Genomic DNA, 144,179 nt, shown 5'->3' with positions numbered 1-144,179 from the left:
AAAATGTCAATTTTGCCACACAATGTGGCAAAATCTCTAGAGTTTTTCAGTTGCACTAAAATTACAGTTGTGGTGTAGCGGGGTTTGTGTCTGCATGCATACCCATCACATGTAGTCTTCAGTCCCTTCAGCCCTGCAGCTAATCTCTGCACAGATGAAACAAGGGACTGATTTACAGCAAAGAGACTGGACTTCTGGCAGATTCGCAAGAAGGTGTTTGACTGGAGTCTGCAGCAAAGCAACTGAATAATGGGTATACTAGCTCTTTCTGAGGGATCTGAGGTGGTTTTGGGGAATTGTCACAGGCAGGTTCTCCTGTCTTTAAACCACCTGAGAGACACTATTTGTATACCAAGATACGTTGATGAATCCCTGGAAGGGGAAAAGAGACCAGGAACGTTAGGAGACACTATGTAGTTCCAGCTGTAAATCAAAGAACTGGAAAAACTATGCACGTAATTTTAAATTGGCATTGGAATCTGTTCCCACATATTAACAGAACAACATCTTGAGTGAGCCTCAGCTAATCCATCTGAAAATATCATTGCAGGGATGTTAGAGGTGGACATTCTCATTGCTCCCTGAACAACACTTAGAAACCCTGTTCAAGGGATTAGATTTTCCATGTGAAGGTTAAGCCTGTCCCTAACATCCAAATAAATTAGTTGTGTGGGTTTTTCTATTCAGCAGTCTGTCTGTGAACATCTGTGCCACCAGTTCCAGGACAGAAGCTGTACTCAGTTAAGGTATGGGCCAGGAAATGCAGTCTGCATTAGCAGCTTTGCACAATGTTATACCTCCTTGCCTCTTAAGCCTCTGGAGACATTATCATTCCACCTTACATATAATACTCTCTACTATATGGTCAGATGGGGGGGTTTTTTGCTTGTTGTTTTGTTTTTTTCTTGCCTCCAGAAAAATTTCCAGTGGAGGGGCATAATTTAAATACCTGAAAATTCAGTATGTTTAAATCTTTGCAGATTTCAGTGCCCGAAATACTTTTATGCAATCGTTTTTGATAGAATTTCACCTTGTACAAAGAAATCTAAGAGGTTCTCTCAGCTACATTTGAAGAGTAGTCTATGCATAATTTTAATATGGAAATTAATAAGATGGAGTCTTAGACAAAATTTGCACCATTTTTTGAAACTCCTAATATTTACATGTTCTGAAGATTAAAGTTACTATAGTATAGACTATTTTAATGACCATTCAATCAAGAGAGGTCACTGACTTTTAAGTCAACCTTGGGAATGAAGAACAGAGTATCATAGCTCTTGTTTTAAATCTGCCTGGAAAATTAATGATGCATTAAAACTTAATGGCAGTAGAGTCCATCACCCCTCATAAATGGTCCATCTCAGTGTGTCAGTGTGTACATTAAAATGATGTGTCTTAGAGTAAATGAGAGAGTGATCAAAAATTAACCCAATCCGCAACGTGATTACTGTGAGGCAGCGATTGGACTAACCACTTTAGCTTTTGACAGTGATTGAAATGCTATTACACTTCCCCACCACAGACCTCTATTCAGGAATGGGTTCCATATGGAGGACCAAAGTCACCCCACAAAACTCCACTGGCATCAACAAAGTGAATCAGACCCCATTAGGATTTTGTAAAACCTCATTATAAGGTCAATTAAAAGCGAAAGTGTCATGAAGTGGCAAAGTACATTTTATCTTCTGTAATGTTTATTCTGTAGATGACAAATATTTATAATACTTCCACTTTTGAAGTAAGCAGCAGCAAATAAAAGGGTTGATTACCATAAAGTGTTTCTCTTTGAAATGCAAAGTCTATATGTATGTGCATACACAGACTGAATAAATCATCTGTTAACTTGAGGCAAGACATCATCTTTTGCTGTAGTTAGTATAAAGGCGTTCTCATCTCTGACTCTCCCTTATGTCCACTATTAGGAGTTCACCTGTTTTAGTTTCAACTGTAAAATAGACTAACTTCAAAAGACTCTCAAAACCTATAGATAAACCAAGATTTCCTCTCACATGGTTAGGAAACCAGAATTGCTGAGAGAATTTTTACTGCAGACTGTCCAAGATACTTGTGTGGAGGAAGCTGTTGAATATAGCACTAGATTTGTTCCCAGGAACCACCAGAAATGTACCCAGAAGGATTAAAGCCTGCACATCCTCAGAAGACTGAAGGACAACAGCCTACACTGGCCCTGAGGGAAAAATGTTACATTCAGCGTTTTACAAATAGAATCTCTCACATTCTTAAATGGCCTTCCTGGAAGCAGGGTGTTCATTTGGGGTATTATGGATCCTTGGGTCCTAGAATTTTCTATGGAGGTCTTCATTCTAGGATGGTAAGATCTAAACTTTTAAAAGAAAACTCATTAAACCAAAATAATTTAATAATGGACAGCAACACACCAGATGCAGAGGAGTAAGCTAGGACCATAGTCCCAGATTTCATAGACCATGAATCAGATTGTGGTATCATCTTACCCTCAGGGATCAATAGTGGAAACAACATTTAATGTTTCAGAGCTTGGGATAGTGGGATGAAGTGCACTTTCAGCAAACTTGTTTTCATAAAATCCCTAAATATGGAAACTTTTGTGGGTTTTTTGTTTGCTGGTTTTATTTTTGTTTTGTTTTAATTTGGCATCAAGTCTCTAACAGTTGTGTAGTTGGTCAGTCTCAAATGCAGTATCCTTATGATTCCTACTGAAAGTATGTGTAGATCTTCAAAAAATTACCAGTCATATAAAACAAGTATATAGCTTTGACGTGAGGTCATTATATCTTCAAGTCCAACTGTAAACCTAACACTGCCAAATCCACCACTAAACGATATCCCTAAGCACCACCTCTACACATTTTTTAAATACCTACAGGGATGGTGACTCAACCACTTCCCTGGGAAGCCTGTTCCAATGCTTTTTAACCCTTTCAGTGAAGAACTTTTTCCCAATATCCGGTCTAAACCTCCCCTGGAGCTACTTGATGGGGTTTCCTTTCATCCTGTCACCTGTTACTTGGAAGAAGAGAAAAACATGCATCTCGCTACAACCTCCTTTCAGGTAGTTGTAGAGAGAGCAGTAAGATCTTCAGACTAGTCAACTCCAGTTCTCTCAGTTGCTTCTCATGAGGCTTGTGTTCTAGACCCTTCACCAGCTTCATTGCTCTTCTTTGGACACACATACTACATGGAGAAGCGTTTGCATCTTGGTGTATCCAGGCATCTGAGAAAGCCACATTGGAAAACAAACTCTTTGTATCATACAGTTGTCACTTAACATAGGCAAAGAATACAAAGAAAATTTGTTTATGGAAAAATATTTTCCATAAAATTGAAAACTAAATTTCATGAGTAGAGAATTTTCCTGAACATAGAAATGCAAAAATATGAAATTGACTGACTCATTAACAAAATAAAAGGTAACTGAAACAAAGCAAAGCATTCACAGAAATATTCTCGGGGAAAAAAGATTCTATTGCTAGGAAAAATCTTTCTGTACTAGGTTGTTAGTGTGTTTCAGCAGAAGTCTTTAAAAAAAAACTTGCACTATCAAACCTGGCAACTTGTTCAGAGCAGCACATCTTAAAAATAACCCCAAAATGCAAAACCAAGATAAACAAAGAATAAACCCCAAAAAACAAGAAAAAAAAACCTCCGAAGCACAAACCCACATACATTAAGACACATACATAATTACCTCCCCCAAATAAAAAATGGGGGGAGAGAGAAAGCAAACCCTAAACTAATATTACTCTGCATTTGCCTGTATCCAAGGTTTAATTGATTTAAAGGAAAAATAAGGTAGCTGCCCAATACAGTTTCAAATCAATGCAAGATAAGGTGATAAAATCTTGAATTTAGTAGACTGAACACAAAACCACACATTAATAAAAGTAATTCAGAACTTAGATCCACATCATATGTGGTGCCATGCAAATAAAAACCAGCAACAGAAACTGACTGTAACAAGATAGAAGTTACTGAAAATGTCTTTCAGACCTTTTTAAAGCACTTCTTTGAGCAGAGAAGGAAAAATACTTCAAAATAAGGCATTGGTTTATATGTTTTATCTTTCATAGGAGTAGAAAATCTTTCCCAGAAGTCTTACAATAACACCTCTTGATGTCTTCAGATGTATTTCAGACTATTAGTCCTAATCTAAGGCTCTAAAATCCATTGCTGATAAGGGGAATATGAAAGCAATAACTGGCATCAACTGAGATCATGTTACTTGCTCAGTATTATTGCGTATGGGCTGGTGAATGTTAGGCACTACTGCCTGGAACAAGAAGAAAGTATCACTGGTGTAACTTAATTCATTAGAGGAGCTTTATGGTTGATTTTCTACCCCTTGCGTCTGCTTAAATGCATCCCTTACTGACTGCTAGGCAATACTGGCAGTGAATTGACTGAAGAGAAACATGGGAATTTTATTTCCAAGGAGTTTACATCTCTCCATGCATCAAGATGGAGTGAGCATCAGAACTGTGACTCGCTACACTCCACATCTGTCACTCCATTCAATATAACCTAGGCATAAATTCCATTAAAGCTAAATGGAAATCAATCAATTGCACTTTTCATATGGTAACTGCAAATCAATGGTTTTAAAGGATGAAAATACAAAATTTAGTACTAGTTTCTTATTATCAAAGATGTCATTCAAAAGCAACCTAGGTCTTGAATATTGAGTTAATAGTTCAAAAAAGACCCTCAGTACATTCTGTTGACAATTGTGGGTAGAAAAGCCTCATTTATTTTTTCAGCCAGAAATTTCAGAGATTTGAATTATAGAGACCTTTAAGTTATAACCCTTTTTTTCCCGCATAATATGTTCCACTACAAATCATGGAGGAGTCTTTCTGATGAAGTAAACTGAAAAGAAGCCATTCATTAGTCTGCATATGACTTATACAGAAATTCTTACTGATAGCAGTTTGACGTCTGAACATGGGTCATTCACAGGTTAGTTGTAGATGTGATGCATGGGTATACCTGCCTCTTCGACCAGCAGTACTCTAGTTCTGAGAATTGGGGCACCATCTTCCTTTGTGTGCCTCTTCAGCTTTAGTAACTGATCATGTTCAGCTATAATTTTAATTTAATTGTGTTAGCTTTTAAGAACAATGTGGCGTTACCTGCTAAGTGTCACTGGTTTTTTTTCTTTACCTATGCAAGTAAATGTGCTTGTAACCACTAAATGAATTGCTAAAAGTAAAAATTAATCAAATTATTGCTCTCTTTGCAAAATGAAGTTTACTTCTAATGTGAAGGAATCTCTGGTGAAGAAAAAAAAAATGTCTCTAGAACTTACCATAGAAAATTTGTTTCAGTTAATATTGAATTATCGACCTTCTTGTACAAGTACTGCTGGTTCAGGCAATTTCTGTACTAGCAAGAGTTTAGCATTTTGGAAAAAAAAAAATGGATTGGAAATAGATTGAATGCAGAATTTGCACATTTTTGATTTCTGGGTATAAGCATATTCTTCATGTGCAAAAGCACATAAAAAATCACATAAATTATTGCTTAGCAACAGTTGTAGCTATGCCTGCAATGTCCCAGTAACTTAAAACCAATGTAAATGTGTGCTGCTGCTCAAATGGGTGATTTCTTCTTGAGACTTGTACTCTGCCTCATTAGCTTTCAGATAGACCATTTCCTCATACAGCTTCCCTTGTGAATGGCAGTGCTGGTACGATGGGTGGGGAGGGACCAACCTTGTGATAAGGGCTGAGAGACGGACCTGAGAGACCTTTCCCATTGAAAATAACCCACACATAGTTCACTTTAAATAAATCATGAAATCAAGTCATGAATCCTATGTTAATATTATGTATTCAAATGTATATTAGGAGTAATTTACTGTCACCAGTTTTCTTGAAGAAAAGTTACTTCAATCAGGAAAAAACTTGCTAGTTTCTAAATTCAGTTGTCTATGTATTCTATGTATTCAGTTGTCTATATATTTTAAAATGTATCCAGAAAAGGCTAGATCTCAACTTTTGCCAGGGCCTTTAGATATCAAATCAGATTCCTTGTAAAGAAGGTTACCTTTATTAGTATTCATTTTCTTACCTGTGAGTATCATTGCAGCTAATTTTTCCAGCAAGTTTTGTCTTATGCTTTCCTTAAAATGCTGCTTTACATCATTGCCAAACTCTCATACAATTTAAATCTAAATGGATGTGTTTGTAATGTAGCTTTCAAAATAACATGATTGCCTGCAGAATAAAATATTAAAAGGACACATTATGCATTTCTACCTGCAAATCTCCAGTGGATCCTGGTTATATGCTATTTTCTACCTGAAAAACACTATTTCAAAATTCTAAAAGAAATGCCAGCCTAACTTTCATTACTTTGGAAGCTTTAATAAGTCTTTACTTGCAAGTCTCAATCGAACTGCCAAGTATGCATATATTTTTCTAAATTAACAAGAATATGCCCAGGGTTATAGGAAGTGTGTATACTGATGTACCCTAACACTAGGTCAGTGTCAGATGCTCTATGTAATTTTACAAAATCTTCCTGTCAGCTTTAGTGGTATGTTTAACTTTGACATTTTAACAGGCTTATTATTCTTTTCCTTTAAATTTGATTGGGTTTTGAATAATTACTGTGTCATATTCAACCTTTAATATGGTCCTCACTGTACAAAACCATTCACAAAATCTTTTGAGAAAATAAAATTTTTGTGAAAATAAAATTCTCCAGGAATTACCATGTGCTGACAAATAATATAATGCCAAAGTAATACTTCAAAACAGTGTATGAGTATTTTTTTCTAAAAGATCTGTTAATTGGTCCTTGCAGGTTATCACAAGCCTTTTTAGAGCATTATAATTTTTAATTGAGTAGAATGTTCAAACTGAGATGGAAAGCAAAGAAAAAAGACAAAGTTAGGGTAAGCAGACGAATGGTCGGAACAAAAAATTAACGCTAACTGAATAAAAATTATACTAGAAATTTTAAATACAAGAAAGTTTATAACTTTTAAAGAGTGAATTTTGGAATTTGTTTCTTAATAAGATATATCCTGGCTTGCTAAATTTGTGTGTGGAATTGTATGATGTCATTATCTGCGTGGTAAGCAACTTTTATAATAGACCAGTGATATTGATTCAAATAAAAAGTAATAACAAGTAGTATGTTATTACTCACAAGTTGCCAAAGTATGGTATTTAAGATAGGTTAGGATTGAGATATTAGCACATATAGTATATTCTTGACCATCACTTTCATGGAGTTAATACTTTTGTTCAAGATGTATGTGTTAGTAAGTTGTGCTAATTAAAAATTAGCGTTGTTACTACAAAGAGACAACTTGAAGGCTGTTTTTAAAAAAAAACCAAACAACAGGATTGTTACAGGGGACACCAAGAGTACAAGCACAACATGACAGGAGAGGCCTTCAAAGTGCAGGTACAGGAAGATACTAAAGCCTCAAAGAGTATGAAACACAAATGATAATTTTGTGTTCCTTACAGTAATGTAAATGTGACAGCTGGGCAGAACCAGCTTTAGAGCATTACCTGACAGTGCATAGAGGCATGTTTACAGGCTCTTGTAGCTGCCAAGATTAATAGCACAGGCAGAAAGAACTTTAGATTGTACACAGGACTACAGTGAAACTAGTTGCAGGTATCTGACTTCAAAACTAGGTACGCAGAACTGATCACTCTGGTACCTTGTATTGCTACATGAGTATTACTTTATAATGATTAAATTGAAATATACCTTCACTCAATGCGTTTGATCTTATGTTCTAGTATTATTTTTAGTCTGTTATTCTGCTTTTGAAGGTTGGCTGTATCTGAACACCACGTCTGTGATTGCATCAAAATCTTGAATTCATTTAATCAAGAGAGCTTTTTGATTCTTACAAAAATCTGAAATAAAAATTATCTCCATATTCAGTGTTCATTCTCAATGCTTCCTTCACTAAAACTAGTTTGGATCTTGCCAACATACATTTCATGTTCTAGTTGGTGTTGGAGAGCCAAAACTTGCTATGAATATTATCACAGAAAGAAAACCACAAAATCCCAACAAAATTCTCTTCAAACTATAAACTATCTATCTTGCAAAGGATATCATGACAGGAGAAGCTATAGAATTACCACAGCTTCAGAAAATTACTGTCACAGATTTTAATGCTGGAAAGGGCCATCAGAATCATATGATGGATCATCGTGGATTCTTGCAGCAAATCTATTACATCTCAAACATGTAATGTTAAATCAGTGAAAAAACTATGAGACCACTATAACCTTAAGTCAGTTGTTCAGATATCCTTAGAAGTTATTGCTGTTCATTCACCCTTAGAAGTTTTCATCCAATTTCTCTAGGGAAGTTGACTAGGCATAATTCACAGATTGGTTAACAGTTATCTGAATAATATTTCACCAATGATATTTCCCAAATCGTAAGTATATTAAGAAAGATTGAGTGAACTTGTAATATTATTTAAACAAGATAGACCAACATTGTTTCTAAGATGACTGCTTTCATCATCTGTGCGTAGGCATTTAAATACATGGGTAAATAGTATTAATGTTAGGCTCTGTGCTAAACATTAAGATTGTATGGTAATATCTTTCACACTCTTCACAGAATGCTCAGTGGTGAGAAGTAAATTAATCTCTCCAACTCAATTTCCATTTGTTCAAAACGTACAGAATTGTATTACTACAGACAAGATTATCCTGATCTTCTTGTAAACTTTTATGTCCTTCTTCTTGTAAACTTCTATTTATGTCCTTATACCCACAGAAATAAGTTTTATTTTAAAAGTAAGAATTACTCAGAATATAAACACATTGTGCTAATTGCAACAAAGTACTCATTTGCATAAATAAAAATAATTCCTATATCCTATCTTATTATCCAATGTTGCATCTGTAATCTCTAATGCTGTCCAGGGCTAAAATTAATTATATGCAGACTAGAGAGGTTTGAGTTATAATTGAATTTTAATTTGCAAGAAAAAAGTGTGTATTAGAAGTAAAGGAGAAAAAGGCAAGATTAATTCTTTCTTTAAAAGCATAAAAGTTTAAATGATGTGCAATAACTATAAACAAATTGTTACTGCTGGTGTATAGAATTGCAACAAAATTTTAACTGTCAACACTTACTCAAAACTGAGAATTCAGATTACAAGCATTTCATAATCTCAAAATAGCTCTCTTACTGCCCTATCAATTGACATTATTTGCACCATATGAAATTTAAGGGAATTTTATATAAAGAACCATGGCGGGTGTAACCTGACATTCAAAGCTTTTATTTTCTATTTATTTTGTTTATAATGACAAGAATCTGGAGTGTTACCTTAACTGCTTCCACAAAAATACATCTGTATACTGTATACATACAGTATACAGTTCCTGAGTGTTGTATTTCACACTGGTTTCCTAAAAATGGGTTTAGAAGACTTTTGCTTCTCTTAAATAGTAGATTTTGTATATCTGAACTGCAACTCAATGCCAAGTCTTTAAGCTGACATGCTAGGAGTGGTCATCATAATTTCAGTATTTTGGAGTAGGGGTATTTCATCTCTTGTGCTTGAAACACAAGGGTTTCAAACACAAACAGCATAGTAAGAATCAGTAACATTTAAGTAAAGTTTAAGTTACTATCTATATTCTAGGTATTTAACTGAAACACTGAAACCTGGTCAAATGGCAGCTCACCTTGAAATTTTTAGTTCATGTATGTGTCTAGCCCTCCAAGTGAGTTTACACAGAAGACTTCTCTCCAGACTTTGAACAGAAAACAAAACCACAACAGAAGACGTAAAAACTAGAACTCCATCCAGAATGTGACAAGTTGAAAACTGTATCAAAGGAAATCCTCAGGAATAAATTTCCAACTATGATGCTGAGAGTAAATGGATTACAGGTTAACACACCCACAGCAAACATTCAGATTTCTATTTAGATTGAAAAGAAGTGTGGTTATCTTTTTAGCAACTATACAAACACACTAGTGAAGTCTGACTATTCTCTCTGTTTGAAATAGACTCCCTTGGACAATAATATTAAGTATTGACACATTTAAGGATGCATTAAAATGCGTAAGAATACGTTTTGTATTTCTAGAAAAGGAGAAAACAACATGACTATGCCAACTAGTTGATCTACTGATCAACATCAAGGAAGGAGATATGTTCAAATTTTATTGTTTCCTTTGGGGAAGAGAAGACAACAGACTTCCACAAAACTTTTGTGTTTCTGATTTTTGATGTTTTTATTTCTAAGGTGGAGTCATCTTTCTACATGGGAATTAGTTAACTAACCATCTGAATTATCATTAACCATAAGGTTTATGGAAGCGAACAGAAACTGGGTCTCTGGAGATGTCACATAGAATTCCAAATCAAACCACTGCAGTAATTTTTGCCGAAAGGTGGACATCTTTTAATTACAAAGTCCTCCAGAAATTAAGTTTTGGAATAGAAAGGCTATCATCTTCATACCCTTTAGGGTCCAATCAAAATTGCAGCTCTACGAATTGCATAATCATAGTTTTGGGCTGTAAGTTTCAAAATTATGCTGCTTGGAGCTCTAATATACTGCAAAGCTGCCTTACAGTTAAGATAAAATTACTGTAAAAATATGTCTTCTAAGCACAAAACTAAATTTGGTTGCTGTCTGGGTTTCTTAGCCTGAAGCAAAATTTGCCTCATACCAAAACACATGCTAGGTGTCAAAGAAAAATGGAGCAGCTCAGTTATTGGATTAAATACTAATAAAAAAATTCATGTCCTACCGTGAAGGGATGAAAGTACCAAAAATAGTCTGTAGATGTATGCCCACTTAAAGAATTTAGAAGCCCTTTTCTTCCCACGATATGGATCTTATGGTTTTGAAAGCAACCAGGATCTCAGCTGCATGAAGATGAGCTGCTATATAATCCATGCTAAGAACATGCCCTGAAATTACAGATGTGTAGCTATAATTGTGCTAAGCTGTTTCTATTTCAGACCTTAGCCTCCAGATAAAAAATGTAAAGAGGAGTCAGAGGTGCCTCCCCAATATCTGTAAAGATAAATAAAGTCTTTATGCCTCTTTCAAGAGCCCAAGTTCATACTACTTCTTCCTCTTCCAGGAAGACATTTCACAGATCTGACAGCATAGCTGCAAAGATGTAAGACTAACTGAAGCTTTCTTTCTACCCCTCACAACGATTAACCTTTTCCCTTAGATCTCTGAAGGTGAGACGAAAGATCCCTAAAGATCAGAATTCCAGCAAGCGTGACCCACTCTATTAAGGGCTTTAAACATTGAGACTAAAACGTTGAACTCCATCAAAACGCCAACAAGCAGTTTGTGCACAGTAAAGCAGCAGGAAGGGTCAAGAAACCTCCACCCAAACTTCACAGTAATTGCCCTACTGTATTCTCCAGAAGCTGAAGGTAATCGCTAAACTTTTTTAGTAGCATAGAGTACATCTGAAGTAGTCTGAGCATGATATAACGAAGACATGTAATAATAATAAAGGAGAGGGAGTGCTACAGTCCAGTGACATTCTAAGGTTAGTATAGAAACCAGCCTGAGCAGGACTTCATTTTGCTTGTTCAGTGGTCCAGCAATGAGCTGCACACCTTCTGCCAGAAAACGAGAGATATCTGTAGAATGGCCTCTCTAAATTCCCACATTAATTTCCCTGTGGTTGGTCATAAGCATTGTGGTTTAGGCCCTACACAGCTCTAGTGGGGTTGAAAACATTGTTTAGAGTAAGTTATAGCAGAAGCATATCATTACTATCCTGCCTTATGATTTATGAGGTTGTGATTTTAATTGGCACATAATCTGAAATATTGATAATATTTAAAGGATTTTTTTTTTTTTTTAAACTTTTGACATGATTCCTGGTACTACCAGTGGAGACCTACTTTGTGCAGTATGTTTTACATAAACAAAAGGGAATGAAAATAATTACGCTGAGAAGCAACACACTTCTGAAGCCTCAAAAGCAAGAGACATGGGTTGTTGTAGTCTAATCACTGGGACATTCTATGTAGTATTACTAAACTGAAAGAGGCTTTACTACACATACTATTTATTAACTTGAAGGCAACTCGACTTTTCAGCATCTAATGCTGTCAAAATGCACAGAACATCTAAGAAGACTCTACAAAATTATCCCCACCTACATAAGCAATACTTTTCCAGACAACCTGAAAAATATTGCTTCAGAGTTTTATCCAAATTTAGAATTACAGGTTCTTAAATGCAAACATTTGGAGCTGTGGATTGAATCTCAGGCACAGCTACAGGTTGGGTGGAGAAGTGATTCAGAGCAGCCCTGTGGAGAAGGACTTGTGGGTACTGGTTGATGAGAAACTTAACATGAGCCAGCAGTGTGCGCTTGCAGCCCGAAACCAACTGTATCCTGGGCTGCATCAAAAGGAGAGTGACCAGCAGGTCAAAGGAGGTGATCTTGCCCCTCTACTCTGCTCTCGTGAGTAGCTGAGTTCTGGTGTCCTCAACATAAGGAAAGTAGAGTTTTGGAGCAAATCCCAAGGAGGGCCACAGGGATAATAAGGGGGCTGGAGCACCTCCGGTATGAAGACAGGCTGAAAAGGTTGGGGCTGTCCAGCCTGGAGAAGAGAAGGCTGCGTGGAGACCTCCTAGCAGTCTTCCAATATCTGAAGGGGGCCTACAAAGATGCCGGAGAGGGGCTCTTCATCAGGGACTGTAGTGATAGGACAAGGGGCAGTGGGTTTAGACTGAAAAAGGGGATGTTCAGGTTAGATACGAGAAAGAAGTTCTTTACTGTGAGGGTGGTGAGGCACTGGAACAGGTTGCTCAAAGTGGTGAATGCTTCGTCCCTGGCAGTGTTCAAGGCCATGTTGGACAGAGCCTTGGGTGACATGGTCTAGTGTTAGGCGTCCCTGCCCATGGCAGGGGAGTTGGAACTGGATGATCTTAAGGTCCTTTCCAACCCTAACTATTCTATGATTCTATGAACCAGTAAGCTAGAGAAAAAGCCAGTGCTTTTGTTTCTGGTTAATCTGTATTTCTTCACACTAAAATCCAAAGAAAAATGTCATACTTACTTTTAAAATACTTTGTCAGTGTTTTTCCCACCAGAAAAGTTAAATGGCATCCCATTAAAATCTCTGATAGGAAAATATCAGTATTGCATTTATTCTACGTGAACTATCAAAAGTTTTGTGGAATTCCACAAAAAAAAACAAAACCAAAAACACCCCCCCCCAAACATTATTATCAGGTTTTCAAATTTTTGTTTTAATAAACCTTCATGGTGCTTTTGAAACATTTTAAAAACACTCCACATAAGCTTCTTTTGTTGCTCTCTGAAGTGTAGTGCTACCTTTCGAACATAAGCAGTCAATGCAGTGGTTTGCCAAAGACGACATTGGCATAGTTATTTCTAAGTCACTCATTAATCAAGGCGGACTTGACTTGCTCATTTTTTAGTTTTAAAAAAACCCTGTTTTTTTAAGTTATTGCATTAATGCATTACAATCACACATTTATTAAGCTTTTTGTCATGAGTCATATGTGCATAATGAATTGAATGTTTCTTCCAAGACAGAAAGATAAATGCTCCAAAGCAGACAGAATTTGAACAAAGCATCAATCTGCTGCTGCAGTAAACCAAGCCTGACAAGAACTTGTCATTAATTTCAAAAGGAACTTAAACATGTGGACTGGCAGGGTGAAACTTCTGTATATTTTATCTGTTGGTGACTTTGGGCTGAAACCTCGTGTATTTTCCTCTGGGCTTTTGTTTTCCTTTTAATCAGGAACTGCTACACTGTTGTCAAGCATGCTAACAATACTTTAAAACAACTAGTGTGATTGTCAATAAAGTTTCTGTATCAATTTTTCTTTAATTAAGTAGAACACCTATAACTGATGACCTTAATACTAGTATTTTGAAGAAACAGTAGTTATAGAAAAATGAAAGAAATAATTGAAAGGATATTGGTATTATGGCTGTTGAAAACTTCACTGTTCCAAAGCCAAAACTTCACTGTTCCAAAGCCAGCAGTCCCAAAGCAGCTACATACAAAATAGTTCAAAATGCTAAAAACTGACTGAATGAAGTTTCCTGGGCAGTTTAAATATCACTGAGAAGAAAGTAATAAGACTGGAAGCCTTATTAGAGAAAGCAGAAAAATAAGGCTCTTTATAAACCATGACGCTAAACTTTTTTATTATGACCACAAAGCACCACCTGTGACCTTTAAGAGATTTATTTTGTTCCTTCACCACTTCTCTCATACAAAGGATTAAAACATTCATTCCATTGTTATTAAAAAATCTGTCATCTACACTACTTTTTATTTTCTTCTCAACACATGTATTATGTTTCAAATAAATATTTTTCCCAACTCCTGGAGTTCTTAAATAACATCTTCAAACACTCAGGAGAAGTGTTGACAAAACTGTGAATAGTGTTCAGCTGAATTGTATGTGTCACAAAGAAACACCTCACCAACAAGCAAGCATTTCCCCTGAGACAATGTTTTAAAGTAATGCAAACATCAGTTCTACAGCTTCCATGGACGGCTGTCTTACCCAGGTATGGCAAGTATCATCACACCACAGCACCCTTAAAGGTGAAATATTCACAGTTTAGCAGTTTATCTGCATATTTTAGCAAAAGAGCTAAGTATTTGGTTGGAGCTGCTGGGATTCGTTTAGCAAACATAGTTGCATTTTACAGGTGTTTTTAACCAGTTTAAATCACCTAATGTTTTATATCACCTGAAGTATCTAGTAGTCATATTTTAACAGATTATATTAGATCTGTAATGCATAATTTCATAGTGTCTTTCTTGCCATATTTCTGCTGGATTGTTCCCCCATGATGTGATCCTAAAGTATATACTTACTCGTTTACACATACCTCTGTCTTGGATGATTTCTGAAGGGTTCTGCAGTATGGGCACATACTGACATGCAGCTGAATGTTGCATTTCTAGTAAATCTGCAAAGTATCTTTTGCTTGTGCATCTTCTGCAGGCAAAATGAGGAATGAAACACCTTTGCCTTTCTCAGACCTGCTCAGGCATTAGGAAGAGATAATTGTGAAATTTTTGCTTATATACATTTGGATGTACTGATCTAAGAGATATGTCCTATTTACATTTATGACCTCCCTTTATACCTTTGCAGATTTTACCTGTTGGACCTACTTTCTTCCATTATGTTTGAGCAATGCATACACCTAGACGCTGTTGCTATTGAAAAGAATGGAAAGGTTCTTCTGTGCTGCATCAAGTGCAGAACTTGTAAAAAGAAAAAGCAAAATGGTTTTCAACTCTTTTAATTAAAATGTTAGAGAGACACTGGTGTCTTATGTCTCAGCCCATGTAAGGGCAATTAACAGCAATATTTTGACCTAGCTTCTATCAGAAACAGAATAAGCAAAACTAGCCATTGCACACAGGACAAACATTTTGAATTTGCTTTAAAACCAATGTTCCAGTGCTGGCCTGGCAGACATGAACAAATTCAATCTCAAAAATAAAATGATATGAAAAGCAAAAACAAGAGCCCCAAATGAATCAGGACAACAACAGCAACAAGATAAACTAGCTTTGTTGCTTTTAACACAGAAAAGGACTTTTCAGCCAGGGAAAGGCATTGGAAATGAGGAATTTGCATGAAGTTCACTATTTGAAAAACAAAACCTTCAAGTTTCAAACTGCTAACATAGTTTGTGAAAACAGACTGTCTTCAAAGTCGTAAGAGTGATTACTTACCCAACAGTCTCTGCCAGGGGAACTGTATGGCACACCAGTCAAAAAAACAACACAGTAAACAGCTTCTGGGAATATGTTCTTCCACTCGTTTAAAACAACCTCAATCTGAAGTACTTAGGCATCTCCAAAAATACATACTACTGTGAAAAAATCGGCAGCAAAAGGAAAGCAATCTAAGACCAATACATCATGCAGAAAAAACACTGCTCACACCTTTCCATAGCATTAAAGATAAGTACATTTTTTGAAATATTAAAAGATTTTGAAATACAAGCCATGTGATGTGCAAGAACAAGTGGCAGATCAGCATCACTTTCATTAGATGACTGAGCCATTCCCAAGTTACTCAAATCGACGAAGCAGAGTTGATGCAGGTCCCGATCACACGTAAAGCAGGCGCAGCCTAAGCAGAAGGTAGTTAATCCTTGCTTGCCTTAAAGCAAGGATTGAAGCGTAAGCATGCTAAAACTGTTTTGTAACATTTTTTATAAGAAAATTTTATCATTCTTTTTTTTCTGATGCAGCTAAGCATAAATTTAAAAATTTACATAAATATATGTAAGCACAAAGAGGTCATCACAGACCTGTGGTACTGTTCAAAGGGTAGGGGAAAACACTTGGAAACAGTAAAATAAGCAAGATAAGAGTAGGGAATTGAGAAGCATGCTGGAACCAGATAATCCTAGAGAATAAGCAAGAAAGGAGCTCAGTGAACCCAGAAAAGGCTCGTCTGCACAACAGTTTAAACTATGTCAAGGGCAGATCAGATCATCCCCTTTTCTTTTGGGAGATGAGCATAAAACGTCAACAGTGGGAAAGGAAAGCTAGGAAGGGAAGAAGAATTCAATTCCTGCTGTTGGGCCACCTTAAACTCATCAAACTGATGTTCTGCTGATCTGTCATTTGTCCAGCCCATGGGCCTATGTTGCATGTGTTTTACCATTTTGTGTAGCAGAGTGTAGTATATACACAAAACATAGCTGAAATAGTTGCAAAAGACTTTCTCGTAATCTCTCCCATATGGGCGTCATTATAACTTAAATTGTGCCACAGTACCCACCAGAAGACATGCATTCTCACAATATCCTCCTTATTCCATATGTCAGAAGAGAAATAACTGAAAAGCCACTTTCTTTTGTTGTGCAGTGTACTGCACAGTGGGGTCCCCTTCAACTGACTTTTCCTTTTGAAAAATCAAGCACAGAATATGACAAGATGCTCCAACAACTTATAAAAACTACAGTAAGACATTTAATAACACTGTCAGGAAGGATGTCTGATATCTATGTTTAAAGAAAACACGTCACATAACAATAAGGTTGCATTAAATGACTCCCACGTCTCTCAGCCAGAAAACAGAGAAAGTGAACTGGCCTTAGGCAATCAGCATTCCCAAAATTTACCTTTTCATTCACTACGGGGAAATCAGTCCCTTATTTTTAGGAATATAAAAATAATACATTTGGATTAAATAAAACAGACCTGATGGCATAAGCCAAAAAAGTTTATTTGCCCAGTGTAATCAGGATAATGATAAGCGAACTATTTGCACTAATAATCTCAGGCTGCTACGAGTAAGATTAATTTGTTTGCAAAGGCATGCCTAGATAACCCCAAGATACCATGCTATATTTATGCTACACTTCTGAGATTTATGAATTGAGGGAGCAAAGAGAACATTAAAAATACTTTAACGTTCATTGCAACAGAAAAGAGAACAAAAAGTAAACCTCGAGATTTAATAGTAAATTTATTCCCTAGAGTCCAGTGCTAACTCTGGGAATTTTACTATGAATCACAAATCTGTGAATTGCAGAAGCATGTCCTGAAAGTTACTCTAATTTTCAATTTAGCAGCCTACACCTGGAATGTTGTTATTAGTGTTCCCAAAAAAGCTTACATAGCAGAAACATGCTAAAGCATGCAATTATCAGCAGATGCAATAATAGTAAATTTATTGCTCAGAGGCACCTTTGTAGATTATGTACATTTTTTGTTCACTGAGTTCTGAATGCTTTGGTAGTTATTTATTTGCTTTGTTTAGCATAGATGGCCTCTGCAACTATTAACTGACCATTTGCCACCACTTTTTTTTTTTTTTGTTTTCAAGATTTGAAGTGTTTGTTCTTGCCTAATCAGCTAATAATTCTTCAAACTGACTTCTGCTTTAAATAACTTCAAAGAGAAAGAATTCAGGGCAGAATGGGTTTGCCAATTTATTTTTTAACAATATATAAGAAACAAGCTATTAGAGGAAAGATGTTCCTAATTTTCTTTCCTACAGGTTTCTAACTGCATTCATTGTCCTTCTTGCCTCTCGTCTTTTCTCTTGCTGAGATGCTATTTCCACACTAAAGAATATATAATTTTTGTGAATGACACCAGTATGTGTTTAGATCAATGCGCTCCGTGGAGAATTAAACTATTCAGTGAATCCTGAAAAGCAGGACAATCTTTAATTCCAGTCCCATTGAAATAAATTAAGATACTTTTGAGAATTATTAATACAAACTTCTCACAGGAATTAGTGGGTTTTGCAGCATAGTGTAAGATGACACATGAATATGGCTATAAAATGTTACATGTTGAACAGCAAAATTTGAGAATACTTTTTAAAAGCGTGACTTTTGCCCCCCCCAAAAGAGGTCCTTCAGACAGGTGTCTCTCACTAGATTTTTTCCTACCTCTCAATGTCAACAAGATTATAAAAGCAGATCAACCAAAAAACTCCAGAATATTCATCACCTGCTTTCTGATGTACATCAGAGGGGGAGGTGATGTTTAATGTAGCACAATAGTGAAGAGTTGCATGACTCATGCAATTCAAAATCTGAATTTCATGATTTATGTACTCATTCGTTCAGCCTGCACAAGTTGCACTGCACAAACAGCCAAAAACAAAATTATTTTTTCTTGTATTTCTAGTTGACATGTCTTCGTTTAAACACTACTCTTTTTTTACAGTACTGTTGTCTAGATCTTCTGTAAGTCTTTTCTGTCTTTCTATTATTTTGTCGAAAGGTGAACTGAGATTTTTAGAAAGCTATCCTGGCTCATTTTTAAAACAACTGACAGATCTTCACCTACAGAAGATCTTTTTCTGCACATACCTGATCATATATTTTTTTACTATAACAGACAAAGGTATGCAAGGAGACTATTCACTTGACATTGAAACATATCTTTTCTGGGTTTGTGGTGACACATTTGAGTTTTGGGTATTCATAATGTACTGAACTCCAGCTACAAGTGACTGCCTTCCACTTACTATGAAAGTTAGGAAAGCCTAACCTAAGACGTAAATCTTTTTCTTGGATCTTTTGTATTTACTTGATTTTTTTTTTTCCTACTGAGATATGCCTTATTTCATCACTGTGACACTGATAACTTTTTGAAAATGCAGTAATGTATTTTATATATATACATGAATAAATGCAATTATTATATAAATATGTATATGTGTGCATACACATATGTATGCAAGTATACCTTATTCTGATACATATAATATTACATATATTACCTAATTATACTTCTGTGTATGCATATACAGGTGTTGTTCTGAGAGAGTGGTTATTTGGGGAGTGATTTGGGTTATTGAGAGTGGGTTACGTGGCACTTCTTGGTAGCCAATTCTCCCAAATTCTTCTAAGTCTGAGTATTCACGTAGGTAAAAAGCAACCAAAACCTAAAATTTCCCTGACTTAGTGAATATGCTAGAGCTCACTCAGTTTGGGGTCTGCATTCCAGTAGGTCTTGAAAATTCTACTGTTTCTAAATTCAGAAGGTTAATTATATGAGAGTTTCATTCAGTCCCTTTCCACCATTTAAGGTCCATTTCCTACAAATGAATAATATATATCATCAGGATTGTCATTCTATCTAATACCATATTTCAGCAACATACTGAAGAAGATCAACTTCAGAGAGCATGGAAGTAGTAAGCAGGTGATCATAGTTTTGGGTGACTTACTCTTCTTCCTGCAAATCCCTCCTTTATCATTAATGAGTTCCTTTGAAACTTACATTTATTATCTAACTGGTAATATGTAGTGAGAAAACAATATTACTAACTCTTCTAACAGAACAAAAACACATTGTTCAAAATGGTTTATTAGGTTATCTATGCTTCCTGGGGGCTTTAGTTCATTTCTGTAGGTGGAAATTATCCAGAAGAAATCATAGCTAATATTTATTGAACTAATCAGATATGGTCTAGTTTACTTCCAGGTGTATTCTATTTACTAGAAAAAAGAAAAGTGTAATATTTCATGTTTTCTCTAAGATGGGTTTGTCATAATTTGATTAATTTCCTCCTCATCTTTTTGGTTTCTAATGTTTCTAATCAGCCTAATAAAATTATTGTCACTGTCTTCATAACAGACAGAAAAGTATAATTATTCTTTACTGTCAGTACTTGCAGAATTCTAAAATATGAAGTTTTTAAAAACAAGGGAAAAATACAAACTACAAATACGACAGCTTCTTTCCAGAGCTAAATAGGTAGGACTTACATTAATAATTCATAAAATTTCATCTTCTTCCTATCTATCTTCTATGCTACCTAAATGCATAAGTTTTAAGTCAGATTTATCATTGTAAATAACCAGAATGGAGGAGAAGACATTTTTGCAAAGCTGTGATTCATGAGGAAGACTTTGATTTTGCTCTATTTTTCTTGTCTGAAATCTTTTTAAATTGCTTTGTCTGGAGAAGGTATTTGATTTTGTTTGCCACTTAGCATTACTCTGGTTAGCCCATAGTGCTTCTACTGTGTGGGAAATGTGGAATGCCAGTATTTCATCCCTCCACAATCAAAAGCTGTATTTCCTCGGCAAACAGAGGCTCTTCTGATGTGCCTTTGGCTCTTATAACATTTCATGTGTAGTCTATTCTGAGAAACATTATCTTCCCTTATTTTATAATCTCAAACTACTCTAGTGGTTAATCTGGTTAATTTATGTTTGGAAGAACATGCTTAGGAAGAACTTCTGATTTTACTGAGTATGCATATAACTTCTCTAAGGAGCAAGTATAACTAATTAAGAATCTTTTTGCTGCCAATATTGCACAATGATACTAAATCATGAAATTATATAATAACTGGGAATATACTGATTCTGGTAATGTAATGATTTACTTCCCCCGAACCAAATAGAGTACTAGTGAATAAAGGACAGAAACCTGGAATATTTTGCTATTTATAGATTAATTTTGGAGATTACAAAATAAGATTGAAACAGGTTGTACAAATGGCATGAAAATAATTTAGAGTTTTATGCAACTGTAGTTATATTTGGCTTAATTGTCACAGAAAACAAAAATCGGAAGAATTTCAATTAACTATACAATGTCACCAAATTAAAACAATAGCAGTGTTCCTAATGAAAGAGTTCAGAGATTGATGAGAAGTGGGAAACTTTTTCATAGAATGAGAAGAAACTTTGTGGACAAAAAGCAAGTAACATAGGAATAAAACACTGCAAATATTGTTAAATTATTTTTTGGGGGGTAGAAAATTGCTATTACTAAATCTGTTACTTCCAGAAATAGGATCTGCAAGCAACAGTTGTTCAGATTAGTCATTAGACAGCTTCACATAATCACATATATTCATATAAATGTAAATTCACATAATTCAAAACATTTCTTAAGTCTTGCCTCTGATGAAGTATAATTTGGTTACAAACCTTTACATTACTTGTTTATTCAATTTAATTACGAGAGCATATTTGATGATGTCCTTCCTCCAGATACAGGATGCACTGATATTTTACAGTTCTGAACATAGTATTAAGAAAACTGTCAAACTTGCCAAGCTATTAGACTATAAAATTTTTATTCTCCCATTACACCAATGGAAGATGAGCCTAGACCAGACTGCCCAATGCTAAGTACTATAGAAAGGGGTAAATCCAGGTGAATACAGTTGGTCCAATACATAATTACAGCATTATAGAGTTTCTTCTGTTCTGCTTTGTGGCAAAGGGACACCAGAAAGGTGATACTACTCTCTTCTGTTAACCATGGTATCATGTAAATTTAAATCTCAGTCCAGCATTGGAAAGCAAAAGGCAGATCAACAGTTTCTCAAACCCTTATCCTCACCAGATACATCCTCTGTTGTGACTATAATGAAAGCTGGTGAAGAATTAGCGATCAATGAAAGAATTAACAAAGATGTTAGTAATCTCCCTCTTTTTATCTTGGAGATGGAACAGAAAGTTTGAGCAAGCATTCTCTGACAATTTGTCTGCCAACTCACTTCAGATGCATCTGTCTGGATTTTTAGCTGTGAAAGCTTGCACCCTGAATAATACCAAAAATAATTGTGTGAAGGATACCAAAGGTTTATTTATGTTGAGTAACATCATATTCACTTTATCTGAATGGAGCTGTTCATGGATGTAAATGTTTTATACAAATATTTTAAGCAAAGTCCCCAATAATAATAAACAGCATTGGAGAATGATAGTACGATCAGAAGACACTTAGCAATGGAAGCTAAATCCAACCTCCTATGGTGAATATTTCCTCCATTGCATTCTCCACCAATACCTTTTTTTACAAGTCTCTTTTGAAAAATCCAGATAACTCAACGGCAAAACCGTAAGTCTGAAACAACCAGTGTTACTTACGTCTGAACCACTGAGGTGCCATTCTGTGCGCAACACTAAGTGTACTTTTCTGAGAAACGTGAACCATTCTGCAGCACCAAAGCAAGCATGTGTATAAAAATGGGTACTGCTGAATATAAAATTATTCCAGGGAAATAAGATAGTTCTGTCAAAGCAGAATTAATCTTAAAAAAAAAAAAAGAAAAAAGTAGCAATTCATAGCAAGTTTTCTTGAGGCCTGACACTTAAACACTTCAAAAGTCAAAACACATCTCGTCTAAGTTAGAGAAAGGGAAACCTAGATATGAAATGATGGTCTAGTTATGAAATCAGACTTGGGTAACCTAATTAGTACTTCCACTTTCAGAAAAGAGCAGAATGCAATACTGTGGTTATCGATGGTTCTTGGATTCTGTATGAAGTAGGTTCTATTATTGTTTGCTTGCTGTTTAAACTATACAGGTATAACAGGGTTCACGTTACACATACTTCTCAGCAAGAAAAACACAGGGCATTTAAAAAGAACAGGCCAATCTTAGAACACCATTCTGAGAATGAGCTGATACAGCACTTTTCTATCAAATCCGTTTCTTATATATCTTGTATAAGGGTATTTCTACACTCCAGTTGCTAGTTAGACTAGCAGACTAGTCTGTTTATCCTAGGTTTCAAATAATCTCTTTAAGTCATGTCTTAGTGGTCGTGCTGGTTGCGTACCAATCAATGAAAGAATGGAAAAAAAGTGCCAATTATTAGCAAACTAATTGAATTTCTGTGCATAAAATTAGAAAGTTAGTTCAGCACACCTCAATACACAATAAAACAAGGAAGTATCAGGATGTACTCCTTTGAAAGGCTCAGACAGGTGGTAATTTAAGCACATCAGTGAAAACCAGTGGGAAACAGCTGTGTCATTTTCAGGCCTTTTAGATGTCAACCCACCTCATTACTTCAGTCAGAACGTTTCTCTTCTAATAGTCATTGTGCTTCAGAAATGTGATGTGTTGCATATGAACATATATCACCAAGGAAATTAGAGATCACTGTGAAGGGAGTATTTAAGAGAGTGACAGATCAGGCCAATTTTAAGCTCTAAAAACACATTTTACTGGATTCATTCATTCACAACACACTTCATGCTAACAGTTAATTGTTACACATTATTAACATTATCGCTCAAGTGCAAAACCATTTGTTTTCAACACTTATTCTAAACTAGCTGTGAGGATACAATATTACAGAGCCAGTGTTGTATAGTTAGTAATGATTTTACAAGAACTTGTAAAAAATAGTAAAGACGAAGACAAAACCAAAACCCAATAAGCCATGTAAAAGAATACAATTGCTCACAACCAGCAGACCACTGCCCAGCCAATCCCTGATCAACACAACTCCCACCAACCTCCATCCCTCCAGTCTTCATGCTAAGCATGATGTCTTAAGGTGTGTAATATGCCTTTGGTCAGTTGAGATCAGCTGTCCCAGCCTTGTCCACTCCCAGCTCCTTGTGCGCCCCCAGCCTAGTTGCTGGCAGGCTGGTGTGAGAAGCAGAAAACGCTATCTAAGCACTGCTCAAAAGCAACTAAAACATCAACACTATTTTCAGCACAAATGCAAAACATCGCCCCATACAAGCTACCATGAATAAATTTAATTCTATCACAGCTAAAACCAGGTACTTATCAGTCATGGGGTCAAGATGGTCATGCTGAAGATCTGTCTGACAAGAGAAGTGGGAACCACAGTAGGCTTATCTTCTTCCTTCTCCAGTCTCTCTTGCTTGTACTTGATATTCTTATGACATTTCCTCCTCTCCTGAAAAGGAGGATCTCATGTTCTCCCAGTATTGCTGACATTTACTTTTTTTTTAATTTTAATTCCTGGTCATCTTTTTAGGTATTCAGCAGGAGTCAGTCTATTTATAATCCTATGTGCTCATCTTTTTCTTAGTAAAATGCATATACAGAGTGTCTGGCTACACCATCACAGGATTACCAATGCTACCAGTGTTGAACACTGTAGCTGCTGATTATACTATTAATTATAACCTGATTAATAAACTTTAAGGTGCTGCTTCACTTTGGCAGCAAACAGAAGTCATGTGGTGGTTTTGTGATAGATGAGTGCCACAGCCTGTTTGTAAACAGTCCTGCTACAAGGTGATCTGTGCTACTGATGGAGGCATATTTTTTGTTCCTTTTGAATATCATCTTGAGTGTTTTGAATTCTCCTCACAACTTCATCTCAATATGATAATATACATCAACAAAAATTCTAATAAATCTTGCTGTGTGTTAGTCTTACTAACACATTCTTACTAGCAGCATTCGCTCAAGAGAAAAAGGTGGCAGAATTTCTACAGTTCCATACTGCAGATCTTTCTGGAGAGTAAAGGTTCACTTTTTCATTGTTTTTCTTGTTTATCTTTGAAGAAAGTAACTTTAAAACAAATATATTTTAGATTTTTGCTTATTTTCTGACTATCTGCTTTTTTCTTTGTGATACAGAACTGTTCTCAGTGCTACGTACTGAGAGATATTTTATCTGTCACCCCACTTAGGTGGCAGCTGGAGTTAAAGCATGGCACATATCCAGCAGTTTTCTCATGTCATGTCCAGTAGTTTCCACATTCCGTTCCCTTCACTCAGCTTCAGGCCAGGACATAGTCATCTGCGTGCAGCCCTAACAGTATCACCATGGGCAACAACTTAACTCTGCTCATTCAGTGTTTCATTTTATATATTTTAGTGAGACCCAGTGTTTGCTGTATCTCTGCAGAGAAATACATTCTGAATTTTAACAGTTCATAAGTAAGGCTCGGAATAGAAGGCTGAGGGAAATCTTATTATTACATTGTATTATATTATGTATTACAATTATATGTATTATTATATGATTATCATGTGCTGTGGGCACATACTGATATAAAATTCACTTAAGGAATTTTTTTGCTGTAAGAGTAATCAAACACTAGCACAGGCTGCCCAAAGAGGGTGTGGAATCTCTGCCTCTGGAGGTATTCAAAAGCCTGGACCTGGTCCTGGGCAACCTGCTCTAGTTGATCCTGCTTGAGTAGGGGTGTTGAGCTAGATGATCTTGAGAAGTGCCTTCCAAAATCAACCATTCTATGATTGTATTGTGCTAGGAACATTAATTAATGCATAATACATAAAATTGTAAATTAAAATTATTCCCTACTGCTCAGCACCATCGTAACTGATTCCAAATGTTAGCATTCTAATAACCAAAACCACAATGACTGTTTCGTGCAGAAGGATGCAGAGTGCAAATTACAGGCTGAAATCTGATTGTCCCCCACATGTAACACAGCAGTAGCTAGAACTGGTTACTCACACATTGAACAGTAATAGCACTCCAAACACATTTTATCCACTCTTCTTAAAAAGCTCTGTTAGAGATGCTGCAGGCTTTTGCTCTAGAAGGCAATATTTCCACTTCAACCAGCAGAGATCTGGGAAATGAAATAGAGCATCAACGTAGTTCATTCCTGAAATAGTCACAATAGTATTGTATTTCTAACTCAACAGAAACTACACTTTATATTCTGTAGACTGTTTCTATTTTTAAAAAAGTTTTTTCAATTTAGGAGAAGCATTTGTGGCAGAGGAGTTCTCAGGAACTACATTTTTGAAATAGTGATGAGAAATCTTCGACATTTTGACTCAAACAGTTCTAAAACCTTCCTTTTCCTAAAGGTAACCAGGTGTGAGTAAAGGATGTTTCAATGAAAATGTCAGAGGCTGTGTTCTCCTGGAGGTCTGTCTGAATGCTGACAAAGTCCTTTTCCAATCTTCTTTAAAATGGATTTGGGAAACGTTTATTAGTTCTTCCTGAAGTGCTTGTAACTACTTTTTCTTTGCTCTTCAGTGTATACCTGCAGGCTGCTTTGCACAGACTATCTATTGTCATTCAGTGCAGTGTACTTTGACAGTAGATTCTAAGTCTCCAATATAAAAAGTTTAGATGTACTTTGTGATCCTAATCCATGCAAAGTTGCTACAGCTGATTTTGAATTCCTTCAGATCAAATTTTACAAAAGCAGTAACTGATGTTGAGTGTTAATGTGGCTTTCCTTACTTTGCATACAGTTTTATTTCCACAGTACTACATAGTGCTTACAGACTATGTTCTGATAGTCTAAATTACATGGAATAGCTATTTAGGCAAAACTCACTTTAATTAAACTCTACTGACTTTTGAGTTTGATCAAGAAAGTATTTTTGAAGTAACTCTTCAGCATCCCCACTTAGCAATTCAGTTCATGTCTTGTAAGTCTGGGAGCACAAGAATTTGATTCTTTCCAGAAAAAATCTAAACCAGAAAATGCTATCCAGGAGTATATCTAAGGCACTTCAGGCACTAACAGGCATTCAATCCACAATATCAGGTTAGAGCAACTCTAAACCAAAATCCTCAAAATTCTGAATACTTCTTATTAATCTGTACTACTTTACTGTACAGGTCGGTTCCTGTCTTACTGTATTATTCAGTAAGATAGACAAAACATGCATCTAAACTGAGTATTTCCATGTTGCATCACACCGGTTTGAAAAAAAACTCCATCCAAAGGTTTATGTGGGATAAGCCTCATCTGGCATTCAGAGATTTTATCAACATAATTCCAGTATCCATGTTAACGTAACAGTTCAGATATAGTTTCAGAAGTAATGTCTGTGTCTGTATTTACATCACTGATGATTTTGGTGTGTTCCATTTTTTTCCATGCCTATACAAATGCATTCAGAAAATCTTCTTTTCAGGAAGACAGCTCATATGATGATGTTAATCAATTTCATTCTTAATACTCATTTTTGAATTTTCTTTCAGCTTCTGAGCTTCATTGTGAACCTAAGAAAGAACTCTGCAAACAGTTACACTAGAAAGAGTTTTCTCAGAAAAAAAGCATTGCAAAAAATTTTCAAGTTCAAGTCCTGGGCTCTGTTAATTTTCTCTCAGCAAATAAAATTATTTCCCATAGGAGAATTTAAATCAATATACTATAATACCTATTTAGAGCTACCATTGGAATGTTTACCACATACTATCTTTGTGAAATGGCACAGGTAATTGCAGAACAGATAAAGTAACTATCTTTGCTTCTGTTATCTGCAGGCCAGTATCCTAAGAGTATAATCTAGTTCAGCTTTCAGCTTTAAGCAAAAGCTAGCTTGCTTTGGGAATTTAGTTTGTGATTCCTTTTAATGTTATTCCTAATATAAAAATGGATATTACTAATGGATATTGAGCATTAATTTATTTGTTTAGGAAGCTAATAAACTTTGAGATATTTATTCCCCTTGTAATTGTATTGAGGAACTACAACTTTCATTCCCACACATAAGATCAACATGAACTGAATGAAAACATTAGAAGAAATAGGAGTCTTCTGAAGTCAAAACTGCTTGAAAAAAAGATTATTTTATTATTTTAGATCAGTTTAAATAAGACAACAGATTGTTTAAAATACTAGTGCAAGGGGTGCAAAAAAACCGCATACTTGAAACCCCAGCTTCAATTCTTCCTGACCACTTTAAGAAGAAACAAACATTGCTGAATGTTTATAGTACTTTGTAATATATTCATTTTCTATTCCACAGTAACTTTGAGTTAGCTTCTGAAATGAGACTTGAAAGCACAGTGCTTATATGTTTTAGAAGTTATGCTTTTCCAGAATTACTAAACTGGGAACAAAAGCAAAAAGTATTTCAGCAGAGATCAGCTTTTACATATTTTGTAAACATATTTCTATTTTGAGTTAACTGATCATGATCATGAATGATATGAAATACTCCATTTTTTTCCCTAGTTTTTTTATTATTTTTCTCATGTCTATTACTAGCCTTTTGTCTGTTCTCATCTAATTACTTAGGCAGCTTGGCAACAGAGCAACTAAAGGAAAAGCAGGTTATCAATAGATTATTCTGATTGTAAGCCTGCTGAGTATATATGATAAAAGAGAATAAAAACAAGTGAGACTTCAGACAACCAAGTTTGTTGCCTTCTATCAAAGCATTCCCAGAAAAACACTTTAAATACAGTTTACATACATGACAAGAAAGACCAGATGTTCCCTCATTTACCATTTTGTTTGTAACTTATTTTTGCAAATCTCAGCCTAAGTACTTTTGTGAAGAAATGCTATTTGTTTTCATAATACAGTTCTTTTCTTTTACTAGGGCAATTTCAGTCAGCCATAAGATTCACCTAAAATCATGCATAAAAACTTTAATAGACTTCAGTGATTGGGAATTTATCTGTTCACTGTAGTGGCCTAAAAATCATTAAGCCACTACCTATTCCCCAGGAAAGGGTCTTTCAATATAACAGTTTAAATTTTGGGCCATTTTTAAAAACACACATCTGTTATTTTAAATACCTTTTGGGACTACAGAAATGCACTAGTTCAAATATATGTAATTGATGAATTTAAACTGAGAGATACCAGTTTAAAAAGTCTGAATAATAGTTGACCAATCACTCTGCTGTCTTCTAAATTGAATTTGCAGTGAATTTTGATCGAGGTAATTTATTAGCTATAGTTTCCAGTTTCCCAGTACATTTATCTGGAATTTTAATAAGCCAGCTGATGCTATCACAAATTGAATACACAGGGAACTGGAAAAAGAGGAAAAATAAATCAGTTCTATTCCTTTAAGAGGTATCATAATATTTTTTCTAAAGGTCACGTAATACTTTTTGATTATGGCTAGACTGTGTCAGTCATATAGATATAAAAGGTCTTTTCTTGGTAGGAGTCACACAGTGAAGTCTGTTAAAAGTGACCATTTCTCAGCTCAGAATGGCCAAATGAAGTTTCTTGGTGCAAGAGGCAAGCAAAAAAAGAGAACAAAAAAATTTAAATATCTGGAACTCTGTGTTCTTTCCCCTTATATTCCCATAATATTTCAATTATGTTTAGTTGTCTTTAATACAGTTTATCTAATTTGAAGCAGGATAAAGAGAACAAGAAACAGACAGCTAGCGCATTACTACATATTTTTTACAGACAACTAAGAGACCTTTAGTATTCAGTTTTGTATGACTTTTTTTTTTGACCACTGTGCAAAGCACTCACCTATCCACAAACATTGCTATAAAGTCCATACCAAAGGTACTGGGGTAAGGTAAGGCTGTAGCACAGAGAACTCAACTGACTATATGATGTCAACGAGGCTTTCATTCCACTTGTACACTTGCACATTTCTCTAATTCTTTATGTAAAAATAAAATCTCCACTACTTTAAAGGGGAGCTGAATTTACATATAAATGTCATTTAACGTTAATATGCTGAGCATTGTGCAGTCTAGGGACACTAGAACTGGAGGCTTTAAAAGCCATGTAAATCTCTCTATAGCTTTCCCCATTCCACCATTTCCATATTTAGAGCAATTCAAATCTTTGCTCGGTTTCTTTCTTCCTAGCCTACAAATAAATTTCTTCAAAACATGTAATACCATCTCCAAATCTTAGGTTTTTTACCAGAAAATTCTACTTAAATCTGCACTTTTTCTGTGAGTTCTAATGACTTTTAAAGCGTACTTAAATTTTGGAAAATTAATTCTAACAGGGAATATATGTTATTCCAGTTCTTCGTAGGCTATGATAATGTTAGATTTAAGCTGTTTCAGTAAATAGTAAATTTTCATTTAAAGAATATAAACAATTTCTGTTTCCTTTCCAAGTAATAAATAGTAGAAGAGTTGATGTTTTCAGTAGTTCTTTATCATGAGCCCTTAGCTACATTTCCTTAATTCCTGGTCTTACATTCTGCCCTATCTTATTAGCCCTCTTCCAGACTTTTTTTTTTTTTTAAGAAAGATTGAATAAATTGGGGTTGCTAAACACAGATGGATGATAAAGGAGGGAACACTAATCTTCAAACACATAAAGTTTTATATTTATTCTAAATATAGAAATAATAATGGGCTGGGATCTTTGGAGCTCTCTCTACTGATACTTAAAGTTGGACCAATGGTCGCTATGTAAAATGCAGTTATTCCTGGAGAAAAAAACAGATTGCTTTTTGCAGTCCTTTCTAGCCTGGCATCTGCTTCCCAAATTTCATTTAACTCATTACTCTCACACAGCAGTTTAACTAAAAAATGACATTCTGAATGCCTTTCACATGATAGTTCATCCAGTGGCAGATCCACAGCAGGCAGAAAATTGCATTTGTTTCAAGATTATTACAGTGCTGATGCTTCTGTCGCAAAGGACTTTTCTGTATCCACTTGGGAATATTTCTGAATGAAAGTCCAGTGATACATTATCTAGAGCTAAGGATCTTGTAAAAAATATGTGTTTTCACTCTGTCTCTATTCAGAAACATATATTTTACATAATAGTGTATCACTTAATATTAAGCTAGATGAACAACTTGAATTGCAGATTTTTTCTACTTTGTAGCTCAGAGTCAAAAGTGCTAAGTCAAACATCCAGGATAAAGCAGTGTGATAATCTGCAGTCTCTAGCAGTGCTGGCAGCATCCAAGTTGTAAATACAGGATGTAAGACGAAGAGCAGCTTGCTCTCTGAACTCATTTAAACTGGTGAAATCTGTGCATTGCTGTGCGTTGCTGTATCTATCCAGAGCTCTGGAAGATTGTTTTTAAAATTAACAGGAGGAAGCTTTTTTCTTTTTTTTTCCTTCTGCAGATAATTTTGCTTGCTTATTACACCCTTTCTTCAGCTAAAATACAACGTAAAGAGTCTAATTACTATTTTGACAGCTTTTGCCAGATGTTGCAGTCATAATGAAGCATTATCAAAGTATATACTGTAAGTTTTCTTATTTCATTCTATGCAAACATTATCCATAAAAATGTTTAATAATTTGTTTTCTTTCAGTCTCTTAGAATTCAGGTGTTGGGACAGCCAGGAGTGTTAGCAAGAGGGCTCCGTGATCTTCATTACTTTCACCCAACAGCAACATGCTGCTCATCAGGGGACAAGGAACTAATGGCTGACTGTCACTGTGAAATCCAAGTTTTGTACATAATCATGCTTTAAAACTAAATTACTGATTGTCAAATGCTTAAAGCATAATGAGTTCCCTTTGATTTTCAAAGTCAAATTTACTTCTTCCCCTAATCTTCATGCTACTTTAGCCTAAATTAACTGGTTTAATTGGCTAAGCAATATTCAGAACTAAGCTGCTTTTTTAATTCCATTGTAGACCGGTTTTCTAGATCTGAATGGAAACTTGGTTTTAATATATACATGATATACATGGGACTACATTTGAGCCATCTGTCCCAGTGTTTTAGAGTTTGACATCTGTGTTACGAAAATAGATTCTACCTTAAGTGTAAATAGCTTGAAATGGAAGGAAAGCTGAGAGAATGTTCTCAACACAATTTGGAGACTTTTATATAGTGGGACATAGAAGAAAGCTGCCAGGTGTTCAGCTATGCTTGGGACAGGCCATAAAATTCACAGGTGCTAGGAACAGGATGAAAAGCCAAGAAAAAGAAATGAATTCTGAGCCATTTTATTCCCAGAGGCACATGCAATTAAAAGGTGGAACTCCCGTCAATCCAAGCAAAGCAGAGCTGTAACTCACTTGGCTTGTTTAGTAATACTTACTGTGGAAACAAAAAGCTTGGGGAAAAATACTCAAGAGTAGAATACTTAGGAATACTTTGCTTTGGGAGTCCAGTTATAACTGCCAAAATTTGAGGTTATTTTCCATCAGTCTCTTTTTTGAAGGGTTCTACAAGAGAGCTTCATCCTAAGGCTTTGTTTTCTAAGAATCAGTATTTAACATATGAAGTAATTCTATCTCAAGAAGTATGTTTTAAACAACCTTCTCACAGAGGGTGAAGGTGACTGACACAGCAGTCACCATGAATCTGCCTTTCAAATTATACAGCCAGAAGACTTTTCATTTTGAAATACCAAAGATATCAAGGAAAGCTGGGGCATTTTCTAAAATAATTACTCTATTGGGAAACATAGGTTCTTATTCAGGATCACATAAATCTGCTTCCAGATAGAAACGATCACCTCCCTAGTATATGTCGGCTTGTACTGGGTCTGGCTGGGATGGAGCTAATTTTCTTCCAGTGTTCACTAGTGATTGTAAGCCAGTTTTATAGCTAAATCTTTTAAGAATGTGATGGCTTTCTTTAAAGAATTCTCACAACAAATAACCTGGAATGGCCTGACATAAAAGCTGTGAAAGACGTTCCCCTAAATTTCCCTTAATACAAGCAACGTCGTCAAATGAAATTGACTTGCTCCTTCTTCACATCCATGACTAAATGATACAGATTAGACAAAGAAATGCTTATTTGCATGCTGGTGTTACCCGTTTGCTGCATCAGCTATACAGAATGCATTGCATGAATTTTCACAAGTTTGTTGCACTCAAAAATCTCGTTGTAGGCAAGAGCATATGTGCAAAAGCAAGAATTGTTACTCCTATTAACAACAGTCTAATCAAAGAATTATTAATTCAACTTAAATTATTTTCATAGTTTAGTTCTCATAACAGTAAAAAAAAAAAAATATACAAACCCCATACTATCTGCCCCTTTTTCTGATGCTTTACTTGCTTTTCCCCTGTTCTACTGGTTCTTGGGGTCATTTACTTCAAATGGAGTCATCAGCCTTCCAGTCTTTCACTACTGAGCACAGAAATTGCTCACTGCCTTTGAAAAAGTAATTGGGTCTCATTAAATACACATAATTTATCTGTTCATCTTAAAGTTCTGCATGCCACCCAGAAGCACAGATTCTAATAAGTTATCTAAATAGCCGATCAGTCAGCTGTACATACAGTTCCAGTTTCAAGTATCATTTACCTTAAAGCAGGACAAAAAATCACAAAGGAAAAAAGACAGCAAGGATATAAATATTTAGTTTATGAACAGTCAAAGTGATACCTGAGAAATAACCTGAGAAATAACCTGACAGATTGTCAGGATATTGTTTTCAATAACAAGGAATAAAGACAACAGTAAATTTATCTTATCTGTTAAGATATGGTCCATTGTTAACCCATCAATGGATTTAATCAGACAATGAAATGCTCTGTAAAGTCTCCTGTATTTTGCTCTGCCTTGTATAAGCACATTTCAGTAATTGTTTCCACTGCCCTTTGTACCTACTAAATGAATGATGAATAGTTATTAAAAGTATGGCTCAGTAAAATCATTCATATGACATATTTCACAAAATACATGTTTAATTAAAAATCAGCAATGCAATTATGAACTTCATAAAGGAAATAACAAAAGCAATATTAAACAGTTAATTAAGTGGGGTTTTTTCTCTTAGAAATGAAGCTAAGATATTCCAAATGCATACATAAAATCCTTCATTGAATGTATTTCACTTCTGTTGGTATTTGCAAAAATATTAGTCAAAATGTGTGAGAAAACCAGCTTTCACTGAACGTCACACTTGGGAATTAAGAATATTCAACTCAAATGAACAGAGCCAGTCTTTTACTCCCTTAACTTCTCACTATTTCACAGAAAAACCCCGCCATTTCCAGGAAAGCGATCTCCACTTACATTATATTCTAGGTTTCTTATCCTATCATAATCCTGCAACCTAAATACTAAAATGAAACAACCCCTATTTTTCTTCTCGAGTTAAACATTTGTCATAAAGACATACCTGTTCAAGTATTTGTTCAAAGCTGATAAACTGCATATGCTTTTGAAGAGCCATTTTCTGCCCTAGTTAACAGCAGTGACATGCTGTCAATTCAACAGTGTTGATATTCCTTACACAAAAATATTCACTAATCAGCAGAACAAAGAACAGATTTCTATAGTTAAACATGCAAACAAGAGTCTACAGATCTGTATGTGCCAAAGCTGCTTTCAGAGTTGAATATTGCAGCACTATGCGTATGTGAAGTCACATTTCCATCCCGCTCCAAGCAAATGCACCCAGCTCAGCCCCACAGCAGGCAGCAGCACACAGTACATTGCATTGGCAGTCACTACCACTGGGCTGCAGGCTGCTGCAATTCAAGACACAAGGATGCTTAGGAGGAAGTTACTAAAGCTGCTGAAAAAATGTTGTTAGCTAAGGATAAACTGGGTCAGGTAGTAATAGTGTTTCCTCATGCAATAGCTGCTCTTTGTATTCCACTAACAGGGCTATGGATTAAAGCCAATACAAGCAACTGGCAGTGCTTTTAAAAGAGATGCAACACTCAAGTGCTAGTTTGGTCGTGTGTTTACAATACAGTTAATACTGCATAATTAGCACCAAATGACTGTTGTCTTTGTGGGACTTAGTTATGGTCATCAAGGTGATCAGAGAAGTTGGAAAAGAATGGGGTTGTCTTTCTAATCCATCCCTACTTGCTAATGCATGATTTTCTATGCTGCTTGTCTTTCTCAGGAGGGGATTTTGCCTGCTGTGGAACTGCTTATCTTGGGTTTGGTTGTGTTACTCATCATTCTCATACTTCAGAGCACAATACTCTGCCACCCCTGGTACTTACCTTGTTCTCTATCTTGCAACTTCTTGTCATTCAAATGTCACAGCACCCTTTTTTTTTTGTTTGCCCCTTTGGAGTCACATTGCTCACATACTTCCATAGAACATTTATTCATTGTGTCTGGGTATGGCGTTACAGTATTACAAAACACATGCTGTTGAACTATTTTAATAAGCTTATATTTGTGTTAGAGGCAAACTAACACTGCTTAATCCTTATTAGTATACTTCAAGCTCACAGGTGTCACAGAATTCTGCTTTAACTACAGAAGGTGTTGGAGAAACAAAAGACTTGGAACTGAGATGTTTCCATAGGGCAAGTCATGCACCTATTTTGCTGGGCTTGGTTCTGTAAAAAGATACAAGCTGAAGAGATTTTTCGGATTATTTTTGGGGCGTTAGAAGAAATTGAGTAGAACTTCTCACCCATTGAGCATAGGAAGTGATGAAGGTGTCTCCTGTTCCTTTTTAAAAATATTTTGTAGAGAACCTTACATGAGTAATCAGAGTATGGCTTACTTTTGTTGAAGTCTCCTACATTGACATTTCCTACACATTAGGGTAAAGAAAAACCTTTTTCACTAAAGACACAGGAGTGCTTCTTCTTTCTCCATCTTCATTTGCAGGATGAATATAAAAACCGAGCATCATGTATCCATGTAGTGATCAGTAAACCTGAAACTTGAACCTGGAGCTGTGAGGGAGGGCATCTTATTTGTCATATTAATGGTAGATTACATTACCTGCCATCACTATCAGGATAATATTAGGCTTGCCTCCCCTAGTGCCATGGAATCACCGGGCAAAATACCCCTGGCACTTCAGTTTATCTGTCAGTAATGAAAGAAGCATACTTATCTTATTAAGAGTATCAGGCTTGCAAAGCAGATTCACTTTCTGTTTCACCTGTGTTTTCTTATAGCAAAAAAGGGAGGAGGAGAAAATGAGGGAAAAGCTGCTTCAGAATGACACATTTTGGATATGTTGCTACAGTACTTTTTAAGTTTTAAAACAGAATAATACTTCATAGGATTTTAATTAACAACAGACAAAAGGAAAAAAAGATGATGAGTTTTGCATTTCTTTATCAAAAGACTTTTCATTGGTGGAAAGTCACTGGGGTCCAGCAAAGTAATGGAATAGCTCTGCTAACAGCTTTCTTTTCTCTGGGACTTCTAGTGTTGAAAAGCAATAGTTATGTGGTTCATCAAATGCTTATAGAATCAGTTTCTTTGCTGAGGTTATGAGATATTAGATATTGGATGGAGCCTGAAAATTGGAAACAAGAAATTTTATACATTGTTAAAATTGGATTAAATAAACCTATGTGGTTTGAAAACACAGGTATACCAAAATTAACATTTTCAGAGTGTCAGTTCAAATATTTTTGGTGTTTAAAAATCTTGTGTAACAAGATGTTCAGATCACTTTTTATCCCTCTTTGTTTAATTCAGGAATGAGATAGCTGTCATTAGACAGTTTAAGAAAAAATATCTTTTGATCAAGGAATCCTAAATCAACAGTCCTTACAGTATCAGTAGATATCCAAACAGTCCTTGCAAAGCTTTAAATGTATTTTCCCTACTCTGGACATGAGACATGAGAGCTACCCAAATTTCAATTCATTTTTTAGAGGTTATTTTGTCAAGAGTCTGAGACAACTTGCAGCAAATATTTCTTTCTCAATATTTTGGCATAAATATTTTGGATTGAAACTCTACCCTACATCTTTGTCAAGAATGTCTATTGAAAGAAAAAGACTGTCTGAAGAAGCTGCTTATAAGAGTACTGCAAACTGGGTTGAGTTATAGAACAGTGTTCCAAATTTTTTCCATTATATCATCACTGGTATCCTCAAAAATGAGCCCTTCAAGAAAAAATAGTCTGCATGACATTGGGTCATGATGAACTACAGTAACAACTGTGTTTCTTTATTGCGTTTATTGTTCATTATTATTTTCATTAAAATGAAATTCAAATTAAAATTCATACTCTGATACCACTTTAAATCCAGCAAATAGGATTTACTGTTTCAAACTATTAAAAATTATTTACTTCCAAAATCTATTTCACAAAACCAAAAAGAAACAAGCCCAAGTGAATTAGTATAACAGAGAGTATTCACATTTGTCATGGAAAATAAAAGCTTTTTCTAATCCCTTTATCATGCTTGATCTGCCAGTCTTATGTTACATTCTTACTACTCAGTCTACACTTTCACTGATTTAAATACTTACAGTCACTTAAGGAGCTACTTGGAAAACCAAAACCTCTCCCGTAGCATTTTGTTCATGTGTTGCTTACTCACCTGTGAAGAGAACTTCAGATACACTTCTTACAAGGTTAATAATGAATTATTAACCATTATACAAATACAGTGAAATTACATGAGTCAGTGTTTCTTGAACAGGCTCTTAAGGCCATTTTAGTTTTAATTTGCACCTTGAAGAGTTATTATGATGTTTATTATGCCTTTGATGTATGCAAACTAGAAAACAATTACAAAACAGTGACTAGAGCTAGGGATTTCCTTTCACTATGTGTAATTATTACAGAAGATTCTACTAATGCAACTAAGAACAACACTACAGTTTGGTCTTTAATGTTTACTGAATGCCATATATGTGTAAATTGCGTAAATCAGCTAAGCAATGACTGGTACATCTTTGGAGGGCGATAATGAAAACCCACTTTAGTTCAATTTTTCTCTTACAATTTGATGGACTTGAGAAGATTTCTTCCTTTCTGTTTGCATGCCTTAGCCCAGAAGAGAGGATGTGTGATATAGTTCATCCTTTTATACAGAAACCACTAGCTGCTCAAGTACTCAGGACCTCATATCTCTGATTGATAGCTAGAATCTGCAAAGTTTGCTCATATTATATTGGACTGTAATGTCCTGTAGACCTATATAAGTTTATACCAGCAAGCTCAATTATCTAGCTGTCATTTTCTGTCTGAAGATGTGCCAGCTCTAGATTCGACTGCACTGTTATTCCTATCTACATTCCTATCTAACCTCTGATCTAGGTCTTTCTTGGTTTGGCTTATTTGACTCTTAACATATGTTAGAATCAAGACCTGGAGATCAGAGAGAGCAAAAACCTCTGGTAGGTGAATGGCAATAAGCACCTGCCCGTAGCAGGGGGTGGTACTAGATGGTCTTTAAGGTCCCTTGCAACCGTAACCATTCTATGATTCTATTCTATGATGCTATGTTGAAGCAGATTATGGCAGATACACTGACCAATAAAATGGTTTAATAATCTATTAGTTTACCCTAAACTCCGTATTACTGCAGCTGATTATTTGTTTGTTACTGATTTTCGGGTGAGTTTTCCATTTCCATAACTAAGAGATAAGAATTTAATATGCAAGTGTCCCTTGCAGGGGGCTGTACTGCTAGCCTAATCACTGATCGAAGAACGTCTAAAATGAGCTCTGAGATACCTATTCTGTACAGCAATAACAGTGCTCTGAATGTGCCCTAAGTCAAACAAACTACTCTGATGACATCAGATAGGGGAATATAGTTTGGGATATATGCTTGGGGAAAAAATAATTTCAATAGCATTCAGCTTTTGTTCCTTACGTAGAGTTCCTAGCATCTCATTTATTCCAATATAATAAAGATAAAAGGAAGTTGCTCAGTGTTGGTCCTGGAAACTCTGTTGTGTATGCATCTTAATTTATGGCAGTGACTCAAAAAAAAGAAAAAAAAAAAAAAGGAAAAGGAAAAGAAAAATGTATAATTTAAACAGGTGTTTTAAAGTAGTCTGTGAAACATCAGCTCTTTGAGATACATTTCCATACTTGAGAGGACTGCACTCTGCCTGATAACTTATCTAGGCAATTGTTATCATGTACTTTCATAATTTAATTTTATGTCAAGTAGTTTATTGCAATGGGAAGTTTCTGTTTTGCTTCTAAATCTTAGTTTTGAACATCCAAAAACTAAAAAACGGGGGTGGGAAGGAAAGACTTTTTGTCATTCTTGTGGTTGCAGAGTTTATCTGTTGCCTTCTGCTAAATAATGATCACAAAAAACTGAAATCCCAAGCACACTATTTTGAAGCTTTTTTTCTCTCTGCTTTTAAAAAGCAAGAGCAGTATGGGGTTGATGCTGCTCAGTGCTTTTCTAATGAAGCATCAGAAGCTGACCTCTCTCTTCCAAGTAGATAGAGCAGGTGATTGCCTAGGGCAGCAAATTGTTTACTGAGGTTTTTTTATATGAATGGCTGAGGGATTGTGCACATTTCCTAGTCAGCCTGTGAAAATGCCCACTTCTGACCATAGTGAAGTATGATTCCTTTCTAATTTAATGACTTGTTGCAGCAGAATTATCACTTGAAAATTTGTAGTACATTTCATTCTAAGCTTGAGTAATGATTAGTCTTAAGAACTGTTGCTCAGCACAATATTGGATATGTATGTGAGAGGTTCAAAAGACAATGGTCTGATAAAACTGTGCCACAGAAAATGAAATAAACTGCTGTTCCAAACAGGCTGACCAACTGTTAAAGCAACACAGTTGTGTGACAGAAGTCAGACCCATCTAGTAGATGCTATATAGAAAAAAGATTTATTTTTTTCATATAATAGTAGCTATATGCCAATACATCCATAAACTAGCTCCTTTTCAAAAATATCCTTTTTATTGGAGTGTGCTTTTTAGATTACCCGATTTAAAAAGTATATAAATATGGAAGGAATAATAATTTCTGCTTACAATATTAATTTACTCTATGTAGTGAATATCTACATACGTATGTGGATATGTAAATAAAAATACATAGATCTACAAATCACATGTTGTCCATTTAGGTACAGTGAGGACACATTTTTCTCTATTTCCTTAATGTTACCTCAGAATTATTCACCTGCAAAATTACTGCTAAAGAGATGTTGATGCACCATGAAATTTATTTTCTATTCTGTAAAGGGCTGTTTATAATTTTTTTTCTTTATAATGTGTTAATCATATCCCAATTCCATTACATCACAAAGAATCTCAGGGCCCAAAGAATCTTAGCTGTTATGTGGCAACAGCCAGAAATAATCAATAGAATATTCAAGTGTTCCTTTTCCTGTTTGCCAAACAGTATTTTTATGGAAATTACAGCAAAGCTGATAGTTTCAGAAAACATAAGCTAGGCTGAGTAGATCTATGCTCTAATCATAGTAATTTGTCACTTCAAAAAAGGCTTCTGAGTGGTGTAAGAGGTTGTGAGTCGAGCGGTTAATTGATACATATCAGGCCACAGCGTGGCTCCCTGCCCCCAGTTCAGCTGAGCACATGTTCTCAATAGGCTCACCCATATATATGTATACATAACCAGATACACAGATCCATTCAGGCAGAAAATTGTGCCTTTACCAGCATCCACCTAAACATACAACACTCAGACAAACATGAACAGCACAGATGGCCCAATTCAGTTCTTTTTGTTGAGCTCATCAGAATTTTTAATCTGCTAGTGAAAATATTACATACGTGTGTATGACTGTGTTTGTATGAATTAAGTTTAGTTAGCTGAATTCCTTCAACTGAGTTCTTTCGACTGGGGGGCATTGCTTAGCATGAGTAGTTGCTTAGCATGGGTAGTAAAGTTGCTGGAGCCTTAGGCAGCAACAGCCTGTGCTTAGTTATGTAAACAAAAGCTTCGAGGCCAATGCAAATTGGAAGATAAAGGAGATGTGTTCTTAGCATGAGCAACAACCAGAGAGATAAGCAATTTACAGCCTGCCCCAAGACCATGAAGAACCCCAGTGACAGACCAGGAGACCCCAAACCAAAATTCACCATTGGACCATGAGGCACATACAAGGCATGTGAAGAGTTTGTGGTGGTTGGGTGCGTAGAATGCAAGGGTATAAAACCACAGGAATTTCTTTCTTCTAGCTCCCTCCCAGCTGGCACCCAGCTTGAGCTGCTCGTATTCCTGTACCACTTCATTATTAAATTATTTTCCTGAGAATCAAACATCTGATACTCTGCTGTGGGAAACCCAGGGAAAAGAATTTTCTTTAAGTGTGTACACTCACTAGAGGTCCCTCCCAACAGCTGGTCCAAGATCCCCTCCTCTCACTGGATCTGCAGCCCCTAATGTGCATGGTCCCACTCCACCTGCTGGCTCTCAAGACTTCTGCTTGTTAGTTCAGCTCGAGGTTTGTCCAGCATTCAACCAGTGAGAATAGAGGATGGACTGCAGTTACCAAGGTACAAGGCTTAGCAGGAGAAGCGTACTGACCTGCAACCTACTCACACTCAGCTGGTCTCTTTAACCCCGTATGCCTTTGTTTTCCCACCTTTGTTCCTGCCAATCCACCTTGGTCCCTCCCTTTCCCCACCTTTGATCCTACTCCTGAATGTCTTTTGTTAAGTCCCACACATGTCCACAACCCCATAGTGAGTTTTATGCGCTCCCAAAATGTTCTTCCCTGCCACTCCATAAGTCTCAGGACCTGTAGGTCACACCTCAATTCAGATTTTAGATCCTCAAGTGGAGAGCTCATCTCCTGTCTATCTCATCTGGGAGGAATCCTTCTTCTTGGATGGGCTAATCCAGCTCTGCGTGGAAGTGGATTAGGCAGTGAACACTGGTTTTCACTGGTTAGGTTTCCAGCATTCCCCTACTAGTCCCTGTGCCTCCGATCCTTGTGGCTTTTGTGTGTACAGATATATTAGTCTTCAATTGCATACCTTAACTAGTGGCCCTTCACCTGAGCAATACTGATCTGTGTCTTTTATCTTGAGAACCTTTTGAAGTAGTTTATGCCATCTTCAGTTAGCAAATAACAGTTGTTACCCTCAAATAGCATGTAAAATCGATTGACTTGTCTGTGTCATGGTTCAAGCCCAGCCGGTAACTCAGAACCATGCAGCCGCTCGCTCACTGCCCCTCTCTCGCCCCTGCTCCCAGAGGGACTGGGGGAAGAATTGAAAGAATGTAAATCCCATGGGTTGAGATAAGAACAGCCCAGTAACTAAGGTATAATACAAAACTACTACTGCTGACACCAATAATAATAATGATAAGGGAAATAACAAGGGGAGAGAATACAATTGCTCACCACCCGTCGACTGATACCCAGCCCAACCCGAGCAGTGATCTGGGCCTTCTGGGTAACTCCTCCCAGTTTATATGCTGGGCATGATGTGCAGTGGGCTAGTTTGGGTCAGGTGTCCTGTCTCTGCTTCCTCCCAGCTTCTTGTGCCCCTCCTCGCTGGCAGAGCATGAAACTAAAAGTCCTTGATCGGAGTAAACATTACTTAGCAACAACTAAAAACGTCAGTGTTATCAGCACTGTTCTCAGACTAAAGTCAAAAACACAGCACTGCACCAGCTACTAAGAAAGAAAAAAATGACTGCTACAGCTGAACCCAGGACGGTCTTGTAGCTGCAGACAGAATTACAGTGCAGGTCAGAAGAGGATTTGAAGAGAATTTCAGAAGTCACAAACGGGAGAATAAAATGATGTTTTGTCCCTAAGCTAACATTGAAGATGAAACAATGGGAATGAAGTTCTATTGGCATTATACATAATGAGACTAATCCCTGTCATCTATAAAATAGAGGATATTTTAAATTAATAGAAATTAAGGATTAATGATGGTGTGCCTAAAACATGAAAAAAATACAGTATTTTCTTTCAAGACCTACAATAATGAAAAAATACAACAGCCCCCTTCACAAAAATAACTCAAAAAAAATTAATGTATGGCATAGAATGATTTTCTTTATTTAATAGTCAGGTTTCTAACACACTAATTTAATTTTTGTGAATAATAGAAATAGTTAACTTAGACAAGAGCATTTATAAAATTCCAAAGAACTATTTTTGTCTCAAGTTAGAACTCTATTAGCTTTCCATGATAAATTAGCACAGGAGATTATTTTTTAAATGGATCTCCAATTAGACTTCATTAATGACAATGTTATCTCTTGCAGATTCCTTTCCTTCATTAAGGAGATGTTTCCTACTTTTCATATGAAATATTCAAATCAATTATTTTAGAAGGAATACAACCTTAATATAGCCTGAAGATGGGTGGTATTTTCAAAGACAGAATAAGAATTGGGATTGCACTTTCATTAACAAATGACCTGACTGATTGTTTTGTCTTTAGTAATAACCTCTTATCTCATTTAGTATCAAGTAAATAGTGCTTAATTCACTCAGATAAATTTCTAGGTGTGCCTCAGTTCTGAAGGGTCTGATAAAGACAGAGGCTATGATAGAGCCTTTATGGTAAAGGTTTGACAGAGTTTCTGTCTTTGAAATCTCTAGTAACTCATTGAAAGACCTTTACATTTTTGTTTAATTTTAACAAAGGATTTGGACAAAGTCAAAATTTAGCAGTAATTCTGGGGATGCACGGAAGGTCAGGCATATGTGCCCAGACAGCCACTGATTCTTTGAGTCTTGTTTCTTTTATAAATCATAAAATCATAGGATGGTTTGGGTTAGAAGGGATGTTAAAGATCATCTAGTTCCCACCCTCCTCCTACAGGCCTTCCACTAGACCAGATTGCTCAAAGCCCCGTCCAACCTGGCCTTGAACACTTTCAGGGATGGTGAAAACAAGCTAAATATCAAATTAACTTAATTTGTAACGAATTTTGTAACAAACTGTGACAATGTTACTAGCTTATCCAGGGTAACAAGATTCCACCTTTGTTGCCAGATAGATGGATTTTTTCCTGCTCTGTGAAGCACAGCAAAAACCTGTGTAGGTCTACAATATCTCCTCCATTTTGCTCATTAAGTGATGGCACTGCAGATCAATGAGCAATTGTATGTTCTTGAAGAGCTGCAACAAAATTCTTTTATTTGTTTGGGTTTTTTTTCATAGAAGAGGGCAGCGGGAGTAGGGAGGAAGGGAGAAAAAGAGGTGTTAGTGTTCTTTGTTTCCTGGTAATAATTCCCATGGATATTTGAGTAAAATAGAATATATGCTTCTGTTAAAAAGGCATCTTTCTTCAACTTCTTTCTCAGTCTGCAAAATGTAACAAGATTTTGTATAATCCATCAAATGCTATTTGATATTTGTATATCCAAAATGCTATTACGGTGCAAAGGAGTAAGGTAGAGAGACAAAAGGATTCAGTGCTAAAGTACACAATGCGCATGAATGCAAAACTTCTGAATATTCTATATATTGCTAACCCTCTGAATATTCTTATTTGTACAGAATTATGTTACCCATCTTCTGACATAAAAACAGTGCCATTCAACTGTCAGTTTTGGCAGAGATTATTTTTTAAAGATGTTATAAATACAAGATTGAAAATCTCTTTTGACTTTAACTTCAGCCATTCTTATGTTTTTCATGTTATTGTTTTTGTGTTGTCCTATTGAATTTGTTTTCTATTTATTTTGATCAATAATATTTTGATAGTATTTTACTTTGATAAAGTAAAATATGTTTTCCATTTGTGTTTCTACGGACTCTTTTTTATGTTGTTTTATCCAGTACTGAACCTGAATATGCTGGTGCTTAGTACCAGTACTTTAGGGGAAAAAAAAAAATTTATTGTTACAACAGTGTAACTAAAATCCAGGGATAACTAGAATGGCACATATTTAGGCAGGAGTAGCTGATTCATCTTTCAAAAACATACTTCTTTCTTTCAAGAAATTGAAAGAAAGAATCTGAATTGGAGAATCTGAATTATTTTGTTCTTTGTAGCCCCAATTCATATAGACTCTTGGGAAATGATGATGGAATATGGGAGCAAAGGTCAATGGAAGGAAGACTGAAAATACATGGGATAAGGTTAGCCTTTGAACAGACCAGCACCTAGAGAACAGTTGTCCTTCGGTGCTCCACAGGCCTCAGAAGTTTTCAGAATATCCAGTTTATCCTATTTCACCCATCCCCAGTTCATAATTCTTTCATGTGGATTGGATTTATAAAAGAATTGGTTTGACTTATTTGTTGGTAATGCTGGTGCCTCTCAGTTTGGGAAGAGTAACCAATTTTTCAGTGAAATGTTTAGATACAGTCCTTATTTACAACAAAGGGTTAGTATTTGTAGAATCTTCACAGATTATAATACTGTGAGCCATTCCAACTTTTTGAGCTAGAATTACACTATAAATGGCATTTACATGTAGTAATTTCTATAGTTTGTTGTGTGAGACAACATTGATAAAAATCTAGAAATTTTTTACTATGGAGCTAGGCACATTCCTCATTTGCTGCAATTTTATTAATATTAGAATTGTCATCTAGTAAGAACAACCATGCATTGTTTTTGTAATGAATACTTAGTAAGCTTCTCTTTGTTTAGTTACCCAGGGATTTGTACACATGGTATTTAATTTTCAATTACAGGATTTATTCAGGTGACTTTTAAAAAAATCCGTTTGCTATGGTTTGTTTACAAGGTGGAAGGAATAACAAACTGAGGGGAGGACATGGAAGCAAAATGTTCTCTAGAAAGTAAACAACAACCTACTGGCATCAGAGAGAATTAGACACTAGCTTTCTTCAACAGATTTTAAAGATGAGCCAAGAAACAACATTTCATATTTTTGGCTGAACAAGGGGAACAATCTGTACACTTCAGCACAAAATTAAGTCTTAAACTACAGGATGAATAATTTTCTGTGTTGGCTCAGGCACCTGTTTCAGATCAGACAGAAAAGGAATTGAATTCTGTTCTCCTGCTGTCTGGCTAAGAACTCCTGATTTTATTAGTTGCTATAGGGTGGTCATAAAAACGGCCACATTGCATCAAAATCAAAGGTACATCTCCTCCTGGATCTTGTCTTCCACAGTGACCAGAACTGATGCCCGAGAAAGCTATGAGGTAAGTGTGAGTAAAAAGTGATGTTTTACTGACAGCCCCTCAGATTCCTGAGGCAAAAAAGGACCCTGTAATGTTATGTGGAGAGAGAGTGCCTGCTGCCTTAAGGGCTTTAGGTCAAGGACCTTTTTCAGTACCGAAAGGGATAATAAGAAAAGGCAGAAGCCATAAACAAGAACATGCGAGGGACACAAACATGGGACAAATTATAAGAGAGGCAGAATAAGACAGTCAGTCATACTAATTGATGAGGGCTGTGAGGGTGTGAGAAAGTTTATTCCAGTGATGTTGCCTGATTGTCAATTGGAAAACTAGGGGGAAAAGGAAGAAACAGAAACAAATTGTGCAGAGGCATGGACCTGACAAAACAAGCATGGAGGGAATGTCAAAAAACAAACTTCATCAGTCACACCGATGGGCTATCAAGAAATTACAATTGTACCATGTCAGTGTCCTCTGGAGGTGGTGGGAGGGGTGTCTATGTGTCTCTGTGTGTGAGTGTAAGATACATTCTCAGCTTACTGGTCAAACCTGCAAACTGGCAAGTGCCAGCTGTGTCCCTCAGCCTGTCACAACACCATTCATTCTCTACTCCAGTTTGTTTATGAATATGTTGAAAAACATGGGTACCAGAAGTTAACACTCTGCATTGTGAAAACTGACCTTCTGTTTGATTCTGGTTTTAATAGATCTTACCTTCTTATCTATTCTCTTGATGTTTGTCATTTTAAGAGTTTCAGAGATCTTTCATGAGAAACCTTGCTTACAGAAAAATCTTAAAAGTCCAGATAGACTGTTTCAGTTCAGTCTCCTTCATCCAGACTTTTTTGTTTTATTCATTAAAATCATTTAACCATTTCAGTTCTGCAAACTTACAGCAATCCTACCTTTTATGTCACAAATCAGAAAACTGGGAAAAAGGGGGTCTGTCATTACAAGAAAATAATCACAGAACCATACAAAAAATCTTGTCTTTCTGTTTATTTTGTGTGAAACCCTGACTTTAACCAGAGCTGTTTATTTTTGAGAAAATTTTACTGATTATTGCCTCTTCCTTCAACTCAACTTCCTTAATTCAACAAAATTAAAAGTGATATTACCTCAAAAACCATGATTTCACCTAATAGGACATCATAATATCTTTATAGAGCTCTTCTCTATGATGTTCAAAACAAGAATTTCTTATCAGATGGTTGTGCTTCTTTAAGCCACTCATGAATGCTGGGGTAGGAGGGGATGTCACCAGAGCAGAGGGGGAGAATTCCCCCCGTCGACCTGCTTGTCGGGGACATGGTTGGTTTCTGGGCTGCAAGTGCACACTGCTGGCTCATGTTGAGCTTCTCATTGACTAACACCCCCAAGTCCTTCTCCTCAGGGCTGCTCTCAATCCAGTCTATGCCCAGCCTGTATTTGTGTTTGTGATTGCTCCAACCCAGGTGCAGGACCTTGCACTTGGCCTTGTTGGACTTCATGAGGTTTGTATGGGCCCACCTCTCAAGCATGTCACAGTCCCTCTGGATGAAATCCCTTCCCCCCAGCATGTTGACTGCACCACACAGCTCAGTGTCATCAGCAGATTTGCTGAGGGTGCACTCAATCCCACTGAGGAACACCACTCGTCACCACTCTCCACTTGGACTTTGGCCTGTTGACCACAATCCTTTGAGTGCAACCAACCAGCCAATTCCTAATCCTCCAAGCAGTCCATCTGTCAGATCTATGTCTCTCCACTTCAGAGACAAGGATGTTGTGTGGGACAGCGTCATATACCTTGCACAAGTTCAGGTAGCTGAGGTCAATTGCTCTTACCTTGTCGCCCAATGCTGTAACCCTGTCCTAGAAGACCACCAAATTTGTCAGGCATGATTTGCACTTAGTGAAGCTATGTTGGCTGTCACCCATCATCTCCTTATTTTCTATTTTATTTTCTATAGTTTCCAGGTGGGTCTGCTCCATTATCATGCCAGGCACTGAGGTGAGACTGCCCAGCCTGTAGTTCCCTGGGTCTTCGGTTTTTTCCCTTTTCTGGACAGTAGGAACTTTGCCAGATTGCCACAACTTCTCTAATATGATGGATAACGGCTTGGCAATTTCATCTGACAGTTCCCTCAGGACCCGTGGATGTACCTTGTCAGGTCCCATGGACTTGTGCACCTTCAGGTTCCTTAGATGATCTCAAACCTGATCTTCTCCTGCAGCAGGCAGTTCTGCATTCCCCCAGTCCCTTCCTTTGCCTTCTGCAAATTGTGTGCTATGGCTGGAGCTCTAGTCGGTGAAGACTGAGGCAAAAAAGTCATTAAGTACCTCAGCATTCTCCATGTACTGGGTAACAGGTCTCCCATTTCCTTCTGGAGAAGGCCTACATTTTCTCTTGTCTTCTTTTTATCCCCAGTGTACCTGGGGAAACTTTTCTTGTTGCCCTTAATGCGCTTGGCCAGATTTAATTCTGTCAGGGCTTTAGCTTTCCTAATCTAATAACCGGCTGCTCTGACTATTTCTCTATATTCCTCCCAGGCTACCTGTCATTGCTTCCACCCTCTGTAGGCTTCCTTTTTGTGTTGGAGTTTTTCCAGAAGTTCCTTATTTACCCATGCAGGCCTGGTGTTTTTGCTTGACTTCCTCTTTGTTGGGATGCATCGCTCCTGAGCTTGGAGGGGATGATCCTTGAATATTAACCAGCTTTCTTGGGCTTCTCTTCCCTCCAGTGCTTTATCCCATTGCACTCCACCAAGCAGATCCCTCAAGAGGCCAAAGTCTGCTCTCCTAAAGTCCAGGATAGTGAGCTTGCTGCACACCCTCCTCGCTGCCTTAAGCATAATGCTTTTGGCACAGATGAGATTCTTCCTTCTTTACCAACATAGTCAATGCAATTATGCCTGGGGAATATCACAGTTCAAAAGCAGCTGGCAGAATCTGGCCCCAAGAAAATTAAATGTTAGACAATGAATTCATGAAGACATTAGAAAAACAGAAGGTGTCTTACAGTATGCCTTGAGTAATCAATCTTTTTCTGAGCAGCTTCAAAGTAGCTGTAAAAGTAATAGCTATCAGACCTTCTCCATTCCCCTCAGGAACACAGATAGTTTCCACAATAAAAATAATACTGTCTCCGGCTATGTTATCCAGATACTTGCTGAAACAGCATTTGTCCAAACAAGCTTATAGCCATTCCCTTCTCTCCTCCATCTTTAGACTATGCATTCTCTACTGCAAAGCAGTTCCCTCTGTAGATTTTCCTGCCTCTGAGACACACTGGTTCCTCTTCAACCCAGAAGGTGATGCTAATGGTGAAGTTCTGTTTCTACTGTGATACTCAGGTACTGTTGTGGAAGAAGAAAACAAGATATACTAGAAAAAATGCTGTTTAAGCAGCATGGCTGCTTTTGACACTGAGGTAGTTTCATGAACAGATGTAAAGTGTCATGCGGTTGCATTCATATGTTGAGCACTTTGCCGATTTATTTAACACTACTACAAGCTGGTGAAGTCATACCGTGGATGCACTGCTAGGAGCAATACTACTGTGGGACTTTGAAAGGTTATAGAAAGCAGACGTGATTACTTTATTTGGGAAGTTTGTGCAAGCACCACCAGTTGTTTCGTGTTCAAGTTTGATACACTTTCTGTTGTGAGAAATCTAGCTCCTTGCAGGCAACACTCTCATTGACTTCAGAACTAGTCCAAATGGAACTGTTTAAAATTATTTCTCTACAATAAAAAGCTTTACTGAAGTCCTTGAACAAAGGGAGCAGATAATGCCTTCTACATTCATTTTCCCTGTCAGATTAATTTCCAAGGGGAGGCTAATTAAAAGCTTAAAGCCTCATTGCCATTGACCTTTCCTTTTTTGTCAAACTTGTTTATATCTTCTTATATTTGAGATATTTCAGAATATATTGAAAATCTGCAAACTTATAGAAATGTAGGTAAAATAAAATGTTTACCTTTTTTTTATTATTTTTCATCCAGTGTGACATACAAGGATTAAAAAAGACAGCAAAAAGTTTCTAGAGAGAAAAAAAATAGTAGTGTTGACCCATGTGTATTGCAGACTACATACTGTATTTTTTTATAAAGTCATGTTGAATGGCTTTACTGTGCTAAAAATAGTGTTTTCTTGCTTTGAGTGAACTGTATGAAATGAGTTAGTTCCAAATGCTGAGAGAGAAATGCATGTATTGATATAATACTTCTGAAAAGAAGTAACTTCTGAAAACATTACAGGTTACCTAAAATTTTAGTTGTTCCAGATATTAATTATCAAAAAGAGATAATACATTTTTTGTTCTCTTGTATTGTTAACCTTTATTAAAGAAGGAAGACCCCTTTTTAAAATATATTCTCCAGGCAGAAGAAGAAATGGAAGACAATTCCGTAAATATTGCCATTATATAAGCCTGGGTTACAGTCTTCAGAAATAATAAGGCATAAAAGCATTAGCACACACTATAAAATAACTAAAGGAGTTGTTCTTTTATGCCTAGTTTTATTATTATAATAAACAGAAACCATCTCAAAGAATAATTTTATGTAGATAAACCAATCATATTAATTACTTTTTTGTTCATAATTTGAAGCCCTCACAAAATCTAATGTTAGAAAGTCTGACATCAATAGGTAAGTAATCATATACTTGTTGTGACAAACATTCATTATGATAATAAGGAGCCTTTTTTATGAGAGGTGTGTTGTTATTTGATCTGCAGTTTGACTGAGAAGTGTTTTACTATAAAATCCACCTACTGTACAAGCACTCTTTGGTGATTTTGAGAAACTCCACATTTGCTATGTGGAAAAAAGAATTAAAAAAAAACCAAACCAGCAAACCATCAAACAAAATAAAACTGTGAAGCTAAGGAGACTTTAGTATTTCCCTTTCTTTTTTCAATGGACAAAAGCAAAACAAAGTTCCTACTGTATTCATATCTCTGAAATGCAGTCTATTAATAAATATAAGATTAATGTGTATTATGAATAGACTCCTTCATCTGCAGAGTAAATCTAGTTTTCTTTTCTCCAGAGACTAGAATTCATTTCTGAAAGCAACTGGGAAGGGTCAAACAATTGTCTTTTCATTCCAATCCAATTAATACACTACACAAATACTTAATTTATCTTCAGATTCACCTAGCATCACACACGAGATATTTAGAATTTTGTTGATTTATAGTAGTTGAAGGAATACTAACAGAAATCTTTCAGTAGCATTCACAGTAATAGACGTGCTTTCTGCCTTCTCTCCTCCAGCTCCTCTCAGCTCTTTCAGACACCCCCACTGTACAGAAAAATAAAACGCAGTCACTCAAAGAACAAGCAGAAAGTACTGCATTCTGAAATGATGAGAAGCAGGCTGGAAACTAGCAAGACATTTTTCCAGTATTTCCCTTAATTTATCTATTTTGTACACTTTGAAAATATCAGCAGTGTGACTAGTGTTATGGCATGAACAGTAACTTTTTTGACAGCATGAATAACAAATCTGAGTACTTTGTGATTTTAAACAAACCTGTAGTTTCAGATAGCTCAAATCATAATATTCCTTTCAGATATTATACCATGTCTCTTGTTCTAGGTGCACTGACTGCCATGCAAGGGTCACTCTGTAATCTTATCACTATACTTTTCATGTATTGTGAACAAGGCAGTAACTACACTTCTGATACTATGTCGGTCTTTTTTTTTCTTTTCTTCCCCTTCACTCTTCAGTCCATGAATATAATTCAAAGAGATTTGTTCCCTGTGGTGGTTTAAGTGCATTAATTTTCTTGCAGTGCTGTTATGGACTGTACACTAATCTTAGAACAGTGCCTGCACTTTTTCCCTACCCATTGTTCAGCAATCAAGCCAGAGAAAAGCTTTAATTATCAAGCTCCCCCACAGCCTTAGGTGTATTCACAAGGACACTAATGGTCTGTGCTCTGATCCCACATTTTACACCAAAGAAGAGGACCCGAGCAGTGAACCCAAGCACATAAAACCTATAATTGCCTTTGTGGCTTCACATTCGACAACTGACTTTAAGAAATCAGAGGCAAAGTGCATGCTAGCAAAAGTGTCAACTGCGCAATCCTTTTTCAGATGAATCCTATCTATTACGTAGTGCACTGAGAACCTGTTATTCGGGCTCAAGTGGAATAGGATAGGAACAAAGTCGAGACCTGGTGTCATTTCAAGGCCCAGAGTTAATGTCATCCTCTCGGCATATTCCATGGCTCCAGGGGATCTGCTGAAATTTCAGTTTCCAGAGCAGCATAGTTCCTGCTTTGCTTCTTTCCTTGCCATCCATGTAGTGTACATGAAACCTCAGCAGATGGGCAGATCTCTGGAGGTGACCCCACAATTACAGGTTTCTGCAAACTGACTCTTTTGATTTCATATCTTTGCTATATTGCCTGGGATTGTAACTAAGCCCAGAATAAAGCAGGTCTCTGAAGTGATTCATGTTCTGCAAGGTCAGTCCTGCCATCATGACAGCTCATGTGAGTCAGCCTTCCCAACAGTATCATGCTGTCCTCTGTACCATGCTTCTTACTCAGGAAGTATCAGTGTCAATGTTCATTTGTCCTTTTTTAAAAGTGACAAACTCAAAAATCAAAGTGGCCTTTCTGGAAGACATATGTCAGGTTTCTAAACTTGGGTTGAGTAATTCATTGGGTAATCTTGCAGCTTTCATGATATGCCATTCATAAATAACTACATCGGGAGCCATTCTGGTTCCTGCTGGCATTCTGCCAAATTTGAAAACTTCCAAAAATGTTGACAGATTCAGAACGTTTACATTTGGACTCATCAACATTTTCCAGTGGGAAAGTATTTAACTAGCCTATGTCCTGTTGAAGGACTGAGAAAATTCACAGCAGTAACAACATGGGAGGCAAAAGAAGATAAATATATAAATAACTGCCACCTTGCTCAATGACATATTTGAGGAGAAAAACTTCACACTTCACAAATGGTGAAGCTCTACTCAGAATATGCTGTCAGTACTTTCTTATATTAAGAACCAGCTGCTTTGTGTCGTATCACACCATGACTGTTTGCCAAAATCCAAAGATACTAAGATAAATCCCATCCAATCTTACAAGCATTATAAGCTTGTATTTTATATTTCTTCATATCCTTTATGTACTTTATATCCTTTCTTTATAAATATACACTTAATATATTTTCTAAGCAATAATATTTCTAAGAATCGAAAACCGTCCAAGGCCTGGCCTTGCCTTTCGTTTCCCTTTGTATTCAGCAGAAACCTCCTCTGTTTCAATTTACATCTATAGTCTGTTGTGCTGCCCACCATGTACCCCTGTGGTATGAAAAGCTTGGCTCTGTCTTCCCCATCCCCTCCCTGCAGGCAGAGTTGCTTCTGTGAGTCCCTACCCCAGCCTGACTAAGCTCTGCTCCCATGGCCTCTCCTTGCGGGGAAATTGCTCCGGCCCTGACTGCCCTGGGGACCTTGCTGACCTCACCGTATTTTGTTGGTATGGTATCTAGACATGACCTAACAAGTAATTGCCCCCTCAATCCCCTGGCCATGTCCCTGTTCATCCCACCCATGATGCTACTGCCTTTGGTGCTGCCAGGACACTGAAGGCTCCCCTACACTTGCTGCCACCAGGCCCCAGGGATTTTCCTATGGAGCTGTTCCCAGCCACGTAGGCCTCTGCCTGGCCTGTATCCTTTCTCATGACCATCTTATGGGAGGAAAAAGAAGAATAATATTTAACTGCCCATTGTGTCTTTCTAACCACATGACAGATGCAACGGGTCATGTAAGGATCAAATAGAATTCTGAGCTGTCATTACTCCTCTGTAAAATCATGAAATACATATTTTAAACTAGCCCTCATTATTTATACACAAAGGTTTATTACAGAGCTGTAACTACTGAATTGTCCCTTTAAACAGAAGGAACAATTATAAATCAAATTGCAGAAGTTAGGAAAGCGAATTAATGATTTCTAAACTTTCATTTCCTGTGAATTATGCTAGCCTATTTTGTCATGCAGTGCTTCACTTAGGAACTGTTGCCAAGAAAATCTGCATCTTAATCCACAATTCCAAGAAAGATGACAACCTCTTTCTGTAAATGATCAAGGTTATAATGTATATTTCAAATCTTTTTGCTTTCTGTGTTTCGCTGACTCAAAAATAACCAAATAAGTTTTCAGGTTGTTTATATATTTATTTTTTTACTACTGATCACAAATAGGTTATCCAGAAATTGCTCATTTAAGGATGCAAGCTGTAAATCACTGAATTTTCTTTGTGAAAGGGAAAAATATAAGCACTATTTTAAAATACTAAAGTGTCAAGTATGGATGCTAACACTTTCTTATACTTTGGCAAGATTTGCAGTACAACAACACAAGGGAAGTGTACTGTGTGCATTTTCAGAAGGTAATTTTTTTATCTTTTTTTTCTTGAGTCTAGTGAATATATAAAACACATTGTCAACAAATACCTTAATCAGGCTCATTAATTTATTTTATCCATTGACTCTAAAATCCATAGGAGTAATTGTTGACTAGATAAAATGCAGTGATCCCTAAAACTAGCAGTATTTAGAAAATTGGGGATGGAACAGTGCATACAATTTATACAATATGTATGATGTCTATAAAAAGACAACAAACAGTAGAGGCTTCTACCCAGTAGATTACTGTGCATTTAATAGTACATTTAAAAAAAAAATATATATATACAATCTATGAAATTGTGTTTGCAAAATCGTACAAGCCAAGATTTATCAAAAAACCCCAAAACCACTGTGTAAAAATCACCTTCTAGAAGTCCTGTCTAGGAGGTGGAGTGGTGCTGGCGAAGATCTTCCGTCAGTTCATTCCATCGAAGGGTTTAGATTACATCTCAGAACATGAGAAAGTTTTAGTCATACTTGCCTTTTTTGTAATTGTATTTGCAGCTCTACAAACACATTCTTGATTTTGTTGTCTGGTATTGACAGTGACCTTGACTGAAACTGCTGAACATTGATATATTGCTTTTCTGAAGGTATTCATATAAAATAACATAGGCAAAGAAAGGTGTCCCAGGACTTCAAACACAACATTGCTATCAGAAGATGGATTTCTAGAATAGAACGCCTGTCTCACCAGATTGGCCAGCCTGTTGACAAAGATTCTCTTGCACTTTTTAGATAGGTAGATCCCATCCCTCCCTAACGGTCTACAATCATTGAAGCACAACCCCACAAGAAAACTTGAGATACTTTTTAAAGTTGTGTGGTGATACATATATGAAGTTAATCACATCATGTTTTTTGCCGAGGTGACTATCTCCAGAGAGGAGTCTTCAACCCCGGAGCGACGGGAAACCCCGCGTCCCGCAGCCTCAGCTCTGACTGGCGAGAGCCACCACGGGAGCCTCGAGCCCCCGCCAGGCCTTGCCCAGGAGCCGCAGCTCCGCGGCCGCGCGCAGGGACTCACAGGGGGCGGTGCCGGGAGGGAGGCACCGCCCGAGCTGGGAGAACCCGCCCCAGAGAGCGCGGGAGCAGCGCGGGGCGCAGCCCTTGGCACCGGCAGCGCGAGCGGGCAGCGGACGGGGCGCGCTCGGCTCAGGGCAGGGCCCGCTCCGGGAGCTCTGCTCCGGCTGCCCCGGCGGTGGCAGCGTCGGCACCAGACAGAGCCGATGGGAGGGGAGGCTGCAGCGGAGAGCTCGGGGTGCAGGAAGTGCCTCCGCTGGTCTCCTGGGGCGAGGGTGCACAATGGACAGGGCTGCATTCGGTGCGCCCTGGTGGAGGTCCTCCTGCAGCAGGGGCTGAGCTGCGGGACACTGTCAGGAGGCTGAAAGATGTCAGGGAAGCTGAGAGGGAGCCGGACTGCTTGCTCCAGGCCCAAACTGTGCAGGGGCCGCAAGCATCCACCACAGCGCATACAAAAAAGGAAGAGGGCATTAATCCAGGAAGCTGAGAGCTAGTAAAGGAGGGCATTAATCCAGGAAGCTGGGAGCTAGTAACAAAAACAACAACAACAACAACAACAACAAAAAAAAAAAAAAAAAAAGAGAAAGGACGAAGAGGATAATTAAAAGCAAGGGGCTTCCTCCAAAATCCGACGTCCCGACCCAGAACCACTTCACAGTTCTGCAGGAGGCTAACGAGGACCACACCTAATGAGCATCCTGCTGATGCACCAGTAAAGAGGATCACTACTGGTGCCTCCAGGAAAAAGCAGCGGGTCATAGTAGTGGGTGACTCTACTTTGAAGGGCACAGAGGCACCCATGTGTTGACCTGACCCAGTCTCGAGGGAGGTGTGTTGCCTGCCAGGGTATTGGGTTAGGGATGTTGCTGAGAGGCTGCCTGGTCTAGTAAATCCTGCTGGCTATGACCCACTTCTTGTGGTCCATGTGGGTGCTAGTGATACTGACAGCAGTAGCCTGGAGAACATTTAGAAGGACTACAGAGCCCTGGGAGAGGTGGTTAGGGGCTCTGGAGCTCAGACAGTTTTTTCATCAATCCTCCAGGTTAAAGGGGAGGACCTTGAAAAGGCCAGGTGGATTTGGCAGGTTAATAAATGATTAGAATGGTGGTGCCATAGTCAGGGGTTTGGTTATTTAGAACATAAGGCTCGATTTGGGAGGCCAGGTCTACTGGAGGCTGTTGGAGCTGGTCTGGCAAAGAAGGGGAAGAGCTGCTTTGGTAGGAGACTTGCCAGGCTGGTCAAGGCAGCTTTAAACTAGATGTGTTTAGTTAGGGGGAGGGAGAAGTCGATCCATCCCAACACTCCCAGTCAGTTGCCAGCACCTGTAATAAATGCTTGGAGCAATGCAGAGCTATTTCGGCTGCTCCAGCTAATGAATCAGCTTTATTTGAAACTTGGCTCAGATGCATCTATATAAATGCCCGTAGTATGGGGAATAAACAAGAGGAATTAGAGATGTGTGCATGTCTACGAGGATATGATATCATTGGCGTCACAGAAACACGGTGGGATGGCTCCTATGACTGGAGTGTTGGAATGGAAGGTTATAGGCTCTTTAGCAAAGACAGGCCAGGCAGATGGGGAGGGGGAGTAGCTATTTATGTCAGTGATAGGCTAGAGAGTATGGAACTCTGTCTGGGGAGAGGTGATGAGGCAACAGAGAGTTTGTGGGTCAGGGTCAAAGGGAGAACGGCAATGAGGGGCATTACTGTGGGGATCTGTTACACGCCGCCAGATCAAGGAAGACTCTGTGGATGAAGTGCTCTACAGACAGATAGGAGCAGCCTCACGCTTGCAGGCCCTTGTACTGTACAGCCTTGGCTGTAGTGATCATGAGATGGTCGAGTTCAAGATCCTCAGGACAGTGAGAAGGGCGCACAGCAAGCTCACTGCCTTGGACTTCAAGAGAGCAGACTTTGGCCTGGAGAAGGCTGTGTGGAGACCTCATAGCAGCCTTCCAGTATCTGAAGGGGACCTACAAGATGCTGGAGAGGGACTCTTCATTATGGACTATAGTGATAGGATAAGGGGTAATGGGTTCAAACTTAAACAGGGGAAGTTCAGGTTAGATGTAAGGAAGAAGTTCTTTACTGTGAGGGTGGTGAGGCACTGGAATGGATTGCCCAAGCAAGTTGTGAATGCTCCATCCCTGACAGGGTTCAAGGCCAGGTTGAACAAAGTCTTGGGTGACATGGTTTAGTGTGAGGTGTCCCTGCCCATGGCAGGGGGGTTGGAAATAGATGATCTTAAGGTCCTTTCCAACTCTAACTATTTTATGATCCTAGGCTTTGTTGGATTGAGGTCTAGAGATGAAAATCCATCTAGTAGATTTTCATTACTTATCATAATATATTTCTGAAAAAAATAGTAAAAACTCATTATGGAGTACATTCTGTAATATTAAAATCTAAATTGCAGAAAGCACAAGAAATTAAAAAGTGTAATGAATATAGCACATTGTGCAGTTAAAGATTAAATTAAATGCAAATCATTTGTTAAAATGACTCAGTAATAGAGCACATTGTTGTATTTAAATTTGGGGATAAAAGTTACTGTAAAAAACATTGTAGCAACCATATAATTATCTATAGTTTGGGCAAGAGGTAAAAATAATCAAAGTTTAATATTTTGTATTGCATAAATACACAGAATAACAACACTGTATTATTCTACTATGAGGAAGAACAATAGCTTTATGAGGTTATTAGTAATATTTTACAGTTACTTTTAAGAGCTTTCGTTTAGGTCCCTAATCATTTATGAAACAACTATCTGTTGCTTGAGAAGCGAGATTTAAAAAAATTTGCTTGCAGTCATGGACGAATTTGTTATAATTGCTAAGAAGACAGACTTTCTTTTTGCAAGGATTCACATGGGAAAGATGAGGAGCAATGGGCACAAGTTACTCTTGGGGAGATTCCAACTGGACACGAGGAAAATTTTGCACAGTGAGAACCATCAGCCACTGGAATAATTTCTTCAGGGAAGCGATGGATTCCTCAACATTAGGCACTGTTAAGATTCAGCTGGACAGGGCTTTGGGACATCTAGTCTAGGTCATGCTTTGCTTAGAAAGGTTGGACCAGATGATCCTTGAGGTTCCTTCCAACCTGGTATTCTATGATTCTGTCTGGAGCAGACAAGATGCAAAAATGTTGTTCTTCCCTGTTCCTATGTCTAGCCAGCACTGAGACTGAGCATGCATGCTCGCTCTACATTACAAGGGACACTGTATGCACAAAACCCAACCAACCAATAAAAAATCCCAGGTTAATTCATCCTATAAGAAATAGGTGACAGACATCAGTGACTATTTCTTTGTGCACCATTTACTAGTGTTAAACAAGTTATTCATACAAGCTATTTGACCTTTCGATGAAGGCTAATTTTATAAACCTTGAATACTTTATTTAAAATATGTCGCCAATGTCTTCATAAGATGAACCTTCTTATTATTTCATAAGAGTCTCAGTTGATGTGATAGCATATTTTGCTTAATACAGTATGTATGCCCTCTGGCAATGTTTCCTTTAGTCTACAAATGTTTTAACATAATATCATTTTGCAAAGATAAAGGAAGAAAATAAAGGAATATTGAAAATAAAATACCTTGAGGAACAGAAGGATAAAGAAAATAACTGGCTAGTACCAGGTTTGATTGGCCATCAACCAGCTGAAAAAAGTGACTGACTTGAACAAAAAATGTAAGCCTCATCGTTAAAATTGGCTTTTGCACTGAAGAATACAAAGGCAGTAAATACATTCTAAAATCATACTTGTAACTCCAATACAGCATAAATTAAATTGATGAAAAATTTAGGCCATGCTATGCAAGAAAGTTAGGTAAATTACATGACGAAGAAGAAACCAGAACAGTCACCAGGAAGGAAAACTATGTAACAATAAGTATATACTTAAAAAACAGGAATGGTATTATGATAGATTCTAAAGTCATCCCTTACTTAACGCTGTCTCAGGCATAAGCAAATGTGTTCCATTTAAGCAAAACACTTCTTTGGAACTGGTGGACTAAAAGTGATTCTTTAAGGAGTCTAAAACTTGAAGGCTTAGTGAAAATAGATTCAGAGTGGGGGGCAGGGGCAAGCTCCCCTCTCCCCAAACCCTCAAAAGCAACAAACCTGATAATAGAATTTATAACAGAATGCATGCTTGGAGATTACCAGTAGAGATGTTATAGCAAAGAACACATGCTCTCTTGTAAAATATTACAGAGACTTCATCATTATTCATGCTTATATGTTCCCTGTTTTCATTTTACATTTCACTGATATATGCTACTGGATAATATCAAGCACAGTATTTCAGTCTAAGCAAATACATGATCTAATCCTACGTGTTGAAGAAAAATACCCAGAATGTAGATACTGAAAATGTAATCTTGCTGTATGTAATTATCAATGAAATTGTCAGAGTATTTAAATCCAGCCTTAGAGGTTAATCACGCAATTGAGAGTTACATATTTCTCTTCTTATGAAGAGAAAAACTCTTGTATTTTGTGAAGTAGGAAGGATTAAGAATAAAATTAAATTCTTCCTGTGAGGAAATCTTACAGGAACTGAAAATAGTTTCTCAGATGTTTTTTGCACTTGGATAGCATATTCTGGAAGAAAAAAAAAATAATCTTTGAATATTGTATTTTCCTTACTCTTATTTATATTTTCTAAGTAAGTAGGTGATTACGACAGTAATAAAGCTATGAAATTCTTTTACTTAGAGCCACGTATATTAACTTTTTAGAAAGCTCCATGAACTGCATATATGAACAGCTACATGTTAACATCTATACTTAAATATAAAAGTGTATATCACTTTTTTCACAAATTTTACTACAGTAAAATAAACAGAGCACTAGGAATTCAACCCAAATGTAGCTTCTCCTAAATGCCAATGAGATAACTGGTATCTTGGCTGCATAGCTTGAACAATGCTAAAGAAAATATACATTCTTCTGGAAATACACATACTTGAGATATTGTGCCTAAATGGAGAAATCCATCTTGTAAGAAACATCAGGACAGTTACTGAATGTCCCAGGATATTGTCTGAGCTGCAAACAGACCAAATGTCACAGCTCAGTCAATCAGGCTCCCAGACAGTTTATTGATTTATAGCAGGATTACATACTGGAAAGGCATAAAAAGTGCACAGATTAGCAGTATCCCAAGCATAGCTGAGTTTGTTTTAAGTTTGATCTTTATCACATTGAAGATATAATTTCTAAAGGAAGATGTTCTTGCACGTGCCAGGCAGCAGTTTGCTCAGACATGATTTCATGTCTGCATTGACACTGATTAAGTTTTTAGTAATTTGAGTGCGATACTGATGGAGATTATTTCAACATAAGCAAACAAAATTTCAGTGGTGTGGATCAGATTTATTCCCATTCTAAAACCATGTAAACTCACCAATATACTGTAATTTTGCAGACCCAGCTCTTGGAAAACCCTTATGGACTGTACTTGCTGCAGTGGATTTGCATCATTAATTTTAAGCTGTGGCTTCCCTGGCTTCAATGATAAATACAGATACAGAATGTGTCCATTGCAAATAATTTCTATGATAAGGCCTGCCTTTGTGATACTTTCTGATTTTCTAGTTGTAGGCATGTCCATAGACCCTAGATATTTGGTCATCTTTTGAAATTATACACAGCTATAAGCCTACAAACAACTCTCGAAAATGTGCCTAGTTTTGTAGCTTCTCTAAGTAAGAGATAATTCATTATAGTAATACCCCCAGCTGTCTGCAGGCCATGCAAATGGAACGATAACATTTCACAAACTGTCTTTAAATAATGTTTTTAGAACAACAGCATAACTCAAATTTACAGTATCCAGTGAGTTTTGTCCATAAAGATCCCAAACTGCTACCTCATTGGTACCTAAGTACTACCTCACCTCTAAGACAGAATATGGAATCTTTTTAAAGGTGTGCCCCAACAGTAAACACAGACAGTGATGAAAATTAACATACCTTGTTCAAAGGACTTAGGAATTTTTAAGTGAGCCAAATATAATTGCTTGAAATGGAATGTATCTGAAATTTAAGCTTACACCTCTTCCTGTTGAAAAAAAAATTATCACAGTCTTTAATGATGGGAGATAGTCAAAGCCTAAAATAGCATCCTTTCATATGAGTCAGGCAAATTGGTTATGTTGTGACTAAGAAAGTACTGGGCAATTCTTTCTGCTTTATTTGTTTAATGTACCCTGCAATATTATCTTCATAACTGTAGTGTCTGAGTCCTTTTCAGAAGTGCATTTAAGCAGTATGACCAGTGTGTAGTTGTGTGATTTGTTGCTATCTATTAATTACTGATGTTTATATGGTAGGAACAATTAATATCAATAATAGATGTTGCTTGGAGGAATACTGCTTCCTGCAACCACTTTTGAATCCCTAAACCTTTCCAAGGATACTGTCTATCATGGGAATGGAAAAGGCTTCAGTGAGAGGATTTGCCTGCAGTGAAGGAATCTTTCAAAATTATTCTTTCTTTTCTTTTCCCTATTTTTAATGCTGCAAAGGTTTTTATGGCATGCAGAATACCTGCAGAAATGTTAGCTGAAATTCTACAAGGAATTGCATATGCCATCTACTGCAGAAAAGTAGTTAATGCTTAATAAAACACCACACAGAACACAAGGGAAATGAATCCTATTAGGTGTGAATAGTCAAAAAGGGCATTGGATACCAGTGTGGTTAAGTCGTAATAGATAGAAAAGGTTGTTAAAATTATAATTATCTGGAAAAGAGAAGTATGGGAATAGCTGTCAAACAAAATAAACCAATGCAGGTTAAGAAAAATAATTAAAGGGGCGAAAACATACACAGGATGCCAAAATTGCTACAGGTTGTTCAGCTGACACAGTGAAAGGATTTGCACATATCTGCGGCAGATGAAAAAAAAACCCAACAAAATCAGGAAAACTACTGACAAAGAAAATGAGGAAAAATAACCACAAGGTAAGATACACATGGTGAAAACCAGCATTTTTTTCTGTGTCATAAAGAAGCCTTCATTAAATCCTGACTTACAATGAAGAGGGCAGACTGGGAAGGCTTCAAAAAAGTGACATACATTTATGCTTCTAAATTCTCAGCAGTTTTCTAGAATAATTAAGAGGATAAAACGGCTTCTGTTCACTGAAGTTCTCTTTAAAAGTTCAGCATAATGAGACATTGGGATTATCCAGCAGGCCCCCGTCTAATCCACTATTTCACAAGAGAAAGGAGGTCAAAAAATATAATTATATAATGTCTATTGATGAAGCACAAGTTTTACTCTGTGTTACTGGATTACATTTTTATCGTGTCTAAATTAAAACTTGTTATGTGCAACGGAGGTATTTGAAAGGCCTTGGAGCATCAGTATGCATTTCGTGATTCTCCTTTGTTGTTCCACAATTTTCTTTAGAAAACGACATCAGAAACCTCAATCTTCTGTTTGTCTGGAGTTTAATTTGGAAAGTAGAAATTTCTTTTTTTTTTTTTTTTTAGAACATGCTGCCTGTAATCTACTCCGTTTACCCCAGTTGGCCTTGGCAGCAGCAAGAGAACTCTGCACATACCTGTTTCTATCAACTTCCCTTGTACTTAAATCTCAACTAAATCTAAAAAGTTGAATTAGTTTATAGTGCTGAGGAGCTTCATCCTGGAGGTGCTGTACCATCTTCCCATTTGCAACAGAACTGGATCCAGTGAGGGCCAAAGTTTTACTTGCATTTCTATTTGTGAAGAAAGCAGATGCTGATTAATGAGGCATTTGGAACCTACAGAGTCAGTAAGTATGTGACATGCTTTTCATATTCTCCTGATTTAGGACCATTAAAAGGCTGCAGTCCCAGCATACACTGTGTGTTCCTTAATGGACTGAAGATAGACAGATTGAAAAGTTTCCAAGTGTCAGGGAGAGAGAGAGAGAGAGGAAAAAAAGGGAGTGACACCAAATACTTAATAAAAGGAAAAGTGTTAGAGAATAAAAATTCATAAATTATTGATTATTCGAGTAATAGATGTACTGAAAATACTAGTGCAAGTAATTAATTACTTCAGTGAGCAGACTAAGCAGATAATTTTCTCTCTCCCTCTGTTCTTTCCATGTTTTTTGCATATTTCGCTGTAGATAAGTGACAATGATAAACATTCTACTGAAAACAATTAAGTCAGGGGAATGGATAGTTGGTGATGAATTCAGGATTCTTTTATCTATGACTTTGGGTTGATCAGTGTGAAAATATTTATACTTTAAAGGGAAAAGTGTGTTGCTTCTAAGTATTTTTTCCATAATTTTCCAGGGATCTTATAACTCACGGTATTTATCAGCTAAATATGTATTGCAAGACCATAGTGTTTGCCACATTAGAAACTTCTCTTTTAGAGCACTGATTAGTATAATTAAATGTTTCTTTGAGAAGTTTCTTTGAGGGGCTCAGAAACTATCCTTGTCCCTTCTTAGTAGTATTGTAAAGATACAGTTTTTACAAAGGAAGATGTTAACTACTGATATAGATAAAACTGCCCCTTCTGCTCTTAAGATGACATGTCAGAGTTCATGTTCAAAAGGCATAGTATAAATTGTTATGACTTTTGTATTTTTTTCTTCACGTTTTTATAGGAAGTCTAATTGCTTATTTTTATGTGTATGGAATGTCAAAAATGTCATTTCAGGTGGATCAAATTATTTGCTAATTGATATTAAATTCACCAAATTGTTTTAGTAATAACACAGAAAAAAAATATCCTAATTTTGACATTGACATAACATCCTGCTAGAATTTTTACAAACTCAGTTGATCCAAAATGCATTTTAAACAACAAAATAATTCAATTTTTGTTCTACATGAATCATTTAAAATGTTGTTTTCTCATTAAACTGAATAATCTATTGTTTGGACAGATCCAATGAGCGGTTGATGATACCTACCTTCTTAAGTGCTTTCAGGGCCTCTAACTTAATTCACATTCCCAGTTGGCTTAAGCTTAAACTTAGATTGCTACTGGGAATCATGAGAAGGAGCAGAACAGAGAGAGCACCCACTGTGGACAAGAATGGAAGTGTTTTTCAGCTTATTCTTAATGCAAGAATCTTAACCCGAGTCGTTTCTCCATGGTCAAAACCATCTGCTCTAGATCACTAATGTAGCTCCTTAATCATCATCTATGTTTCCAGCTTATTGAAGCATGCTGCATCATATCCAGCAATATGATACTGTAACCTCTGATAAGTTCCTGGCAGCTGATTGTCTCATCAATTTTATTTTTTTTTTCCCCCCTGATCCTGGAGAAGTGACAAGACGGTCTGGAGATTTCTTCATGCACAATGTGAACCAAACTGACAGCTTCACTATTGCTTGGACCATCTATACAGCCCATGCTGAGCACATGAACTAAAGGGATGAGAGAAAGTGACTGCTAACTGCAGAGGAATGTGTGATTATCCTTACCTCATCTTTCTCATGTTAACATCCTGATGATTCTTGTGCTGCTGGCACATATTAGGTCTACTTTCCTCATCTCAAACTCACACTGTCAAAGCAGCTGCCTATGAGGAATTTCAGCCAGATCCAAATGCAACCTTCTGCCCTGTCTGTCTGCACTATTGACCCTGAGAAACTCTAAAACCTTTGTCTCTTTTGGACAAGTCTAGGTCTGAGAATAGTCTGGCTGCAAATACTTCCAATATAAACAGAGCTCTTCCATTTTAATTCACCTAGAAAAAAAGGTCTTAGGTGTCTTTAATGTTTTTGAAACAATTTCGTACTGTACTTGAGTACTTTGGCTGGTATAAATAACAATTAAAACTGTCACTGCTAAATATTCCTTGTGGTATATATTTTCCAAGTGAACACTAATTTGTTAGTTTATAGTTGCTTACATTAAAAGGTGTGAATTTACAGTGATCTGTATACATGTTCTAATAATAAATTAATGCATTAATATAATTATATTAGTGCAACTGATAAAATAATAGTATTATATGTTTTATTATATAAATAATATTTCTTATTTACACTTTTCAACAGTATAAACAGTATAAACAAACTCACAAATAAATGTTCTCACATAATCCTCACCTTAACAAATGAATAGAGAAAATGTTTAAAGCCTTGAAAGAATTTTAAAACTTTGAAATGTATCCTAACAAGTTTCTCTTTACTGCTCAATATTTTTAAGAAGATATATAGATGCTTTTTTTCAGCATAGTCAACCTGCTACATGTCTTCTTCAGTGATAAAATAATTTGTTCTACTTACCATTGTAGCTAATTAACCTGCACTAATAGAAAAAAAAACCAACAGAGATTTTAATTCACTGACAATTTCAAAGAATGGGAGGGTTACAGAGTAATGAGAAGTAAGCTGTATCGGTTTAATTATGCCTTATTTTCTTCTCAAACCAGGATGTTAGAGGTAGTGGTTGTCTCTCAAGGAAATCTGGGTGATTGGATTATGTGAACACTGCAATTTTTACAGGAGATATGAATAATTACATTTTTAAGTACAAAAAATGGGAAATACTAAATACTAAATATTCTTCTATGTACCGTGAACTTCAAATAATTCAATTTTTTTATATCAAGTTTCAGCTGTGAGTTACTATTAAACCAAAAGAAAGATTTCTATTGTGAAAACTAACATGCACCCTTCTGCATGCACAAAAAAACTTTACACCAATTTATTTAAGTTTAATGTCTCCATAGATGCTAACCAAAGAGACACTTCCAAGTCTCCTCAAATAAACATTAGCATGTACATCACCTACTGATACAATGGAATAGATGTACACAATTCCTGTAGTCATACAACAGTAAGGGTTTTAAAGCCATTGAAAGACATACTTGGTTTTCTTGATACTATATTTTTGCTTCCTAATTTTAATTGGTTCCTATGAGAAAGTCTGTTTTCTGAATCCCGTGGTTGAGGATGAACTACAGAAGTACAAGCACCTAGATCCTAAGCAATATCATGATGGTTCTTCCTTACAAAGGCCCAGAAAGAGAATATTTTTTCTTGCACATTTTCCTGTTTGTAATATGGATAACAACTACATGCTTCCAAACCACATAGCTAATTTCAAAGGCAAATTAAGCCACAACAAAGGACAGCTGAATGATAATTTAAAAACAAATTATCGAAATACTCTCAACAAAATAATAAAAACCACATTAGCTCCATTGGTGTCTGTAGTGGTCAAAAACTGTTTATGTTTCAGATACCATTCTGAGAAAAAAAACCCTAAAGAAAAACCTTTCATGCTGTTCCCTTTATGTCATTCAAGTCATTGATAAAAACCATTTTTCATTGGGTTTTGGGTTTTTTTTTTTACACTTTCTTAATTGCTTTTCAAATTATTATTATAATGAGTTGAGTTCAATTTTATTTTTTTTTTTTTTTATCACTGGTATGATAATGAAGAGAACAGTGAGCTCCTGATGGCATAAGAAATGCAGAAATAGAACAGCATTTTCAAGATCTTCACAACAGAACCTCAGTAGAAGTCTAAATACAATCTATGAATGGCACAGTTATTTCTTGGTGTCCTTGCTGAATTCAAAACTAAATTGCTGTTATTGAAAAGCAAAATAGAAAATCTCTGAGGTGAGATTGATAATTAAGTCTGAACTGTAGGTCAGCTTTTCAGTAAAAGTTTATTTATTTGCCTATAAATTGTCTATTCCATTTGTTAAAGTCAAGAGGGTTTGAAAGCTAGGCATTGAATGATATGTCAATATTGTGGTCACAGGTATTCTTGCAGCTTTTGTATATATAGGTATATACATTTGCACTGTTCTTCAGCTAAGTAAATGAAGTACTAATACCTGTGAAGGATCTGCAAATCCTGCCCTGGGTACATGCCAAAAACACTCCTGCTGCAGGAGATGCACTGCTGTCAACATGGGTGCTCAAGCTGTGTCTAGTATCTGTACATGACCAGCTGTCACACCTTTGACCAAGCTAGAAACACGCTCTTACATGTACAGTGAGTTATACCTTTATTCAGAGATTACGTATGATAGACGTCTGTGTAATAGCCTCTTAATCTTCTGAAACATAATCCTTCTTTCTCTTGCATCAGTTTTACACCCCTGTGATAGCATTGGCTTTGCTTGGTTTACATCTGTTTTACACTGTAGCTAATCAGATAGGTATTAGGAAAATCCTTCTAAGTCCTAGTACGGTAAAGCACTGTAAAGAACTAAACACAAGATTGTGGAAAATCTTGCACTGTATGTTTTTAAGATGAATGAAGGACATAGAGTAGCTTTCAAGAATGGCTAAATCATGCAGTGGCAGAGGAAAGATCAGCTGATCTTGGAATCTGTTCCTGCTCCTACATTTCTATTATCTTGTGAGGTATTAGGGTGAGTCAAGGGCCTTCGTTTATGGAAATGTAATTGACTATCTTTCTTTGCTCATTAGCACCTTCTACTGACTGATTTTTGGCCTCTAATTTTGACGTCTGTTTCTCAAGGCCGTTTCTTTCTTCACAGTAAGCACATTATTCCGCTATTATACTGCCCATCTTGTCAAGAGATGTCTTTCCATTCTAAACAAACAAACTTTTCTCTTATGTGTCTGTCCCTCATTTGGTGGAACTGCTATCTACATATTTTGCTTAGGCTACAAGGCTACAATATTTTTAAATATTTTTATTTATTTTTTTATTTTTAAACCCTTGATGTTGCTGTATATTCATGTTGTTCCAATGGACAAGCCCACTATTGCTGAGTTTGTTCTGGTTTTCTATTTTCTCTTACTGCTGCTTGTTTTGAATGCTGTTTCAATGACACTCCCTTACCTAATAGCTTTTGGAATTAATTATTGCACTTAGCATGAAAAGGAGATGATAGAAAACCAAAAATGTTCAGCTTTACTGTAGTTGCTTGTCGTGGTTTAACCCCAGCCAGCAACACCACTCATCCCACCTGGTGGGATGGGGTTGAGGATCAGAAAAGTAAAAGTAAGGAAACTCATGGGTTAAGATAAAGGCAATTTAATAAGCAAAGCAGAAGCCGTAGATGCAAGCAAAGCAAAACAAGGAATTCATTCATGACTTCCCATGAGCAGGCTGCTGTCCGGCCATCTCCAGGAGAGCAGGGCTCCATTGCATGTAATGGTGACTTGGGAAGACAAACACCATTGCTCTGAATTTGACTCACTTCCTTCTTCTTCCCCCAGCTTTATATACTGAGCATAACATCATAGGGTATGGAATATCCCTGGGTCAGCTGGCATCAGCTGGCCCAGCCGTATTCCTTCCCAACTCCTTGTGCACCCCCAGTCTACTCGCTCATGGAGTGATGTGAGGAGCAAAAAAGGCCTTGACTCTGTGTAAGCACTGCTCAGCAATAACAAAAACATCCCTGTGTTATCAACACTGTTTCCAATACAAATCCAAATCACCCCATACTATCTAGTACGAAGAAAATTAACTCTATCCCCACCAAAACCAGCACATTGCTGAAATTCAGCAATAGATAAGATTGATTTAATTCATTGATACTATGGACTATAAATGTAATTTGGAGGAGGAAAGGGGAGCTGGAAAGAAAAATGCCATTTTATATCAGTCTTCCTCATTCTGGATATAGTCCACCAGACTTAGCAGCCTATCTATTAGTTTGCAGATTTCTGCAGATAAAATTCATTTCTCAGTAAATTACATCCTTACTCAAAGAAAAAAACCCAACATTACTGAACTGCAGATATTAGATGTGGGTTTCTGAATCTTAATTTGAAAACTTTCTGCTGTTGTGATTTTTCTGCATGAGTTAGTTAAAAGCAAAAAATATCACTTACTGCTGAAGCAACACCTAGTAAAATACCTTAAGATGTGGACTCTATCCCCTGTTTACAATTTCTTTTTCTCATTGCATATTTCAAATTTCTGTATCCAATAAAAAATTCCACTTCTTAATGCATACTATAAAATCAAATTCACTGTTTTAATTTGGCAAAATGCAGACTTGATTATGATTAAGGAGCTACACAGTGAGGTAAAAACTATGATAGGTGAGATAGTACAGGTGTGGTATAACTGCAGAATTATTAATGTATCATTTAACAAATTAAATCTCTAAACTGTATAGATTCACTAGAATTTTCTTTGATGAATGTAAATATTAGGAAGCAACTTTTTTTATTGCTGTACATTGGAACACCTCCTAACATAAATACACTAGTGACTTGTAATGGGCATTAAATCTGCTCTTACGCAAAATTTCAGATGAAGCATGGTTAAAGTAGGACAGGAGAACAATGCTGATAACACACTGGTATTTTAGTTGTTGCTAAGTAGCGCTTCCACTGATCAAGGCCTTTCCAGCCTCTCATGAGGAGCCAGTGAGGAGGAGGAGGGCCACAAGAAGCAGGAAGAAGCAGAGACAGGACACCTGGCCCAAACAAACCTGAGGAGTATTCCATACCACAGAGCTTCATGGTCAGAATGTAAACTGGGGGAAGTTGACCAGGAGCCACTGATCACTCCTCAGGGATGAGCTGGGCATTGGTCAGCAAGTGGTGAGCAATTGTCTTGTGCATTGCTTGTGTTTTTTGAGTTTTACTCCTCTCTCTTTTTCCTATTATCATTGCTATTAATTTTTCATTTATTTAAATTATTAAACTGTTCTTATCTCAGCCTGCAGGTTTTACTTCCTCCTCATGCCACCTGGGGAGGAGGACCAGGGGAGGAAATGAACGAGCAGCTGTATGGTAGTTACTGCCTGGGTTTAAACTGCAACCCAAGCAGAGTGTGACCCAAGCCTACTGTTTAATACTCTTGAGATGACCCCTGTCAGAAGTCCACTAACAGGAACTATCACAGAAATCCTTTAAAGGATGAGGGAAAGAATCTGCTAGGGATTTAGCTAAACTGGCAGTTTTGATGGTATAAATATACTTGGATATCTGAAACTCTTAGCTGCTTCCAGTCTTTTAAAGTCAATAAATTGCGTAGTTCTATAACCTCAGCAGGTATTTTTCAAATATAGTCTGGGCAGAGACTGGATTGAGATCAACCCTGAGGAGAAGGATTTAGGGGAGTTGGTTGATGGGAAACTCAGTGTGACCCAGCAGAGTGCGCTCGCTTATTCAAATACTCTGAAGAAGAATGGTAGCCAGAGGCCTTCCTCCTCCCAAACAATTCTGCGATTCTATGACGCTATCAATAAACTGAGATGGCTCTTTAATATAATGTAAAATTGTTTTCCATGAATATCTAGTTAGGTCGTACCAGAATAATCTCAATGTGTGAATACAAATGGAAAACAAAAAGGAAATAAACCCCTGGAATACCATATACTACTCCCTGATTTTGGCTGCCATGCTTGTTCCCATTGTTCTCCATTGTATACGTGAATTATTAAAATAAATATTTTGTCTTGTCTGCTGTCAAGTACTCTGTAAAAATTAATCCCTGATACTAGTGTAGTTATTAAAGACATGAATTATATCTCCTTGAATAAGTTGAGTACATTATTTTAGATGTATGTGTGAACAAGGTGCTAGATCCTTATTAATTTTACAGGGTTGAACACCTGTCTGTGGGAAGAGGGAATGCAGAACCTTGTGCCAACATCCTGAATAAGGGTGGTGCTTGCAGATGATTACTTCAAGCCAGCTGAACTCAAAAAAATGCCTTCCCTCATTTTACTGTGTTGTTTTGTTTTGTTGTGTTGGGGTTTTTTGGGGTTTTTTTGTTAAGCATTACTGTTTTATCTTTCCCTCTAAAGCTACCACAAACTGTGAGTGTTTGCCCTATTTATACTTCAGAGACATTACACCAGATGGGGCACTCAAATGTGAAAGCCCAGAGTAGGGTGAAAGTCTGTTCCAGATGGCAAAGCAAAATATTGCTAAATATGTCTGCAAGGTATTTAAGCACAGCATGACAGACAGCTATAACAAACAGTAATGGAAGAATCCCGGTACAAACAACAGCTGATGAAAGACTGCTTTTTTCTTGAATACTCAAGCCTTACTACAGCTTTTGTAGTAAGGAGGCACTTGGAATAGGGGACAAAAATTGTTGACTACAGCAGAGAACAAAACAAAGAATGTTGTAAGTCAGCTTTGGTAATGGTCATTACAGCTCATTTCCAGTGCTGCTTTACTGAAGACAGTCCCACCGTGGGGGTCTTTGTTAAAGAAAATGGAAATCTAGTTAATGTGCTTTTGTGATTCTATAGGGAAGGTAGCACATTTCTATAAAGATTGTACTGGATTTTGCTAAAAGCATATTTATATTGAATTACCTCTTTAAGCCATTTTTACTATCATCAAGCAATGAGCACAGTTTATGGGGAAGGCTATCTGCACTGGCCTCTGCCATTTCATGAAGTGCCTCTCAGAGGACAGCAAGATCTGTCTCTTTTCAGATGCATCTCCTTGGAAAAAGGAAAGAGCCTTCAGCTGTGCCCAAACATTGCAAAGCTTGTTAATTTACAGGAATAGCTATACTCTTTGCAATTTGTCTGCTTGAACTTTAAGGTTTTTCAATGCCATTGTGTTTCAGTAAGGCTACTCTGCTGACTTCTTTCCTGGTGTGTTTTGGACAAGTGGTAGGAACTCTCAAGTCTCCTGTCTTTCAGATGAGCAAACTATGCTACAGGTATTTTTAAGCTTGGGAAAGACTATGAGTTGTGAAATTCATAAGCCTCTCTCCAAATTAGAACTCTGTTGTTTTAAGCAGTTGCTGGCTAAAATAATCAGAAAATCAAACCTTACTAAAAAAGAAAAAAAGAATAAAAAAATGTCCAAGGACTGAACTAAAGGATGATTCTTTATTTTCTTCATACAGTAGCAGTAAAACATCTAGACAGTTTTATTGCAGTACTTTAGGGATTATGGAATCTTTTAAAGGAAATACTGTATTTTTGTAGGGAAGGAATTCCTCTCTACTCTTCGTCCAACTGCTTTTCTTTTATAAGTCTCTTTCCTCAAACTGGGGCTTATTTTATTGTATTCAAGGTAAAGTACATCTTAAGTAAATGGATTGGAGGTCAGGTTGTGGAAATGTGATCATATACCATCAAATACTATATGATATAGAACAGCACTGACAGGAGAGCCAAGGGAAAGAGGGACCACATCATAGCTTTAGATATGGTCTGATTTTTATAAAAGACTTGCTATGGCTTTTAATAAAATGCACAAGAGCATTGTCTGGTTTGGGAGATAAATCTTCTCATCTGCCTGAGGGAATGAAAACCAACATCCCAACCCTGAGTGCATAAACTCATAGTCATTAAGTTTTTCAGGAGAGCAGTCTTGATGTCCGCAGCTGTGCTACTGTGTAGTGAAAGATTAATGTGATCCATGAGAAAAATACAAGGAATATAACAGAGCCCAGAGGCAAGAGTGTTTGTGATGCTGTTCTGCTCTTCACTCTGAAGACTGTTTCTGTAGTTTATATTAAACTTTAATTAGTTGGCAGTGCATTATAAAGACCACAACAAGTTGCTCAGTCTTCTTGAGGGCACACTGTTTCTAAACCTTTCTCGAAACAGAGATCTAGGCTCACTGGGGGTGCACTCGAAAACAAACTGAGAAACAGCTATGAAGTTAGGTATTGTCTAACCTCAGGGTTAGTTGAGAGAGTGTAAGACTCTGCTTCAGACTTCATCAAAGCAGAATTTATGAAGTAAGATTAGGTGACACAGAACAGTGGTGAGTGCTAGTTTCAGAATGGCACTAATACCAGGCCTGAAGGAGGAGGTAAAAAAAAAAAAAAAAAAAAAAAAAGCAGCAGCTGGTTTCCAGGAGCAAAACCAGCATTTTCCTGCCTGACCAATTTGGTGGCCTTCTATGATGGAGCCACGGAACTAACGGACAGGGGCAGAGCAGTTAATGTCATCTACCTGGACTTGTGCAAAGCGTTCGACACTGTCCCACACGACATCCTTGTCTCTAAATTGGAGAGACATCAGTTTGATAGATGGACCACTCAGTGGATAAAGAACTGGCTGGCTGACCGCATGCAAAGAGTTGTGGTAAATGGCTCGATGTCCAGTTGGAAACCTGTAACGAGTGGTGTCCCTCAGGGATCAGTGTTGGGACTGGTCCTGTTCGACATCTTTGTCGGTGACATGGACAGTGGGATTAAGTGCACCCTCAGCAAGTTTGCCGATGACGCCAAACTGTGTGGTTCGGTTGATACGCTGGAGGGAAGGGATGCCATCCAGAGGGACCTTGACATGCTTGTGAGGTGGGACAATGCCAACCTTATGAAGTTTAACCAAGCCAAGTGTAAGGTCCTACACCTGGGTCGAGGCAATCCCAGTCACAGCTACAGGTTGGGCAGAGAAGAGATTCAGAGCAGCCCTGCAGAAAAGGACTTGGGGGTATTGGTTGACAAGAAGCTTAACATGAGCCAGCAGCGTGCGCTTGCAGCCCAGAAAGCCAACCGTATCCTGGGCTGCATCAAAAGAAGCGTGACCAGCAGGTCAAAGGAGGTGATCCTGCCCCTCTACTCTGCTCTTGTGAGACCTCACTTGGAGAACTGCATACAGTTCTGGTGTCCTCAACATAAAAAGGACATGGAGCTGTTGCAGCAAGTCCAGAGGAGGGCCATGAGGATGATAAGAGGGCTGGAGCACCTCCTATATGAAGACAGGCTGAGAGAGTTGGGGCTGTTCAGCCTGGAGAAGAGAAGGCTGCATGGAGACCTCATAGCAGCCTTCCAGTATCTGAAGGGGGCCTATAAGGATGCTGGGGAGGGACTCTTCCTTAGGGACTGTAGTGGTAGGACAAGGGGTAATGGGTTCAAACTTAAACAGGGGATGTTTAGATTAGAGATAAGGAAGAAGTTCTTTACAGTGAGGGTGGTGAAGCACTGGAATGGGTTGCCCAAAGAAGCAAGTTGTGAATGCTCCGTCCCTGGCAGTGTTCAAGGCCAGGTTGGACAGAGTCTTGGGCCACATGGTTTAGGGCCAGGTGTCCCTGTCCATGGCAGGGACGTTGGAACTAGATGATCTTAAGGTCCTTTCCAACCCTTAGTGTTCTATGATTGTGTGATTCTATGATTTCTGCATGCCGCTGCATTGGAAATTACAGCTTAGACTGACCAACTTCACCAATACTTGGATCCAAATACTAAGATAGCCCTTGAGGTCAAATCCAGATGAAATACCATGTGAGCTAAAGAAACACAGCTCCCATGCTAAGACTAGAATTTGTTACTTTATGTGAAGTCCTTTTGGTTTAATCTAAGAATCATTATTAGTCCTTTTACAATGGCAAGAATGCTTACAGTTCCACTCCTTTCTCTAGTTTTGTGCTCACCCATCCCTGATTCCTCTGGGAGCTGAGGTCAATGGGACCAGTCCCCTTTTAGAAGGGAGACATGGGGGTTACAGCAATTAGTCAGCATCCCAAAACCTTCCTAAGATCAGTATCTCAGAATTTGGGATTTCTTCCCTTTCATGCTGAGCCTGCTTGAGATCACTTTTATATGTTTTCTAAGATGGACTGCTTACTTTATAGAGTTAAAACATTATGTATGTTCTGTACATATGTTCTGTACATATTTTCTGTCAGCAAACATTTGCAATTTATTTTTATAGCCTTTGGGCCTATGGTATCATTTTCAAGTCAGCTGCTTTTATCTTGTCCTCATACTTTTTTGGAGTCTTTGTTACCATCCGGTTTGGTGTGTTTGATTGTCAGGGGTTTTTAACGTGTTTTTTGTCACTGACAACCTTCTAGCTGAGATTTCCTGATCACCTAGTTTTATTTGCACAGTCTAATCACACAGAAGTCCTCCTTCTTAGGATCGTTAACAGTTCATTCTGTAAAAAGAATGACCTATTAAAAGGCACACATATACAGACACAATACTTGGGTAATGACTTGCAACCATGATAACAGTAACACCCGTGATACACAATTATTTTAGATCAGTGACTCCCCATAGAAACAACCTCACTTTCATTTTGCATGGAATTTCTGCTCAGTAATACAAACACATGTAATACAGATGTGCCCCAAGTTTTGATAAAGCTAACATTCAGCATTAAACGTTTCCAACAGGAAAATATACCTTAAACATGACATTAAATACAATTAATACTAGTGTCTATAGTTTAGTTGTTTGTTTACTTAACAAATATTGATCAATATTATGAGGTCAGAGTTATTTAAATTATTTTTTTTTCCAAATTATTGAACATGGCAAACCCATAGTACATAACAGAAAAAAAAAAAGTAAGAATACTTCAGATCTTTCTTTGGCTATAAATGTGGAGGTTTTTATGAAGCACGTTGCACTCATCAGTATTAAATAAGAGAATGATTAAAGCAAAGACAGGAGTTGAAAGAGTACAGCTACGCAACTCCAGAATAGCTATTTAAGCATTATAGTGTACCTAAATTCTGGTTTGATTAATTACATACTGTTTGCCTAAATGTACAGTACATTTTAAATGGGAAGAAAGTAATCCACAGTATTCCTTACTCTACTGTGCACTGCTCTTACAAACTAGCAAGCATGCTGAAGGAATTTGGAACTGAACAGGAATTTTCTGTGTTCCTATATAAAAGCAAAATCATATGATTATCTCACACTAAACTTCCATGATTAGTCGATCATAATATGAAACATAGATATGAGCTTAACTTTATGGAGAAATGTCTGCTCATTTCTATATATACAAACTTTTAGGAGCAAAGCTCTGCCTGTCGGCTACTGAAAGACTGGAGATAAAGGGCCACTGTTTAAAAGATGCATAGATCCTTGGTATTTTGAGTAAATCATTTATTTGCATTCTGAAGTTGAGCAGAAATTCCCCGTAAAAAGTCAAGAAGTATTAATGGGAGCAGACCAGAGGTTATCTCATTACCTCAGAGGCCGGAAAGGGAGGATTTTGAACAGCAGTGCAGATGCTGATTAATGTAATAGGTTAATAAAGGGCAGGATAAAAATAATTATCTCATAATAAGGGCATTACATTTAAGAAATTAAAAACTTTAATAAGGAAATTATTCAAAATTGTTAACATTCACTTATCCTGGTGAATGTTTTCAGTTATGATTTGAAATGTCTATAAACCCAAGAAAGTTGTTTTCAAACCAAAATTAATCAGACAGTGACTCCATAAAAATGATAGGCTGAGGATGTATGGTCAGCCATCTACTAGTATTTGTTTTGTTTCATAAAAACTATTTAGGTTAGAGCTTTGCTATTTTTTTATTATTATTTTCCCTATTTGTAACCATTCTCAGACAGGTCTTGTCCTTTCTGAAATTAGTTGAAACAGAACAGAAAGATGTTGACAAGATTGAAAAGATGTTCACAAGGAAGAAAATTGTTAAAATTACCTTTAACTACTACATTATAATTTACGAAATTAATTCAAGCCTTGGCCTCTTAAATTTCTCATTGCTCTTTGAATGCAATAAATGCTGTTTCCCATGAAGAAGTGGCCATAACAGTTAATCACTTCATTTGCTCTACCTGGTATTTCACTGCTTCAGAGACCTGACCAGTAAGGGTCCAGCATGCACTTCTTAGGTACATAGATGCATGGATGGTAACTTCCAGGAAACTTGATTGTTCAGAAGGGAAGAATAGACATGTACATGAGTTTGAAAGATTATATCAATTTAGCTTTTGCCTCAAAAATTCTTTGTTTATGAAAATGGTCAAATATAAAAATTGCCATGAAGAAATAGTGTCATCTGCCCACAGAGAACAACTGTTTGCTATATCATCCTGTTGAAGATATGACTGTAAATTCCTAGCTCTTACAAAATTCAAGTTACAGTTCAAAAGCCCAGCCTTGACTGTTTTGTTCATATGCTCAATCTACTGATCTGAAGACATTTGGAATTAAAAATGGACTCTGTTTTTTGTTTTTAGTATTTATGTTAGTAACTACTAATTAACATATGTAAGACATCCATAACATTGATTTATGAAGAAAAACTGGTGGATCTCAATTGGACTTCTATAGTAAAAAACATTTTCAATTCACTGAGGTCTTTAAAAAACATTGATGGTAATTACAAAGGTGTCAGAATGTGCTTAATTGACATTTAATTTGCATGGAGGTGACAGAAGAAAAAGCAAACCTTAAGAGATGCGGAAGTGTTTTCACCAGGAATACACATCTGTCTGCCAATGTGCAGTGCACAGGTTTCACCAATGTGTGAAAGTGCCCTTGATTCTACATCAAAATTTGCCAAGAAACTTACCTATAATCAAAGATTTTAGATAGAACTGGAGAAAATGGTGAAATATATCATACGACTACATGGTCCCTGGAGCTATTATTTTCAAATAAACCTCTAGAATACTTTTTTATATCCCATGCTATGATTTATTTCTCAAAAAGCTTGACATGTGTCACTGCATTCTTTCCCTTACCATCAGATCTTGCTCCTGAATTTTGAATTTCAGAATAAGAAATTAACTATTCTTACATGACAGAAATGGTAACAGATGAGATAGCTTTGCGAACTCAAGCCAATTATACATGTAATTTAAAAGAGAAAAAATCACTTTCTAACCTGCACTCATTGAAGTCAATCACCAGGTAGAACTATATCCTGCTGAAGCAGCTTCTAAGTTCAGTGTAACCAGCTTTTATTTAATTAGCTTTTATTTATTTCAGGATAATAAAAACTAATGTATGCAATACATTTAAAAGAATTCTTCTTTTAGAACAATAAAGTGGAAGTAGAATTGCTTTGCATAATTACATTAGTAAACAGATTAGTTTACATTTTAATTCACATTAGTAGTGTAATTGGGATCCTAAAGTGTAATATACAGGAAAGAATGAAAGTAGGAACAAAGTCATCAAGCTACTAAAGAATAGAGATGCCAGACTCCAATTAAGACATTCTTTTGTCAATTCTTATCTCTGAGGTTTGCAAGATTAATTTAAAATAAAATGGCTAGCTTTTATCTGCCCTGCTATTGGTTTTAATTCCACAATTTAAAAGGATTCTTTTTGAAATTAGTGTTAGGAAGGCAGTTTCTTTCACTGTGTCTTACCAATAACACTGTCCATCTTTTGGGGTAAATTGCATATTTCAGAGGAATTTTAATTCTGCCTCAGTGTCCAATGTCCCTTTCTCTCTCCCCCTCAGCCCCACCCGGCCCCTAATTTCCTTTAAACAGCATTGCTTCTGAATGTAGTTTACTCCGAGGCTTACATGCTGACTACCACATCCTATAGACGTGGTTACATACTATAATGAGTGCATATGAGTGAGACATTCACACTCTTTAATGAACTCAGGGAGAAACAATTACACCACCAATTGATCCTACTCAACTGTTGATAGCTGTTTATCTAAAACAAAGGCCAACCTCCGGTCCTGTCTATGTTGAGATAAAGTTAGTTCCTTTGCAACAGTTGTGGTCAGTCATACCCTCCATTATTCCCTGAATTTCACGTTGCCCTTGCCGATCTCCTCTGAGCTTTATTCCGTTATTGGCTGGTTATAACTATGAAGAATTACAGTTTTTCTCCAACACAGAAAATTTGCATACAGCTTTGGAAAAGGTTTGGTCGAAATTTGCACTATATCTGAATGCAGAAGCTGCTGATTACTCTTCACTATTAACTGCTTCTATATGGATTCAAAGGTTAAGTGATTTCAGAAGAATTATCCTGTTTTCTTAAATTGTCAGAAATACAGCAATCCTGGACACGAACCAAGAATTAGTTTGACCTGAAGGGGTAGGTAAATTAAAGTCTCCAGTGACTGGAAAAAGGGAAACATTATATCTGTTTTAAAAAAAACTAAAAAGAAGGACCCTGGGAACTAGCAATCAGTCAGCCTCACCTCCATGCCTGTTAAGACCATGGAGCAGATTCTCCTGGAACATATGTCAAAACATATAGGACACAGGTAGGTGATTAGAGACAGCCAACATGGCTTCACCAAGGGCATATTGTGCCTGACTAATCTAATGACCTTCTATGATGAAGTGAGTGTATCAGTGAACAAGCGAAGAGCTGCAGATGTCATTTACCTGGACTTCATAAGGCCTTTGATATGATCCCCCATAACATTTTTGCAGCTAAATGGGTCCTGTGAGTGGACTGTTAGATGGATAAGTATTTGACTGGATGTCTGTGTCCAAAGAGTTACAGTCAATGGCTCAATGTCCAAGTGGATACCAGTAATGAGTGGTGTCCTTCAAAAGTGCATCCTGGGACCAACAGTGTTCAATATCTTTATCAGTGATAAGGGTGGTGGGATTGAGTATGTCATCAGATAGTTTGCAGGTGACACTGAGCTCATTGGTGGACCTCTTTTGGAGCGTGGACCAAACTACTGCTAGTTTGGCAAAGGAGTTAAGTGCATCCACCACAGAACAGCAAGTTGGTCTAGCAGAAACAGGGGTAGAATCTCCTGGGCTTTGCAGTCTGCAGGATCTGGTGTTCCCTAAATAATGGTGTGCTATCATAGATTAAGAAGTGCCACAATTTGGTTCAGATACATTGAATTGGAGTTTTACTCACTATATGTTTAGTAATTCTTATGTTTTTCAAAAGCAGGAGTTGTCATAAATTCTGCCTTCAAAAAGAAAAGGAGCTCCATTTGAAAATGTCATCAAAGGTGGGCTTTAAATAGTGATAAACCCTTAAAATGTTATTCTTATATTGGAGGAAAGAGTTTATATGATAATGTCTGGATATAAATAGCAAGCAGTTGTTGCAAATGTGGTTTATGTTGTGTAGGTGAAATGACTCTGATAGTACAAAGCGCTCTAGTAGTTTGACATTGCCTCTCTAATTAGATTTAATAATCCATTTAATAATTTCAATCTAATGCACTCCACTCCAAATTATTCCAAGTGGTAATACTGATTACATTGTTTAAATATAACATTTAATATATATTACTATATAAATTATATAAAATATAAGATAAATTTAAAGTACGATAGAAACCTTATATTTATTACTATATATTTTTATAATGAATGTATATTATTATATTTTTATTATTATTATCTATATTATTTTTTATCTTTATATTACAGTTGGACTTGATGATCTTGAAGGTCTTTTCCCACCCAGTTTATTCTATGATTTACTTCAATATATTAAAAATATTCACTAGGAAACACTTTTGTGCATTTCTGAGAAAATCATTAGTTGCAAAACTTGTAGACAGACCAGTTCAGTGAAAGGTGGGTATCATTATCAGTATTGCACTTACCTTACTAAAATACAAACACATTTTACAAATTGATGGTCTATTACCTAAACAACTAATGTAATCTGATGTGACTCATCTTTTTACATCTTTTGCTGTCCCTTTCTCTGCCAAAATCCACATTCTCATCTCTCCCTTTTTATTTTAGCAAGTCAATAATTCTATCATTATATTCTAATTTAATTCATACACATTCTACAGCTCATTTGATATTATTAATGTCAAGATTGAATGATCTATTGCAAGCAATGATTCATTAACATAGCACATTCATTATGATGTTTGTCTTTCTACAGAATTTTCATCATTTATCTATCAATCAGCACTAAAATTTTCCCATGAAAATCTATTGTATATTAGTTCAGTGTTTAACAGATCTGTGAACATATGCTTTTTTATTTTGTGGTAATGTCAGAAACAGTTCTTAAGCAGGTTCCTATTTTGCCAACAGAAAATGGGAGCTGTCTGCTGATGTTTGATACTTATATGTGTGCTCTACTCTTTTTTTTTTTTTTTTTTGTGTGTGTATTGCATTTCCTCTGTCTTTGATTGAAAAGGTAACTTACAACATCAAAATCAAGGTGTTCAGAAATTTAAAGGCTACATATACCTAATTAGGCAGTATTGATCAATAGGATCAGATTTGAGTGGTACAATAGCTGTACTGGGAAGATTTTACCTTTCTAAAATGTATATATTAAAGCGTCTTTATTTTCGTCCATCTCTATTCTCATGGTGTCAGATGAATGTCCATTAGTAAAGCACATTCATTTCACCCTAAAGAACATCTTGCAGTTACGTGCCATCTGAAGAGAATCCAGCCGCTTGTCTTAGATGCTCCACAATGTGAACTGAAAAACAGTAACTCGGGAGAAAGGATGTGCACTTGGAAAACACACTCTTAAACAGGAAGTAAAAGATGATTTAAATGCACCTTTAGGGTCTTAGCCACTCTCAAAACTGACTACTTGTGTAGCTTATCAGTAAAACCTGAGGAAAAATTAGGTGAAATGTGACTAGGTCCTTTTGCTTTTCTCAGAACTATTGCAAAAGTCACTAGCTAATGATAGTTAAGTGCATATATGAGTATCGTTTATTGTTTTAAAGAACTTGCACAATTTCACTAGCAAAGATCTATCACTTTACACCAATAAAAGTCTATGTAATTTTAACTGTCAGTACTACTGAAAATTTGTGTTTTCATTAGCAAGGTGATTACTCTAAGCATAGACTTTATTATTTGGGTAAGTCTAAAATTCTATAGGTTAGAACCCAAACATTCTCATAGTTCACATTTTGCAGAAGTTCATTCACACTTAGTTCCAGCCCTAAGCCATCTTTATAGATCTCCCCTGTGTCATGGTAGAGATATTTTATGGAAGAGATAATAACCCTCCTTAAAAATAGCTCAAACCTGAATTCTAGAGCAAGAACTCTTTTGTATTTTAATTAAAAAATATTACACACATATCTGCTATTGTAAAATCTGTCTCCTCAAACCCATAACAAAAGCAGCTGGCAGTCTTCCAGTTCTTCTGCAATATCAAAGAACTACTGAAACCAAAGACTGTTTTACAAAGTGGCATGTCTTCTCATGAAAGGAGGACACTTCTGGGATTACTTAATACTACTGGCTCAAAGATTGGGCAAAGCCTGTAGAAATTTAGCACTAATAACTTTCTTATAAACTCATCTTTAAATGCTAAATATTACGCTATTCATGCTAATTTCTTAAAATAAATATTAACCTGTATCTTGATCTGAGATCCTTGTATGTATCAATGAAATGTTATGTGTTTTCTGTGTCTTCAATAGATATTTTCTTGAGATAGCTACTCTGGTGGAACCCTAAGGACAATTCGCAATCAGTTCTGAGCATGAAACACCTCTAACCGGTAACAGATGAGAAATCAAAGGCAAAATTGGGTGAATTATCTTTTTTTTCTTCTTTTTTTCTTTTTTCCTTTTTTCTTTGTTTTTTTCCTTTTTCTTCTTTTTTTCTTCCCTTTTTTTTTTTTTTTAAATCAGAGTTTATCCTAAACAGAAAGAATGTAATTTCGTAAGTGCTATGGGTAAAATTACACTTTTGCTGTATTTTATCCAGTCTGCACATGAAGGGCTTTTACCAGCAAAACTTTATTGAACTGGATTAATGCAACAAAGCAATAAACCAATCAATTCTATTCAAAGAACTCAAGTAGTCACAGTTCTTCCCCAAGTAGTAACTGAGAAAATCATGTAGCTATCTATGTAAGGGTATGCAGAAGGAGAGGGTCTGCTCTCTTAAACGTATCTGGTCAAAAGCCTTTTCAATACAAAAAATGATAAATGAAAAGAAGGAAGAGATAAATAAGAACATTCAGGGACAAAACCCTGACTATCAGCAGTGAGCAGAACAAACCTGGTCAGTCACACTAACTGGTAAAGAGGTGTAGCATGAGAATCTTTATTTTTCAGTAGGATTATCTAACGACCTTGTCAAATTGGGATTATAAGCAAAAGAAGGGAGACAAACACTCAGAGACAGGAAACCTAACCTGACTTGGGTGCCCAATGTCCAACTAAGCCACTGCCTTTTAGAAATCACTACCTGATCTGTAGAGAAATACTGCCTTGTAACAAACTGGTTCTATGTCGCTGCTCACTTTCATGACAAGATTCTTAGACTTGAGTGTTAAAGAGCCTTTGCAACAGGCTAAAGGTGATTGTCCATTGCATCTGGTGCCGGGCAAGTTAGAGAAGAAAGAACAAAAATCCCACAATATTAAGAAAAGACTGGTTTTGTACCAAAAGTTAGTCTTCCAATATAATTATATAGCTTTGTGAATCATAGAATAGTTTGAATTGGAAGGGACCTCAGATATTATCTTGTTCCACCAGTTTTAAGGGAAGGGGCTTTGAGCAACCACTAGGCCAGGTTGCTTAAAGTCCCACCCAACCTGGCCACAAACACTTCCAGGCATGTGGCATCCACAACTTCTCTGGGCAACTTGTACCAGTGTCTCACCACCCTCACAGTAAATAATTTCCTCCTAATGTCTAATCTAAATCTGCCCTCTGTCATTTTAAAGCCATTCCCCCTTGTCCTGTAATTACATGTCCTTGTAAAAAGTCCCTCTCTGGATTTTTTGTCGGCCCCTATAGGTGCTGGAAGCTGCTCTAAGGTCTCCCTGGTGCCTTGTTTTCTCCAGGATGAGGCAGCCCAGCTCTCTCAGTCTGTCTCCATAGGAGAGGTGCACCTGCCCTCAGAGCATCTTTGTGGCTCTCCTTTGGACTCACTCCATCTCCATGTCCTTTGGTGGACTGTTTAAAACTAATTATATGGTATCAAGGGGGACTTTGTAAGATGTGATGAGACGTTAAGGAGAAGGACTGATGGTAGGGAAAAAGAGGGATCATGGCAGTTTGGGAAAGGAACAAGGATGGAGAATAGAGGGAAAAGGAGATAAAAGGGGCAATCGTGCAGACAGGCTGCTGCTCAGGACACTAAAGGAGTCATCTCCTGTATCCCCAAATCCACCAAATCCAGTTACCTCTAATATTTTCCTGTTTGTGTTTTAGCTGTCCAGAAGAGAACACACTTCAAACAAAAGTTATTATTAACAGTGGGTCCCAGAGATGAAGACACAGTGAATTAAGGGTGAAAGTATAAGCTTGCATAATTTAAGAATAAGCTCAATATTGCTTCCTCTATTCTGCCTTGCAGAATTTTTCTCACTCCCATTTCCAGACATGTCTTTTTGAAGCTACCAGAGGTGTCAGCTCAGAGCCTTTTCCAACTCAGTTGTAACATACTATCAGCATTCCCAATGACATTTTATAACCCTTGTATCACTGGGAATTTTGGAACTTAGTTTGTGATATCGAGACTATTGCTTGAGGGAAATGCTTTAAAATTTATATGGAAAAAATCAGCTTCACCTTAAAATGTGAAGTCAAATAATAAACAATACCGTGTTGTTAAATAATTAAGGAAGAGCATGACTTTTATCATGAAGATGGAGAGAATCTGACAGGTGTTGTTAGTGAAGAACAGGTAAATGCAGTCTGAGAATTTTAAAAATCTATAACATGTTCTGATATAAACAAGCAATAAGTGTTCAACAACAAGCTAAGTGTCCAACTTTTGGGGTTTTTTTAAGTGTTAGAATTTGAACAAAGAGGAGGAAGGACCTTGGCTACAATCCTTCAAAGTAGTTGAATGAGTAAGTAAACAGTTTTAAAACATTTTAAAAAAAATTTTTAAAGTCTTTTTTCCCTCAGAAAAAAAGTTCAAGAGGACTGATTTTGATCACTGACTTAAAATGACTGGCACAAATCAGGACCAAGAGAAAAGAAAAACATATATGTGTGTTTAGATGTATGCATATGTGTTTATTTTCCCCTCCCAGTCTGTTCAATCTGGTTTTGTATTTGCCCTTCATTTCATAACAGAAGGCATCTTCTCTGGGGATGAGCAACCATTAAAACGTTTCAATATACGATATACTTGAAAATTTTACTTTTTGGTAACAGCAGATACAGAATAAATTTATTTATATTCTTGGTTTTCAAGTTTGCGTGTGTTGAAAATAAGCTATGCATCTCTTTCTCGATGTTACTTTCTATTTCAGATTTGTATTTCATACATTTAACCAAAAGGAAAATTAACTACAGTGAACAACTCTCAACTATTGGGAAGACTTGGAAATGGCATTTGGCATTGTAAATTTGCTGCTTCATTAAATTGAGTATTTACCCCGTGGACCAGCAAAATTGAATCTGGATAGTGATACTCAGATGGCAAACATTTTCTTACGGTGTTGAGTGGCCACAAAGGATCCTCATGAGTGTTATATAGCTCTACTTCAGTAGGGGAACTGTGCATTTGAAGGACTCATTCCTTTTTCTGATTTCTTTGTTTATTCTGAACTGAAAATAAGCCAATAGTAGGAAAGTAAGTAGAGTTGATAATTAAGTACTTATAGCCTAATGTTTCCAGACAAAAAGGTGAATGGAAATGTGATGTATTTCTTTTCAGGTTATCTATCTGTACCACTCAGAAACAGAATGGAAATTTTTCTGTTTGAGTTAATGGAAACAAAGAACAAGGAGTGACCACAGAGTACAGTCAGTAATTTAAGATTTCAAGGAAGCAGCATGGGCAGTTTCTGGATGTATGGTGACAAATTGTGTCTAGTACCCTTCTCTATCCTTGTGCCTGTACTTCTGCTCTAACAATTCTTTTAATTTTTCTCATTTCTTGAATCATGTGTAATAAAAGATGATGTAATCCTTGATGTAATCCATTAGTCCCCATGCAAAGGAAAAAAAAAAATCTTTAAACTGCAATTTCAGAAAAAAGGGATTATACCTCCTCTGAGCAGTTGCATTACCATGCCTGTAGTTGACATTCAGTAGGACTCATCACACTGAAATTATTTGTGTGCTGGCGGTGAGAGCTCAGTAACTCCTGCAGCACTAATGCAGTAGTGAGAAATGTGTTACTTGAGATGATGTGAGCTAATTAGTAGAGCTCTACTAATTAGTGGAGAACTACAACAACTGAAATTTGATACAGTAGACTAATCAGAGCTTTTTGCTGGAAATTCAGCATGTCTGTGTCCATGCAAGATTAACAATTTTGTAATGACAGATTCATATGAAGTATACGCATACATAGACATACATCCATGTGCATCTAGTAGTATATACTGTAGGAGAACATGTATTATTTTTGATAGATGACAAAAACCAGTAATGATCATTAGCGCAGAAATAGAAATAGCAGTCTTTAGTTTTGGGGATGCACAGCAGCCTTGGAAACAGAAACAGAGGAGGAAAAGTATAATTTGTAAAGACTCTCAACTGGAATTTCATTGAAAATAGTTTCTGCACTTAGGAAAGTCAGATAAACAGTATTTGGACTGTCAGCACTGCTGAAAGACCCAACAGGGTAGGACACCATTTTTGTGATATGCAAGCTGCTGTTTTCAGGTTGTTTTCTCATCTATTACTGCACTGAATGTGCTTCATCTAGTTTGATTGCGGATAAGTCTTCCTCTGCACATTTCATGCAATTATTTATTCCAATTTGTTTTGTTTTTAAGCTAAGATTGATAGTGTGTTTGAAGTTCAATTCATAACCCACAAGAAAGGATTACCAAGTGATATAAGAAAAAGGGATAAAATGTAAAGACATTTTGGTCAAAGAGCAACGATGTATGGCTTCTGTAGTATAACACATCAGTAACAAGTGTGATATAAATGGAGAAGCTGAGCCTGTAAGAAGGGAAACCTGTTGGTGTTATTGTTTGCAAAACACAAAAAAGCTACTGTCCTAACATAAAATGTAATCAGATAACCCTTATTTCAGGTTATTAGAGAATATAGTTACTGCAGGAGCTCTGGAGTGTAGGAGAAAGGTGATGGGGTGTCTGGTATCATCCTTTTGTTTCCTGCAACACACCTTGTATACACACATATGCAATCACCACAAAGCAAAAATGTGAAGAAGGAACGGATTTTATTACATGTATTAGTTTGCCACTAGTTTTCTGCAGTGAAAATCATTATGTGAATGGACAGTAACTTAAAAAAACCCTGAGATATTACTTTGGGGTTTTTTTTGGGAAGAAGCTAGGACTTTCTGTCTGGGACATGGTAGGTTTTTACTTGATAAGGGACATGCCATTTATTGGGTGGGGTTTTTTTCAATGGAAGGATTTGCCAAGGAAAAGTGATGAAAGAGCAAGTGTCTACTAAAAGTTTAAAAAGCTGACTAGCTTTGGTACAATGAAAAACACACTACCAGTGAATAAATGGATGGAGAAATTACTTTTGCTGCCTAAGGTGTGGAAATACTCCCCGTAATGGCCAGCATCCTTATAACTTGAGGAGAAAAGTGTACAATAGACAAGATGGCACATTTCCTTTTTTTAGTACAATTTTTAATATCCTGACACAGATTTGAGTTTAAATAAATATAAATATCTTAACTATAACTCATGGAAAAAATGCTACAAATATTAACAAATAATCCCTCATAACAAAACTCCAGTAGCTACAGATGCTCATACTCTAATTATAGTAAAAAAAAAAATTGGAGATGGCAAGATGGTGAGCTCCACAGTTTATATAATATAATAAAAGCAAAGTAGCAGCATGATGTATTGTAATGTGGTTGCTGAGGTTCTTCCCCTTCCTCATGCACTGGAAGGGAACATTGTGGATTTGCACTGGTGTAGGTGTCTTTGAACACACTGGCTAAGGTTTTAAGCATCTGTGTAGTCCTCTGCTTCAAGGAAATATTGGGTTGACCCAGGGAAAGCAGAGCATCTCTTAATCTGAAACTATACTGATGAGGTTCTGCTTGCAATTACGTGAAGCTGCCCATAAAGCTTTGCAGCAAATTGCACGCAGCAAGTCTATCATACTGTAAGATTAATGTCCTGAATTTTCCTAATTTTCAAAAATGTGCATGCCTAAGGCAGGGGGTTGCCTGAATAATCTTATGTGAAAGTTCAAGTCATAAATGTGTGATAGCTTTTGAACTCACAATAAATAAATTATGCCCTGTAATTTTAAGCAGGTGTGAATAAAGGCTGGGGATGCATTAAACAGGTTTATTTTGAGATATGTACTCTGTATACAATGAATTATCATACAATGCGTATCATGCACTCACTATTTTCTCAATATTTGTATTTGATAATGTACATGTAATAAGAAATGAAAGCCTGTCCCCAATTTTATATTTTGCTTCTTTACTAAAATCAGTTCTTCTGCAATTCAGAAGTGGTTTTGCATTCCTTGTTTTAAGCTTTTTCATGAGTGATGTTGGAAGACATAGAAACAATTTTTTTTCCAATACTAAAAATGTTATGAGAAAATTGATTTCTAACAAGGGAAGATTTAGAATATTCCAGGTGTGCTTGCTATTGCAACATTCCTTTCAGATCTGCAGTCTTGCCATGTATATACATATGCATATGTTTTTCTTTAAAGAAGAACATGAAGTTCTATACGCTTCAAAGGAACTTTTGTCAAATATATCAGGTGTCAGATACAAATTCTTCCTAAAAATGAAAGTATTTCTCAAATCCAGGCTGTTAAATGTCTTTTTCTATCTCCACAGAGGTCAGAAAGAAAGAACTCATGTAAAATCTTTAACAGTTATGCAACATAACAGCTCATACTTTTTCTCTTTTATTTCAGCAATAAAGCTGTAAGATTTATTACTTTGAGTGTCCAAAAACATTAAAACTCACAAAAATAACAGACTTTCAGGTTGATGAAGAAATTCATACCATTAGAACGTTCGCCATACCAGGTCACTGTCTCCTTGATTGTTGGCATATGTCCATAATGGGATGAAAAGCCATAATTCAGTTTGGGACAGATTTTTTACTGTTCTTATGAACTGAAACTCTCTGAAATTTTCATTGGAATGATACAATTCATCTTCTGTCTTGCCCCTTGTCCTTTACCCTTGCACAGTTGACTGCTGTTTAAATCTATGCCTCTTTAATTGATTTTAGAAACTTTGTTCAAGGGACACTGCTTTATAAAATCATTCTTTCACAAGGTGAAAGAGAAAACATGATATCTAGTGAAAGTTTCTTGGATAGGGATTGTTAATGGGGTTACTTTAGAAATTTAGATTAATCAAAATACTTTATATTCTTCATGGACATTAATATATTGGTTTAAAGACTAAAATTATATCTTTGCCAGTATAATTAAAGAGCTGTGTTTTTAATATGAATGTCTGTAGCTGTATGGGCCAGTTGTTCTCTTTAGCCTTTTCTTCACCTTGGAATAAGCCTAAAATACTCAGAGTGGATCAGGATGTGATTTGAGAAGCTTTCTTCCCTTCATTTTCTACTCAGCCACATAATAAATCCAAAGTACAAACACTGACCCAATAAATTATTAATCGGACTTTTTTTTTTTAATGTAAGCAAAAATGTGCTTCTTTTTTTTTTTTTCCCCAAATGAAGTATTGCCTAAATAATTTTCTCTTTTAGTGTTGGTATATATACATGTATATATGAATGTGTGTAAATGTGTATGTATGTTCAAACATTAATGTGTGTGAATATACATGAATGGATTAGATTTCTTGAGTTCAAATGAACACCTCTGGCTAGAAGAAATATCATTCCTGGTACAAAAGAAACGTCATTCATGAAAAATGAAAACCTGAGATTAAATTGTCATTGCTATTGATAGTATTAAAATTATTCCTCCCTCGCAGTAAAGAACTTCTTCCTTACACCTAATTTAAATCTATCCTCTTTCAATTTAAATTTCAATTTAAAGCCATTACCCCTTGTCCCATCCCTACATGTTCTTATAAAAAACCCCTTTCCAGATTTCTTGTAGCCTCTTTAGGCACTGGAAGCTGCTCTAAGGCCTCCTCAGAGCTTTCTCTTCTCCAGGCTGAACGAGCCCAGCTCTCTCAGCCTGTCTCCATAGGAGAGGTGCTCCAGCCCTTGGAGCATCTTCATGGCCTCCTCTGTACTTGCTCCAACAGGTCCATGTCCTTGGTATCATAGAATCATAGAATGGTTATGGTTGGAAAGGACCTTAAGATCATCTCGTTCCAACCCCTCTGTCATGGGCAGGGACGCCTCACATTAGACCGTGTTGCCCAAGACTCTGTCCACTCTGGCCTTGAATACTGCCAGGGGTGGAGCATTTGCCAGTTCTTTGGGCAACCTGTTCCAGTTGTTTACTGTTCCACCACCTTCACAGTAAAGAACTTCTTCCTTATATCTAACCTGAACTTCCCCTGTTTAAGTTTAAACCCATTACCCCTTGTCCTATTGCTACAGTCCCTGATGAAGAGTCCCTCTCCAGTATCCTTGTAGGACCCCTTCAAATGCTGGAAGGCTGCTATGAGGTCTCCACGCATCCTTCTCTTCTCCAGGATGAACAGCCCCAACTTTCTCAGCCTGTCTTCATACAAGAGGTGCTCGAGCCCCCCTGTTATCCTCTTGGCCCTCCTCTGAACTTGCTTCAGCAGCTCCATGTCCTTCTCATGTTGAGGACACCAGAACTGCATACAGTACCCCAAGTGGGGTCTCACATATATATTTGATATACTGATATATAATGGATATTCAAAACCACAACCTTCCCTGGTATGATTTTTTTTACAATGGAATATGTGTAAAGGAGAACTTTTGATTTTTCATTCTTTGTAAGCATACACAGGTAAGCTCTATTGTTTTTTCTGTAACACAATTTACTGTGCTAAATCTAAGATCAATGTTTCAGGACTCCTTAGTGTAAAGTGGGTTACTTAATGCAGGAAAGCCTGTGGGGCTCAAGAAGAAAAGATTCAGAGGGAGAAGGGAAAGTTGCACACAGTCCATTTCCTTACGGTGTGCTATTTTCATAGCACTTACAAATGTTTTATTAGGGTTAGAAGAAGGTGCATTTGTGGCTATTTGCCCTACTACCCATCTGCGCATCTGCTAAATGAATGGCTTTAAGTGTTTTTTCAACTTAACTGGTATTAGTATTACCTGTCAATACCAATGCCAATACCAGTAATGGTATTGTTTGTTTCTACCACCTCACATGACAAAAATTCTCCTGCCTCTCCTTAACTGGAAACTCCTGCCTCTACTTAATTGTAATATTTTTGACCATAGCCTTATATTTGCAGTACAAATATTTTAAAATTGTAAGTAATTCTTGCACTGGATCACAACACTGTTGAAAACAACCAGGCTAAGTTTTGCTCTTGACTCTCTTGTAAATTGTCAGACTATTGGTGTCCTTTAATTTTTAGAGTTCCAAACTCTTTGAAAGATCTTAATTTCAAAAGCCTTTATTGAACTTAAGTTAGTAATAGCTAATAGTAATTAGTACTTTTAATTATTTACTTTAATTAATTAATAGTAATTAGTAACAGCTGCATTTCATATTTCTAAGAATTGTTCTTAAGATCTGGAAATAAGGGGTCAAAATAATTTCATTTTGTATTTGCACAGGGATGAGTCCCGGTAGACCACACACCCATGATCAGAGAGACCAAGGAAGTTAGACACTGCTATAAACCATTTATACATGTAAACCAAGTGCGTATGAAAAATTAGACTGATATGGGAGTATATGCTTCTCATAAATCAATAAGTAGTAATTTTTCTGCATCTACAACACATACTTCAGTGCAGTACAATATAATCTACGTATTTATGTCAGAATAGGTATGGTTATGAATTGCATTGGCTTATATGATGCTATGGCTTGCAGATGGCTCAGACAACTGCAGATGAAATAATCAATAAATGCTAAAATAAATGCAAGATCCACATTAATTCAAGTGGGCCAGGATTTAATTCTAAATACGTGCTTAACGGTTGCTTTCTTAGGAAGCCTCAAGGAACTGCAGCCACTGAATTTTCTCAATACCACATTGTGTTTCATTTAAGTGCATGTGAAAACTAACTGAAAGACCAAACAGCACTATTCAGCATTTGCTGCAATTTTTATCCTAATCTATTCTTTCTTCCAAACATTTGTTTTTAATTTGGTAGTCTTAATATTAACAGAAAACACATCACTGACAGTCTTAAATGGGAACTGTATGATGTGTATTATCTACAAGACACAGTTCTTTAACTCTTTTTATGAAATATGAAATGATGAAATGTAATATTATCAAAATAATCTTGCTTTCTAGGTATAATTTTTGAAATAATACAAAGACTATAAAACCATATAATGATTTGCAATGCTAAGTACATATAAATATATGTGTATATAACATTCAATTTAAGACATATGAAATATGTATATATGAAGATATATACATTCAATTTAGCAAGGTAAATATGTTATTCCATTTATATACAAACATATTTTGTTATGCAGCCCACTGTTGGACCATTCCTTCTGTTCTTTTAAATGTTTGTTTTCTGTGGATTTACGGCTACATCCTGTTCAAAACCTATGTAACAGACTGTAGCTATGAAAGGTAGTGTTAAGTGGATTAAGAAAGAATTGGACTGAAAAACAGTGATTTAAAATGCAGAGAACTGGGAGTAGTGGGAAATAAATGTTGCACAATGACAGATGTGAAGGATCCTCAAAGGGAACTCAAACTAAGAAAGTATGTAGGCTGTGAATGTGAGATCCTTAGAGACAAGAGACCGTACAAAAGCTGCAATAGTGGAAACTAGATTAATTTAGATGAGAACAATTGAAGTCTCAGAATGAAGAAGTCAGAACAAGAAGGATGAGGGGTAAAGAAAAATTTGAAGATGGAGGAAATGGGCAGTGGTATCACTATTCTCCACAACACAAACTGTCTAGAAAGTGATGTGGACCTTCAATACCAAAGTCATGCCATTTGTCTGCATTTGTAACAGACAGTAGTATTTATTGCTTACACCTCTGTCTCCTAGAATCAACTTGCTTTCATTTCATTTAAATGAAAATCACAGGACTGAAAGTATATGAGAGAAGACAAAAGAAGATGAAATCTTTGGAGAGTCCTGCTCTTTACATAAACTAGGCATGCAAAAAAAAAAAAAAAAAAAAGCAGTTATGGCACTGCCAAAGACTTAACTGAACAGTGAAGCAGTCATAATATCCTGAAGCATCTCAACACAGTTCTGCAGGATCATCTTTTAATCATCTGAGAGTAGTGTAGTCAATTCTCCTTGATTTTTTTGGACAGTTCTGAAGCTGCCATGAACTATTTCATATGATTTTGTCATGCCTCCTACCCTGTCAAGATAAATATGGAAAACAACTTTTGCTTCTATATTTCTCACTCCAGTCAGGCTTACTAAACATGAAAAAAATGGGCTTTCAGTTGATACAGTGTAGGTCAGTCACATAGTAGCCAAAAGATGAGAGCATCTCCAGCCCTATTTCCATTATAAAAACAAATCTAGGCATTTTCAATATGATTTCATCTGTCATTTAGTGCTCAAGAAAATCTTAGATAGAATCACTGAGTAAAACACATACTCATTAAAACTAAACTGTGTTTAACTTTTAGACTTCTGGAAGACAGAAAGTGACAATTCATCTGCAGTTCAGATTTGTTTTTTCAATTCAGGAGCCACTTCGATATTTCTTGGAAAAATTATTACCCATAAGTGTATATTGTTGTGTTTAAACTTTACCCTTTGAAGTGGACAGAAGCCAATACTAAGGACGTCTACTGATTTCCTGGAAAAAATAATTTTTATAAGTATCTGAGGTTGAAAACATTTATCTTCAATAAACAATGGGAACTCTTGCAGTGAATTCAGCCTTTCTGTCATTGTTGTCCCTTCAGAATTAGGGACCATACGCGCCCCAAGAAGAAACTTAAAATCTTATTGCAGGTGGATTTATTGTTTGCAAAAAATATTGGATTTCCTTAAAACAATGGCTTTGGAAAGCTAAGACCTATTCTATACTTAGAGCCAATAGCAAAAAAAGTCATAGCCACGACAGGACCAGCACCTGGTGGAAAAAGGAAATAATATCTCTTTGCATGAGTAAAATAAAGTGAAAAATTAATCATTTCGCTTTTAACTTGGATTTTAACTGTCTCATGGGCAGAAAATAGCTGTTCACAGGAAACTAAGGACATCTGTGCAATCCAAAAAAATGTATTAAACATCTCTGAAGTATTGAAAGATTTTAGGCCACAATCATCCTGCAGGAGATTCGAAAAACAATATCTTATTTAATATTCACTATTCCTTTAAAATATAGTTTTGCTGAATTTGGGAGACAGCTTCTGGCACTTAAAACTTGGGCAATAATAGCTGTAAAAGAGTTGAAAGTAAACAGCTGCACTTACTGAATTTCAGGTTATTTCTAATTATTCCCTTTGGAATTTATTAGTCTTGTGCAGGCAAAATAAAACTACAGTTTAGAGGAGGTTATAGAAAGCCTTCCCCTGATAACTGTAAAGACTCCACAGTTCCTGTCTAAGCACTTTAGGACAGATTGGCTTTTAATTCCCCAAAGCAAAATCACAGCACAATGCAGTGCTGTTGTTCCAGTTTCCAGTCTTTTAAGTAGTCTTTCCAGCTTTCACAATATAAATCTATCTGCAGCTAGTGTCTTTCAAATTCTGTAACTCTCTTCAGTTCCAGGTGCTAAGTAATTTCAAATCTTTGAATACAAATGAACAGATACACAAGAGAAAATTTTAGATTATGGTTAATCTGTCCACTTTAGTTCCTCATGTAGTTAATCCAAAAATTTTTTATTCTGTTAGTTAATCATTCATAAAATACTAAAGTTCTGATGTCATTATTTTAAGAAAGGTAAATACTTTTAAAGAGAAGGAGCAAAAAAATTTTCTAATTCTATTATGCAGTAACATATAGCTTAGTCTCAAGATATTTGCTTTCTTTTTTTTTAAGTAAGTTTCACAATCTTAGACAACAATTTAGTCTTGTAATATCTAAGAAAGAAAAAAACAGTAAAAAAGTCAGTTACAAGTTAGGCAGAGTTTACAAACATACCCAATAAGTAGATGAAGCCCTCCCAGTGTGCTCTTCACACTTGTATCAATTCTTTCAATTGTTCAAGATCTTGAAAAGGTTGTTGTGTGCATACATATGAGAAAAGACAGAAATTAATCTGTCAGAAAATGTTTGTCTTAATTTCCCATCTAATTATATGTTTGATTATTATAATGTCCTCCATGATGCACAAATGCCTTCAAAGCAATCTGTAGGAAAATCTCTTTATAATATTTAAAGATGCATTATAAAACATAAATTAGCAAATATAATTCATCATGACTCATATGTGCATCATTGAATCCTTGGATAATTTAGGTTGGAAAAAAGTTCTGAAGATCATATAGCCCAGCTTCCTTTTCAAAGCAGGTTAACCTAGATCAGGTTGCTCTGAGACCTGACCAGTCAAGTTTTGAAAACCGTTGGGGGTAGATTCTACAACATTTCTGGGCAACCTGTTGCAATATTTGACCATCTTCAAAATTAAAAAAAAAAAAAAAAAGAGGAAATCCTTATACTTAATTAGTTGCCCAGCAAGATCATAGAGCAGATCCTCCTGGAAACTCTGCTAAGGCACATGGACAGTAAGGGAGTGATTTATGACATCCAATGTGCCTTCACTAAGGGCAGAGAGTGACAGATCTGTGGCTTGCTATGATAAGGTTACAGTGTTGGTGGAAAAAGGAAGAGTGACTGACGCCATCTACCTGGACTTCCACAAAGCATTTGACACCATCCTGCACATCTTTGTCTCTAAACTGGAGAGGCATGGATTCGACAGATGCAGCAGTTGGTAGATGAGGACTTGCTGGATGGTTGCACTCAGAGATGTGGTCAATGGCTCAAAGTCCAAGTGGAGACCTGTGATGTCTGGTGGTCTTCAGGATCAGTATTGGGACTGGTGCTGTTCAACGTCTTTGTTGGTGACATGGACAGTGGGATTCAGTGCACCCTCAGCAAGTTTGGCGACACCACCAACCTGTGTTGAACTAGATGATCTGTAACAGTTATTCAAACAAACAAATGAGTTTACCTAAGTATACATTTTAAGTGAAATGAATGTAACAACACTAATGCAAAGTTTAATCTCAAGAGGAAGAAACAAAATGGCATTTTATATAACATCCTGATTTGTAGCCCATTAACTAGGACAGAAATCTTTCACATGTGCACCCTAAATTTTGTTTTGCAGAGGAGCCAGAAAAAACCTAGTATCTCTTGTGTCAAAGACAAGGATGATGGATTGGAATCTACACATTTGTTGATTTGTGACACCTTCTACTTTGACAAGTATCTAAGCGCGTGCTGGAAAACTCTTCTATCTGATTACTATGTCCTAATGATAAAATGTTGAGGACCACTCTAATTATAAATGGTAATGCAAAATAAATACCTCAGATGAGAATGTTCACCAGTTCTTGTGAGAGAAGGCCCAGACTAAATGTTTATGTTGTTGTCATGATTATCAGGGCTAATATACCCTCACATTTCTAATAGCAAAGCTAGGCAAAATTCTCAGTGGGTAAAAAAATCACTCTAGTTCTTTTACTATAAAGAGGTAGGCTTGGTTGGCTGATTGGTTTTGCTTCATCTTAGTACTTTTAGTTAAAGAACACTCTATACAATGAAATAATGTCTCTTTCCTCCTTCAGTACATCTCCCCCCAGTGGGTCATTTGACTAGTGTATTTGAATATGTATTTTGCTCCAAAACCAAATCGTTTTATAATACCACATTTTACAGATATTTTCAAATAACTAGTTTTAAAGGCTTTTTTCTGTATTATTTTGGTCATCTTTGGCATAACCAAACAACAACGTGAAAAGTCTTAATTTTAAAAAAGGCAAACAAAACACAAAGATCAACCTGAAAATGCTATCTGTTTTATCTGTTGAAGTTGCTGTTAAATCAAAGGCCAACAGAAAATCCCAAGTTTAGTATGTAGGAGAAAGTAGTATTTCTTTTGTTAAACCAGCAGTTCTGTCTTGTTGAGAACAGAGACAAAGGTGTCTTGTATCTTGCCCAGTCAAGCATTGAAGAAAAATAACTCAATGCATTTTCAAAATCGGTGTGCTTTCTTTCCAATTATATTTTGATGTGCCTTCTGACAAATTGCCAAAAAGGAAAGTTAGTAGACTTGGCTTTTATGGTTAGCTGGTCCAAGCTACAAAGAGCAAACCTCTGAATGGGAGGCATATGGAAATGAGTGTGGAAAGGAGGTTACAGTGCAGAGCTGATGCCAATCTGGATATCAGAGCAGAAACTAAATGCAGGCACTGGTGACAGTCCTTTTCTAGATGCCTTCCTGGTGGGAAAGAGCTTCAGATCCAACCAGAAAAGCAATTAGTACAACTTTTATAAAGAAAATATATAATCTGTCCATAGAGAAGTCTTCTAGTTTCATGATGATTCAGTCCGTAACAAGGGTCTCTGTATGCATTCTTAAGTATATATTCCAATAATTCAAATAAAAATAATATCTAAGCTAAATGAGTATAAAATACATGGAATTTGCACTGGTATTAAAGAAATATGTTTTGTTTAATGTGTTGTGTCCTACATTCTTACTGGGAAATCAGAACAAAAGGAAAATGGCACAAAAAACATGCATCTCGCATAGACACATCCTTTTTTTTACCTTTACACATTTATATAACTCTTTCAACTCTCTGTAATACCTAAATTGTCAGAACTTAAACATTTGATTACATTTTGCAGAACCAAAGTTTAGGACATAGACATGAATTTCCAATGAACTACTAAGGGTGCTTTCTGAATTAAGGTAATCATGCTGCCCTGCTGTAAAGCAGACAATCCTTCAGAAGAGGTTGAAACAGAATACAAGAAGCCAGTGTAAAGCTATCACTGAACCAGTTGGAAATTCCCTGAAAGCATCTGCTGAAGAAGAGGCTATACTGAAGGGGTATCCTGAATGAGTGAAAGGGAATATCTGTGCAAAACCAAGTGCGTTAACCACATACATGCCTATGAGAGACATTAAAGCAAATTCAGCTTACAAATTTTGCATTGTGTGCTACATTTTTACTGAATTTCTCCCTTGTTTTTAACAGCTTATTTTGGTTTTGCTTAATTGGACTCAACACCACGGACAGCCTTTGTAATGACTCTAGCACATTAAGAAGCAAGCTGTTTACTTAACCTCAGATGACAGTTCAGATGACAGTTAAAATGCTTACATTTAATACCTGTGCATCTATTTAAGCTCATAAAGTGCTTTTAGTCATTTCCAACATTGTATAAGTGTCAGATACTTTCTATTATTGAAAAGAAAGGTTTCAAATATCTATCATGAGTTCCTATAAAAGGCTAAGAGGTTTTAGATAGAAAAATATTGTCGATATGGCTAGATAAAAAAAAATGCATGTTTTAATATGCTTCTTATAGAAAGTGACTAACAGGAAGAAATAAAGGGATAGAGCATGTCTTGTTCATCCAACAGCATTTTGAATGTGCATATTGGTATACATTAAAAAAAACCCACACAACAGTCCATCCCATTAGAGTTTTCATTGTTCTCCTTCAAGAACGGAAGACTAATATAATGTCTATGACTTCTATTTGACCATTTGCAATAACAGTAGAGTGCAATTCACTTGGAAGTCAGTTTGACTTGTGTGAAAATGTTAAAGCGCTGTCCCCGATGCCTGGACATGCTTCTTTACCCCATGAGATAACAGCAGTCAAAAAGAAGCTGTGCACATAGAAGCCTCAGGGGTTACTCACGAAAGGGCAAAGAAATTTATCAAAATTGAGAGAAAGTCCTCTGTACTTTCAAGAAAAGTGAAATCTTGCATGACAAATTGAGTCTGTTTAGAACAATGTAATTGAACAGGGATGCTCAAGTGGAACTAAGCCTGCTCAAAGGGCATATCATACAGTGGGAAAGACTGACCTACGCATACTGTGTTCAAGGCAAACATGGAGGCCTGTACTTTAAAGCTGAGTGAGTCTGGTTTAATAGGGTTATGATTAGAGTTAGAAAATGTAATCTTCAAAGGGGAAAAAAGTACCAAAGAGAACTGAAAACCAACAACAAAAGAAGCCCACCAAAAAATGAGGCTTGTATGGGCAGTTTCAACTTTTTTAAGTACAAGTTTTGAGGGTTGCATTGTCCTTAAAAATCACATAGCCATCTACATCTTTCTTTTAGAAAATAGTGGGTCCTTTCATTTATTTCTAGATAGTTTCATCAGGCTTTTAGTGATTTAATTTTTTAAATAAAATAGCAAGTACTAACAGATCTATAAACAGAAGTTGCACCAATCCATCTGATACATTTTACAAAGTTTTCCTCTCAGAATACCAATTGACACAATCTGTCATTTCTCTAAATGCAGTTACATAAAACATGGCAAATACCAGAAAGATTTTGTTTTCTGAAGAAGCAAAAAAATGCTGGTGAACAGGTTTCTTAGTCAGCTAGGCTTGCTGAACATAGCAAAGTTTTGAATTCTTACCAAATTACTGTATTCCACTTTTCTTCTGTATTTTGGCAAGTTAGAGTTCCTCTAGGTGATGCCAGGTAGCTTTTCCAGTGTTCTGCTCCATTACCCAGAGTGAAAGTAATGACCCCAAAATTATTTGTTTGTTTTTCCTCTGTTTTCTACCCCCCTCTTGCCCAGTCGCTACAGGTAATTGGTAGATCTCGGGTGTCTTCAAAGTTGCGTGTGTTGACCTTTGAGAAAAGCAGCATTAACTCTTGCACCTTTTCTAATAATCCTCTTATTTTAACTAAGTGCAAACTGGGCATGAGTATTTTCTCTTCCACCCTCCCTCCCTCCAATCCCCCTTTTTAAATGAATTGTGGGGGGAAAAAAAAAGAAGAAACTAAATAAGAGGAAATACCATCCTAGGGCATAATAATATTTGAATTCACAGCACTGGTTCAGGACAGCATAGTGTCTACAGATTTTCATGAGTTTTCTGGTACGGAACTTTTTGGGTGAGTGGGAGGAATGATCTAAATTTTATGCTATTTGCTGACAACAGAGGAATGATGGAAAACAGTAATAACAGTTGACCTTACTGAGCTTTTAGCTTCAGGAGGAATAGTACATAGTGATTTTTTATATATCTGATCTAGTCTGCAATATATAAACAGACAAATATCAATAACATGCCAGCTTATTCAAAGAAAGTGTTGTTAAAGCAATCAAGTAAAAATGGGCATCTTTGTTTAGAGTTATAAAAATATGCAGGGAAACAAGTTTTATTTAAATATAGGACAGTGCAAATGGGAACAGATGCTGTCTCTCTCATAACAGTCAATCACCTGCATAGTAATAACCAAACAACAGCATGTGTTGAAAGAATGGTCAAAAAAAAAAAGGAAAAAAATCGACTCTGTGACCTCAATGCCATAAAATTTTGGGAGCCTATGTCTCAGAGCTATCATAACTTGAGAAGACACAGTCAGCTAGTCGTATTTGGTCTCCTAGAAGTCTAATACTTTGTTCTTATCTAGACTGAAGCAAAGTATTAGATGTCAGGGTTGTGTGCATTCAGATGCCTTGGGAAATTTACTCTTGTATTGTTAATGTTTAATGAATACCTACACCATCTAGTCTAAGTTCAGTATCTAGTTGGGATGTACATATGAACCTGTAATCAAATCACCTGATTTTTGGTGATTTGAAGAGCATGGATTTAAATTGTGCTGGCAGTGATACAAATTATAATGAAAAATAAAGAGGTCCAAAAAGCACACAGTAGATAAAGCAGTGCAGAAAGTCTGAGGTTTGGGGTTTTTGTTTTTTGCTTGTTTGTTTAGCTTTGGGGGATTTTTAGGTTCTGTTTTTCTTTTTTTTTACCCCTCAATAGACACTTGATAAAGATATAGGTAGGAAACATTTGGTAACAATTTTTATTGATTTACTATTAAAAAACTCCAAACCAAAAAACCCCCTAAAAGTAACCAACCAAACAAAAAAACTGCAACAACAACAAAAATAAAACAGAACTAAGAGGCTGTTAGGTTATCAGTCAGAGTGGAAAAAAAAAGTGATCAAACTGACACTTAAACTAATTACACCATCCTAAATGAGAATTTATTTATGGAAACACGCTAGATTGTTGTAACATGTTTATATTAAAAAAAAAAAAGGGGGCGGGGGGCAAAAAAAAAGAAGTGATATTTCCTGAAGTAAGAAGTAAACAGATTTATGGAAAGGTAAGCTGTGCTGGGTGATTTTTCACTCTATCAGGTCAGTGCAGCATGCTCAGTAATGCAGTAGAAGAAAACAAATAATTTCTAATTTTTATTTATCTAATGGACATTGTCATTGCTTTCAATGTTGCTGTTTTTCGTTGCAACATAATCCAAGTTATCCAGAGATTGTAGACATGCATTTTTTATAGGTTAATGTAAATCACTTCAAATAAAAATAATGTTCCTTTCCACCATTATTCCAATTTCTATTCCATAACCCATCACTGTTATTTGACCCTTCCAAATAAATAACAAATTATTGCAGTAAAAATAGTAATAAACTTTGGCTCTACTACTGGGGGAAAAAAGTGACAACTTGTACACTGTCCTTTTTATGCATTAATGGTTAGTGGGACATTTTCAGTCAGTGACATTTTTTTCTTATGAATTACAAATTAAGCATTAACATTGAGCTTTCCATAAAGAAGTTAAGACACATAGAAGGTAGTAATGCATCACTGCTGTCTAGCTACAATGAATCGCTACCATTATGCCTTCATGTTTAAAAAATAAGCGCATTTTGTCCTCCAGAGATGTAAACTAAGGTATGTGATAAATTGCCTCAGCTTTGACTCAAGGATCAACATCACTTTGGATTGTTTTATTTTAGAAGGCAAAGGATTCTTGTTCATATCATCTCACACGAAACAATTGTAATCATTATATTTATTACCTAATACCTATAATGTTAATTTACTTTAGTTACTTGGTGAGTAAAATCCCACAAGTAGATCTTTAAAACTACATGTCTGTCTTTCACTATATGTAGATCATTTAGGTTTTGATTCAGAAAAGCAGTGCAGTTTCTTTTTGTAGCCCTAAATGATAAAATGAAGCAGAGCCTTCATAAAGAAAAGAAAATGATCTATTTTTCTCTTTTAAACAGTAATTGCTTTTACAAACAGAATCAAGTAATCAGCAGCCTACCAGCTATATGTTCAAGACAGTACTTAAATTCATGTATCTCTCTGACTGAGATATATAAGTCATTCCACTAAATCTCAGTCAGAAAAAAAAACAAAAACATCTTATTAATCTTCTTGGAGTAAAAAAAAAATAAAATATGCAAATCATTACTATGAAAAAATGTTTTATGTTTGTATTCATAGCACATATTTGATCTATAATCTGAAACAGAGATAGGAAAGCTTGATGCTTAAATGAAAATCTGCCACTGTATGCAGTCTGAGTCCATAACTCCTTAGACTGTAAACCTCTGGATTGAGGGGGGCAGTCCAGATTTAGGATTTTAGATTTAGAAGTAACATATACAATACTACTGACACACAGCATTTATTCTTTTGTTAATATCTTAGTGCTACTAACACTTAAGGCCTGAAGAAGTAATTTTTCTGTAATGAGATTCTTTTTTTGGTTTCTCCATTGGGTTAAAAAGTTTATGAAAACTGTAAGGAATACAGCAGTAACTTTGTGATGTTTATACCATTCCACAGGAACTGTGCTGACCTGTATCAGTATAACAGATATCTTACTTTGGTAAGTTTTCCTTAATATTGCTTTTTCCTTTTCTCCTACTCTTTTCACTTACATGCCTGATTAGTAGGAAAACTACTTACCCTGAGAAATGTCTACTCAGTTTCCAATAATGGACAAAAAAATACAGACCCAGTATCTTAGTAGTTCATTTAGTTTAGCTACTGCAATTAAAGCAGGATGTTATAGTGGAAGTCCAAAGAAAGAAAATAATTATAGCCTTGGAAAGGCTTATAAGAGAAACTGATGATGCTCCAGCAGTAATTACTTCCAGAGCAACTCTACCAGGCAATTTAATAAGAGGAATCCTGTCATCAATGGGCTTCTTCAGAGAAGCAATGCAGTGGCTTAATATGAAGAGTTATAGTACTGGATTTTGTGGCTACATAACCTGAGGAAAAGAAGAAAAGGTAAATTAAAGACACTGAACCAATTCAGTAACAAAAGCTTTAAAGAATAATAAATTCCAAATAATTAAAATAGGTTATTTGAAATTAATTGGTAAGTTCTTTACTATGTAAATAAAGATATTTGAAAATATATGGAATTGATAGCAATAAAAAGAATACAATTTACAAGCACATCTAGCTTAAAAGTTTAGTATTATATCTGGGAATAAATCAAGTATTATATCTGGGAATATAAAGGCTTTGGTGTCACTGTAGGTTTCCCCTTACCTTACTCATTGACAGATAAGAAATACTGGGCTAGGCAAACCTTTCCTGTAGCATGTTATGGCAATTCCATTGTTCCTAGGTCAATAAAAGCAAAAAAATATAGATTTTGTGTCCTCGCCTGCAGCTGAGATTCTTGGACCTTCATTGGTGTTGGCAAGATTTCATAGAAACACAGCACTAACAATGTACCTTTTGCAACAGTGGCTTATTGGCTCAAAAGAAGCAGTGCTTTTTATGCACAGACAAAAATATGCTTAACAATAAATCACAATATTTGGCTGATTATTATGCTGCTGTATAATGTCTATGCAACTATTCACTGTCAATAGATTTATTACTCCATAAGGAAAATACCAAATTCAGATCCAGTACTTTTTACATTATGTTATTGAAAATTGACTTTCCAGCAAGAATAATTGTTTTATATTTTATGCATTCTGTTATTATTATACAGCATTCTTTCCTTACCTTGAAAAAGGAGATATTTACGAAGGTATGCATTTGAGAAGGGATTATGCTCTAGAAGTCCCATTAAAAAGTATATGTCCCCTGACATAGAATCATAGAATTATAGAATCATAGAATCCTAGAATAGTTAGAGTTGGAAAGGACCTTAAGATCATCTAGGTCCAACCCCCCTGCCATGCGCAGGGGCACCTCACACAAAACCATGTTACTCAAGACTTTGTCCAACCTGATCTTGAACACTGCCAGGGATGGAGCATTCACAACATCCTTGGGCAACCTGTTCCAGTGTCTCACCACCCTCACAGTAAAGAACTTCTTCCTTATGCCTAACCTAAGCTTCCCTTGTTTAAGTTTGAACCTGTTACTCCTTGTCCTATCTCTACAGTCTCTACTGAAGAGCCTCTCACATATACTGGGGGACGTCATGTACACTATAACATGTTAAAAAACATAACTGTTATATACCTGATTAGATACTTCCTCCTTCTGCTTCCTTGATTGTGCATATATAGATCTTTCCTATATCTCACACATAATAATTTTTGTCAATACTTGAAATTATTACTGTTGTTTATAATTTTTGACTGCCGTTTAGGATATTCCTTTGTTCATTCATCTGTTTGGGAAGATCCTATGCTGGAGTGAATTTGGTAAAACCAAAGCTCAGACTATACATGTATTGCTTAATGTCTTTATTAATGACCAGGATGATAGAATGAAATGCACCAAACAAAAGTTTTCAGAGATGGGTGAGTGACTGATATGCGCTGTGGCAGGATTGCTCAACAGGGCATAAGAAACCTGAATGGGATAAATGGGCTGACCACAGCCTCATGAGGTTCAACAACAGTGAACGCAAAGCTGTGCTGCCATGCAGACCCGGTGCTGAACAGCTGGAAGGCAGCTTTGAAAGGCAGGAACTGGGGGTCCTGGTGAAGGGTGAATCGGGACATAAGCCAACCATACACCTGGCTGTATTTGCAAGAGTGTAGCCAGCAGGTTGAGAGGAGTGATTATCCCCCCATCTTCATCACTTGTGAGACCACATCTGGAGTGCTGTGTCTAGTTTGGGTCTCACCAGTACAGGAAAGCCATGGAAATACTGGTGAGAGACCAGTGGAGGTCCAAAATGCTCAGAGGTCTGGAGCACATCAGATACAAGAAAAGGCCAAGAAAACTTCATTTGTTCTACCTTAAAAAGAGATTGGCTAGAGGGAGATTATGGTTGTCTTCAGCCATAAACTTCATAATACAGTTGGCTGACTGTGCAGTAGCAAAGTGGAGATAAAAATACCTTCCTGATTCAGTTAATGATATAAAGCCAATGACATTAACTACCAAAGTTACGCATCAGATCATAAAATCATCCAGCCATTTTAGAAATTCAGCTATACCATTTGACTCCTTGACCTCCAGCTGCAGAGAATTTCATAGATTGACTAAAAGATGTTGGAAGAATTACTTAATTTTAATTATCCATTTTCTTCATCATTAGGTTTTTAGATTATAATTCACCAAATGTAACACCTACCATTTTCTCCTTCTTCAAGCTAAATCCCATATTTTTTTTCTTCTGCAATATTTAGCCAAATGAATGTCTGTCATTGAAATCAATAATCAGATGATGGAATTTATCATGATAAAAGGTAAAGGGCCAAATGTAACCTGTAAGTATTAAATAATATGAGCAATCTTTAGACAAGAGGAGATAGTAGTAGTATTGATATGGGTATTAAGGTTATTGCATTTACACTGGGTTAAAAACATGAACATAGACAATTATGACAAGCAGCAGGTAACCAACAGTTTTTTACCCTTGTCTACTCTATGTTTTTTACCCTTGTTTACTCGATGATTCATTCAGCCATTTCATATCCTATGCTGCAGCCTAAGTTTGTAATTGCTAAAAGGAAGATTTAAAAGTGCTGCAAATTATGTAGTCAGAGAAGAGCTCTTTATAATCTGTTTACTGAAGTACAAAGAAAGGGGAGCTAACATGCATAATAGCCATTTGCTTTGTAGAGTTCTGTAATTACAGTAACATTTTCCTATTACTACCCTATTTTGCTCAAACAGAATCCCAAAGTAATTAAAGCATAGAGCTTTCAATGCACTGTGAAGAACATGGTGAGAACATTCAGGCTTCTTAGCAAAGGATACAAATTTCTTGTGGATAAAAGTTGTGGACAAGCAGGAGGAGAAAGGGTAGATGAACAGTTTGAAGGTAGGATGAAGTTTAGGGAGGAAGGAACAGTGCTGGAAGGAACAGTGCTAGAAGGAGCACCAACAGATTTTGCAGGGAAGTTTCTTTCCTGTTTTTTCTGTCACCTGTAAATGTTGGCTTACCACTCAACAGGTCCTGCCAAGGCTCAAGTGAAGGCCAAATAGACAACTGAGCCATTCCGCTTCCCCTCAGAGTCTAAAAATCTTTGAAATCACTGAAATGAGTGTTTATTCTTTGATGTTATTCAGCTGTGAGTTGAATTCAAAGTGGTTAGGAATTTTGTATTTAACGTCTAGCATGCTTCTAGGTGGAACAAAGGACTATCCCTAATATAAGCGAAAAGAAATCATTATCCCTTGCTGTTGGATGTTTATCATTTTCCCCTTATTTTCAGGCTAAATAAATCAACTTGTGAAACAAAGCCAAAGAACCTCAAACACCCTTCTCTCTTGGTAGCCTGCAAATATACCCACTCACATGCTGTAATTTTTAATAGATGACATTTAAAACAGGTAATATAGTGGTATACGTTAGAGAAGAGTTTTAAGCAGGAATACACATGAGGACTGGTGTGTATGCTATTAAGAAGAAAACCTAAAACAAACAACTAGGGAAATAATAACATAGCTTGAATGAAAGGTGACTAAAATTAAAGGTGGACTAAGTTAAAACGTTTTGATAATAATTCATCTGAAATTGTTAAAAAAGATTCAATAAAGAGCTAACATTATTCTTAATGTTGAAAATGTTTACGTTAGCCAACATGTTTTTTCTATAAAATTAAGGCATTTATTTGACTTAAAGATTTACAGCATGAAGAATGCTTTCCTACTACACTAACTGTGAATAAAACTGAAATAAGTCATTTCAGTTAAGAAATCTTTCATACAAAAAAAGGGGTTTTGAGTGTAAAAAAGGAAAGTTAAAATTTATATATTTCTTATTTCTTTCACCTTATTACTCAGAAAATCTTATTCTCTCTGGTTCTTCTTCTCATTGAAAAAAATCAGAAAGTAAATTCCAAAATAGTTGAGAAACACTTTATAATGTCAAATTTTGTTCCAGTTTGCAGGGGTAGCTTACAAGAAAGACTCAGAGGAGTCTTCCTCACAAAGGCAGTGCAACTGAAATTAATGTAAAATGAAACTAAAAAACTTTTTTTTTATGCAGTGCATATTTAAGCTGTTAAATTAATTGTCATATTACAATTTGAGTAATAGGAATTTGCATATTTTCAAAAGATAATCTGACATATTCAAGGCAAAAGTCTACTCAGACACCACCTCTGTTACACCTACAGACTGGTAGAGGACAACAGTGAATATGAGGGAAAGAGTACTCGGTACTTCTCTGCTAATTCACTCTTCCTTAAACTATGCTGCCGACCTTTGTCAGGTTGTCAGGTCATAGAATGAGCTAAATGACTTATCTAGTACACCTGTTTTATATTTTTATTTCTTAGCAAGTCATCAGGATTATTTCTGTAAGATATAGGGAGACAGAAATTCGAGTTCATCTTTTCAAAAAATCTTGTTGAGCATATAATAACATGACAGAGGTCTTGTTAAGACTGTAATAATGTGCTTTCATGAAAAATATCTGACATGGGGGTCAGAGGATGAAAATAAATTTCCTGGCATCCAAATTAGCAGCTCTCCAGAATTGTTGTTACTGCAATTATCTTTGTAAATGAGAAGGTTGATGGATTTTCTGTCGATAATGATCCTGGAAGGTTGCACAGCCTGCACAGGCGAAGTAGTGAGTTTTTATAGTTCTTGCAAAATGCAGTCTGCTGAAAGTTTATCAATCCGCACATACCAGAACAGAGTTATTAAAACTTTGAAAAATTTGTGGGTCCATTGGAATTTCCCTTCCATGTTTAACATACTCTAGGAATCAAACAAGAGTGTCAGCATCGTAAATTTCTCTGATTAATCATTCCATTTGCAGTGGGTATTGATTTTTAACTCTTTACAATTCTAAATTACAAAACCACTAAGTAGTCTGGTGGGGAATGGAGTCACCACGTAATCAAAGAACAGCCCTGCATCTGTTACCATGTCTTTCCTCTATTTTAACAAGGACAGATATGATATGTGTATGTTATATATGATTTTAGCAAGGCAGATATATATCTGCAAGAAGAGACATATATATCAGGTAGAAGATATAAAAGATAATTTATAGATGAACTATATATACAGAGGACAGATGGATAAATCCATAGCTGTGTGAATACACAGCTAGAGATTTTTAGTTACCTTGGGAACATGAATGTTAAATATGATTCTGGTGTTTCCATTTAAAACAGAGAAAGTGAAGAGTTTGGGGTTTTTTTGTATGCTAGCTGTACAGTGAGAAGTGGTATTATTTCATTAAATTTTTACTTATTTTTATTTTGTTTTTATCAAGCAACACGATTAACGATATAGCCTTTCAATTTCTGATGCACCTCTAGAGAAGTTTATATGTCGCTACTGGTTCATACTCTTAGTTTTACTGCAATTGGAAATGAATTAAAGTTTAATCCTTTCTTTTCTATACAGCCAAAACCAATAGTAGAATCCTCACAGGAAAGTTCTTTGGAAAACAATATGCAATTAAACACAAATGGAACAAGGAAGGTGACTAAAATGAGAAATAACTCTAAGGAGACAAGACCAAAGAATCCCTGTGCAAGAAAAAATGCACTTTAATGATGACATCAAATTCTAGGGACTTGGTTTTGTTTATTTATTTATTTATTAAGAAAAAGAGTGGACCTTCAGTCACTGTAAAGCTTCATTGACTTCAATACCAGCTAATCTATAATAAGTGGTCTACATAGTAGTTAGCCCTAACACAATCAAGAAACTTCTCAGATGAAGTTTGTTTTCTGGCTACGTAGGAGGAATGTTACAAGAAACTTCATCATTCTAACATTTAAGCTCATTTACAGGCACCATATTTTTTCAGAGCTTGAGAAGTTTCATTCTGGAGTAAATGTCCTTTTGTGGTATAAAAGACCTATTTTGAGATCTGTGAGAGTTTCTGTATTTGCAAGTTTGTCCATGTTAGAACATAGCTTGCCAATCCATGTTTCTTTGAAGAAAGTAAGTGCTACCTGTCCTGTTAATGGTTGTGGAAGCCTAATGACGATGAGGAATATTGAAAGGAACCTCAGAAAGCTCCATACTTGTGAATACAGAATGCAGAAATATTAAAGTGAAAGTTCTCGCTGAGAAGCTGCAACAAATGTGAAAGGAGAAGTAAGTTTTCATAAAGACAGTAGCAAATGTCCATATCTATCAAGATCTGCATGGTCCTTACTCAATTCTTGCTAATATAACAATAACAAAAAACATGTTTGACAAGACTTTTTAAATGTTCAAAGCTATGAGTTTGATGAGAAAACATGCACTGTGGGTTGAAATGTGGCACTGGGATCAGCTAGATTTGGTCAGCTTTTGTTGCTAATAGAAATTGTGAAAAGCAGAAGCTTACTTAAAAGCAAATTCAGAAAACACTGAGAGCAGCTTGGGGAGCACTGTAGCATTACAGTGAGAGAAAGTCCTTCTTGCAGACTTCGGAGCCATAGCTGAGGGCTTTGCACAATCATGCACCCAATATTACCAGACACAGAAACAAACAGAACACACTGGAACAGAAATGCCATGGTTTTTTTCTGTATTTGGTGGTCTCTGAGTACTCCTTATCTGCAGCAGAAACACATACAAAGTGGCTAGGTCCATAAAGGCATCGAGGACATGTACCTGTCTGATAGAACTGAAGTGATCTAATATCAGAAGCTTAGCTTCCTTCCGATTATATTCCAACTCAGCCCCTGAACATTATACCATTGTGGTAGAACTACAGAGATGCAGTGTGGTAAAACTACAGAGCTGCAGTGTTAGCTAGGTTTGGTACATAATGTTTCTGTTGAGTCAGATACTGAATTAACTGCACATCCTAGCTTGTTGGTAAAGGAAAACTAAATAGGAATGTGCACCCACTAGGATTTGTCGTAGTATAGATATGCCATAAATTTTCTATGTGATATTGCATCCTCATAGATAAAATGACAAGAAACACCTAGAAGAGAATAAGCCAATACAGCAGATCTAGACATTTGTCTGTAGGAAGTAATATCCCATGAAAATTAAGCAGAATGCATAGAGTGCTTAGATCAGGAAATAGTAGGAGAGAACTTTCTGTAAGGTTGATTTTCTTGAGATTTTGCCAGCGACTGATAGAATCTTTCATTATCAGAAAGTGAGGTGGAAAAAAATAAAGAAATTTGTTCCAAAGAAAATTAACAAAAATAGATGAATTCCAGCTACTGGCAGCAAATCTTTGAATTGCTGTGTTGAGACTATGAGAATCTATGAGTGAGTTAAGACAGCCTAATATCAGAATATTAAAATGTCTGATTTGATCCTTCTTTAGTCTCTCTGAGGTCCGCTGACTACACAATGCAAATATGTGTGTAAATAACAGAAAAATTTGTCCTACTACAATGATTTAGTAGATGTACTGTGATGATCATGCATTACCTGGAGTTATAGCAGGCATCAGTTTGCACAAATGAGATTGTTCTGGTCAGGAATTAAGAAAGCATTTTTACAGTGAAAAATAAGGTGAAATACTCCTTCAGCATGTTTCCAGAGAATGCTGAAGAGGAAAAACCTACAGTACAACTCACTTCAATCTAGATGGGATTTCTAGAACATCTCATTCACCGATGAAAACTTTTGTAGATAGTAACTTTATTAATAATGAGATTAATAATATGTCACATGTAGGCTATTAGAACTTACTATAACAGATAAAGAAACATTAAGTACTGACCTTTAAATGCTAATTGCCTATGGATTAGTGTTAGTGCTTATAAACTGCTTAAATATAGTTCATACATATGAATCATAAAACAGCAATGTGCTCATTTGGAACATTAAAGGAACTGATTTGCCAAAGCTTCAAGTTATATTCAGCATAACAATCTGGGAATGTAGGTTTGACATTAGAAGTGTAGCAAAATAGTAAAACAAAATTATAAAAGCATATCTTGATAGATGTCCAAAGGTTTGAAGCCAAAGCTATCACAATATGTGAAAAGCCCAATTGTTTGAAAGATGTGGAAGAAGTTTAAAATACCTTCCCATGGCCAAATGTGAACTGTAGAGGAGAGAAAATGTAATGAGATGGGGAAGAAATATCAATAATGGATTTAGAAGGTAGCTGCCTCATTACATTTGTGGTTTTAAATCTTAAAAACCTTATCTTCATCTTTGTAAGTCTACCATCTTCTACAGAAACCTACAAAGTTCTCAGGTTAAGTAATTTTCTCTGATGTTAGCAAAGAATTTATTTCCTTTAAAGGAGAGGAATCTATTATGACTATTATAAAACACATCTCCTCCCTAAATTGGAGAATGGGAGAATTTGAGAGCTAGACTATGGAGAATGTAATTGGCAGCAACTGTCTCAGATGTAACCTACTAGTTTTCTCATGCAGACTAGCCCAATTGAGTATGCCATTTCTTTGAGTATGAGTCATCTTGTTGCCTGACTAAAGGCTGATCATGTTCAAAACAAAGACTTGCTGAGGAATAGGAGACCAAGGTTGGAAGAACCTTAATGACCTAAGGTCACCTAAAGATTAGTGACCTAATCAGTGAAAATTGGTTACTTTTAAGACTATCAAAGGAGAGGGATTCACCCATTCTATCTTCTGGGACACAAACCCAGCAAGGAGTCAAGGGAGAAAACTCTCCCCAGAATAATACACAACAGGGTTGTGCTGGTTTAGCTGGGATAGGGTTAATTTTCTTCCTAATAGATAGTAGAGTACTGTGTTTCAGATTCAGTCTGAGAATAATGCTGATAACACAGCAATGTTTTAGTTGTTGCTAAGTAGCGCTTTCCCCAATCAAGAACTTTTCAGTCTTTCATGCTCTGCCAGTGAGGAGTGGAATAAGAAGCCAGGAAGGAGCACAGCTAGGACAGCTGACCCGAACTAACCAAAGGGATATTCCATACCACAGAGCATCGTGCTCAGTATATAAACTGGGCAGGGGTGTTGACTGATCACTGGGCATCAGTCAGTGGGTGGTCAGAAATTGTATTGTGCATCACTTGTTTTTATTGAGTTTTATTCCTCTCTATCTCTCTTTATTTCCTTTTGTTATTTTTATTATAATAATGTTTTTTATTTTACCAATATATTCTACTTTCTTTCAACTATCGAACTGTTCTTATCTCAGACTGCAGGTTTTACCTTTGTCTGATTCTTTGCCCTTCATCCCACCAGGGTAAGGGGAGGGGAGTGAGCAAGCAGCCATGTGGTACTCAGTTGCTGGTTGGGGTTAAATCACAACAGGGTTTTTGCCTAATGGGATATGTTACGCAGAGGAAAGAGCAATGGCATAAAAATTATGGGACTTTTTTAAGGAGTTGTGGAAATATGCACTGGGATGTTTAGAGGAGGAACCAGAGGTGGATAAAGGGAGGGATCAAGCTGGATAAACTAGGTGCCTGATACGAGATACAAAAGAATCTATACTGTACCTGTGAATATTAGCGAATTTGGACTAGTAGGAAGACAGGTGTGAATGCTAGGTGTAGTTGTTCTGTCATGAAAGCTATTGTACATCAAATTTGTAGAATTATGAATTACGAACAGTAGAAATTATGAATAGGGTGTTTTATTTCTAAGAAACTTTCCTGAGAACTCTGAAGCTAACATTGCTGGTGATCCTCTCAGCAGTCAGGATGTCTGCATTGTGCTGTGCCTAGAGGTCTGTTGATGCTGCACAACCTAGGGTTCCCAGCATCTGACATTATCTGCACTTTCCCCTATTTTCTTCTTATGTTGTTTCCAACAAATGGGAATTTAATTAATACTTTATGGAGTCTGAGTGCCTTTCTTACTGGGACCCATACCAAACACTTGCACCAATGCATTACACTAACTCAGAATATTTTATTTTTCTCTCGATAAATGGAAATAATCCAGAGAATGATGTGGTTTATAAATTAGAAGGTACAGGAAACTAAAGTAACTCTGCTCACTAATCAATATCCTTTCTAAATAAGAAATCTCATCAGATACAGCACCTTCTACCCTCTTTATTTCTAGTCTACACAGTTCTTGCTAATAACATTTTTCAGTGGATGTCACGAAATATATCCTCGTGCCTGACGGATGACACATTTGAAGTGCTGGAAACTGGCAGAACTCTGTAGACCAACTGCAGAAGAAGGAATGAAAAGCTCAAGAGGATGGCAACTCAGGATGCTACTTCAGCTGGAGAACAAATTGTCTCCATTGGCTAGAAACTGAATACTATATACTCTACCAACTTCACAGGGCATGTTCAGAAGATGTGAAAATACAAGCTCTGATTTATAAAGGTTAGAAAATACTAGTATAAATTATTTCACTGTCCTCATCCACCCATCTTAATCCAGTGCACAAACATTCACATATCGACAGATATTGTTTCACAGCACACCAGGACTTTCATAGAGTCTTTTATTCTTCAGTTATGCTCTGAAATTAATATATTTAACCTTCTTTTGAAAGTATTTTTAATTGCGTTCTCTAAGTCTTGCATTCAGACAGTTTTCTTTACTGTACTTTCACTGGTTTATATGAACATGAGAATTGGCAGGTTGGATTAAAATCTTCAATGTTTATGTGAAAATAGGCAATACTTTAAAAACTTTTTTGTTGAATAACATTTTATTTTACAAATGTTACCTACAGTGCCTCATTTATTACATAGCATACCATATATATATTTAATATAAACATAATTATAATTATAAACATAAAGAGCCTATGTCAGGGTTCTTCTTCCTCGGTTTGTCAAGGACATTGAAAAGCAAGATAAAAGGGAGTGAAAAAATCCTCTGTAACTCGCTCTCCAATGAAAACCATTGAGTTCACCACTGTTGCTGACCTGTCAGTCAATCCAGGAAATGGTACTTCTCTAGTGGTCAAGGAGGAACATAAATCTTTCAAAGTACACAATAAACATTTCACAATATCACCAGCATGTAGGCTATGTTACTGCAATCTTTTCAGACATGACTGAATTCAGCACTTTATAGCTTTTGTCTACAGTGCATCCACTGAGTTTTATAAATTATACTTACATTTCAACTTGTTCAGTAATAGAATCATGTAACTATTGTACTAGAAGCCTTGTGAGTACAAATCAAATCCATTTGATGCATACGTTTTTCATAATATTCATAAAAAACAGACAAATAAGCAGAAAATCCAAAATTTCTTGTATTTGGTAACAATCTGCACACCTAATATACATATGCAGAATATTCCATTAGATGATGAAGATCTTTCTTTGAATTTCTTTAGGCAGATGAAAGATTAAAAACGCAAGTCTCCTACAGCTTTGGAAAATCCTATTCTTACCCTGTACAAACTGGAAGTGGTGAGTTCTTTTCTGGTACATATCCTGAGTGCAGTCTCTCTTTCTTCTGTTTATTTTTCACTGAAATTCAGTGATTTTTGTATAAAATAACAGTGTGTGGGAGGAAAAGTGCTGATGGATAGACTTATTTTGCTAAATGCTTTAAAGTAACAGCCCTAGGCAGAAATAAGTGTTCTGTACTTATTCAAAGTGAAATCTCCTTAAAGGCTAAAAGAGAGCTCTAATTTGAAAATATTTTTTCCCATATTTTCAGAAGGAAAAACACCAAATCCATGTATTTATGGACGTTTCATATTCTGTGAATTTTGCCAACAGTCCTGTTCTGCATAACAAGATTCATGTTGTTGGAATGCCAAAAAAAATTTAATTGTACCAAGCAGCTTTTCTGTGCATATCCTGGTAGCTTTCCAGGTATCAAGAACTATCATTTGTTTTCTAGAATATTAACCCAATTGTAGAAATGTACCTCAGGGCCCGGCAAAAAATATGATTATTTTTGGCCTATTTTACAATGTCTTGTCTCTTTTAGGTTACAAAATTGCAAATAAGGAAAAGACAGACTGTTAAAACAATTTTTCAATGTTTTGAACTAAAAAAAAATAGGCTAGCATTAAATAAAATCTTAAATTTATGTACATCTTTTAACCCTGGCTTTGGCAGATGTAGATGGGCAGGTGTGCCACCAAAAAACTTCCATTGTTTCTTCTCACTTTGCATTCTATAGGATATCATATCTAATCCAATAATATTTTTTTTATAAATAGAATTTTGATATTTAAACCAGACACAACATCTCAAAAGAGAGATTTGTCTTTAGGGATTTACCTGTAGGACACTCAATACTTTGTCCACAGCATCAGTTCAACATCAATTTAAATCTTTCAAACTGATGACAAAACTCACTTTATGAGGATGTCAGCAGTCAGCATGTGCCCCATTTGCCAAAATCTATAAACATTTAAAAGTGTTTTGTTCATAGTTTCCCCTTTATTCTTATTCTAGGAACTTTACAGTCAACAGGTAGTATATTTATATATTATTTTCAAGTTATTCAAGTTCAAGTAAAATTGTTTCTAGCTTTAGAAATATATAGGTTTATGGTCCTCTACAAAGTTCTAACATATTCTAGTATTTGCATACACTTTTTCTTGTTCTGTTCTATTTTATTTATCTAAATAGCAACATGAAAAAAAAGACTAAACAGATAACTTGGAGAAAAAAAATGGATAAAAAATGGAAAGATATTTTACGCATCGATAAATTGTTGGGTTTTTTTCTTTCATCCTCCCTAAATTTATTCAGCCATGCTAAATTACTGAGTCACACATTAACGAGAAATATTACATATATATGTTTACATGTGTCTTGTTTTTCTAATAATAGAAATGAACAATTGGAAGATTAGAACAAAATACTATATATTCAGTGAAAAAAAATAACAAAAGCAAAAAAAAATCAAAATATTTTCTCATTCTAATCCTACAGAAGGAAAGAATAGAGCTCTTCTGTGAGCAAGTTGCACTTCTGTATTTTCACTATTGCTTTTGATGTTACGTGAGGTCATTTGTTGTTGAAGCATCTTTCTATCTTTTAAAGGAAAGCCATACTTACATGTTTAATAACTGTTTTAATCATTATTTATTCACTTGAAGAAAATTAATATCAGGAGAAAAGACCAGATTTTCTCTTTACGTCCAGAAAGAGAGAAAGACCCACACTAATTAGATTGCTGGTGACACTCATAGTATTGATTGCTGAACATCAGCCAACCTGAGGGCACGCTGCTGGACTTTTCAACTGAGACAGCTTGCTGTAAAAGATTAAAATATAGCTGTGAGGTTCTTGAAATTTGGAAAATTCAAAGGAGAATCTATACTGTTTGAAGTGGGGAAGAGGGCTAAGAAAAAGTATTACTTGCCAAGCTCAACTGCTCCTGCTGAACAGACAAAGCCTTAGTTTGACAGATTGGCATAGGAAAACATCAGTCTTAGATCAGGCATCAGACCAACCTTTTGCCCTGCACCAAACCTTAAAAGAGGCTTTTTATACTGAGAAAGAATCTGCACGCAGGCATAAACTCTTTGTTTCAGGCACAACAGATACTGCAATGTTGTTAGTCTTAGAGGAATATACAATCTTTTATTCCTGTTTTACCATGCCACTCTGGTTTTGGACAGAAACTGTTTCTGTAATATTTGGGATATTAACCCAGGTAAGGATCTTATTCACAGATAATTTAACAATTAAAAAAACGGTAGCATAAATGTTACAATAGCTTTTTTCATAGAGTCATAGAATGGTTTGTGTTGAAAGAAAGCTTTAAAGATCATCTAGTCCACCCTGCCCTTGTCATGGGCAGGAACACCTTCCACTAGACGAGGTTGCTCAAAGCCCTGTCCAACCTGGCCTTGAACATCTCTAGGGATTGGGCAGCCACAACTTCTCTGGGCAACGTGTGCCAGTGCTTCATCACTCTCACAGTATAGAACTTCTTCCTAATATCTAATCTAAATCTAGCCTTTTTTAGTGTAAAGCCATTCTCCTTTGTCCTATCACTACATGCCCTTGTAAAATGTCTAGATTTCTTGTCGGCCCCTTTAGGTACTGGAAGGCTGCTATAACATCTCCTTGGAGCCTTCTCTTTTCTGGGTTGAACCACACTCTCCCTGTTGTCTCATTTTTCCATTATTGTTTGAAGTCTGAAAACTTTACTTGATTAAAGAATTTCTTTTAATAGATCCTTATTTTCTAAATATGAGGTGTATCAAATTCTGTGATATCATTGACATTGCAATGTCTTTGCTTGCAATTAGTTTTACATTTGAATACGGGCATTACTACAGAGATATTTTTAGGGAATAATTCCATAATTCTCCATGAAAACTAGTAAGTAAACTGTTTCCTGTGCTTCACTAGTGACATTTAATAAAAGTCTACAGCTTTATTTTCATGACTGCAACAAGCATAAGGAAGTGCTATGTTTTCTGTTCTCCACACCAGGAGGTAGTCTGACAGGACATGGCAAGTAAGAGAGATACCATCTCTTACATGTCCTCAGCATAGAACATGGTTCACAAACACAAGAAATTGAATAATTAATCCTAAGGTGAACATGACGTGAAGCTTACAGGTAGCTGAGCTGATAGGCGTGTTTTGCAGCATAATAATTTCTGAAATTGTATTGAACTTCTGCAGGTTACACACTGCTGGAAATGCCAAGCACCTGCTTGCTGTTGAGCTTCAGCTTTAATTTTTTGAAGGTACGCAGATTAAGATCAGTCATGCATAGCAAGGAACATTAAAGGATATTTTTTTGGTAGAAAAAAGCCCTGAATTTTTAAGTTCTCCCTGTTGTAGAGGACTTAATTTATGCCACTGCTAATAGTAATATAAGTCTTTAAATGTCAGACCATTGTTCTACATCTCTCAGAACAGAACCAATGAAAACTTCCTGTTACTTGTAGTCTGGCATTTACCCACTAAGAAGGGAGTCAACAAACACAGTTTTCCTTGCTACTGATCTGGAAAAGCAAGCCTCATTCTTCAGGAATTAATACTTCATTCCACCCCACTTGGTTTGATAGACCTCACAGTTTTCTCAAAACAAATACCCAAAACTGATTTGACCACGAATTTTAAAACACTGGCACTGGAAAAGTAATTTGTCCATGTTAGAAATTCCATATATTAACTAGACAAAATAGAAATGCTTGAAAATCTGAAAATAAACAGTCTCGTTGTTTTCAGTGATGTTAATATGGTACATTTTATTAACAATAAACTTCCTGGTAACAAAAAATAGAGAATAATTAGCATTCTTATAATGACTACAACTGTCATTTAAAAATATAGTATAAAATATTAATGCCTCAAAATTATGAAATGTGAAACTAAACACAAAAATCAGGAAGAAGGAAATGTTTATTTTAAATATACACTGTATAGAATAGTAGACTGAAGTATTACAGCAAGTCATTTTTTCCTGATATGAAATACTATTTTCTAAACAGCAGAACCTCATGAGGAAATATGACAGTTTTAATAGAATACATTTTGAAAATATAGGTAGCAATTTTGATACAAATACACAGCATTCTAGTTGTATTCTTATCAAATAAAAATGTGAATTTTAAATTCCTAAATTATAAATTTATGTAATTAATTTCCGTTAAATAAACAAAATCAACCCAGGAATTGAATATTTTGATTTTATCAAAACACATATTTATTTAGAGCTTTTGACAATCTTCCTGGTTTTATTTTGGACAAATATATTTATCAATATTGCACCACTTCAGTATCAAATTTCAACATGTTCAAAAATCATCCTACAGTGTGCCAAGGCTGAAGCCAAAGATTTCATACTTGAACCATCTGACGACTTCACATTTGGTCTTCAGAAACCCCACCATTACAAACACTACATTAATAAGCAAAAAAACCCAAAACCAAACCCAAACATTAAGAAGCTTAGTTCATCCCTTTCATTTGATTCACATAATTTTTCACATGAATTGTTAAATACTAATCTTTTACTCATTCTTTGGAGCAGCAACTGTTCTGTTAGTGAGACAGAGAGGTTATTTTGGTATTTCTTAAGCCTAATGCAGTTCAGATAAAAATCTAGTAGAATGATAATGCAATTCAATTGTATTCATCAAGTCAATGAGGTAGTGTTGTAATAAATCTAATCAGCTCACTCTTCCTTCCTGCAATCATGTCTATCAGTGTGGTCTTCCTCCCACCACAGAGAACTTTATCCCAATTAATCAGACCACTTCAGCTTTTCCTCACTCCATTTAAACCTTCTGCAAATGCCACCTACACTGTGCCATAAGGTTTATTGCCACAAATAGACGCACCAGTTCAGCTCATGACTACTGAACTTCAACCTATTTTCACATTAACACATTTACTTAGGTGATTCAGCTTCCTTAATGCTGTAGGCTGGTTAAGGTTTATGGCTACAGTGTGTGTATTTTGGGAACATTCACTGCATTTGCATGCTAAGGCTTAAATGGGGTTCATTTCTCCTCCATAGGTGACAACATTTCTAAGCATTGCTTTCTCATTCATTATTAAGCTTTACCAAAGCTTCCATTACAGCAGCAGTGGTCCTGGGTTCAGCTATAGCAGTCATTTTTCTCCTTCTTAGTAGCTGGTGCAGTGCTGTGTTTTTGAACTTTCAGCCTGGGAACAACGCTGATAACACCGATGTTTTCAGTTGTTGCTAAGTAATGTTTATTCCGACCAAGGACTTTCTCAGTCTCATGCTTTGCCAGGGAGGAGGGGAAGCCGGGAGGAAACAGAGACAAGACACCTGACCCAAACTGGCCAAAGGGGTATTCCATACCACAGCACGTCATGCCCAGTATATAAACTGGGGGGAGTTACCCGGAAGGCCTAGATCACTGCTCAGGTTGGGCTGGGTATCGGTCGGCGGGTGATGAGCAATTGTATCTTCTCCCCTTGTTATTTCCCTTATCATTATTAACATTGGTGGTAACAGTAGTGGTTTTGTATTATACGTTAGTTGCGGGACTGCTCTTATCTCAACCCGTGGGAGTTACATCCTTCCAATTCTCCTCCCCATCCCTCCGGGAGCGGGGGGAGGAAGGGGGGGAGTGAGCGAGCGGCTGTGTGGTTCTGAGTTACTGGCTGGGCTCAAACCACGACAGTTCTTTTTGGCGCCCAACGTGGGGCTCGAAAGGTTGAGATAACGACAGATCTGACCAGAGTGTGTCTAATCACATTTGTGATAAGCATTCATTGTTACTACTCATCACAATGGTGATTATTTGGACCTCAGACTTGTTGCGTTTGATCTCAGAGTTTCAGCATGTTGTACCTTACTTACAGCCACTATTTGCTGTTTTAGTGTTTATCGGCTGGGGGGCCTGGGCTAAGGTTCTTGTTTCACTGTACTTCATGGTAATGACTTGTAATACAATAGACTCATTGATCATGAAACTGGTCTGGTTTGTGCTTCCAGCGTGGCCATCACCTCTATACATTGGGAGGTATATAATGAAATATTTTAGCAATTGCATATCTTTTTTTTTCTCCTCGGGGGGTCAACTTACGAAAGAGGCATTCTCTTTCACCCCCCGTTCCCCCACCAGCCTATTTGCAATAGCAGTTGAGAGTTCTGAAGGTTTTAGATGGCCTTTGAATACCCTTGACACCGGCCTGCTGATTGTGCTGGGGATCAGCATGTTGGCACACATACGGAGTGTGTTTTACCCATGGCCATCTCATCCTAGGAACACCCTATTTCATCTGATCTCGAAAGTTTAGCAGTATCGGGTTCAAATCTGGTCTAGGGTTAGACGACGATATAGGAGGACCACCAAGAGATTTTCCCTGAGGCTGGACAGTCATGAGTGGCAAGGTGTGTGAGATAGTATGGGCAAGTATCTAGGCCAGTGGGCCCCTCCAGTGCTTTGGAACTTCACCACTGAACAAGTGCAACATCCGGAAAAACTAGTAAAACACTTAAACGAGGTGTGCTGTCATCCTGGTTATACCAGAGAGGGACAACTCGCTGCAACGTGCTGGGGCTTGGCCTACACCTACAGAGCCCTGCTCAACACTATCCAGTACCTTCAAAGGGAAAAAAATGTCTCTGGATCTGATGGCAAAGCAACAGACAACGCAGCTACGCCAACTACAAGCACAGCAGCTACTCAAACCCTGACCACAACAGACAACACAGCTACTCCAAGTACAGCAGCTCATCAACCCCAGTGATAAGCACAACAGCTACTCAAACCCTGACCACAACAGACAACGCAACTACTCCAACTTCAAATACAGCAGCTACACCAACCCCAGTGACAAGCACAACAGCTACTCAAACCCCGACAGCAACAGACAATGTGGCTACTCCAAGCACCGCAGCCACACCAACCCCAGTGACAAGCACAGTAGCTACTCAAACCCCGACAGCAACAGACAATGTGGCTACTCCAAGCACCGCAGCCACACCAACCCCAGTGACAAGCACAGTAGCTACTCAAACCCCGACAGCAACAGACAATATGGCTACTCCAAGCACCGCAGCTACACCAACCCCAGTGACAAGCACAGTAGCTACTCAAACCCTGACAGCAACAGTCAATGTGGCTACTCCAAGCACCGCAGCTACATCAACCCCAGTGACAAGCACAGTAGCTACTCAAACCCCGACAGCAACAGACAATGCAGCTGTTGGTGTTACTCAACTCCCAAGCACAACAGCTGCACCAACCCCAGCAAGAGACACTGCAGCCACTCCAACCCTAGTGGCAGACACTGCAGTCACTCCAACCACAGTGGCAAACACTGCAGCTAAACCAAATGGCCAGTTTGTGACAATGTCTGTTGCCCCTGTAAGCAAAAGCAAATGAGAGGCACAAAGAGCAACCCGCGAAGCGAAGAAAGATGAAGACCCAGTGCCATTACTACACGGAACACCACCTGAACAAGAGTTACTACTACGTGGGTCAGAAGAAGAGGAAGAAGAAGAAGAGGTCACTTCTCGACCCCGGACCTCAACCAAGCTGCGGAATATGCGAAAAGATTTCACCTGTCTTCCAGGGGAGCACATTGTCACCTGGTTGCTCCGATGCTGGGACAATGGGGCCGACGGTCACGAACTAGAAGGTAGGGAAGCCAAGCAGCTGGGATCACTAGCTAGGGAAGGAGGAATTGAAAAAGAGATTGCAGGAGAGAAGTGAGCCCTCAGTCTTTGGAGGCGGCTCCTGGCAGCTGTGAAGGAAAGATTTCCCTACAAAGATGATATTACGAGTCGCTCAGCCAACTGGACCACGATAGAGAAAGGCATCCAGTCCCTGAGGGAATCAGCCATTATAGAGATGATCTATCATAGGCCGGATGCCAGGAACACATCCGTAGATCCAGATGAAGTCAAATGTACACGACCCATGTGGAGGAAACTTACACGGAGTGCGCCATCATCATATGCCCACACATTGGCATCAATGACCTGGAATGACGGAGTATCACCAACAGTGGATTGCCTGATTCGTCAACTCCGAGAGTTCGAAGACAATCTCACCCCTTCCATCATTTCAGCTGTGGAAAAACTGTCCCAGGAGTTCAAACAATTGAGAGACGATTTATCCGATCTATCCAGCTCCCCACGCGTACCAACCCATGTCTCAGCTATTAACAGAAGGCGCCCTACTGCTCGAGAAAGAAAATATACGAGGTACACGCCACGGGCCACCCTATGGTTTTACCTGCGGGATCATGGAGAAGACATGAGAAAGTGGGATGGAAAACCTACTTCAGCTCTGGAGCAACGGGTGCGTGAACTGAAGAGGAGAACAATGGTCAAGGATGATCCTCCCAGGAAAGCTGCTGCTCCAGTCTCTGGCGAGCAGTTTCCCAGATGGAGCGAAAGAGCTGATTTTACTCCAGCTCCTGTGATAAGGAATACTAATCCCTTTCTACAAGACAGAAGTGGAGAATTTTGTGATCACTATTAGAGGGGCCCTGCCTCCAGCCAGGTGGAGGAGAGGGATAATCGGGTTTACTGGACTGTGTGGATCAGATGGCCTGGCACATCAGTCCCACAGAAGTATAAGGCTCTAGTAGATACCGGTGCACAGTGTACTCTGATGCCATCAAGGTGTCAAGGGGTGAAACCCATTTCTATTTCTGGAGTGACAGGAGGATCCCAAGCGTTAACTATGCTGGAAGCTGAAATCAGCCTGACTGGGAGGAAGTGGCAAAAGCACCCCATTGTAACTGGTCCAGGGGCTCCATGCATCCTTGGCATAGACTATCTCAGGAGAGGGTATTTCAAAGACCCAAAAGGGTATAGATGGGCTTTTGGTATCGCTGCCTTGGAGACAGAGGAAATTAAGCAGCTGTCCACCTTACCCGGTCTCTCAGAGGATCCTTCTGTTGTGGGGTTGCTGAAGGTCGAAGAACAACAAGTGCCAATTGCGACCACAACAGTGCACCGGCGGCAATATCGCACCAACCGAGACTCCTTGATTCCCATCCATAAGCTGATCCGCAGACTGGAGAGCCAAGGAGTGATCAGCAGGACCCGCTCACCCTTTAATAGCCCCATATGGCCAGTGCAAAAGTCTAATGGAGAGTGGAGATTAACAGTAGACTATCGTGGCCTGAACGAAGTCACACCACCATTGAGTGCTGCCGTACCGGACATGTTAGAACTTCAATATGAACTGGAGTCAAAGGCAGCCAAGTGGTATGCCACAATTGACATTGCCAATGCATTTTTTCTCAATCCCTTTGGCAGCAGAATGCAGGCCACAGTTTGCTTTCACTTGGAGGGGCGTCCAGTACACTTGGAACCGACTGCCCCAGGGGTGGAAACACAGCCCCACCATCTGCCATGGATTGATCCAGACTGCACTGGAACAGGGGCAAGCTCCAGAACACCTGCAATACATTGATGACATCATCGTGTGGGGTGATACAGCGGAAGAAGTTTTTGAGAAAGGGAGGAAGATAATCCAAATCCTGCTGAAGGCCGGTTTTGCCATAAAACGGAATAAGGTCAAGGGACCTGCACAGGAGATTCAATTTTTGGGAATAAAATGGCAAGATGGACGCCGCCAGATCCCCACAGACGTGATCAACAAGATAACAGCAATGTCTCCACCAACTAACAAGAAAGAAACACAAGCTTTCTTAGGTGTTGTGGGGTTCTGGAGAATGCACATCCCAAATTACAGTCTGATTGTAAGCCCTCTATACCACGTGACCCGGAAGAAGAATGATTTCAAATGGGGCCCTGAGCAACAACAAGCCTTTGAACAAATTAAACGAGAAATAGTTCATGCAGTAGCCCTTGGACCAGTCCGGGCCGGGCCAGATGTGAAAAATGTGCTCTATACCGCAGCTGGGGAGAATGGTCCTACCTGGAGCCTCTGGCAGAAAGCTCCAGGGGAGACTCGAGGTCGACCCCTTGGTTTTTGGAGTCGGGGATATAAAGGATCCGAGGCCAGCTACACTCCCACTGAAAAAGAGATACTGGCAGCCTATGAAGGGGTTCGAGCTGCCTCAGAAGTGATTGGAACTGAAGCGCAGCTCCTCCTGGCACCCCGTTGCCTGTGCTGGGCTGGATGTTCAAAGGCAGGGTCTCCTCTACACATCATGCAACGGATGCTACATGGAGTAAGTGGGCCGCACTAATTACACAACGAGCTCGAATAGGAAATCCCAGTCATCCAGGAATTCTAGAAATCATCATGGACTGGCCAGAGGGCAAAGATTTTGGGATGTCACCAGAAGAGGAGGTGGCGCGTGCTGAAGAGGCCCCACCATATAATGAACTGTCAGAAAGTGAAAAGCAATATGCCTTGTTTACTGATGGGTCCTGCCGTATTGTGGGAAAGCATCGGAGATGGAAGGCAGCTGTGTGGAGTCCCCTGCGACAAGTTGCAGAAACTGCTGAGGGAGAGGGTGAATCGAGTCAATTTGCAGAGGTGAAAGCCATCCAGCTGGCCTTGGACATTGCTGAACGAGAAAAATGGCCAGTACTTTATCTCTATACTGACTCATGGATGGTGGCAAATGCCCTGTGGGGGTGGTTGCAGCAATGGAAGCAGAGCAACTGGCAATGCAGAAGTAAACCCATCTGGGCTGCTGCATTGTGGCAAAATATCGCTGCTCAGGTGCAGAACCTGGTGGTGAAGGTACGCCACGTAGATGCTCATGTACCCAAGGGTCGGGCCACTGAGGAACACCAGAATAACCAGCAAGTGGATAAAGCTGCTAAGATTGAAGTGGCTCAGATGGACTTAGATTGGCAACATAAGGGTGAATTATCTTTAGCCCGGTGGGCTCATGACACCTCAGGCCATCAAGGCAGAGATGCAACGTATAGATGGGCTCGTGATCGAGAGGTGGACTTAACGATGGACACTATTGCCCAGGTTATTCACGAATGTGAAACATGTGCTGCAATTAAGCAAGCCAAGCGGTTAAAGCCTCTCTGGTATGGAGGACGATGGCTGAAGTACAAATATGGGGAGGCCTGGCAGATTGACTATATTACACTCCCACCGACCCGCCAAGGCAAGCGCTATGTGCTTACCATGGTGGAAGCAACCACCGGCCGGTTGGAAACATGCGCTGTGCCCCACGCCACTGTCCGGAACACTATCCTGGGCCTTGAGAAACAAGTTTTGTGGTGACACGGCACCCCAGAGAGAATTGAGTCAGACAATGGGACTCATTTCTGGAACAACCTTATAGACACCTGGGCCAAAGAGCATGGCATTGAGTGGGTATATCACATCCCCTACCATGCACCAGCCTCTGGGAAAATCGAACGGTACAATGGGCTGTTAAAAACTACACTGAGAGCAATGGGTGGTGGGACTTTCAAACACTGGGATACACATTTGCCAAAATCCACCTGGTTGGTCAACAGTAGGGGATCTGCCAACAGGGCTGGCCCAGCCCAATCAGAACTTTTACGTACTGTAGAGGGGGATAAAGTTCCTGTGGTGCACATAAAGAATTTGTTGGGGAAGACAGTCTGGGTTATTCCTGCTTCAGGTAAAGGCAAACCCACTCGTGGGGTTGCTTTTGCTCAGGGACCTGGATATACTTGGTGGGTAATGCGGGAAGATGGGGAAGTCCGATGTGTACCTCAAGGGGATTTGATTTTGGGGGAAAACAGCCAATGAACTCAATTGTACGCTGTTGCCTGCTCTATAACACTTTTATAGCCCACCAGCTAGATATCTTCAGGTCGCCAGCAACTGACCCTGACTTACCTCCGATCATCACCTCAACAAAGAATGAATTTTGAGGAAACCAGACGAGCTCAGCAGTGACCAGACGAGTTTGGCAGTGTCATCAGCAGGCAACAACCCAGCACTACACACCGTCCCTCCTGCCCTGAAAGACTATTACAAGAGATGGAGCGTGACATCATGGACTGGATGAGTTCAGCAATTTTACAGGGATTGGTCCATGGACTAGGGAATGATATCTTTCTCTCTGTGTGTGTGTGGGTGTATATATATGTGTATATATGGGACAGGGGCGATGGTGTGTTGAGAGATGTGGGATCTGAGCATGACGTGAATGGTATGGAATAAGGGGTGGATACTGTCCTGGGTTCAGCTATAGCAGTCATTTTTCACCTTCTTAGTAGCTGGTGCAGTGCTGTGTTTTTTAACTTTCAGCCTGGGAACAACGCTGATAACACTGATGTTTTCAGTTGTTGCTAAGTAATGTTTATTCCAACCAAGGACTTTCTCAGTCTCATGCTTTGCCAGGGAGGAGGGGAAGCCGGGAGGAAACAGAGACAGGACACCTGACCCAAACTGGCCAAAGGGGTATTCCATACCACAGCACGTCATGCCCAGTGTATAAACTGGGGGGAGTTACCCAGAAGGCCCAGATCACTGCTTGGGTCGGTCGGCAGGTGGTGAGCAATTGTATCCTCTCCCCTTGTTATTTCCCTAATCATTATTATCATTGTTGGTAGCAGTAGTGGTTTTGTATTATATGTTAGTTGCGGGACTGCTCTTATCTCAACCCGTGGGAGTTACATTCTTCCGATTCTCCTCCCCATCCCTCCGGGAGCGGGGGGAGGAAGAAGTGGGGGGAGTGAGCGAGCGGCTGTGTGGTTCTGAGTTACCGGCTGGGCCCAAACCATGACATTCATGTTTTTGTGTCTTCCATTTACCAGCAGGATAATTTTGGTTTTCAGCACACAACTACGTGGAAAGGAACACTCTTGCAAGTTACAGCCACACTGGTCATCCCATTACCTGACAGCTTTAGTAGAAGTCAAGTTTATCACACTGACTTTTGTACTATTGTGAAATGATATCACAGGTGTCATCACATTCCACCACACAGATAACAGAAATGAGAATAATCTGAGGATCAATCTGTAACTGCAACTAAAGCCCTATATCTCTCTAAGGATTATGATGTTTCCCTCAATATGGCCCAAAAGTATAGGTGGACTCTCTGAAGTTCCAATTGTCAGAGACGTGTAGCTCTATTACTAAAATAGCTATAGATATTATTCAAATACAGTCTAAAAATGTAAGGCATAACATCAGAAAGTTGTTAACTGAATTTCATAAAACCTTATCACAGTTAGCTTAATCCTTCTGGGGAGCAGCAAATATCACGTTAATGCATACACAATGACAAAGAGCAAAAGCAAGGTACTCCCAGTTAGTATACTATTGAGGAGGATGAATTTCTTAAGAGGTGAAGAGTGCTTCAGGAAGTGTGAACATTATACTGATTATAAACAGTAAATTAATAAAATCATTACGCTATCTTCACAGACCTAATTGAAGATATTGTAGCACTGTGACTCATCTGACCATGTTTCAGTAATAACAGCCGTATCTAGAGGTTTTTCATTTTTATTAGTTTGCTTTGGTTAGTTGGTTTTTAGTGTAGAAATGGCCCTTAAAAAACTGTTCAGGGTCTACGTACCATGTTTAGAAAATGTAATCTGGTTTGTACCTGCTGACTTTCTTTCCTGGGGGTGTCAATATTGCTCCCTGGGACATAAAAATATACATGCATTCATGGTATAGTTGTGATGCAGATGTACCTACGTGTACTATGCAAACATATTGCTTAAGGGATCAACATGCGTATGATGGAAACTGGCTGTGAATCTATGAACCTGGTCTAGAGAGAGGAAAGGCATGCATTGTGAGACCCTCAAATTCTTCAGTGAGTGGTCATGCACCTCACCTTGGCAGAAGAATATGTCATTGACCTAGACTTCTCATACCTGTATATAGACAAATAATCAAACAAGTATTCTTTACCCAGCTTTAAAACTCTTGGTGCCTCTGTTTCACATATGAGTAACATCTTGAGCTAGTTTGTAAGGGTGCTTGTTATGGGAATCTCTCTCCACCAGGCTTATTGCAAAGCCCACAGACTAAAGTTTTGTTGGGAGACAGAATGTCTCAGACAACACAGCACACCGCTCCTGTGGCAACCACTGCAGGAGGTCACAAAATAATTGCTTACTCTGTATTTAGCCATGCCTTCACCTCTTATTATTGTCTACTTCTTATTTCTGATTAACGGCATAGGGAGGGTTTCCAACTTTATCATCTGGCTTATAGTTTCTTTCAGTTCTCTTCTCAATCTGGATGTTGTACTTGATGAAGTGTCATCTTAATTTTTTTTTTCCCTTTTATAATTTTTATATCCTTCGCAAAATAGGCACATGTGCACATACACACACACATGATATCAGCAATTCATGGCTTTTCATCCAGGGTAATTTTCTACAGTAGTTTGCAGGATGGGTATAAAGGAAAAGATTTAGTGACTGTCAAACACTGCACATGAAAAATGCATAATAATAACAATGACAATATCTCAGGTACAATTATACAATTTAAAAGTCTGATTCTTTATAGTAAAATAAAATTAAGGAAAATTAATACCAATGCTATGAATAGATTGTGTCTTGACCTGTTGTTGTACAGACATCTGACTTTTACATGACTATCCCAGTGCACAGGAAAACTGCAAATTTTATTTCCAAGCTGGCTTGTACATGATCTTCATGTTGTAAGCAGCAATGTAAAGTTCCAAAGATATGCTGTTCTACTTATGAGCCTTAATATAGCCTCAATATTTGGCATTATTTAGAGAAAAATGTACTGTATGCCATAGTCAGCCATGCATGGTTTTATAGATTGCTACAGAACAGTAACTAGAAAAAAAATAATATAAAAGGAAAAGTTAATTGTATTTATATCTTGCCATATGGACTTATTTAAGGAAGAAAAGTTTCTTACTACATCTTTAATTCAAAATGAGCTACCCTTTGCTAATACAGCAACAACATCTTGAAGAAAATATGTCCTAAATTCAAGTAGGTCACTTCTGTCTTGGACATCCATTAATAATTACCTTGATAAGACAGTGATGATTAATGGACTTCAGGTGTTCAAACAGGACAAAGTGAAAATGTTTGAGGCATGCCTGAACTTCTCAGAGGGAGAGGAGATGTTGCTTGGAAATTTAATTATATAAGGCTGAAGTTACAGTGAAAAATATGTCTGTAAAACCTGGGATAGAATTCTACCTTTTCTGCAGTTTCCACACCACATAAAGTTGCCTGATTTTGCCTGTTTGAGCCTCAGCCTGCTCTTTTTCCAAGAGAGATCTATTGAAAGCTTTGACACCAATATTCTTTGCTACTCAGCAGCCAAATTAACTGCTTTATAGCAGAATAGTAAGAATAGAGAAGGAATATAATTTTGTGAAATGCAGCAACAGGGTTCCTTGGAAAACATGAGCTAATTACCTGTTCAGAAAATAAAAAAGAGAGAAGAAATATAATTAAGTTACATTTTTTCCCTTTTCTGTATACGGCCTACTGCAATGAAGGGAAAGTTTGCTCAGACTCGATGGGCTTTGGGTACAATGGTTTAAACTGCAAGCATCTCTCACGTACAGATACCCTCCAAAGCAAAAGATGAATGAGGTTTTATAACATGATGGTTATGGTGGTATAACCCTTATTACATATTTTTTCATTCTGCATCCACTTGAGGTCAGCCTAATATTCCTCAGCTGGAAAATAATAAGTTCCCCCATTTCCCCATTAAGGACAAAGCCATCTTGAGTTTCTACAACATAAATGCACACCTACTGATTGTGTGAAAAGCATATTTTACCCTTCTGCAGGCTGATAGCTTCCTTCCATGAGACTTTCCTCCTCCTTAAAAGCATAAAGACCAAAGGTCATCCTACTGTGTCTTTGGAAGTCTTGCCCTTCTGCCTTCCTGTTCCTCTCAGCTTGCTGCTTCCTCTGCTTCTATAAAGCTCCTCTCATGCTGGTTGCTGAGGCACCTGTATTGCATGCTGACACACACAGTATCTGGCTAGCCTTTTTCCCCCAAAAATTTATTTTTTCTGAAATTGGAATCAAAGGTTACAGCCGCCTTCTCCTACAGCTCTCCCTTCTCTTGCCAGCTCAGTGCTAGTCATCTCAGCAGGCTTAATTCCAGCCTTGCAATTGTGCATGCTCTGTATCCTGCATGCAGAGGGAAAAAAAAATACTTATGTTTGTACTACTTTCAAGGAAATACCTGGAATATAAGAAACACTTTAATCTTGTGATTGCAGCGCAAAAGAAAGGTAATTATTTTAATTTCCTGTTGTGAATTTCTGTTAAAATCATCCTAGCTGAAAAAGAGAAACTTTTAAATGAGCAGACTTTTCTGTTTCTGCAATTTGTGTAACAACACTTTCATAATACTTTCAATACTTTAAAAGGAAGACTAAGCTATCTTCTTCCTACATAGATATAGTTTTTCCTCTGCATACCAATATTTACTTCTTTTGTTCTCCCAATGAAATATGTAATTTCTACTGCTTGAGTTTCTTGAAATTTGTAAGTGGATCCATGTGAGCCTCACAAGGCTCAACAATGCCAAGTGTGAGGTTCCACACCTGGCTTGGGATAACTCCCAGTATCAATATAGTCTGGGGGATGAAGAGATTAAGGGCAGATTTGCAGAGAAGGACTTGGGGGCTGCTGGCTTTTGCTTTGTCTGTAGACCCCATGGAGGAGGCTGATGCAGCATGCATGGAGGCTAGCTGTGCCCAGGCCACCACTCCCCAGGTGTCGTGGTTTGAGCCCAGCCAGTAACTCAGAACCACACAGCCGCTCGCTCACTCCCCGCACCCCCCCCTTCTTTCTCCCCCCGCTCCCGGAGGGATGGGGAGGAGAATGGGAAGAATGTAACTCCCACGGGTTGAGATAAGAGCAGTCCCGCAACTAAGGTATAACACAAAACCACTACTGCTACCACCAATGATAATAACGATTAGTGAAATAACAAGGGGAGAGGATACAATTGCTCACCACCTGCCGACCGATACCCAGCCCGACCCGAGCAGTGATCTGGGCCTTCCGGGTAACTCCCCCCAGTTTATATACTGGGCATGACGTGCTGTGGTATGGAATACTCCTTTGGCTAGTTTGGGTCAGCTGTCCTGTCTCTGCTTCCTCCCAGCTTCCCCTCCTCCCTGGCAAAGCATGAGACTGAGAAAGTCCTTGGTTGGAATAAACATTACTTAGCAACAACTAAAAACATCGGTGTTATCAGCGTTGTTCCCAGGCTGAAAGTTAAAAAACACAGCACTGCACCAGCTACTAAGCAGGAGAAAAAATGACTGCTATAGCTGAACCCAGGACAGTATCCACCCCTTATTCCATACCATTCACGTCATGCTCAGATCCCACATCTCTCAGCACACCATCACCCCTGTCCCATATATACACATATATATACACCCACACACACACAGAGAGAAAGATATCATTCCCTAGTCCATGGACCAATCCCTGTAAAATTGCTGAACTCATCCAGTCCATGATGTCACGCTCCATCTCTTGTAATAGTCTTTCAGGGCAGGAGGGACGGTACGTAGTGTTGGGTTGTTGCCTGCTGATGATACCGCCAAACTCATCTGGTCACTGCTGAGCTCGTCTGGTTTCCTCAAAATTCATTCTTTGTTGAGGTGATGATCGGAGGGAAGTCAGGGTCAATGGCTGGCGACCTGAAGATATCTAGCTGGTGGGCTATAAAAGTGTTATAGAGCAGGCAACAGCGTACAATTGAGTTCATTGGCTGTTTTCCCCCAAAATCAAATCCCCTTGAGGTACACATCGGACTTCCCCATCTTCCCGCATTACCCACCAAGTATATCCAGGTCCCTGAGCAAAAGCAACCCCACGAGTGGGTTTGCCTTTACCTGAAGCAGGAATAACCCAGACTGTCTTCCCCAACAAATTCTTTATGTGCACCACAGGAACTTTATCCCCCTCTACAGTACGTAAAAGTTCTGATTGGGCTGGGCCAGCCCTGTTGGCAGATCCCCTACTGTTGACCAACCAGGTGGCTTTTGGTAAATGTGTATCCCAGTGTTTGAAAGTCCCACCACCCATTGCTCTCAGTGTAGTTTTTAACAGCCCATTGTACCGTTCGATTTTCCCAGAGGCTGGTGCATGGTAGGGGATGTGGTATACCCACTCAATGCCATGCTCTTTGGCCCAAGTGTCTATGAGGTTGTTCCAGAAATGAGTCCCATTGTCTGACTCAATTCTCTCTGGGGTGCCGTGTCGCCACAAGACTTGTTTCTCAAGGCCCAGGATAGTGTTCCGGACAGTGGCGTGGGACACAGCGTATGTTTCCAGCCAGCCGGTGGTTGCTTCCACCATGGTAAGCACATAGCGCTTGCCCTGGCGGGTTGGTGGGAGTGTGATATAGTCAATCTGCCAGGCCTCCCCATATTTGTACTTCAGCCATCGTCCTCCATACCAGAGAGGCTTTAACCGCTTGGCTTGCTTAATTGCAGCACATGTTTCACATTCGTGAATAACCTGGGCAATAGTGTCCATCGTTAAGTCCACCCCTCGATCACGAGCCCATCTATATGTTGCATCTCTGCCTTGATGCCCTGAGGTGTCATGGGCCCACCGGGCTAAAAATAATTCACCCTTATGTTGCCAATCCAAGTCCATCTGAGCCACTTTAATCTTAGCAGCTTTATCCACTTGCTGGTTATTCTGGTGTTCCTCAGTGGCCCGACTCTTGGGTACATGAGCATCTACGTGGCGTACCTTCACCACCAGGTTCTGCACCCGAGCAGCGATATCTTGCCACAATGCAGCAGCCCAGATGGGTTTACTTCTGCGTTGCCAGTTGCTCTGCTTCCATTGCTGCAACCACCCCCACAGGGCATTTGCCACCATCCATGAGTCAGTGTAGAGATAAAGCACTGGCCATTTTTCTCGTTCAGCAATGTCCAAGGCCAGCTGGATGGCTTTCACCTCTGCAAATTGACTCGATTCACCCTCTCCCTCAGCAGTTTCTGCAACTTGTTGCAGGGGACTCCACACAGCTGCCTTCCATCTCCGATGCTTTCCCACAATACGGCAGGACCCATCAGTAAACAAGGCATATTGCTTTTCACTCTCTGACAGTTCATTATATGGTGGGGCCTCTTCAGCACGCGTCACCTCCTCTTCTGGTGACATCCCAAAATCTTTGCCCTCTGGCCAGTCCATGATGACTTCTAGAATTCCTGGACGACTGGGATTTCCTATTCGAGCTCGTTGTGTAATTAGTGCGGCCCACTTACTCCATGTAGCATCAGTTGCATGATGTGTAGAGGAGACCCTGCCTTTGAACATCCAGCCCAGCACAGGCAACGGGGTGCCAGGAGGAGCTGCGCTTCAGTTCCAATCACTTCTGAGGCAGCTCGAACCCCTTCATAGGCTGCCAGTATCTCTTTTTCAGTGGGAGTGTAGCTGGCCTCGGATCCTTTATATCCCCGACTCCAAAAACCAAGGGGTCGACCTCGAGTCTCCCCTGGAGCTTTCTGCCAGAGGCTCCAGGTAGGACCATTCTCCCCAGCTGCGGTATAGAGCACATTTTTCACATCTGGCCCGGCCCAGACTGGTCCAAGGGCTACTGCATGAACTATTTCTCGTTTAATTTGTTCAAAGGCTTGTTGTTGCTCAGGGCCCCATTTGAAATCATTCTTCTTCCGGGTCACGTGGTATAGAGGGCTTACAATCAGACTGTAATTTGGGATGTGCATTCTCCAGAACCCCACAACACCTAAGAAAGCTTGTGTTTCTTTCTTGTTAGTTGGTGGAGACATTGCTGTTATCTTGTTGATCACGTCTGTGGGGATCTGGCGGCGTCCATCTTGCCATTTTATTCCCAAAAATTGAATCTCCTGTGCAGGTCCCTTGACCTTATTCCGTTTTATGGCAAAACCGGCCTTCAGCAGGATTTGGATTATCTTCCTCCCTTTCTCAAAAACTTCTTCCGCTGTATCACCCCACACGATGATGTCATCAATGTATTGCAGGTGTTCTGGAGCTTGCCCCTGTTCCAGTGCAGTCTGGATCAATCCATGGCAGATGGTGGGGCTGTGTTTCCACCCCTGGGGCAGTCGGTTCCAAGTGTACTGGACGCCCCTCCAAGTGAAAGCAAACTGTGGCCTGCATTCTGCTGCCAAAGGGATTGAGAAAAAATGCATTGGCAATGTCAATTGTGGCATACCACTTGGCTGCCTTTGACTCCAGTTCATATTGAAGTTCTAACATGTCCGGTACGGCAGCACTCAATGGTGGTGTGACTTCGTTCAGGCCACGATAGTCTACTGTTAATCTCCACTCTCCATTAGACTTTTGCACTGGCCATATGGGGCTATTAAAGGGTGAGCGGGTCCTGCTGATCACTCCTTGGCTCTCCAGTCTGCGGATCAGCTTATGGATGGGAATCAAGGAGTCTCGGTTGGTGCGATATTGCCGCCGGTGCACTGTTGTGGTCGCAATTGGCACTTGTTGTTCTTCGACCTTCAGCAACCCCACAACAGAAGGATCCTCTGAGAGACCGGGTAAGGTGGACAGCTGCTTAATTTCCTCTGTCTCCAAGGCAGCGATACCAAAAGCCCATCTATACCCTTTTGGGTCTTTGAAATACCCTCTCCTGAGATAGTCTATGCCAAGGATGCATGGAGCCCCTGGACCAGTTACAATGGGGTGCTTTTGCCACTTCCTCCCAGTCAGGCTGATTTCAGCTTCCAGCATAGTTAACGCTTGGGATCCTCCTGTCACTCCAGAAATAGAAATGGGTTTCACCCCTTGATACCTTGATGGCATCAGAGTACACTGTGCACCGGTATCTACTAGAGCCTTATACTTCTGTGGGACTGATGTGCCAGGCCATCTGATCCACACAGTCCAGTAAACCCGATTATCCCTCTCCTCCACCTGGCTGGAGGCAGGGCCCCTCTAATAGTGATCACAAAATTCTCCACTTCTGTCTTGTAGAAAGGGATTAGTATTCCTTATCACAGGAGCTGGAGTAAAATCAGCTCTTTCGCTCCATCTGGGAAACTGCTCGCCAGAGACTGGAGCAGCAGCTTTCCTGGGAGGATCATCCTTGACCATTGTTCTCCTCTTCAGTTCACGCACCCGTTGCTCCAGAGCTGAAGTAGGTTTTCCATCCCACTTTCTCATGTCTTCTCCATGATCCCGCAGGTAAAACCATAGGGTGGCCCGTGGCGTGTACCTCGTATATTTTCTTTCTCGAGCAGTAGGGCGCCGTCTGTGAATAGCTGAGACATGGGTTGGTATGCGTGGAGAGCTGGATAGATCGGATAAATCGTCTCTCAATTGTTTGAACTCCTGGGACAGTTTTTCCACAGCTGAAATGATGGAAGGGGTGAGATTGTCTTCGAACTCTCGGAGTTGACGAATCAGGAAATCCACTGTTGGTGATATTCCGTCATTCCAGGTCATTGATGCCAATGTGTGGGCATATGATGATGGCGCACTCCGTGTAAGTTTCCGCCACATGGGTCGTGTACATTCGACTTCATCTGGGTCTACGGATGTGTTCCTGGCATCCGGCCTATGATAGATCATCTCTATAATGGCTGATTCCCTCAGGGACTGGATGCCTTTCTCTATCGTGGTCCAGTTGGCTGAGCGACTCGTAATATCATCTTTGTAGGGAAACCTTTCCTTCACAGCTGCCAGGAGCCGCCTCCAAAGACTAAGGGCTCGCTTCTCTCTTGCAATCGCTTTGTCAATTCCTCCTTCCTTAGCAAGTGATCCCAGCTGCTTGGCTTCCCTACCTTCTAGTTCGTGACCATCGGCCCCATTGTCCCAGCACCGGAGCAACCAGGTGACAATGTGCTCCCCTGGAAGACGGGTGAAATCTTTTCGCATATTCCGCAGTTCGGTTGAGGTCCGGGGTCGAGAAGTGACCTCTTCTTCTTCTTCCTCTTCCTCTGACCCACGTAGTAGTGACTCTTGTTCAGGTGCTGTTGCATGTAGTAATGGCACTGGGTCTTCATCTTTCTTCGCTTCGCGGGTTGCTCTTTGTGCCTTTCGTCTGCTTTTGCTTACAGGGGCAACAGACATTGTCACAAACTGGCCATTTGGTTTAGCTGCAGTGTTTGTCACTGTGGTTGGAGTGGCTGCAGTGTCTGCCACTAGGATTGGAGTGGTTGCAATGTCTATTGCTGGGGTTGGTGCAGCTGTTGTGCTTGGGAGTTGAGTAACACCAACAGCTGCATTATCTGTTGCTGTCGGGGTTTGAGTAGCTACTGTGCTTGTCACTGGGGTTGGTGTAGCTGCGGCGCTTGGAGTAGCCATTTTGTCTGTTGCTGTCGGGGTTTGAATAGCTACTGTGCATGTCACTGGGGTTGGTGTAGCTGCGGTGCTTGGAGTAGCTATATTGTCTGTTGCTGTCGGGGTTTGAGTAGCTACTGTGCTTGTCACTGGGGTTGGTGTGGCTGCGGTGCTTGGAGTAGCCACATTGTCTGTTGCTGTCGGGGTTTGAGTAGCTGTTGTGCTTGTCACTGGGGTTGGTGTAACTGCTGTATTTGAAGTTGGAGTAGTTGCGTTGTCTGTTGTGGTCAGGGTTTGAGTAGCTGTTGTACTTGTCACTGGGGTTGATGTAGCTGCTGTACTTGGAGTAGCTGTGTTGACTGTTGTGGTCAGGGTCTGAGTAGCTGCTGTGCTTGTAGTTGGCATAGCTGCGTTGTCTGTTGCTTTGCCATCAGATCCAGAGACATTTTTTTCCCTTTGAAGGTGCTGGATAGTGTTGAGCAGGGCTCTGTAGGCATAGGCCAAGCCCCATCACGTTGCCAAAATTTGTCCCTCTCTGGTATAACCAGGATGACAGCACACCTCGTTTAAGTGTTTTACTAGTTTTTCCGGATGTTGCACTTGTTCAGTGGTGAAGTTCCAAAGCACTGGAGGGGCCCACTGGCCTAGGTACTTGCCCATACTATCCCGCACACCCTGCCACTCATAACTGTCCAGCCTCATGGAAAATCTCCTGGTGGTCCTCCTATATCGTCGTCTAACCCTAGACCAGATTCGAACCTGATATTGCTGAATTTTTGACATTAAACGAAATAGGATGTTCCTACGACGGGATGGCCGTGGGTAAAACACACTCCGTATGTTTGCCAACATGCTGATCCCCAGCACAATCAGCAGGCAGGTTTCAAGGGTACTCAAAGGCCATCTAAAACCTTCAGAACTCTCAACTGCTGTTGCAAATAGGCTGGTGGGGGAACGGGGGGTGAAAGAGAATGCTTCCTTCGTAAGTTTACCCCCCGAGGAGAAAAAAAAACATATGCAATTGCTAAAATATTTCATTATATACCTCCCAATGTATAGTGGTGATGGCCACGCTGGAAGCACAAACCAGACCAGTTTCATGATCAATGAGTCTATTGTATTACAAGTCATTACCATGAAGTACAGTGAAACAAGAACCTTAGCCCAGGCCCCCCAGCCGATAAACGCTAAAACAGCAAATAGTGGCTGTAAGTAAGGTACAACATGCTGAAATTCTGAGATCAAGCGCAGCAAGTCTGAGAGCCAAATAATCACCATTGTGATGAGTAGTAACAATGAATGCTTATCACAAATATGATTAAACACACTTTGGTCAGATCTGTCGTTATCTCAACCTTTCGAGCCCCACGTTGGGCGCCAAAAAGAACTGTCGTGGTTTGAGCCCAGCCGGTAACTCAGAACCACACAGCCGCTCGCTCACTCCCCGCACCCCCCCCTTCTTTCTCCCCCCGCTCCCGGAGGGATGGGGAGGAGAATGGGAAGAATGTAACTCCCACGGGTTGAGATAAGAGCAGTCCCGCAACTAAGGTATAACACAAAACCACTACTGCTACCACCAATGATAATAACGATTAGTGAAATAACAAGGGGAGAGGATACAATTGCTCACCACCTGCCGACCGATACCCAGCCCGACCCGAGCAGTGATCTGGGCCTTCCGGGTAACTCCCCCCAGTTTATATACTGGGCATGACGTGCTGTGGTATGGAATACTCCTTTGGCTAGTTTGGGTCAGGTGTCCTGTCTCTGCTTCCTCCCGGCTTCCCCTCCTCCCTGGCAAAGCATGAGACTGAGAAAATCCTTGGTTGGAATAAACATTACTTAGCAACAACTAAAAACATAGGTGTTATCAGCGTTGTTCCCAGGCTGAAAGTTAAAAAACACAGCACTGCACCAGCTACTAAGCAGGAGAAAAAATGACTGCTATAGCTGAACCCAGGACACCAGGAAAAGCCCTTACTGGTTGGGGGCTTGAAGGGGCTTGCTTGGTGCCTGTCAAGTCCCTCACCTACATCTTACCTTCCCCCATAGGCATTTCTGCCCTTCTGCACGCCCTGGCTTGCCGGTGGTGGCACTCTATAGACAGGATGGCCCGTCGGGCTCTGTGCTGGCCTTTCTCCTGGAGCTGCCTCACAGGATAGGGAGAGCAGCAGCACCCAGCTGCCAGCACCAGGCAGGTCTCCAGAAAGGGCAGCACATGGAGGCATTGTGATGGATGGATAGTGCCTAAGGCAGTCAGCTGCCCCAAGAACATCCTGCTGCCAGCCTCAGCCCACCTGTGTCTGCTTTCTACTCTAAGTAAGTATTTGAGAAGCTTGGGACTTCCACTGCCAGGTATTAGGGTTAAATCTTTCCTGTAGATATTAATTGCTTATAGAATCAGTAAGAAATAAATACTTTCTTCTTACGGTGGGAAGGAGACCACACTGCATTATCAATGTACACTAATCTCACCAGTCTCACTCTGTTGTATCATTCTATGTTAACTAAATTCATAATAACAACTTTTTCTAAGAACAAAGAAGGTATTGACCAGTAGGAGAGAGAAGTTTTAACAGAAACTACAGTTTTAACCTAGTTCAGGATTGTACTGCTCTAATTTATTTCACCAACATGACACCAAACTCTGCACTAGTGAAAAGTGATGCAGCAAGTTTCTTTTGTCATATTTTGTAGCTAAACTTAAGATATTGACATGCATATTTAATACAGGGATACTGAGAAAATCAATATTTCTGTAATGAATTTGGTGCCTCTGTTTGAAGAAACTTGACCTGAGATATTCTGGAGTAATAATTGTGATCTATAATGAAGTTGATAAAATAGCAACTGAAATTATCAAATGAGCAAGTTACAAGTAAACATTTGTTTTGAATTTAAGTGTCTGCAGATCAAATGCTGAAAGGAACAACTTCTGAGTTTGTTCTAAATCCAGTCTCTTACTAACAGCAGTCAACTCACTGCATCCATTGACCGTGTGTTGGACTTGTATTGGCTTGAATGTTCCTTGTAGATTTTTAACTCTTTGATTTTTCCACATCTTGCTATTTCTTGTTGAAAAATACAGGTAAGACATAAAAAATGACTGTTTAGTACAAAATAAAATATCTGGTGAAACTGGACTAGTTCCATTGCTTTCCAGTGAGATACATTGTTATATGAGACTGCTGCAGTACATCCAAACTAATGCTAAATTTTTACTTGAAGGTTTGAAAGTGACTTCCTTACAGGATGAGTAGCTTGTGTCCTAGATTTGTCATATTAACTTTTTCATAGCTAGATTCACTTTTGCCTAGAGGCTTTTTCTAGACCCTGTTTATTATTATATATAATTGTTTCTTCATTTGCATAGATTCATGCTCTATGATAAGCAACTCCTGTATGTTTGGCTTTTGTGATTTACATTTATCCTAGCAGAACTTCTTTTTCCAGTGAAAGAAGTGCAGAGAGACATAAAAATTTGATATCCCAAAGCCTCCACAGTTTTCTTATGTTTAATTTTCCCAAGCTGCTTAAGTAACCCATTGGAGGGACAAAAAAAAAAAAAAAAAAAAAAAAAAAAAAAAAAAAAAAAGACATATATTGTATTAAAAAACCTAGATCAAATAAGAAAAATTGACAAAAAACTAAATTAAATCCCATTCCAATAGAGGCAGTTGTAACATGTTAAAATAAAATAGATAGCCCCATATTTCAGAACATTACATAAAAGAGAGCATTTAAAAATCTACAGATGGCAATAAATCTTTACTTTGTAGCAATATAAGCAAACAGCATGAACTCAGTTTTAAATTTTCATTGTCTGTCCCAAGGGACTGTTTCATGACATTTGGTTTCCTGCTCATTTCAACTTCTTGATGGGAATTTATGAAGCTATATAGAAATTCAGCTGTGTAAGTGTAAAGGATTTAAAAAAACCACACCCACCCCAACCCACCCCCAAAGTGGACAGAAAAACTCTAAGGAAATGGGACTTCCCAAGATTAAAGCTGCTCCAAAGAATTGTATGATAATTTAATAAACAAGTGTGCCTTCATAATAATCTCTACCAGATTATCCATGTTCTTAAAATTAATATGTTCACGGAAGACCAATGCTAATCACCTTAAAGCAGACGAATTAGTTTTCGTTTTAATAAAAAATACTAAAAATTGCTGTTTGCACTTTCATCTTCCTGGAAATTAATGTAACATAGTTCCCTTGTAATAAATGATATGCAAAGAATAATCTGCTTCTCTGAATATGAAGTTCTGTTGGCTTATTAAAAATTCTCAATCTACAAAGAAAAAGTATGTCAAATACTCTCTGCATCCATTAATACTTGATTGAACAGTAGCACTGAAATATTGGATGAAATTATTTCCCCTTTAAAAATTCTGAAGAGGCTTCATGAAGAATGCATTCTTGTATGGGACATTCCTAAAGAGAAAATAAAGGCATTAGTGGAAGCTCAGAGGTACCCTGCAGATGATCATTTTGTGGACTAAGAAATGCATGTTCTTTATCATATTATAGGTCCCTGTTACCAAGTTTCTCAGCCTGTAATCATGATGACGGTCCATTTCAATCTATCTCTTTCTCTAATGGAGCAGTACGACACCACTGTTGTTCCCTTTCATGATATTAATCTTGCATAAGGTGCCCTAACTCATTAGGGATAGTCCTTGAAAGATGAAAGTATGCTGTGTTCAGTTTGGGGCCCCTCACTATGAGAAGGACATTTAGCTGCTGGAGCATGTCCAAAGAAGAGCAACAAAGCTGGTGAAGGGTGTAGAGAACAAGCCCTATGAGTGGCTGAGGGAACTGGGGTTGTTCAGTCTGAAGAAAATGAGTCTGAGAGGAGACCTTATCGCTCTCTACAATTACCTGAAAGGAGGTTGTAGTGAGGCAGGTGTCAGTTTCTGCTCCCAAGTACCAAGTGATGAGAGGAAACAGCCTCAAGTTGCCCCAGGGGAGGTTTAGATTGGATATTAGGAAAAATTTCTTTGCTGAAAGGGTAATCAGGCATTGGAACAGGCTGCCCAGGGAACTGGTAAAGTCACCATCCCTGGAGGTATTGAAAAAAATGTGTAGATGTAGCACTTACAGGCATGATTTAGTGGTGGACTTGGCAGTGTTAGGTTTACAGTTGATGATCTTAAAGGTCTTTTCCCACCTAAATGATTCTATCATTCTGTGATTCTCTTCTGGTGCAGTCATGAAATGTTAACTTCACAAAAAAACAAAGAGAAATATTTTTAAAGAGGTAAGGAAGATGCGAGATGTTCTTTGTCTTGGGGGAAATGATCCTGTGGTATTTAATATGAAAGCTGAAGAAAGAGTATATGTTTTCTGAGTAGAAATTTAACTTGTAGATGAGGGAGAATAGTTGCACATTAAACTCACTAATCAGAGAACAGTCAGTGAAATTAGCATGATATTGCTCATGTCAGCATGATAAAAAAAAGATCAGAATTTAACAGTAAATTAATGTTGATTAAAAAGTGAGAAACTGATTGCAATGAAAACAGAAGTCCCTTCTTCATCCATGGAGCATAAGCACTGCAAATATTAATTATTTAAAAAAAGTTCAGCTACTGAACTATTTAATATGAAATGAATCGTATGCAACTTCTCGCTCAGAGCAAAAGAGTGGCTTTCTTTATCAGTTCTGTATTTGCTTTGCTTATATGATCACTAACAACAATATTGATGGCACTGAAGAGTGTGTAACTGGACTTTTTTCACAATGTTCCGACCACTTATTCATGACAAACTTGAGCACAAAGCTCTAGGATAAATGCAAACTATCAAACACTAACTCTTGACTCCCAATAGGGGAAGATTTGGACAATCTATTTAACTAGTACAGCGAATACATTGCACCTAATTTATTAATCATTATTGAGGCACAAAATGCTGCATTATTTAAGGCTTTTTTACATTTCTACTTCTACAGTTATTTCAGATAGGTTCGTAACTGTTGGCATGTGGAGCAGTCATTATTCTAATTAGAAAGGAAAATACCGACGGCTGAGTACATCCTCTGACAAATCAATATTTAATTAACAATATGTCAAACCTGAAATGTCCGTAATTAAATTTTGTGTGGGTTAGATGACAATACCATTCTTTACTGATTTTGTTATATATACTAAAATATTAGGCCACATAACTCGAAATCTACAAAAACATTTTCATAATGCATTCAGGTAGGCAGTTTCCCTTTTAATATATCCTCAATTTTAAGCACATATAATATAATGTTTGGGTTTGGGTTTTTTGGTTTGGTTTTTTTTTTTAAAAAAAAGGCTTTAGATTTCTGACTTAACCCAAATTCTTATTAGTTACATTAAAAAAAAAAAGTTGTCCAGAATATTGGTGTGTAAAGATCTTTTGCTATGAGATGTCAAGCACATTCAGTGCCTTCAGTGCCTGTGCTCTGTGAAATTTGGAGCAAAGTTAATCTTCATTTCAATCACTATTCCCCTATTGGGGAGCTTGTAATAGATACTATGTAAATGTAACCTATAATATTTAGCATAGGAGGATAGCAAAGTTCCTGAAGAAACTTTGGAAATTCTTCCACAAATACCTTATCTCTGTTGAAACTGTTTTTCAAAATTTCCAATGGAAACCATTACTGCAGTGTGAAAAATCAAAGTGGGGCAATTTTTGGCTTCTGAATATGTCTGAGGTACTAAGTAATTCCAGCTATATTCCTCTGGTTTTCTTCAATCTACTGTGTCTGGTAACCAAGTAGAATGTTTAGGAATATTTATATATTAGGAATATGATTCTGCAACAGTGTGTATGACAGGCAAAAGAGTATATGTATAGAAGACGAGAGAGAAGACAGGATTCAGAAAGGCACACAACTGCAGTCAAAATAACATTCTTAACATAGAAAATACATTAACATTGTTATGTTAAGAATATCTAGCACATTATCAAATATTAGAAATATTAGACATTTTCCAGAAACTCCTTTTCCTAGAGAGAAAATAAAATCAGTAATTTCTAAGCATAATTACAGGGTGAATTAAAATAATAATAAAACAAAAATACGATTTCTTTTTTTTAAGCTAAGATCTGCCCTTATATTCACTTAGAGTTGACGGATTTGTCACTCATTTATGGTTTCTTATATTTATTTATCTTAAAGGAAAAAAGAATCTGGGTCCTATGGTAAGTTTAGAGTTTTTCTTAATCTTCGTCGAATTGTCACAGCTTGGTTTTAATTCTTTTAAAAGCCCTGAGGGCTTTTAACTTTACAGGTGGTAGAAAGTTAAGCCTCCTCATAGTCTTCTCCTTTTCTCTGATACATTACCATCAGGCAGGATATGATCACTGTAATTCCTTCAAAGACAGTGAAAAAGATCAAACATAACTTTTTCCTGCAATAATTTAGCAAATTTTATATGTGAATTTTGAAGCTCACTGAGGCCACAGTTGCATGTGCACTGAGGTCAATACTAACGCCATATTAGAGCTCTGGATCAAGGATCACCCTTGCCAAAACCAGTGAAGGAGCCACTTTATTGCAATGGAGCTTTTCCTTTCTTACTGAAAGGAAAAAAGATTTACTCGTTAGGAGTGTATTAGTATCTGTAGCACAATATTATGACAAGTTTTTGGCTATAGAAATCAAACTGGTTAGGGCTTAGTACTCCATAGAAGTGTTGTGTCTAGAGCAGGTCCAATTCTGAAGTCCA

The sequence above is a fragment of the Strigops habroptila genome, chromosome 8 (genome assembly GCF_004027225.2).
Source record: "Strigops habroptila isolate Jane chromosome 8, bStrHab1.2.pri, whole genome shotgun sequence".
Classification (NCBI taxonomy): domain Eukaryota; kingdom Metazoa; phylum Chordata; class Aves; order Psittaciformes; family Psittacidae; genus Strigops; species Strigops habroptila.
The sequence above is the reverse complement of the archived record's forward strand: the minus strand, read 5'-3'. Positions refer to the sequence as shown.